General features: G+C 44.1%; 1 protein-coding gene across 1 annotated transcript; it reads left to right on the top strand.

Moving 5' to 3' along the window:
- Positions 1-36,758: 36,758 nt before the first annotated feature.
- On the top strand, positions 36,759-37,964 carry LOC309550581 (uncharacterized protein; the record flags this gene model as incomplete). The annotated part of the gene is made up of 1 exon (XM_082250927.1): positions 36,759-37,964. The coding sequence occupies one exon, from the start codon at positions 36,759-36,761 to the stop codon at positions 37,962-37,964; it is 1,206 nt and encodes a 401-aa protein (XP_082107053.1).
- Positions 37,965-144,179: the final 106,215 nt, after the last annotated feature.

The raw sequence follows: 144,179 nt of genomic DNA, 5'->3' as shown, positions 1-144,179 counted from the left end.
TCCTGATTTTGGCGAGATTTATGTAAAAAGTCGGGGGTATCAGTGTCCCTCTTCACCTCTCATCACCCACAAACTGATGGTCAAACTGAACGTATAACCCAGACTCTCAAGACCTACCTTCAGCACTATGTTAATTCATTAAAGTCTAATTGGTCTGAATATTTGCCTGTGTGTTGCTATGGATATTTGTTGGGTTATTTTATAGCATAGTTAGATTTTTAAGACCATGTACTGTTTTAAGACGCTAAGGCTTCTTAAGGAAGTCTAAGGAAACCTGCATACAATTCACACATGTGAACCCGGCTTTAAGGTACTGAGCATCCAGAGGTGGAGCAGGCAACAGATGACCAGGCCAGATGGGATGAGGCAGACCTGAAGAGGAGATGAGAACCAGAGGAAAATGCAGATGATTTCCTGATGGTGGCTGAATTTGAGTGGTAGTTCATCTGAGCATTTCCTTATGACCAGGAGGAGGACAAGGGACTTCCATCATCTGGAAGCTGAAAGCAATTTTGCAGCTTTCCAGGGAGAAAGGCTTGATCGCACAGAACATGAGGGGGTTGAAAGGGGGTCTGCTAGCCTGTGTATGACTCTGCCTGTTCCTGACCACACTTCTGAATTCTGACTTTGTACATTGCTGTCAAGACTTGTTGCTAAACAGCCTGCCTGACCACGCTAATGCCTCAACCCCTAGTCAGAACTCCTCTCTGGACTAATCCTTTCAACAGGTACCTACGTTAATTTACTTAATTCTTAGTACTAGGGAGGAGATCACTGTTTGGTCAGAAGGTGTTTAGGACTGTTTAGGGTGTCCAGTGTAAACAAGCATGACAACTAGAGATGTCGCGAACCTAAAATTTGCCGTTCGCGAACGGCGAACCTCCGCAAATGTTCACGACGGGCGAACCGCCATAGACTTCAATAGGCAGGCGAATTTTAAAACCCACAGGGACTCTTTCTGGCCACAATAGTAATGGAAAAGTTGTTTCAAGGGGACTAACACCTGGACTGTGGCATGCCGGAGGGGGATCCATGGCAAAACTCACATGGAAATTTACGTAGTTGACGCAGAGTCGGGTTTTAATCCATAAAGGGCATAAATCACCTAACATTCCTAAATTGTTTGGAATAACGTGCTTTAAAACATCCAGTGTGTGTATACGATTAGGTATGATGTTGTATCAATCAGGTAGTGTAAGGGCTCTTTCACACGGTCCGCCTCCGTAGGCGGATCCGTGCTACTCAGCGGGGATCGATCCGCGATCCCCGCTGAGCCGGCGGATGACAGTTCCGTCTCCGCTTGCAGTGCGGAGAGGGAGGTGTCACAGCCCCCGCTGCTCTCTATGGGGAATTGGATGAGAGCGGACCGTCTGTACGCTCTCATCCGATCCCATCCGATCCGATCCCCAGGACGGATGGAAAATAGGGTTTCCATCCGTCCGGATTTCACGGACAGGATCGGATGCGGATGGCAGCGGGTGTCAACGGACATGTCACCGCTGACATCCGCTGCTCCATAGGGCTGAATGGGGCATCCGATCAGATCCGCCTAAAAAACTGACAGGCGGATCTGATCGGACCGCCTGTGTGATAGAGCCCTAAGGGTTACGCCCGCTTCACAGTGACGGACCAAACTCTGATAGACCAAACTCCCCGTTTAACGCACCGCAAACAACCACAAACAGTCCATTTGCAGTGGGTACAGTACAGTCTGTGGACCTGACACTCACTGGCAGGCAACTATAAAAAATATATAATTTTTTAATTTGCAAGGTGCTGTGCCACCGTATATATGAGTGGTGGGCACTGCAGTGGGCACAGTACACTCTGTGGACCTGACACTCACTGACAGGCCAGGCAACTGCAATTATAAAAAATATATTTTTTTTAATTTGCAAGGTGCTGTGCCACCGTATATATGAGTGGTGGGCACTGCAGTGGGCACAGTACACTCTGTGGACCTGACACTCACTGGCAGCCGGCAGGCAACTGCAATTATGACAGTGGAAAAAAAAAATATTTTTTAAACTGCAAGGTACTGTGCCACCCGATATGAGTGTGGTGTGCACACAGTACAGTCTGTGGTGGGTCTGTGGCCTCTCACACACGGCGGGCAGGCAACTGCACAATAGATATATATATTAAAAAAAAAAAATTTTATGAAATACCAGCCCTAAAAAGGGCTTTTTGGGATGCTGTCAGGATGCTGTCCTTACAGCAGGAGTGGACCGAGAACACTATCTAACAACTGTCCCTATTAACAGCAGCAGCAGCACTCTCCCTGCTCTCACTAACACACTGCTTCAGAATGATCTAAGATGGATGCTGCCCTTGCTTTTTTATAGGAGGTGGGAGGGTGTGGGAGGGAGGGTATGCTGATTGGCTGGAATGTGTCTGCTGACTGTGAGGTATAGGGTCAAAGTTTGCCTCAATGATGAAGTATAGGGGGCGGAGCGAACATCGCATATGTTCGCCCACAGCGGCGGACGCGAACAAGCGATGTTCGCCGGGAACTGTTCACCGAATAGTTCGGGACATCTCTAATGACAACTTCCAGTTTTCAATGATTGCTAAGGAAGCCAACCACTGACGTCACTTGGCCCATTCACTTACATGGTTAGGAATCTGCAATTTTTTTTTTTCATTCTTGCTGTAGAAAATGCTACAGCAAAAATAACTCAGATTTAAATTGCTGGCAAATAAAACTTCATTGCTAGCTTATTTGCTTAAAAAAAAAAAAAAAAAAAACAGCACGCAGACCTGTTAGAACCCTCAAGGTCTGCTATGTATTATTGGAAACCTTTGGGGTTTGTGTCCTGTTTTTTTGTAAACTAAGAAGAAGGAGGGAGACGACATTTTCTGGCAATGTAAAACTCCTTTTTCCTTTGTAAATAATGGTGCTGAAAATGACTGTTCCTGGTCACATGGATTTTTTTTTTTTTTGCATTGGTACACATTCTTCAGGGCAGTGCCTCCTCCATGCCATGTTATTTTTTAACATCCTATTGCCTATTAGTTTAAAAAATTGGCATTTTTTATTCCAGAGAGTCATTTCCCATTTCAATGGAGTTCAGGTTTGGCATCTGCTACTTTTCTATATTGCTCATGCTTGAATGAATAGGCTGTCCTCTACACACCCAGCAGAGATTTGCAGGCGCTTGCATTAGTGTGAACCAAGCCTAAATGGTGCTTTTGACACTCTCTCTGAAGTAATATGTTACTTTTGGCTCACTGTCACTGATGATGTCTATTTCCTCTCATTCATAGGGGGATTATTAAAAAAAAAAAAAAAAAACAGGGAAGCACAGGAAGCGGTACCATGCTGCCCCAAGAGGAGGGGACATCAAAAAGTCATTGCATGTGTCAATTTTTATTCCTTCAACACAGAACACAATATTTCTGCTCCTCAATGTGCTGCCACACAGGTTTAACTCATGACGAAACCTTCCCACTGTCAAATTTCTTTCCAACGAGTATTCTTTCTCCTGATTGGAGCAAAAAGTAGAAATCTTAAGAGACAGCAGCTATTGCTAAGGTCTGCTTACAGCAGAATGTCTGGTAAAGGAACCCCTAACTACCTTTTTTTATTTCATTTCTTTTTTTTTTAAACACAGGACAAACTTACTTAACTGTATAGTTAGGGAAATGAAATAATTGGAGTAAAATTCTGTATATGAAATTCTCCTTGGTCATCTTGGTTATATTTTACATATCATTCAAGGAAATAAAATGTATTTTGTTATTCCTTCTAGCCATGGGTCTTGTCCCTTTATTATCAGACCTGAAATGGTCTTGTAAATCTAAGCTGTAGCAATTTTTAAATATGCTCTCCTTTGTGTTCAGCTAGGGATTTTATTCAGTATTATATCTTGTATTTAAGTGTGCATTACATTGTGCTAATTAGAGATTCAGTTCTAGTAAAGATTTAATGGTGTGATACAGAGAATGAACTTTCTAAAATTTAACATTTTATTTCTGTTTAATAGTGCCTGATCAATGTTGTAAGAAGTGGGGTAATGCACAGTTAATGATGTATAGTTTGGTAATAGGAGTTTGATACACTATTAAGTGTAAGCTATTCATATTTTCCCCATAACAAATAAATGAGTAGCAATATAAAGGTCCTAGCAATGTAACATTTGTGTTCATATACATGTAAGCCCTAAGTCACTATGCTAATAAAAAAAAATGAAATGTTGGTAAGGTCCTAAATAAGGCTGTTGATCTACCCTCAACTCAAGACTAGGAAATGTAGGCTTCATGCATACAAGCAACCTGTATTGGATTTGTGTTGAGCTAGACATCAGATTGGTTCAGTCAGTAAAATACATTTATTGAAACAATCACAGGAAATACAATGAAATAAATGGATCTACAGAATAACCTAATAAACCTTACACTTTATAATAAACAGTATGTAAAAAAATATCTGCTAGTATATCAGTTTATGGCCTAGATTTATTAAAATGTTGTAGTTTTGAGTCAGCGGTGAGAGACCAGGCAGCCATTGTTTGCCTTGGAATGCCATTTATCTACTATAGAGCAAGTGTTCATTCAAGTAGCCTATTGGTTAAATTTCCATTTTTTAAAACTGTTGGCTCAGTCAGTAAAATACATTTATTGAAAAAATTACAGGAAATACAATGAAATAAAAATGGATCTACAGAATAACCTAATAAACCTTACACTTTATAATAAACAGTATGTAAAAAATATCTGCTAGTAGATCAGTTTCTGGCCTAGATTTATTAAACCTTTGTAGTTTTGAGTCAGCGGTGAGAGACCAGGCAGCCATTGTTTGCCCCCGTAAAAAAAATTAAAGAAACAGTGTAAAAAAGAAATTTTAGATAAAATAAATAATATTATTAAAAAAGTACACCCACCCCTTGTGCTTATGCACAATGGCAAATGCACACTTAGGTCATGCATGCATATGTTAATGGTGTTCGCACAACACTTGTGGGGTATCAACGCAAATATTATAATGAAAGCAATAATTCTAGCACCACACCTCCTGTGTAACTCTAAACTGGTAATCTGTAATGGCTTTTAAAGCGTCACCTACGGAGATTTTTGGTACTGTCGTTTTGCGCCATTCCATGGGCATATGCAATTTTAATTCATGATATGTTTGGTATCTATTTACTCTGCCTGACATCATCTTTTATATTTTTTGATTTTGTTTGAAATACCGCTGTGCAAAAATCAAGTGACATAAAAAATGCAACATCCACCATTTTTATCTCCAGGGCCTCTGCTCAAAAAAAACATTTAATGTTTTGGGGATTTTAAGTAGTTTTCTAGCAAAAAAAATATGAATTTTGCATGTAGGAGTGAAGTGTCAGAATAGGCTTGGGAGGCAAGTGGTTAAACAAAAAATAGTTACAACTAAAGCCTGTATAGCTTAGTACAAACTAGCAGGTGGAAAAACAGTTTGATGGCATAGTTTGTGAGCTCCTTTTTATTGCAGTACTGCAGTGCACTGCATTATCCTAAAAGGTAAAAAAAAGTCAAAGCAGAGTACATAAAACAGTTTATACCACTACCCCACATTCCCTGCACCCCCATCCCCATCCCCATATACCAAGTTCTTTAAACAAAATACTGAAGACTGAATACTGAAATACTGAAATTTGTCAGTTGTAGAACAGCAAATAGAATAGGTCAAAACTAAGAGATGAAGCAGGTGTTTTCCAAAATTAAAAAAATAAATTTCATTATTAAGTAGAATCAGTAAAAAGGGCCCACGCTGCATAGATGACTAGATTAACCTTTGATATAACAGTGGCCTGGATCCTTGAGACACTGCCAGCACATGGATTTGGATGGCTGCTCTCCTTCTGGCAAGGTACCCGTGTGGCCTGGCATAGTTCAGGAGGGAGATATTCTCACTGCCCCTCCCCTTACTGACCCGCCATGATGCATCACTTTATAAGAGTCTAGAATATTTTTTTTTCCAAAAAAAGGGTCTAGAATATTTATTAGGGGGGACCCCACACCACTTTCTTCCATGGGGTTCCCCATAAAAATCATACAGACCCCTATTTAAAAATTGGCAAAGTAATTAATCAAAATCCAGGACCCTAGAAAAAATATTTTAATAAAAATAAATCACATCACCTAGTGATGTAGATCCAACAAGAATCACGATAGTGATCCCTGATGACCCTGTGACAGAAACACGATGACCCACATTGACAATCCTTTAATCTAGCAGCATATGACAGCTCCCCAGCCTGCAGCTGAATGTCAACCAACTGGCTGAGAATGTTGGCTGACATAATTTACTAAATATTCTCATGCCCATATTTGGTCAAAAACCTCACCTGGAATCCTCCGTCTGCTTTGTTTACAGACAGAAGCAGGCAGGGTATTGGAACTATTGTGGCAGATTTACCCTGTAACAAACATTTGAATTTTGTCTGCTGAGGTCCTGCTTTGGAAACACTGCACAGGAGCATCAGAATAGGCTGAAAACTTTTAAGCACAATACAGGATTTTCCTTGCAACACACATTATAAATGGTGGCACCCTTACAGTGCTGGAGCAAGAGAATAGGCTAAGAGAGGTTGCATAAGTTGGTAATGGTGGCAGACATCTTTTTGGGGAGGGGAGAGATGACAATTAAAAATTTTGTCAGTAACAGTTTTTTTATAGTCCCTGGTATTCCAAGACTGGTTCAGTCAATTTTGTCAAATGTATACATTAACCTCTTAGTAATAAAACCTTCCGCTGCAGTGAAGATCCTCTTGGACAGCAAAATGGCTTCAGGCTCAGGTCATTTTAAGGGTCAGAGGATCCAAGACACATTAGTCATCATCATTTGGAATTCTGCCACCATGAGGAAATGCTGGAGGTTCCCCCCAGTCCTCTGCAAGCATCCCCTTACTTCCATTTGGCCTCTCCCTCAGAACTTTCCTCCTTTACAATTGGTGGCATCCATGAATGGTCTATCCCATCTTATTACATCATTAACTCCCTGCTTATCCCTGGATTCACCTTTGAAGTAAGCCCCAGCTGCTGGAGCATCATTGCCTCTTGCTACCCCATGCCTAATGCCTCCTCTCTCTATAATCAAACCACATTGTCTAAAAAGAGGAATGGGTGCACAAGAGCAAGATCCTAAGGCAAGCTAGTGATCATGTGATCAAATATCTCTGCCTACTCCCCATAGGCATCCCCGACAGGTTTGTTATGAAATGGCAGGATTAGCAGAAGCGGAGAAAGATAAAGAAGAGGGTGCATTAGAAGCAGTTGCAGACAATTGGCTACCCTGCACTAGGGTGAAGGAAGAGAAAGGATTTCCAGCTTCTCCACTATCTTCTGCACTTGCTGAGGATGTACAGTACAGAATGGTCACTCTGTCTAGAAAAAATAGACGTGCCCTGCCTCTAGCTGGTTTGGCCTGGTCATCACTTTGTCCTGAGAGAATGCATGCCCCAACCTTGGCGTGCAGAGCATTTACCTCTCACTTTAGGTCTGCCTGCCTTTTAGTGAAGGTGATTTCCTAAATCCAATAAAAGCAATGGAAATGGGGTGGATAATTGTGTGGTGCTTTGGTGTACACTACTTTAATGAAAGGTATATGGTGATATGCTGCAAACAAGGGTGTCTTTGCCTTTGTCAGCAACAAGTCTAGCACCCTGATATAAAGAAAACCCCTAGCAACAAAAATAAAATAAACCTACCTCCTTAAATAAAAATCTGTTTTCAACCTAGCAGAAAATACAAAAACATCAATAAATGTGAAAGTTAAAAAAAAATTATATAAAAAAAGATTGCAAGGGGGGACCCAACAGTAAAACATCTACAACAGTTGCTGTTGAAAAACACAAAGGTTGGGTCTCTGAACTGAGAGCACAGTTCACAAGAATATGTAGTCCGCCACACTGCAATCCGCAGTAATTTAGCACAATATAACTTAGGCCAGCCAGTGCATTATAGTTGCAAAGAATTCAGTACAGCTAATTTTTTGCAAATTCAGTCAGCAAACCATGCAAAGTTTCCAAACCTCATCCCTAATAAACAGGTTGACATATATTTGTATACTAAAATACTAATATGGAGAATGAACTAAAATAGTATTACACTTTTTCATTATAGATGTGATGACTTTATTCAGCATTTTTTTATTATGCACAAAAGTTAATTGAATTATATATATATATATATATATATATATCATTTTTTTTGTTGATTTTGTTTGTATTTATAATTTATTGCTTCTAATAATTGTTTATTGTTCAATAATTTGGATTAGGAGGTTTTGCTCCTTAGCTGTTTTTTTGCATTCTAGCTGTAAACATAAAATGCATGTTTATTCTTTGTTTAGTTTTCAATTGTTATTTTTATATTTTGTGATCTAGAAAAAGTTTGCATTTATTATATTGTCATTGCAAATTGATGGTGTGAGACAGTTACTGGGCCCAGGAACAATCCAGCCAGCATTCTTGTGTTTGTAAGATAGTTCCCCAATTGCCGGATAACCCAGTGCTAGTGTGACAGACATTTATGATATGCTTAGCAGTTACTGATGACACTGATATAGAAGGATAGTACGAAAAAGAGTCTTTTTGAAGGACCCATTTAAACTTTGCACAACAAAGGTGCATTTTGGTATGTTGGCATAATGGAAAAGTGTAAATAGGCCCTAAACTAACCTTCTCCCCTTGATATACCAAGCATATGGGCTAGTGCTCCAAAGCAAATCCCTGTTCTATAGGAATAAAATTCATGTCTACAGTGGGTGCTTCAAAAGTATAATCACAATTTTTTAAAAAATAAAGAAACTTTTTAAAGCACCAGATTATCTTTAAAAGCTTACTTTGTTTTAAAAAGAGTAAAAAGGACAAAAAATGTGTTTTTGTTTAATTGTTTCTAAAGCTGCATCTGTTGTTTTAAAAGAATCACAATAAACTTAAATATTTATGGGCTTAAAACACTTTCATTCAAAGCTCATATTGTGAAAAAGGTACTCTTAAGTGTTTAGATTAGAAAGGATGTTAACATTGTACTGAAGAATATTTTAGAATCAATCACACGTATTAGAATCAAATTGACATAATTAGATCAACAAAAATCTAATTTCCGTAACATTTACTTTCAGTAATTTCATTGCAAAGCTTTTAGTGATATTGCAATTACTTAGCAATTCTGGGCATATGTTTTCTCTAAAAGTATTCCACAGAGTTGATCAAGAATGCCCCCACCTCTAGGAAAAAAAATAGTGATAAGAAAAGCGGACAAAATTTATTTTTTCAAAGTATTTCATCATTGTGGCTGTGCTTTTATAACTAGTTCACAGAATGTATACATTATTAAAAAAAATCAAAAGTACATCATAGGAAGTGTATAGAAACATGCTGTATAAACTTGATATTTGTGATTCGTATGTAGTTTTGTTTCAAAATAAATTTCTACATTTCAATATTGTAAAGAACTTTGTAGGAGCTTTTTACAACAAAGGTGTTCTACTTCAATGTACCAGAATGTCAATTGCTATCACGTGAACAAAGGATGGGTGCTGATATATGCAGAATGTCTAAAAACATCCCAACCAGGCAATATAATGCAGACTCATATGGAAAGTAAATATTACCAGGTTTTTTTTTTTCAAAGAATATTTTGTATTTTATTTTTACACTGGCCAACTAAACATGAGACAGCATTTTTTTCTTTTCATTTAATCATAGAAATTAGAAACCTATCAACAGTCAGACTTACAGTGCCTTGCAAAAGTATTCACCACCCTTGTCATTTTTCGTGTTTTGTTGCCTCATAACCTGGAATTAGGGGTGAGCTTTGAGTTTGAGTCGAGGCTAAGTTCGACTCGAACATCGGTCGTTTGATCGTTCGTCGAATGACGAACAAATGTGCTTCCTCGCGGGAAATTCAAGTCTCCCATAATGCACTGCACACGCGTCATGTGATTTGCCAAAGCATGCACCCTGACCTCAAGCTTTGGCCAATCAAATGATCTCTGTCATGATTGGACTAAAGGCAGGCTGCCTTTAGCCAATCATAGCTGAGGGGCCAAGTACACGCCCCACACTACATAAAGGCTGCTTGCGAAGCTGCAGCGTGTAGTGTCATTGTGCGGGGAGATGAGACAGGGAAAGGCACGCGATTCAGGCAGGGAGAGAGTAGTTTTTTTTGGAGTCAGACAGTGCAGAGAGTGTAGGGAGGGCCAGGTTCCTGTGTGAGGTAGGGAGAGAATAATTTCTGTACATCATATCAGACAGTATAGCGCCAGTGATTGAGTAGTAGTGTAGGGAGGGCCAGGTTCCTGTGTGAGGTAGGGAGAGCTTTCCTTCTTTACATCAGATACCAGTCAGAGTATTGTTCATCGGTCAGTTTCTGCAACATTCTATAATATTCACAGACCTCTAGGAATAAGAGATCACTTCAGATATCAACCAGAGTAATCATTGCTCAGTTCTGGAACAGTCAATAGGCATCACAGACCTCTAGGGATAAGAGATCACTTCAGGCATCAGCCAGAGTAATCATTGCTCAGTTGTAGAACATTCTATAGGCACCACAGACCTCTGGGAATAAGAGATCACTTCAGATATCAGCCAGAGTAATCCTTGCTCAGTTCTGGAACATTCTATAGGCATCACAGACCTTTAGGAATAAGGGATCACTTCAGATATCAGCCAGAGTAATCATTGCTCAGTTCTGGAACATTCTATAGGCATCAGGGACCTCTAGCAATAAGAGCTCACTTCAGATATCAGCCAGAATAATAATTTCTCAGTTCTGGAACATTCTATAGGCATCACTGACCTCTAGGAATAAGAGATTACTTCAGATATCAGCCAGAGTAATCATTTCTCAGTTCTGGAACATTATATAGGCATCACAGACCTCTAGGAATAAGAGATCACTTCAGATATCAGCCGGAGTAATCATTGCTCAGTTCTGGAACATTCTATAGGCATCACAGACCTAACGGAATAGAGATCACTTCAGATATCAGCCAGAGTAACCATTGCTCAGTTGTGGAACATTCTAAAAGCATCACAGATCATCCATCTATAGGATTATAGATTACATCAAAAATCAGTGAGAGTATTGATAATCGGTCACTTGCGTACATCTTTAACCACCACAGCTCATCTATAGGGCTATCAATTACATCATATCAGGTCATTGAGTTTCTATTGGTCAGTTGAGTATACCCTATATTGATCTGTATCAACATCATGACTGAAAGGCCGACAAGGAGAGGCCGATGCTCACAGGCCACGAAAAGAGGGCAAGCAGCCTCTGTGTTAATTTTGAAAAGTGGTGGTCACAGTCGACATAGTGCATCCTCTGCAGGCGTGGCACGCCCGTCCTTTATTTCCGGTGCTGCCCGTGCTATTCAGCCACAACATGTGGAAGAGTTGGTGGAGTGGATCAATAAGCTGTCCTCATCCTCCTCTTCCTCTGACACCCACCCTCCCAGTAGTTTGCCTTCCACCACAGCTGCCAAAGTGGCCCCTCTCACAGGCTCCTTCTCCACAGCTACTCCTTCAGTCGCCCCACCATCATGCACGGAGGAGTCACCTGAACTATTCGATCATAGTGTTAGTGACATGCTCCTGGATCATGCGCAGCAATTTGAAAGCTGTGATGTTGTTTCCCAGGTTGATGAAGGGAATCACGTGAGCCTAGAGAGAGGGGGTGACAATGACGGACAAGTGGCCAGAAGTCACGTTGCCACAGCTGAAGCATATTGCCAAGTTTGCTCCAGTAAGGAGGAGGGAGGGGATGATGAGGTCACTGAATGTACTTGGGTGCCTGACAAGATAGAGGAGGAGGAGGAGGAGGGGGAGGATGAGGAGGATGCCCAACTCCAACGAGGCAGGATATGCTCCATGGGCATAGAAAAGCTATTGTATCACAGCACAGAGCTCCCTAGGTGCTGCAAAATCCCTGCGGACTCCAAAAAGTTCATTAGTGTGGGCTTTTATTAGCACCTGTCTACTGACCGCAGCGTTGCTGTTTGCAGCATCTGTCTTAAGCAGATCAAGCACGGCCAGAACACCAGCCGCTTGGGCACCACATGCTTGACAAGGCATATGACGACCTACCATGCAGTCCGTTGGCAAAAGCACCTGAAAGAGGCACCAGATCAAAACAAGCATATATCACCTTGCTCCTCATCTGAAATCTCTAACCCTACTATACCTCATGCCTTCTCAAATACCAGCATTGAGAGGGATGAGCAATGAGTGGCACAGAGACTTGCACCCAATCTGCTAGCAGTACACCACCACTTGATTTGAGCAACAGGCAATTTTCACTACCCCAGTTGCTGAACCGTAGAAAGAAATACTGTCCCAGCCATCCAAATGCTCAGCGACTTAATGCTAGCTTGGCCAAATTGCTAGCATTACAGTTGTTGCCTTTTCAGCTGGTAGACTCGGCTCCTCTTCGCAAATTTGTGATATGTGCTGTACCACAGTGGCAGGTCCCAAAAAGCATTACTTTTCGCGTAAGGCCATTCCGGCTCCCTACTGTCATGTGGAAGGTAGTGTTTTGGCCTCGTTGGACAAAGCGGTCAGCAGGAAGGTGCACATTACTGCTGACTCTTGGTCCAGCAGGCATGGACAGGGATGTTACATTTCTTTCACGGCACACTGGGTAACTCTGCTGGCAGCTGGGAAGGATGCAGGACAGGGTTTGGTGCTGGAGCTTGTTTTGCCACCACACCTCCAAAAAGCTGGTGCTGGTTCTGCCACATCTGGCTACTCCACCACATCCTCCTCCTCCTCTTCCTCCATGTCCTCTTCTGTGCAATTCTCCTCTGCAGCAGCAGTGCTCCCTAAGCGTTCAAGGGGCTACGCAAGCAGTCAGGCTTAAAGATTCCATGCTGTGTTTCAGTTGGTCTGTCTAGGGGATAGGAGTCACACCGGTGCAGAGATTCTGTCAGCTCTGTAAGGGCAGGCTCAGAGATGGTTGAAGCCATGACAGCTTGAGCCAGGAATGGTTGTATGCGATAATGGCACCAACCTTCTCTCCGGCCTCCGACAGGGACATTTGACACATGTTCCATGCTTGGCACATGTTCTGAATCTGGTGGTGCAGCATTTCTTAAGCAGATATCCGGGCTTCCGAGATCTCCTGAGGCAGGCCAGGAAAGTCTGTGGCCATTTCCGCCATTCGTTCAATGCCAGTGCTCGCTTATCTGATATTCAACGGGAATTCCACCTGCCCACCAACCGCCTCATTTGTGACATGCCCATCAGGTGGAACTCAAAATTGGCAATGCTGCAGTGGCTGCACAGGCAGCAGAGGGCCATCAATCAGTACCTGTGTGAGTATGGCACAAGGACAGGGTCAGGGGAGCTTGGCTTTTTTTCGCTACGTCAGTGGCTTTTGATTAAGGATGCATGCATCGTCCTGTCACCATTTGAGGAGGCCACTCGGATGGTGAGCCGGAACGATGCATGCATCAGTGACATTATCCCTCTAGTCTACCTGCTGGAACACACCCTGTGTGGAATCATGGACAGGGCACTTGAGGAAGAACAGCGGCAGGAAGAGGAGGACTTCCTTTCCTCACATAGCCCTCTTTATGCGGATATCATTCCTGTAGGGCCACAAAACACACAAGAGGAAGAGGAGGAGGAGGATGAGGATTTTGGCAGCATGGATGTAGAGGAAGAGGATAGCATACAGCAGTCTTCAAGGGATGGTTTTGATTTCCCAGGAACCAGGAGTTGTACGTGGTTGGGGAGAGGTTGCTCCTGCTGACAATGTCATCCTTAGTGACCCAGAGGACTCAGAACCTCATGTTTCCTCCAACTTACGTTGCATGGGCTCCCTGATTCTGAAAAGCCTGCGAAAGGACCCAAGAATTTGTGCTATCAAGGAGAGGGATAATTACTGGTTGGCAACCCTTTTTGATCCATGTTACAAGGGTAACGTTTCAGAGCTCATCCTGCCTTTGCAGAGGGAGCAGAGGATGAAACATCTTGAGGAGGCCTTGAAAAAAAAATTTTGTACCAATCTTCCAGACACTAGGAGATCAACATTCTCCGGACCTGTTTCTGAGGCATCGTTCAGCCAAAGGAGGAGTGGTGGAGAAGGTGGCCGGCTGACCAATGCCTTTAAACAGTTCTTTTGACCTCAGCAGCACCCAGGGCTGTTAGCTTTAAGCAACCATCGCCAACATCTCCATCATATGGTGCATGATTATCTAGGCAAAAGAGCAGACTTGGAGATCTTTCCAGCTGTGCATCCACTGGCTTTCTGGGTCTTGAGGATGGACCACTGACCAGAACTTGCTCAATATGCAATGGAGCTACTGGCCTGTCCTGCTTCCAGCGTGCTTTCCGAATGTACGTTCAGTGCTGCTGGAGGTTTTGTGACCGACAAAAGAGTGTGTCTGTCCACAGATTCTGATGACCAGCTGACTTTTATAAAAATGAATCAGTCCTGGATCAACAAGAGCTATCAGGCCCCTGATGCTGATGTAAATGATGTAACTGATTGAATTTGCTAGGGGTCTGCTATTCCTTGAAGACAGCATATGCTGCCTATCCTATTCCTCTACCTTTATTCTATTAGCTTCCAACAATGTTTTTGGTTTAGGTCACTACCTACCCGCAAGGCCCAAGGTGCATACAATTTAAATGTTGTATGTCATTTTTAACAGCAGGCCCTGTCCCTGTGCCCTGCTAACTGTGAGGGTTTACGGTGTTCCGGTACCACCAACACCAAAGGCCCAATTTTTGGCACTTGTATAGCACATGCAAATTAAAATTTGCATGGAATTCTTACCAGCAGGTCCCGTTCCTGTACCCAGCAAGAGTAACTGTGAGGCCTTGGTTACGGTGTTCAGGCACCACCTTCCGCAAAGGCCCAATTTTTGGCACTTGTATAGCACATGCAATTTCGAATTCGCATGGAATTCTTACCAGCAGGTCCTGTTCCTGGACCCAACACGAGTAACTGCGAGGCCTTGGTTACGGTGTTCAGGCACCACCTTCCGCAAAGGCCCAATTTTTGGCACTTGTATAACACATGTGATTTAAAATTTTCATGAAATTCTTACCAGCAGGTCCCGTTCCTGCATCCAGCAAGAGTAACTGCGAGGCCTTGGTTACGGTGTTGAGGCACCAGCAACACCAAAGGCCCAATTTTTGGCACCTGTATGACAAGTAGATGCAATTTCAAATTTGTATGGATTTTTTAGCAGCAGGGCCTGTTCCTGCACCCAGCAAGAGTAACTGCGAGGGGTTACGGTGTTCAGGCACCATCAACAACCAAGGCCCAATTTTTCTGCACCCGTATGACAAGTACATGTGATTTGAAATTTGTATGTACAAAGTATATTTAAGCCTCATTAAAATCAGTAAATCAGTGCTCCTTTAAAAACAATAGTTTTTAAATACTTTTTTTTCATTGCTACATGTTCCCCAGGTCAGGACCCGGACCCCCATATACTTTTTTGGCAACAACTTGCATTTAAGCCTTTAAAATAAGGCTGTTTGAGTTTGCCACATCTTACCACTGAGATTTTTGCCCATTCCTTCTTGAAAAACTGCTCCAGTTCCTTCAAGTTGGATGGTTTGCGCTTGTGAACAGCAATTTTAAGTCTGACCACAGATTTTGGATTGAGGTTTGTACTTTGACGAGGCCATTCCAACACATTTACATGTTTCCCCTTAAACCACTCTTTCCCTCAACTCTGACCAGTTTCCCAGTCCCAGCTACTGTTCTTTGGGTGATGTGATGTGTTGGGTTTGCGCCAGACATAGCATTTTCTTTGATGGCCGAAAAGTTCAATTTTAGTCTCATCAGACCAGAGCACCTTCCTCCATACATTTTGGGAGTCTCCCACATGCCTTTTCGCAAACTCAAAACACATCATTTTGTTTTTTGCTGAAAGTAATGGCTTTTTTCTGGCCACTCGGCCATAAAGCCCAACTCTATGGAGCGTATGGCTTATTGTTGTCCTATGTACAGATACTCCAGTCTCTACTGTGGAACTCTGCAGCTCCTCCAGGGTTACCTTAGGTTTCTGTGCTGCCTCTCTGATTAATGCCCTGCTTGCCCGGTCCGTGAGTTTTGGTGGGTGGCCGTCTCTTGGCAGGTTTGCTGTTGTGCCATGTTCTTTCCATTTGGTTATGATATATTTAATGGTGCTCCTGGGGATCATCAAAGATTTGGATATTTTTATAACCTAACCCTGACTTGTACTTCTCAACGACATTGTACCTTACTTGTTTGGAGAGTTCCTTGATCTTTATGGCAGTATTTGGTTAGTGGTGCCTCTTACTTAGGTGTTGCAGCCTCTGGGGCCTTTCAAAAAAGGTGTGTATATGTAATGACAGATCATGTGACACTTAGATTGCACACAGGTGGACATCATTTCACTGACTATGTGACTTTGGTTGCACTATGTGACTATTGGTTGCACCAGAGCTTTTTATGGACTCTAAGGGGGGTGAATACATACGTGCATGCCAATTTTTTGTTTTCTATTTCTAAAAAATAGGTTTATGTATATATTTTTTTTTATTTCACTTCACCAATTTAGACTATTGTGTTCTGCATCCCTCACATAAAATTCAGCTTAACAAAACATTGAATTTAAGGCTGTAATGTAACAAAATAGGTAAAGTCAAGGGAGTGACTACTTTTGCAAGGCACTGTAAATAAGGGTGTCCCTTGTACATAGAACACTCATATTGTACCCAATTATGCCAGACTACTGTTTTACAAAATTATTAATAAGCGCATGATAAAATGAGAGTGTTGCTGTATTCCACTATCCCAAATATTTATTTGGCAATTATTCATATAGAAAATTCTCTTAAAATTGTAGATAGTAAAGGGTTCCATTTCAGTCAAAAAAAATCTCATTGTAAAAAACAGTTGTGCATTTATTACAAAGATACTTCATAAACTCTACCACAATTTCACAATTTTTTTTATATCTTAATGTTCAGAAAAGCCATACTCTTATTTCAATTGATCTTGTACAAGCTACAAACCCATATAGGAGAGAGGCAGGTAAGCTATACTTTGTACTCTTAACCTTAGTTCACACTATGAACCATATATGAATGTGGTGTGGTTCCTGTGCGATTCACATGCGAATCAGTGTGGTGTGATTTGAGCCCATTCATTTTGAATGGGCTCAAATCACAGCAAAATCATTCATGCAGCAATTTTAGGAAGGCACTGCAACCGGATTAAATGGTCCTTTAGTACCATGCAATCTGGTGCAGACAATCACCCTGAATTTGCAACCTGCATTTGGGGGTGTCTTCAAGATTCCACTGTCAACAGCAGCAGATTGCAAGTGCAGTGTGATTTGAATGTGATGCGGGAAACACGCATGGATCACAGGTCTCCCGCACTGCATTCTAGTGTGAACGGAGGCTAAATGTTTCGTAAACAGTCTACTTTTTCAGCAGTTTGCCTTTGAAGATATGATTGCTGTGTGGCTTTTCTTTTATTTACACAGATTATAAGAGGTTGTTTCATAAAGAACTATATAAACAAAGTTACTAATACAATAATTTTCATCCATGTAATAAATGTATGTTTATTATATCTCACTACTCACATTTTAGATTGTGTAACAAATACGTAGGTCTAGAACATCCTTCCGCTGTAACTGCACAAGTATGTTCCACAGGTATAATATTTTTTACCACATAATACAGACCTGTTAATCCTTTCTTGTGGCCTTAGCTAGTTTTAAAAACATAGCCTATGACATTCGGCCCTCCTAGCATTTGAGTTTTACCAGTATGTTTGATATTTTTAGAAAATGTCCTTCATTTATTTTCATTTATCATGCATAATTGATAGACAGAAAATGTGAGCATGGGACAGCATACAGTAAATAATTGCCATTATTTAATTTACCCTGGTGGGTGGGGCAAAATGCATCAGAGGGGCGTGGTTAGTGGAGTAGTGCTGGCTAAGGTTGCCTAACAGCTTACACTGGTCTGGTCCGGAGAGCAGCGTCCTGGATGCTGCATATTGTTACTGCACAAGAATAGTGTCTGCTTATCTTTCAGTGGAACCTGTCAGTAGGGTAGAGAATAAAAGCAACTCTTTATATTGAGGACAAAGAAAATGCAAAACATTTAACAAAGGTTAACACTTTTTGTTTTTTGTAATTTTCAATCAGCTGCTGCACCTGCAAGGCTCTAATGAGGAAACTTGCAGGGTCTGCAGTCCTTTAGACACATTTTCCTTTGAGAGTATCCCACCAAAATTGACATTTTGTTTAAGGGATGCTTAAAATCTGATTTGTATCTCAATGCTGACTTCTTGGCCAATCAGGCAAACAGGAAATACATCTGTGATAAGGGGGGGGGGGGGGTTCTGTGTACAGAACACCTCCAGGTAGCCATTTTTTACAGTAAATTACAATGCTGCAGATTGAAAAGGAAAGGTATTTTTTTTCTTTTTTAGGAAAGGTAATTTTTAAAACCATTTAATTACAATATGGCTTGTGTAGCAATTTTAAATGCAGTACATTTTTTTATTTGCTACTTTTTTCCCACGAAAGTGGAGTTACCCTTTAGGTTTATCTAAGGTGACTCAGTGGGGTCATAAAGGGCTAATTGGAAATCAGAGACTACTGAGATGCTAGACATACTACAATAGTCATCTGATCTGTGTTCTACACAAGTACTATATAGCAAGCCAACACTAAATTTTGTAGGAGGATGATGCTCTTGGTCAGTTAGTTGACCAACCTAAGGTTTCATTCCCTTCATGACCAGACCATTTTTTGCTTTTCAGCACTATAATACTTTTGCGAGAGACCACTTGCCAGTCCGCTTCTAGAGGCCTGAGAGCTGGTGATGTGGGAGGATCAGCATGTTGTTGTGGTAGGATTTTCCATCTCCTCAGGGCCTGTATGCCCTCATCCAGTGATTTGATTAGCACTGTGGATCCACCATGAGTGACAGAGAGGGTTGCCGGGTATTTCCACTTGTGTGGTACATTGTGGTTCCGCAGGGCTTTCGTTATAGTGGCCAAGTTTCGCCGGGCTTGTAGCGTATGCCGGGAAAGATCCGGGAGTAATTGTAGGTTGCCGTACCCCTCAGGAAGAGTTGCGTTCTGCCTGGAGGCAAGCATAATCTGTTCTTTTACATGGTAGAAGTGTATCCTGAGTAGTACGTCCTTGGGAATATCTCCTGATAGGAACGATGGTTTAGGCAGTCTGTGTATCCTATCCACAACTAAATCAGAGGCAGATGCAGAAGTAACCAGAGCACGAAAAAGTGCGGTGACGTGTGCTAGTAGCTGTTTAGGAAGGACCGTCTCGGGAATCCCCCGGATTTTAATGTTGTTCCATCTGGAACGGTCTTCCAAATCCACCACTTTACCCTTTAGCCACTGAATCTCATCTGTTTGTGTATTAATTGTGGTAATGATTGAATTTATTGTGGTAGCATGTGTGTCCACCGTTCGTTCAACGTTATCCACTCGAGAGCCCAGGGATCCCATATCAGATCTGAGTTGCTGCATACATGATAGCATGTCTGCCTGCATGGTGGTGCATAGTGTGTACATCATGTCTCTCATGACCCCTTCGGAGATGGGATTGGGCCCAGAGGGGGAAAGATGCAAATGGGTCGGATACAGTTGTAACGCTGAGCGCTCCGGTCCCTGCTTCTGGACCGGAGCGCTCGCAGCGTTCGTTCCAGATCCACTCACCTGTGTCCGCTCCGGCTCCCTCCTCCACTCCCCGCTCACATGGTTCCCGGAGCGCGCGCCCCTGCACCATAGGGCGAGCGCGTGCAGGTCATTTGAAATTTAAGGGGCCTGTGCACCAGTAATTGGTGTCTGGTCCAAACCTCCCTTCCTGTTTCCTGTGACCTGTTTCCTGTTTCCTGTGACCTGTTTCCTGTGACCTGTTTCCTGTGACCTGTTTCCTGTTTCCTATATAAGTGACCTGCCCCTTCCAGCCATTGCCGGATCTTTGTTGCCTTAGTAAAAGCGTTATTTGTGTAATCCTTTGCCTGTTGCCGAACCCTTGCTAACGACTATCGCCTCTGAACCTGTGCTGCCTGCCCTGACCTTTGCTACGTCTGACTACGCCTCTGCCTGTCCCTTTTGTACTACGCCTATATCAGCAGTCGGTGAGGTTGAGCCGCTACCAGAGGACACGACCTGGTAGTTACCGCCGCAGCAAGCCCATCCCGCCTTGCGGCGGGCTCTGGTGAAAACCAGTAACTACTTAGAACCGATCCTCCGGTACGGTCCACGCCAATCCCTCACTGACACAGCGGATCCACTCCCTGCACCGCTCCTGCTACCAGTCCGGACCCTGACAGTAAGATCCGGCCATGGATCCCGCTGATGTGCCTCTGCCTAGTATCGCGGACCTTACCACAGTTGTGGCCCAGCAGTCGCAGCAGATCGCTCAGCAAGGTCAACAGCTGGCACAGTTGACCGCCATGCTGCAGCAGCTTCTTCCAGCACAGCAGCAGCCGCCTCCACCGCCTGCATCTGCTTCACCACCGCAGCCTGTGGCCACCGCCACTTCTAGAGTCCGTCTGTCCATGCCGGCCAAGTACGACGGTGATCCCAAGTTGTGCCGCGGATTCTTATCCCAATGCTCCCTTCACCTGGAGATGTCGGCTGACCTGTTCCCCTCGGAGCGAGCCAAGGTGGCATTTGTCGTTAGCCTGCTTTCGGGGAAGGCCCTGGCCTGGGCTACACCACTTTGGGACCGCAACGATCCTGCCACTGCCAGTGTCCAGAGTTTCTTTGTGGAATTCCGGAGTGTTTTTGAGGAGCCAGCCCGGGCTGCCTCAGCAGAGACTGCGTTATTGAACTTAATCTGTCGGAGACTATGCTATCCGTTTCCGCACCCTGGCTTCGGAACTCTCCTGGAATAACGAGGCGCTCTGTGCTACCTTTAAGAAAGGCTTGTCCAGCGCCATAAAGGACGTCCTGGCCGCACGAGAAGTCCCTACCAACCTGAGTGACCTTATCCATTTTGCCACCAGGATTGACCTGCGTTTTGCTGAGCGACGAGAGGAACTGCTACAGGAAAAGGGAAGTGCTCGTCCCAGACGCTTTCCTCGTCTGGCGCCTATCTTCCAGCCTCCACCGCAACCCTCTTCTGGGCCTCCCGCCGAGGAAGCCATGCAGGTGGATCGGTCTCGCCTGACCACGCAAGAAAGGAACCGCCGTAGAGATGAGAACCTCTGTTTGTACTGTGCCAGTACTGAGCACTTTCTAAAGGACTGTCCTCTCCGTCCACCGCGTCAGGGAAACGCTCGCACCTAGTCAACGTGGGAGAGGCGTTGCTAGGTGTGAATACCTCCTCTCCACGCATTACGGTACCCGTGCGGATTTCCGTGTCCGCCAAGATCTCCTTTGCTGCCTCTGCCTTTCTGGATTCCGGTTCAGCCGGTAACTTCATCGACGCCTTGCTGGTGAACAAGTTCCACATCCCTGTGGTTCGTTTACTGAAGCCCATCTTCATCTCCACAGTTAATGGAGAGAGACTCGACGGTATGGTGCAGTTCCGTACAGAACCCCTCCAGATGGACATCGGAGTCCTGCATTCTGAGCGATTGGAGTTTTTTGTGTTACCCCATTGCACCTCAGAACTCCTCTTGGGTCTGCCCTGGCTCCAGCGCCATTGTCCCGTTCTGGATTGGACCTCCGGAGAGGTTCGAAGCTGGGGTTCGGCTTGTTTCGGCAGATGTCTCAAGTCGGTACGAGTCAAGTCTGCACCTGTTATTTCTCCTCCTCCCGGTCTGCCTGAACCATATGCGGATTTTCCAGACGTTTTTTGCAAGAAACAGGCGGAGGTGTTGCCTCCACATAGGCCATATGACTGCCCCATTGACTTGCAACCTGGCATTACGCCACCTAGGGGAAGAATCTATCCTCTCTCCCCTCCAGAGACTCTAGCCATGTCAGAGTATATCCAGGAGAACCTGCAGAGAGGGTTTATCAGGAAATCCTCTTCTCCTGCCGGAGCAGGATTCTTCTTTGTTGCGAAGAAGGACGGTACCCTTAGGCCTTGCATAGACTTTCGGGTCTCAACAGCATTACTGTAAAGAACCGTTACCCTCTTCCCCTGATTACGGAACTCTTTGACCGGTTACAAGGCGCCAAGTACTTCACCAAGTTGGATCTCAGAGGGGCCTATAACCTTATTCGCATCCGAGAGGGTGACGAGTGGAAGACGGCTTTTAACACCCGAGACGGGCATTTTGAGTACTTAGTCATGCCTTTCGGGCTCTGTAACGCTCCAGCGGTCTTCCAGGAGTTCGTTAACGACATTTTCCGAGACCTGCTCTATGCCTGTGTCGTGGTCTATTTGGATGACATCCTCATCTTCTCTACTAACTTGGATCAACACCGTGCTCATGTCCGCTTAGTACTCTCCCGTCTCAGAAAGAACCGTCTCTACGCTAAATTTGAAAAGTGTTTGTTCGACCGTACCAGCCTTCCCTTCCTGGGCTACATCATTTCTGCCAAGGGACTACAAATGGATCCTGCCAAACTGTCTGCCATCCTGGACTGGCCTCGTCCCTCTGGCCTTAAGGCCATCCAGCGATTCCTCGGATTCGCAAACTATTATAGACAGTTCATCCCGCATTACTCCACCCTTGTGGCACCAATTGTAGCCCTAACCAAGAAGGGGGCTAACCCGAAATCTTGGCCGCCCCAGGCCGAGAAGGCCTTCAGCGCTCTTAAGTCTGCCTTTGCCACCGCCCCAGTTCTGTCCAGACCAGATCCTACTAAGCCGTTCTACCTGGAAGTAGACGCTTCCTCTGTTGGTGCTGGTGCTTTGCTCATGCAAAAGACTACGAGAGGCAAGTCGGTTACTTGCGGGTTTTTCTCTAAGACTTTCTCTCCCGCTGAAAGAAATTATTCTATTGGGGATAGAGAATTACTCGCCATCAAGCTGGCCTTGGAAGAGTGGCGGCATTTACTGGAAGGATCGGTACATCCCGTGAACATCTACACGGATCATAAAAATTTATCTTACCTCCAGTCTGCTCAGAGACTAAATCCCCGCCAAGCTCGCTGGTCTCTATTTTTTGCCAGATTTAACTTCCGGATCCACTTTCGTCCAGCGAGCAAGAACCTCAGGGCCGATGCCCTCTCTCGTTCGTCTGATGTCACAGGAGAGGAAGTCAAGCCACAGCACATTGTGCCCCCGGAATGTCTGGTCACCGTGGCACCTATAGACTTGCGTAACCTCCCTCCCGGAAAGACCTATGTTTCTCCCGTCTTCGCCTAAAGGTTCTTAAGTGGGGACATTCTTCTCTTCTCGCAGGACATCCTGGCGTCCGAAAGACTCTACAACTTATCTCCAGGAGATATTGGTGGCCATCCTTGGAGAAGGACATCTCTGAATTTGTACAGTCCTGCTCTGTATGTGCCAGAGACAAAACCCCTCGCCAAAGACCCGCCGGCTTTCTCCAGCCACTTCCCATACCAGAGACCCCCTGGTCCAATATCGCGATGGACTTTGTTACGGACCTACCACCATCTCACGGGAAAACGATAATTTGGGTCATCGTAGATCGCTTCTCGAAGATGGCGCACTTCATCCCGTTGCCAGCCTTACCATCCGCACCTCAGTTGGCCAAGCATTTCCTCCGACACATCTTCCGGTTACACGGCCTGCCTTCACATATTGTCTCTGATAGAGGAGTCCAGTTTGTGTCCAAGTTCTGGAGGGCTCTCTGTGGACGGCTTAAAATCAAGCTGGATTTCTCTTCTTCATACCACCCCCAAACCAATGGACAAGTAGAGCGGGTCAATCAAATCTTGGGCGACTACCTTCGCCACTTCGTTTCCTCCCGTCAAGACGATTGGGTCGACCTCCTCCCCGTGGGCAGAGTTCTCCTATAACCACAAAGAGTCTTCCGCCACCAACAAGTCTCCCTTCTTCGTGGTTTACGGTCGTCATCCTCTGCCTCCTCTGCCGTTATCCTTCTCCTCCGGTGTACCTGCAGTGGATGACCTGGTGCAAGACTTTTCTGCCATCTGGCGTGAGACGCGCCTGTCCCTCTTACAGGCCTCATCCCGCATGAAAATCCAAGCGGACAAGAAACGTCGGTCTCCTCCTGTCCTGGTTCCTGGGGACAGAGTTTGGCTCTCCTCCAAGTACGTCCGCTTCAGGGTTCCTAGTTACAAGCTTGGTCCTCGTTATTTGGGACCCTACAAGGTCAAGAAGAGGATCAATCCTGTGTGTTACCAACTCCATCTCCCTCCCTCCCTTAAAATTCCCAACTGTTTTCATGTCTCCCTCCTCAAGCCTGCGGTCTTTAATCGCTTTTCCCCCAAGAATCTTCCTCCCACGCCTGTATCCGGTACCTCGGATGTCTTCTCCGTTCAGGAGATATTGGCCTCTAAATTGGTCAGGGGGAGAAGATATTTTTTGGTGGACTGGGAGGGCTGCGGTCCTGAAGAGAGATCCTGGGAGCCAGAGGAGAATATCTTGGACCGTAACCTCATCCTCAGGTTTCTGGGTACCAAAAAGAGGGGGAGACCAAAGGGGGGGGGGGTACTGTAACGCTGAGCGCTCCGGTCCCTGCTTCTGGACCGGAGCGCTCGCAGCGTTCGTTCCAGATCCACTCACCTGTGCCCGCTCCGGCTCCCTCCTCCGCTCCCCGCTCACATGGTTCCCGGAGCGCGCACCCCTGCACCATAGGGCGAGCGCGCTCAGGTCATTTGAAATTTAAGGGGCCTGTGCACCAGTAATTGGTGTCTGGTCCAAACCTCCCTTCCTGTTTCCTGTGACCTGTTTCCTGTGACCTGTTTCCTGTTTCCTATATAAGTGACCTGCCCCTTCCAGCCATTGCCGGATCTTTGTTGCCTTGTTGCCTTAGTGAAAGCGTTATTTGTGTAATCCTTTGCCTGTTGCCGAACCCTTGCTAACGACTATCGCCTCTGAACCTGTGCTGCCTGCCCTGACCTTTGCTACGTCTGACTACGCCTCTGCCTGTCCCTTTTGTACTACGCCTATATCAGCAGTCGGTGAGGTTGAGCCGCTACCAGAGGACACGACCTGGTAGTTACCGCCGCAGCAAGCCCATCCCGCCTTGCGGCGGGCTCTGGTGAAAACCAGTAACTACTTAGAACCGATCCTCCGGTACGGTCCACGCCAATCCCTCACTGACACAGCGGATACACTCCCTGCACCGCTCCTGCTACCAGTCCGGACCCTGACAACAGTGGAGTGGGAGGCAGGGATGGCTTGTGCTGGAAGGCTGATGTCCATACCTGAGTGCACGTGCGACCTCTGCGGGGAGACCCTCCTCTGCCGCGTCTTAGCTGGGCTCCTGGATGAGGGAGATGGAGGCGAAGGAGAACCAGAGGATTGGCCACTATCAGGGTTGGCAATCACCCTGCGAGCATGAGGAGATTAATGCAGCGAAGAAAGTTTTTGCAGCAGTGCAGCGATGTGTCCTCCTCAAGTTTCTGGGCCGCCGCCATTTTGTTGGAGATATAAAGAAGCCGGACAGCTTATTCGCCTGCTCTGGTCCTTTCTTGCGGCGTGTCATGTTGGCGGCAGTGAGCGGGAGTTCGGGGAGTATCTTGTGGGATTCAGTGGGTCCCGATGCTCTTGTGATTGTAGCGTGTCCCTGGTGGCTAAGCGGAGCTGGATCAACATGCGTCCATCTTCCGCGCTGCGGCCACGCCCCTCCAGCACTGTAATACTTTAACTTGCCATTGCATGGTCATGCAATACTGTACGCAAATTAAATTTAAATATTTTTTTAACATAAATGGAGCTTTCTTTTGGTGGTATTTGATCACTACAGTTTTTATTTATATATTATTATTATTATTATAACAAAAGACCAAACAAAAAAAAAACAATATTTTCTACTTTTTGTCATAAATAATATAAAAAAAATCGAATTTCTTCATAAATGTAGGCCAAAATGTATTCTATTACATGTATTTGGTAAAAAGCAAAAAACAGTAGGTTTTTATGAATTGGTTTGTGTGAAAATTATAGCGTCTACAAACTATGGTATATATACTGGAATTTACGCAACACTGATTTTCTGACTGCCTATCCCTTGAGGCGCTAACATTTCAGGACATTACAAACAACCCCAAAATGACCCCATTCAGAAAAGTAGACTCTACAAGGTAATTGCTGAGAGACATGTTGAGTCCATGGAAGATTTTATTTTTGCCACAAGTTTCTGGAAAATGACAAAAAAAATATTATTTTTACACAAAGTTGTCACTTTAATGAAACATTTCTCACATATGCTATGGGTATACGATGGATTAAACCCCAAAACACATTCTGCTACTTCTCCAGAGTACAGGGATACCACATGTGGCAAAATAGGCAAAATAGATACCACAAGGTATTTTCTGAGAGGCATGGTGAGTCCATAGCTTTTATTATTTTTGCCACAAGTTTTTAATAAATGCCAAAAAAAAGTTTACACAAAGTTGTCACTTTAATTAGATATTTCTGTCGGGATTATTGGGGGTCATTAACTAATAGAATAAAAATTATTTTTAAAGCCATGTATATTCATATCTTATGATGTTGAACAGTACAGCATGGCTTCCATCTTGTTCAGGGTGAAACAAAGTTCATATATGTACTTGTTAAACAAAATGTCTCTTACAAGCTTACAAGACAGAATAGAATTTGAACAGAGGTCTTTGTATCTATGTAATCGTAAATAAGGTGATACATTGACATCTCTATCAGATAAGACTTAGTTGGCCTGACGCTATACCAGATGTTAAGGGGATGGTAGTGCCAGTCTGTCTATAAGTATTTAACAATGGACAATGGCTCAGTGTTCTTCATCAGACATTTAAAGATGAACTATATAAGTTTTTAAAGATACATTATTATGTGTGAGAAGATATTAGCCATAATTATGTCATTATATTATGTAAGGCATATACATATATATATATATATATATATATATATATATATATATTTAGGAATGTTATATCACATTTTGGGTTTATATTCTTACAGTAGTAATCTTACTTAGACTTAAGACTAGAGTTAAAAACTAATTACTTCATTTTAAGGTATGTGGTAGGAGTGTTTATATAAGAATTGCTTTAGAATAGACTAAGTAATAGATCTTCCAATTCTAGACGCTATGTCTGACAACATGTGGCATGGTCAAATAAGTAATGGACTTTCACTAGCCAGAGGCCAAAGATCATTAGATAAGAATATCTTATAATTAGTCTAAATACACTGAATTTAATAAACGGTACGATACTGCCCTCTGTAGACGAAATACCAAATGCGGTTTTGGGATAGTTGAGATATTCCCATATAGAAATATTATATTGTATTAAAAATAATTATTATTGAAATGGTTTACCAGATCCAACAATTGCCAGAGAATGATGGAGATACAGATGGACATTTATGTATGTACTGGGAGTATGGTCAAAGTTTTATATGTGTTTTACGATTACTCTTACATAAAGAGAAATCATCATTTAACTTTATTATCCAAGGTATAGGGTTAATTATTTAAAGAGGTGTGGCTCTGACCTCACCAGTTTAAGGTATAGAATATCCCGACCAATGGGGATAATGTTTCATCCCTCTGGGTTTAACTTATGGTAATTTTTATAGCCCTTTGTTCTTACCATATAAAAGACAACCCAGATGAGAGATCACATTACATTACACTACTGACAACACACCTTACACTTACATCACACACGCTACTACATCAATTTATAGACTCATCTAGACATACTTGGTCCATCATTCATCTAAAACTTGAAGGGAAGCCACCATCTTAAGAAAGGCATCCATCTTAGGAATCTGGTAACGACCATTTGAAGCTAGCGGCCATCTTAAGTGTGGTAAATATGCCTTGCTATGTTATTTGATTTTATTCAATATTGTTTATTTCCTTCCTTATATGTTTTATATTGCATATTTAAAGGGTAATAAGATTACAATCCCAGCCGTATGAACCATAGTAGATTTTTCTCTAGAAAGCTGATTTTTGTTTTTATACATTTTTATTAATATCAGATTTAGCGCATTATTGCGAATTTAGTCTTCCGTTTTGCATGGCTTATTCTCGCTCCATCTGCAGTGGAATGACTTTCGGCCGTGTGATTCGCAGACAATTGTGGTCTGTTTATATAGAACACATACCTATGGCTTATGCTTTACCTGGAGAAATGGTAATCTTACTTTCATTTTGCTTTCACTTTCAATTTCTGACATAATGAAGTACGGGCGCGAGATATTATTATTAAATATTCTTACATTTCTCACAAGTGCCATAAGTATATGTTGATTTACACCCCCAAAAAAACATTCTGCTTCTTTTACCAAATAAGGGGATAGCACACGTGAAAGACTTTTGTCTCTCTTTTTTTTTTTTTTTTTAGAAGATTTTATTTTTTGGGCACAAGTTTTTGAATAATGACAAAAAAGTTTTCTTTTTTTTACACAATAAGCCCCTTCAGGCTTTCAAAGGGTATATTTTGCGCATTTGACTTCCTGACTACCTATCACAGTTTTGGAGGCTCTAAAATGCCAGGATAATACAAAAAAAAAAAAAAACAAATTATGCTTTTTTGGAAAGGAGACACTTCAAGGTATTTGATAAGAGGCATGGTGAGTATTTTGCAGGTCTCATTTTTTTCCACAAGGTTTTGAAAAAGGCAGAAGGAAAATAAAAAATATATAATTATTTTCTTTTTTCATTTTCTTAAAACCTGTGGCAACAAATAACAGGTACTGCTGAATCTGGAGGCTGCCAATTAGGGTTTGCAAGCACCTCTGGAAGACCACTATGGGCCTGTGCTTGAGATCTTAGTGGCTGCCATTACATTATGCTACTAGGGCTAGCCACCTCACCAGCTTGTACTGCACTGCTGGTGCTTGCCATTTCACCATGAAATACTGTAGTGCTGGTGTCTAAAAGGCCAGGATGTACTCTGCCGCTAGTGCTTGCCAGGTCACCCAAAAGTAGTGCAGCACTAATACTTGTGCCCTGCTGCAAATGAGCATAATTATGTGTTTCTAGCACTTCAGCAACATGGGGTCAAGTACTCTTGGTTTTAGCAGGGACCTGTTCAACATCATCCAAGCTAGCTGTCAGGGGGCCACTTCTTTCTACAGGTTTATATTCTGAGCCTGATTCTGACAGGGAAGTGTCTCCCTTTGCTTGGCCAAGGTCAATTCAGGAGAAGCGATTCGTAGTTGGGGGGTCACAAGCTTGAGGCAGCAGAAAGAATAATGTGTGGAGCACAATATCCTGGTCAGAGTAACGAATATTCTGGCCAAGAGCCACAAAACTTTTCTCCTGCATTGACCTTGGCTTGTGACTCCGACACCGATCATCTGTCTGGCAGTTCAGACAATTCTACCTCTTAAGGACTGAGAAAAGGGCTTAGCTTGAAGGTTTGGCCATTGGACTCCACTCTCTACAGCCGATCACCAGGAGTCCTTGATAGGTCTTCTAATATCAAGCTGAGAGGACAGGAGGTACAGTTTGTCTAGTCATACAGGGAGTTCCTTTGCAAAGGGGCTGGGATTGAGCTGAGGGTCTGAGAGCTTTCCACCGCTACACCTTATATGTATCCCTATATCGGGACAAAATGCTTATGACCTGCTGGTAATACAGGGGTCATTGGAGTGATATTTGTCCTGTGGGTGAAGGGATTATCACCTGTTTTTCTAGTTCCTTCTCTCACTGACCACACTGAACTGTACCTGTTCAACAAGGGACTCATATTGGTGTTTAAGTCGGTCCAAATCTGTTTTAAAGAATGTTACATTTTATTTATTGTGCTGCACTGTGTGTTGTTTTAGATTTTTGATGGGGCCTAATGATGTACCCTTTTAGAAATAACTTGCCTCTCTCCTGAAATTGGCAGTCAGGAGGGTTGAAGTGAATAGGCATTCTTTCCCTCATATTCTAGCACACAGATCTCAGGCAACCAATAATGTCTAGTGTTTCTTGTCAGATATGCTGACAATCTACCGACAACTCAACAGGTTCTGTTTATAACATTATTTTGCTTTTCAGAGAAGTTGATACCGATAAAAATACCTGACTATTATTTTAGAAATCTGTATTAGGCTGTGCATGTTCCATTTTTACTTAACAACTAGGGTTTTCTTTGTAGGTCTATTACAAAGTAACTTTACTTATACTCTTTAAGAAAAAGCATCCATCAACCCAGTGCCGGGACAAGGTCATCCAGAGCCCAGGGCAAAGGTGCCAAACTGTGCCCCATCCCTCGAGCTTAGGGGATTCTACGCCCAACAGTCACTCGCTTGTCAAAATCACTGCAGCTGTCAATACTCCTGTCAGCCTTGTAACAGAAGGAAGGCACCCTCATCCCTACACTAAACTATTTCACCCAGGGCAGTCGCACTTCTTGCCCACCCCTTCTCCCAGCCCATCCGTTCAAGACTTATGGCTCAAACAGGCAAAGTTGAGTACTCCAAAGCACACATATGGCTTTTCCACCATTTTTTCAGGTTGGCAAAATAGTACTAGAGCATGCAAACATGTTAAATCACAATAAATCCCACTTTCAACACATTTTTTAGCTTTGAATAGACAGGGGATGAATAACATCTGACAGGTTGCCTGTCTGTGTTTGAGGAGATTTCCCCTCACTTGCTTTTTTAACTGTCATCTATTACCTGGACAGGAATGGAAATCTCACAAGCAGAGAACACAGACAGCAATAAGATTATGATAAAAGTTCTAACCTTTCCAACTTTTTTATTTATTTATTATTTTTTTTTTTAATTAATTTCTTCATTGGTCTTAGAAATCAGTACATGAATAAAAATACTTCAGTAGGGAATGTTATGTAGTAGAATACACAAGAGGTCACTATGACATAATACACAATACATAGTTTGGTATGTAAAGAGTATCACGCCATTGGTACAATTGTTAACCTGGGTCTAATGGTGGGAAACGTAGGGCCAGCAGAAAGAATTGTACCCCCTTACAGTGTGGTTTGTCAAGACAAGGAAGAAAGGAGTCTCTAGTAATAACATATTCACACAAAAACGCTGTATACAGTGGAAACATCTAAAACATTGTGATAACAAATTACAAAAGTATGTTCATATTTCCTGAGATGCTATAGGTTAACTTGTTTTAAAATTGTTTTTATTGTTGTCTCTTACCCTGTTAAATAGATTTTGCTTGCTCCCTTATGTCTGTGGCAACTATAAAATATCCAAAAAGTGAAATGACCAGAGACATGTATAGTAATAAAAAGTTAACACAGGTTCTAACTCTTCCACACTCTACCCAGAATGTCTGGAATTTGGCTTGAAAGTGTCTTCAGTTATGATATTGTGGTTTATTATTAGCTTGATTTATATAACAAAATAATCTCCATAATAAATATTCATTAGGATGAAACAATGGGGTTTATTTGCTAAAACTGGAGAGTGGAAAATCTGGTGCAGCTCTGCATTGAAACCAATCAGCTTCCAGACTTTATTTGTTCTGTCAAAGGTTAATTGAACAAGCTGAAGTTAGAAGCTGATTGGCTACCATGCACAGCTGCACCAGAGTTTTAGTAAAACAAACCCATTATGTTCATTTTTCTTGATGATTTTATAGGCCATTTGGTATTGAAAGTTTATAACTCATGTGGACACGAAGATAATTAGGATGATTGCACTCTATAATCAGATTAATATTTTACCTTTTTTTAATTCCACTACTACAAGCGTGGAAAGATTATAATTTATTTGATACAGGCATGCATGTTTATGTGTCTTTCAGGGGAAAAAAAAAATCTTTCAGCTGTCACACTGTTTGCTAACACTGAAAGGTCATTTAATGTCTACGGATAGATTTAGTGATGCTGCAGAAGTAACAGGTTTAAGCAGCTATTTAATTATATTTCCCTCAATAAAATTTCCTTTCTGGGTTACCGTTGCCACATTCTCAGCCTTGGAGAGAGGATCATTAATTGGCTGTGCAATGCTGAGAATAAAAATGGTGATTAACTAACAAAGCCCTTACATAAAAGCATAGAACACATTCCATATCACTGCAACCTATTCTGAGAAAATCTGACACCCCTATTGGGTATACATTTTACATGTAAAACAAAACATTTTAGCCAGCTTCATCACTCTGCCAATCCAGTGTGTTTCTTATATGATAAGGATAGTTCATAAAACTACAATGACTGCTATCACTCAATTTTTGTAAGGAGGCCAAAACAACCTAGTGAATAACAAATCCGTATTGAATTTAGGGGACATGAGTTATTACATTTCAGGACAAAAGCTTACTTCAGTAAACAGCAATATCAAAGTCAGGCACTTTGGATTTATGAAAGAGAGCTCAGAGTCCTTAACAGCTTTCTCCTGACAAGCCTTGGCTTTCCACCCTTGATGTTGAGATGTAGAAAGCAATAAATATGTGTTTATAGATACTTTTCAGGATGATTATTCAGCAAGCATCCTGTGAGTTTTGTAAGCTTCCAAGATGTGGTGTAAATCACATTTAAGAATATGTGTCAAATATTTTTACAGAAGTGAAAATAGGGACGCTTGTACTTAACATTAAAAAACTCAAGACACTACCTTTAAATTTCAGTGGGTGCATGTACAAGAATGTAAAACTATTACTAAGTATGTAAGCTTCATGTTGATAAAGGTGCCTCGTTACAGAGAAGTTATTAAATACTGTTGTATATCACATTTCATTATGCAATTCAACCAGCATAATCTACCTAAACCATAACTGTAGTTTTAGTATATTTGTCCTTTAAACATCTCCCCTCCCATCCCTATCAGTCACCCGAATAATTATCTGTGCCCACTCTTCCAAAAATGTGGATGTGCTAGTACCAGAGATGTATAGTAACTAAGTAGAACTACTTCACTACTGTACTTAAGTACCGAAAGGCGGTATCTGTACTTTCCTAGAGTAGAATTTTTTTCTCCTACTTCCACTTCTACTTCACTACATTTTTTCGATGATTTCAATACTTCTACTCCGATATTTTTTTTTTGTGCTGCATAGTTACTCGTTACTATTATAAAAATTACCACTGCCAGAACAGTAGATGGCAGGTTTCATGAAGCTCAAAACATGTGTATTATCAGCGCATACGAAAACAAATGCTACTGTATGTATAAATAAAATCTGCATTTGAAATAATATAAAACAATATGATGTTCAAACTTTTGACTTCTTTCTTTAATAACTACATAACACGGTACTTGTACTTTTACTTTTAGTACTTGAGTAGCAATTTTTTTTTCAAAACTACTGGTACTTTTACTTTCAGTACTTGAGTAGCAAAATTTTTTTAAAAAACTACTTGCAATACTTAAGTACAAAAAATGTTGAATACTTTAGTACTTCTACTCAAGTCACTTTTTGATTGAGCACTTCCACTTCTACTCAAGTCACTTTTTGATCGAGCACTTGTACTTTTACTCAAGTATGGGTTTCGAGTACTTTATACAACTCTGTGTGCTACCCAGTAGGCTAAACAAAGCTGCTCTTCTTCTTCAGTGAATGTGCATATTTATGTTTATCCATTAATTAATTCATTCATTAATATGTATTAAACCAGCTAATTACTGCTTCTATATTTCAGTGGACAAACTTCCTGGAGTGCTTGAGGAGTGCTCCTTAGGAACACAACATTAGCAGAAGAGAATGTAGAGAGAGTCATGTCCAGCTGCTTGCTTGGGGTCAAGTTTTGTTGAACTGGCTAAAAAAAAGGGAATAAAAACAGACAACTTGCTTTTGGATTTCTGGAAACAAAAAACTTCTGTGTATTTTTTTTCCTCTTCCCAATACCACCAATTCCACCACGGCTGCCATCAGAAAGCTTCAATCCCAGAACACCTATGATTACTCAAAATTTATGATAGCACATCTTCTCCCCTGCCTATCGGTCCATTAATCCAATCTACGACAACTTCCACGCTAGAAGTGAATGGGGCTACCTATTACGGCCGAGTACAGAATGTTCTCATTAGGGTGCCGGGCCGTAAGCCCTAAACAGCTAATTGACACAAATAAGGATTAACCGACATAAACCCTACACACAGACTAACCCTAGAAGACTAAGGACACCCGCTTTTCCATTCCCCCACATTCAGTGCTTTAGCACTATTTTGCTTATGACAAGTCCAACCTCTCAACTCTAGTTTCTGCATTTATACCTTAAACAGTTATGCAATTATAAGTTTACGATTTGGTCTCAAATGTTCAAATATAGACTCATTATATATATAGTCTTTTTGACTTACCTATTTAATGTTTTACACACCTGTACTGACTGTGTTTTTGTGCCAAATACTAATAAAATCTGATTTAATTAAGAAAAGAACAGTGTAGCCCCCCCCCCCCCCCCAGCCTAAGACACAGTTTGATCCCCTTTAGGGGTGTCTGGCAGGGGAGGTCAACACCATCAAAATAAGCGTTACATCTACTATTTGACTCTGATTTATACTCAATTTAATATAGTCGTCACCTATTATTTGTTACAAACACATCATCCTACTTGACATTGTAAATGTATGATGTGCATTCTACTTGTTTGCACTGTTTTATTTCTTGAAAATGTAATAAAGAAATTTTGAAGAAAAAAAAACCTTCTGTGTGAAGTCTAATAGTAAATAAAAAGGTGAGTTCAATAAGACAAGTTAGACTGCAGCCTTGTGTTAGTAAGACTTTGGAATATCCTGATGGCGTTCAACACTCAATTTGCTTTTTCTTTAAACTACCTATTTTTTTCTTTCTTTCAGGTTCCTTATATAGTGCCATTAATTATATGACATTATTCCCTTACAATCTAAAGTATTCATCCATATACATTCTAGGGTTAGTTTAGACAGGAGCCAATTAACCTACGAGCATGTCTTTGGAGTGTGGGAGGAAACTGAAGTACCCAGAGGAAACCCACGCAGACATAGGGAGGGCATGCAAATTCCAGGCAGGTAGTGCCGTGGTTGGGATTTGAACTGGCAACCCTAGTGCTACCTGGAGGAAGTGCTAACCACTTAGCCACGGTGCTGCCCAATACATTTATAAAAGTAATTAGTGCTCTATTACCTGAAGCAGTATTAAACCCAAAACTAAACATGTCATTTATTGAAAGCAATATTTATTGAATATTGAATACCAATCATTTATTTATTTATTGAATACAAATGGGCAGGCGGAGCCTGCAGTTGTGGGAGGGGAGGGGCCGGCCTATTTAACGTCAGGCCGCCCTCCTCACTGGGCTGACGTTTTCGGGTACCTGACCACGCCTATCCGACGCAGCCATTGACCATCATACCACCGTCAGCTACCCACAGGAGCCCCATAGGAAGCCGTGAGTATGCGGGGAATGTCCTGTGCCAGCCGCACGCTAATGGTCGGAACCACGCGGACACCCCTGCTTTCACCCCGCCCTACACCGCCTCCTTCGGGGGGGGGGGAGCGGCGGCACCCCCCCACCGTCACTAGGCTCCATCCGCTCGCCCCAGCCTCACTAATGCACCGAACCTCGTCCCTCCTCCATGGTCCCTCCTCCTCCGGCCGGAGGAGGGGAAAGAAGGAAAAAAAAAAAACAGTGTATGTTCATGCAGCAGCGCCGATCTCTGGGGGAGGGGGGGCGCGATCCGCACCTGGGACATACAGGCAGCTGGCCCCCCTCCTACCATCTCTGTTCACCTGCCTGGAGGGGGGGCATTTGTTCATTCAAATCCTCAGTCTTCATGAGCTTGGGGGGGGCCAGTTGCCACACTGCCACAGTTGTCACACTGCCACCCAGGCCAGACTTGGTACTGCGCCCTGCTGGCCTCTAAAGCCAGCCATCAGGCAGGGGAGCTGTCACTCAATTAGGTACCCATGCCTGATTCCATGGGGGGGGGGATCGGTTTTCCACACACATCAAACCGCAGGTGGAAGGGGGAGGGGGGGGGTTGGGGGTCGTCCAACCGCAGGTAAGAAGGGGGGGGGGGTCTCACAGGACTCACGCTCCCGCAAGCCTTGCCGCCCCCCGTCCTTTTCCGGTCTCCACGCCACGGGTCTTCGACCTTTGAGACCCACCTTCTTACGCATCCACGGTCACTCGTCCATCACTGCACTGACGCACAACTGGCTCACACCGCTGCCAGGTCACGACATCTCCTGGTTCATACCTCAGTCTGGTCACCCCCCTTAGTGGTAGGTCCAGGGGGGGCACCTACGCAGGCCGGCCCCCCCCTCGCACACTAGGGTTGGCGCTCGTAGGGCATTACTTCGTTTAAGTCAGTTCTCATGTCATCTCACATCCATAGCGTCAACCACGGTTTTGCTTACCCACAGGTAGTCTGCTTGAACATTACCAGACGTTCAACCAAGTTAAGACCCCTCAAGAGTCATCTAAGGTATGCTGTTCCGTTACCAAGAGTTTCCCCTCTTCGTTAACTGGCGCAAAGGGGGGGGGCAGGGGTGGGGGGTCAGGAGCTTAGGCAGGTCACTTCGTAGTTATCGCGAGACCAACACCCATCCTCACACGGAGGTACTTTCGCCCATCGGCCCAAATCATAGCTAGCGTCTCGCTATTTGGTCAGGGTAGTCAGGGCTTCACCTTCCCAGAGGCCTACACCCCGCCATCATTCATGGCACAGCTTAGGTCCAAATCATAGTTAGTGCCTCCACCAGCCCCTGGGGTTTAGCAGGGCCTCACGTCCCCCGTTTTCAAAAAAAAAAAAAAAAAGCGCCAGTTAACGCCCTGTCGTATGAGTTTTTCATCTCCTCTTTTCCCTTTCATGTCATCCCAGCATGTCTCGCGCATCAGACCAAGGAGACGACCTCTCCCTGCCTAGCACGCCAGCCAGGCCACCCACTCCGGTTTCCGTTCCCGTCACAGGAGGTAGCCAGGTTCCGTCAAGTCCTGGTTCCATGAGGACATGGACCATTCCTAAGATTGCCGCCGAGTTAAGACGGAGGGGGATACCATTTCTGGCCACAGCCAGGAAGGCGGAGTTGTACAGGATCTTGGTATCCAATACCGGCAACCCGCAACCAGGGACTGACGCACGGGACAGTGTCAAGGACGCTTTAGCCGAAATCCAGGCCACCATGGCGTCTGTTCTGGCTTCCGTTAGTAGCCTAAGTCAGAGGTTGGAAAAATTAGAAACCCCTGTACCGGCCTCCGCAGCTTCCCCAGGTTCCCTGCCCTCTCAGGTCTTTGGCTTGCCAGCCCCTCAGGGCACCTTCGCAGGTATGCCAACTCCTTCAGGCCCCATTCCTCACATCATTACACCAGCGCACATGGTCCCGCCCAACATCAGGAAAGACGTTCTGGAGGGGAAGGATGTGAATCTTATGTCGCTATTAATTGCCTCTCAAGACATAGTCGAGAGCAAGACTTACAATTATGGGGACCTGTCTGTGGTTCTGAAGGCCAAGGACCCCAGACTAAACAGGAAGCTGTCCATTCCCGAGTTTGTCTTGGCCTTCGGTCTGTTCAGGGACGTGGTCTGCTTTAACTTCCCTCATCGCAGAGAAGAGCTGGACTTGTATCTACACAAGTTGGTCGACCTGGGGCACAAGTACGGTGGCACCACCTTCTACGATTATCACCGCTCATTCTCAGCCAAGGCGGCGGCCACCTTTGCCCAGTTTAACATCAGGATAGATTGGGGCCAGCTGGACACCGAGTTGTTCTGTCGCCACTTTGCCGGGCTTGTGCCACCTGCATGCGCCACTTGTGCTTCAAACTCCCACTCCACCAACTTGTGTGCCGTTGAGCCCAGTTCTTCTGCCACCAGCGAGGTCACCCCGGGCCCCAGCAGGTCTGATCAGAAGTCCGCCAAAGACAAACTGGGGAGACCGATAGTGTTCTTGGGCAAGGCACAGGTATGCAACAACTTCAACGCGGGGGGCTGCAGCTTCAGTGCCTGTAGGTTGTTGCATATCTGCTCCACCTGCTTCCGGGCCCACGCCAAGTCCATGTGCCCCAGTCGCCTTTTTCCCAAGAGCTGACTGACCGAGGTACAGGTCGATTCCCTGGCCTTCCTTTTGAAATCCCATCCCTCTCCAGACCTAGTCGACTTTTTAGTTTCAGGTTTCAGGACAGGGTTCCACACTGGTCTGGTGGCACCCCCGTCAGGCACAATCGAGTGTAAAAACCTACAGTCAGCCTTGGCTGACCCGGCTGTAGTCGATACTCTTTTGAAAACAGAGGTAGACAAGGGTTTCATGTTAGGGCCTTTCTGTACCCCTCCTTTTTCCTGCTGGCGAACCAACCCATTGGGGGTAGCCACGGGGAAATACAATAATAAAAAACGATTGATCATAGACCTCTGGGCTCCTCATTCCATCGCCACGCCAAGCCTCAATTCTCTTATTCCCTCCGAAGAGTTTTCACTACAGTACACTACAGTGGATCACGCAATTCAGGCTATCCTGAAAGCCGGGAAAGCAGCTTGGCTTGGGAAGACGGACATTTCCAATGCTTTCAAGCTGCTGCCCATACACCCATCACTGTGGCATCTGCATGGTGCGAAATGGAGGGGGTTTTACTATTTTGCCATCCGCCTGACCTTCGGGGCCAAAAGCAGCCCCAAGATTTTTGATTTATTTGCTGAGGCTCTGTGCTGGCTCCTATTAAATGTCGGTTGCTGTCCAGTCATCATCCATTACTTAGATGATTTCCTGACAGTGGAGAGTCCCACAGCCACTCCGCTCAGCCTGGTAAAAACGGTGGCACTCTTTTCGGCCCTAGGGGTTCTGGTAGCCGAAGAGAAAACAATAGGTCCCTCCACCAAACTGACCTTCCTAGGCATTTGCCTAGATTCGGTCGCCATGCAGGCAAGCCTGCCCCCGGACAAAGTTCAGAGGATCAGGGCAGAGATCGAGGATTTCCTCGTTAAAGGTTCCGCATCCCGGAAAGACCTACTGTCTCTTCTAGGTTCCCTGAACTACGCCATGAGGATTATTCCCCAAGGCCGAGCTTTTGTCTCCAGGCTCCTCTGTCTGCTCCCTGGCCTCCCGCACGACGGGAGTACTGTCTCGTTGGACGGGCAGGCCAAGGCGGGCTTGACCATGTGGAGGCAGTTTCTGGCACATTGGAACGGGGTGAATATGTTCATCCCGCCTTTTACCGACCACTCCCCAGTCTTATGGACCGACGCGGCAGCACATTCAGGATTTGCAGCCATTTGCGGGGTCAATTGGTTCAGAGACTTTTGGCCACTGCCAGTCTACCGTCTTTTAACCGCACTTCCGCCCTTTTTGAAATTTATCCCATAGTGGCAGCAGCCCGGGTGTGGGGACACCGGTGGGGAGGTCAGACAGTAAAATGTTTCACGGACAACATGGTGGCCTGCGACATAATCAACAAGGGCCGTTCCTCATCCCTCACCATCATGAGCCTAGTTAGGAGACTAACTTGGCTCGCTGCCACCCTACAGTTCCACTTAATTTGCGAGCATGTGCCAGGTTCTCACAACTCAGCAGCTGACGCCCTTTCTCGTTGCAAATTGCAGGTCTTTTTCCAGTTGCACCCCACAGCCGTGAGTATCCCAGACATGCCACCTCGGTTTCAAGATCTCATCCTGGACTAGCCAAACTCATGGCCCATGGGAGCACGCTGGCTCAATCAGCACTCTCCGTCAACACTAGGCGCTCGTACAATCGGGCTCTGACCATCTTCTCCAGATTCATCACGGAGTACAGCATCTTGGATCCTTTTTCCTTAGACACCATGGTGGCGTTCACCTCCTTTTGCCACTTAAATCTGAAACTCGCCCACAGCACGGTCAAGCTTTATCTCGCAGGGGTGCAGTTTCATGTGATCAACACACACCCCAGTCACAGTGCTTTCATGTCTTCCAGGCCAATTAAAAACATCTTAAAAGGCATCCTTCGCTTGGAGGGCTGCAAGCCCGCGAGACGTCAACCGATCAACAGCTGCAGGTTTAGGGCCTTGTCTGACGTGTTGGACACACGGCCGTTTGAGGCAGGAACAAATCGTGTTATCAAGTTTGCCATATACCTGGCCTTCTATGGATTCTTGCGCCCCAGCGAGTTCACCGCGGGTAGGTTAGACGGGGCCTCCAACCCGCTGAGGGTGGCAGATTTGACCAAAGTAGGGGATCATTTCCTCCTGACACTACGTCACTCCAAAACCAACCAGGTGGGACCGCCGGTTGACGTTCCCCTGTACCCTACAGGAAATCAGTGGTGCCCGGTCCGGTTATTGGATCCTCTTCTCCCATCCGTGTCGGGTCGTAGCCCAGATGCCCCCCTTCTGAGTCTCCATGGCTTGCCACTCACCACCTCGAAGTTCATGCAATACGTGAGAACCCTGCTCTCAAAAATAGGTTGTGACCCTGCAGCTTTCTCGGGTCATTCCTTCCATATAGGGGCAGCTTCGGCAGCATCTAGCCACAACATACCAGTGCATATTATCAAAAGGATGGGCCGATGGAAGTCCTCTGCTTACAGCCGGTACATTCCCCAGCCGGAGAATGAACTCAGACTGGCTTTTAGAGATCTGGCCACATAGCACTACAGGTCTTGCTTTCCGTTTTGGGATATGTGTGTATTAAAGGTCGTTTTGGTTAAGTTATACCTTTTTGCCCTCTTTATTTACAGGCCTGCCCGAACCACAGTTTTGGCACGCCTCAACCGTACTTCTTTAAATGGTATTTCACTCAGTTATTCCCTGACCACAAATGGGCAGGCGGAGCCTGCAGTTGTGGGAAGGGAAGGGGCCGGCCTATTTAACGTCAGGCCGCCCTCCTCACTGGGCTGACGTTTTCGGGTACCCCTCCCTCCACTCCCCTTTTTTCAACAATTCCATCTTGGTGGGCCCTCTTTATTTACAGGCCTGCCCGAACCACGGTTTCGGCACGCCTCAACCGTACTTCTTTAAATGGTATTTCACTCAGTTATTCCCTGACCACAATTATTAGTTGTAGTGGCTGCATCCGTTTTCTTTTCTTTGGCATTCTTCCCTCTTTTTTCACCTGGTGACCTAGCCAGTAACACACCTCCTGCATTAGTGAGGCACAACTTTGAATGAAGCAGCCCAGGAGGCATAGCAAATAGCAAAATTGACAGTTTGGGGGGAGGGTAATGCTAAATGTGTTAGTAGATTTCAACACACGAAACAAACTGCAGCCAAACTCCAGCTCACACTTTATAATCAGCTATAGCAAACATTTTTTTTTTCCTTTTGAGCTAAAGGTTTTGAATGACTTAATAAAAGCTGATGATTTTACTCACCCCTGCCAGCGTTCAGTGGTTTGTCTCATCCATGTAAACTGATACATTCTGCTAGAGAGCTTGTGCTTTTGAAAAACAACAGACTTGGTGGCTAGATCACAAGAAGAAAATAGAAGAAATAAAACCTATAAAAAGGAAACAAATACAGCCATCACATCTAAGAATTAGTAATTTGCAATAGAATAGATCTTGCTTTGGGGTTTAATACCAATTAAACCACTGTATACAAAAGGACTGTGTGCCTAAGACTAAACTTACTATAAATCATTTACTAATGGCAAAAAAGCAGTTCACTTCTCACTTTTCACTTTCCCCATTTTCACTTTGAAAAGAATATCCAATCATAAAAAAATGTTGTTCATACATGTTTAGAACACAGAAGTCAACATATCTTCACTCTATTTACTAAGCTCTGGCAACCCCCCTTGCAAAGGGAATAGTCTATTTGCCTTTAATAAATCAACTCTACTGTTTACAGTGGGTGGACTCTAAACTGTAGTAGTGTAATTCTTGTAAACCTAGGAACAGTGTTATCACATGAAAATGCGTTAAATTGTCCCATATTGTGGTTGATTTACTAAAGACAAATATACTGTGCAGTGAAAGTGCAGTTGCTCTAGGGCTGAGGGCTCCGAAATGAGGGGGAGTACTGCTAATTTCTATCATCCAAGCTTGTGCAAGCAAAAATGCTGTTTTTTTTTTATTTCCCTTGCATGTGATTGAGTATTTTTTGCAAAGTGACGCCTTACCTCATTTACTAAGCTCTGGAGCAAGTGCACTTGCAGTGCACAGTATATTTGCCTTTAGAACATCCACCCAGTTGCCTCTTTCAGAAAGTTCAGTTCTTTTCTTCTACCAGATATGACCTTACTGACAAAATGTTTGCTGCTGAACATTTTGACATTTGTATGGTAAATACATTATCCCCATTTTCCAGATTTTCTATCTCTCTGTTACCTAAAATATAAATCATTTTCTTTTAGTTTTGAATAGAGTAGGGAAGAGTTAAAATCATGTCACTTATTTTTTGCTGTCATCTGTCCTATTGGTGATTGCGCGTTTTTGGGCTGCATTTGGGCTTACATTAAATAAGGAAAATCTGTGCACCTGTGCTTAGAGGACTGACTGCACTACAGCTTGCCCATTGGCGTTACACTACTTTTGGATATTTTTGAAAGCAGATTACTGCAGTTTGATATATTTTAACCACTTAAGCCCCAGCCCTATTTCAGACACTTTTTGTTTACAAGTTAAAACCAGTATTTTTTCCTAGAAAACTACTTAGAACCCCCAAACATTATATAAATTTAGAAAAATCACATTTCACTACATTTAAAAAATACTAAACAGTAAAGTTAGCTCATTTTTTTGTATATTGTGAAAGATGATGTGACGCCGAGTAAATAGATACCCAACATGTTACGGTTTAAAATTGCGCACCCCCCAATCCCCCCCCCCCCCCGTGGGATGGCAACAAACTACGGTCAATAGAGATCACAATAGGCGACGCTTAAAATTTATTTAACGGTTACCAGTTTAGAGTTATAGTGTAGCTCTTTTTTTTAAATTATTGCCCACACTCGGGTGATCACGGCAATACCTCACATGTGTGGTTTGAACAGCGATTTCATTCGCAGCTCAACTTCCGTATACGTTTGTTTTTGTGCGCGAGCTAACGGTGACGGGGGCGGCTACAATTTTTTTTTTCCTATTTATTTATTTTTTTTTAACTTTATTACAGTTTTAAAAAAAAAAAATCTGATCACTTTTATTGCTGTCACAAGCAATGTAAACATACCTTGTGACACCAATATGCAGTGACAGGTACTCTTTATGGAGGGATCGAGGGTCTAAAAGACCCTAGACCCCTCCACTACACTTCCATGTATGCAAAGCGCCAAAAACTGTGTTTTTGCATACAGACGTTTTTTAAATTTGCTGCCTTTTGCAGCACAGTAACCCGGAAGTGACGTCATGGACGCCGCCTCCGTGTTACGTCATCGGAGACACGATCGAAGCCATTTTCGGCTTTGATCGGGACTCCATCCAGCCGGAGGACGTTCCGGCTGGGTGCTCGGGGCTCCCGGTGGGATGGGAGCCCTGAGCAAAGTTACAGAAGGCGGCGGGAGGGGGGGGGGACGTCCCCTCCTGCTCACCCGGGTAACGATCAAGCGGCTCCCGAGCCGCATCGGTCATTACCGACGGAAAGCCGACCGTCGGCTCTAAACCACGGTACCAGGTGTCTCTAGCTAGAGGCATCATCCCGGTATACTACCGCAAAATCTGCCGATGTAGATCTACGTTACTATGCGGTAAGTGGTTAAATAATAAACTAACCTAGTTAATGGTGTAGCTACAAATACATGGTACTGCCTGACTCAACCCTTACCTAGCGGTACTCTTTTTTTTGTACACAGCGTGTCTTCACATCTTAGTAACAGCAGTGGACAAATGGAACAGAAGATCAGTGAAGATTATCATCCAGCAAATAAAGGATACAGTAAGAGAACTACAAGAAGCACAAGTATGTGAACACGTACTGAATGACTGCTATGAAAAGATAAATAGCGATTGCTAAAGTAAAAAAAATATACAAAGGCACAAAAAATAAATAAATAAATATGCATAACATTTAAGGGTAGAATCATGTATTATATATATTTATATACAGTACAGACCAAAAGTTTGGACACACCTTCTCATTCAAAGAGTTTTCTTTATTTTCATGACTATGAAAATTGTAGAGTCACACTTCAAGAGGTAGTCACCTGAAATGGTTTTCACTTCACAGGTGTGCCCTATCAAGTTTAATAAGTGTGATTTCTTGCCTTATAAATGGGGTTGGGACCATCAGTTGTGTTGTGCAGAAGTCAGGTGGATACACAGCTGATAGACCTACTGAATAGACTGAATTTGTATTATGGCAAGAAAAAAGCAGCTAAGTACAGGAAAATGAGCGGCTATCATTACTTTAAGAAATGAAGGTCAGTCAGTCCGAAAAATTGGGAAAACTTTGAAAGTGTCCCCAAGTGCAGTCACAAAAACCATCAAGCGCTACAGAGAAACTGGCTGACATGTGGACCGCCCCAGGAAAGGAAGACCAAGAGTCACCTCTGCTGCGGAGGATAAGTTCATCCGAGTCACCAGCCTCAGAAATCGCAGGTTAACAGCAGCTCAGATTAGAGACCAGGTCAATGGCACACGGAGTTCTAGCAGCAGACACATCTCTAGAACAACTGTTAAGAGGAGACTGTGTGACTCAGGCCTTCATGGTAGAATATCTGCTAGGAAACCACTGCTAAAGAAAGGCAACAAGCAGAAGAGACTTGTTTGGGCTAAAGAACACAAGGAATGGACATTAGACCAGTGGAAATCTGTGCTTTGGTCTGATGAGTCCAAATTTGAGATCTTTGGTTGCAACCATCGTGTCTTTGTGCGACGCAGATAAGGTGAACGGATGGACTCTACATGCCTGGTTCCCACCGTGACGCATGGAGGAGGAGGTGTGATGGTGTGGGAGTGCTTTGCTGGTGACACTGTTGGGGATTTATTCAAAATTGAAGGCATACTGAATCAGCATGGCTACCACAGCATCTTGCAGCGACATGCTATTCCATCCGGTTTGCGTTTAGTTGGACCATCATTTATTTTTCAACAGGACAATGACCCCAAACACACCTCCAGGCTGTGTAAGGTCTATTTGACCAAGAAGGAGAGTGATGGGGTGCTGCGCCAGATGACCTGGCCTCCACAGTCACCGGACCTGAACCCAATCAAGATGGTTTGGGGTGAGCTGGACCACAGAGTGAAGGCAAAAGGGCCAACAAGTGCTAAGCATCTCTGGGAACTCCTTCAAGACTGTTGGAAGACCATTTCAGGTGACTACCTCTTGAAGTGTGACTCTACAATTTTCATAGTCATGAAAATAAAGAAAACTCTTTGAATGAGAAGGTGTGTCCAAACTTTTGGTCTGTACTGCATATTATAAACCTAATATAATATTTTTATTATATAATTATATAACTATATATTATATTGGGAATTCCAGACCACCTCACCTGCGTTCTGAAAAACCTGTATGCAAATCAAGAAGCAACAGTTAAGCCCCGTACACACGTACCGAATGTTGGCCGAACGATCGGCCGTCTTTTGTCCGGTGCTGTCCTGTCAGCTGAAAAGTGCTAAAGACTGCACACGAATTTTGTCGGCCAACAACAGCCGACTGCAGAAGTGATGTCATGTGATGGTTAACTTTCCGTGTGTTTTTTCTTCTCTGAGCATGCCCAGTCTTGCTAATCTGCTGTTTGTCGGCCGAATTCTGTACTGACTGGCGAACAATCGGCCGTTCTGGTGACGGCCAACAAATATTTTAAAGTCTGCACGACAGATCCTGTTCAGCCGAAAATGCGCTGTCGGCTGTCGGAAGCATCATACTAACAAGCCTACAATCGGCTGATCGGTCAGCGGCTGAATATGTACGGCCGGCAATCGGTACGTGTGTACGAGGCTTTAGAACAGGACATGGAACAACTTAGAAAAAAGGTGCGTACCAGTAAATTGATATACACAAGCAGCGCTGTGCAATTATAAAACCAAAAACATATAGCTCTACGTATATAAAGCTCTCCTTATACATAAAATCATGCATAAATTTAGGTGTTAGAGTCCAGTATGATAAAAGTCCATCACCAAGACAAGCTTCCAATGGGGTTGTGAGAAGGGAACAGATACTGAATGGCAAATGCCGATAATATGCCTCCACCTCACCACGTGCTCATCCCAAAGGTTTTACTCTTCCCAGATTTCTCTGTATAATGAGCCCATAATTAGTGATGTTCTCCCATGAATCGTCCTCGGACTCAGCTCGCACTGGTAACACTCACAGCTGCGGTGACCTCAGAAATCCGTCATGTCTGATTCATGCATGCAGTCTTGTGTCTACCCCTCTGCATGCATGAATCAGACATGACGGATTTCTGAGGTCACCGCAGCTGTGAGTGTTACCAGTGCGAGCTGAGTCCGAGGACGATTCATGGGAGAACATCACTAATTATGGGCTCATTATACAGAGAAATCTGGGAAGAGTAAAACCTTTGGGATGAGCACGTGGTGAGGTGGAGGCATATTATCCGCATTTGCCATTCAGTATCTGTTCCCTTCTCACAACCCCATTGGAAGCTTGTCTTGGTGATGGACTTTTATCATACTGGACTCTAACACCTAAATTTATGCATGATTTTATGTATAAAGAGAGCTTTATATACGTAGAGCTATATGTTTTTAGTTTTATAATTGCACAGCGCTGCTTGTGTATATCAATTTACTGGTACGCACCTTTTTTCTATGTTTTATTCTTTTAGGCAGCTACTTTTAGTATTTTAATTGATGGTTTGGTCTATGTGCACATGAGATATTGCCGCATTCATTTATAAGTGCTGGGTGATTAAGTCATAAGTTTTTCTCTTACGTCCTCCGACAGTCGCCGCCCACTTCATATTCATCACCAATGGGGTTATGTCCTTTATTCCGTAGGAGTAGCTAGGCAATAGAATATGTTAGTACAAAGACTTTTAACATATCCCACCCCCAGGGGGTGGTCCCCTCAGTACATAACCCTCCACTTCCTGTATCCAACTCAGTTTCATTTGTCTAGCTGTCAGGAGTAGCTGGAAGTTTCTGTGCTGGGGCACCTTGTCTCAGCTCTCTTTCCTTTCTTTGGATTTTATTTCATTTTTTTCTCTCTTTCTTGTTAGCTGTTATTTTACCAGCGTTAGTTAGTTCTTCGGAAGAAGAGGATCATGCGGGCTGCGTCTCGGGCTGACCCCCCTGGTAGCAGGCTGTGGGTCAGTGGCTTCTCAGCCCGCCATCGAGCGTTCAGTCAGGTATCGCTCCTGAGTTCTCTGAACGACCCATCCCTGTTCCGTGCAGGGATGCTAGGTGAGGTGGCTACCTCACTGGACGCTGTGCGGTTTCTCACCCCACCTTCTGATGCGTCCTGGATGCGACTCTCCCTGCCTCATGTGCAGCGGTTTGTTCGCCTGTGCGGGTCCCCCACGCCATTTAAGAGGTAAGTGCATTTATGTGGGGACCTGTCTGTCTGGGGGGTGTCAGTCTGGGACTGTGTACCTTGCCCTGTGTTCACACTATTACGTTTTCCCTATCTCTCACATTGCATGCTGTGGGCTGCAGGAGGGGGGGCTGGCTGCACTCTGTGTCAGTTTTCTGTCTGTGTGAACGGCTGTGTGCTGTGGGGCTTGAGTTCTCATGCTTGGGGCACATTACAGCGCCGCTGCGGCGGTTTACCATGTTCCCTTTTTTGGGCAGATGGTGTGTTTTACTTCTCCCTCATGGGGTGTGGGAGCGGCGGTTTCGGCGCCAAACGGCGCCATTTTGGCTGCGATCGCTCCGGCCGCATGTTTTACATGCATGGCGGCCATTTTCTTGTAGCCTCCATAGGCTTTCATAGAGCGCCCTGTATGCCAGCATTTCCTTTCCTTCAGGAGCACCGCAGGCAGCAGCAGCAGCACCGATCTCTCCAGGTTCATTTCTTTTTATTCCCTGTATCCTGCCTTGGTATACTTGTCCCTGTGGGGGTCCCTTGTGTGGGATGCCTAGTGTGAGTGGGCTACGATCGCAGCGCTCTCTTAAAGGGGCGGTCACCCTTTTATTTTTGCTGCTACAAGGGCATGGATTCTCAGGAATACTAGTTTCCTGCCAATTTAGTGGGAAGCCAGGGGACTGCGGTTTCCCCCCCCCCCCCCGGGGGGGGGATTTGGCTGCGATTGTGGCTAGCCTTGCGACTCAGGTGCAAATGCTGGTGGTTGCTCAATCCTCTAAAAGGCCCAGAGTTTTCAATTTCCTCTGTTTCCGAGGGTGATGGTACTGGGGCTGCTGTGGCAGAGATCTCCTTATCGGGGTCTCGTTCCTCCCTGGACCTTATAGGGTCAGAAATGGAGGCTGAGGTAGAGGGGGTTGATAATTCTCCCCCTGGTTCGTCTGAAGAGCTTGCACTCATGGATGAATTGGTTGCTTCTATCAAGCAAACTCTGCGTTTGGAGGAGAAAACATGTCCTCCAGCTGCCTTGGCGGCTTATGGGACGCAGAAAAGGCGCAAATCATCGCAGATGTTTCCATGCACTGATGATTTTCAGCGCGCTGTGAAAGAACGATGGCGTAATATACGCAAACCTTTTGCTGTACCAAGTAGGTTTAAGCTGCGCTATCCTTTTACGCCCGCTACTGCTGGGCGTTGGTGTGTCCCACCTCCGGTGGACCATGCGTTAGCAGTTTTGAACAAGTCCACTGCGATTCCTGCTGAAGACACCCCGGTGTTCCGGGATGCCACGGACAAGAGGATGGAGTCCCTTGCCCGTCGTACCTATTCTATTATGGGTTCTATGTTGAAAGCTTTATTTGCTTCACTTATGGCGGCCCAGGCGGTCGCGAGCTGGACGCAGGTGCTTAGGCGTGTCCTGGTGGCTGATTCTGCCCCCCAGGCGACTTTGGATATGGTGGATCAAATCCACCAGGGTGTCATGTATTTGTGTGATGCGGACCTGGATATGGTTCCGTTGGCTGCACGTGTACACAGTGTGGCGGTGTTATCTCGCCGCCTGGTTTGGTTGAAGTGTTGGTCTGTGGATCAATCTTCACGTAAGACCTTGGCCAATCTGCCTTTTGATGGTTCTCGCCTTTTTGGCGAATCCCTGGATGCCCTAATTAAAGGGGTCACGGGGGGTAAGAGCACGCTCTTACCTCAATCCCACAAGACTGAGACGACTCCTGGGAAAAAAGAATGCTTTATTTCGGCCCCCTCAGGGGTCCTTTCGTGCCTTTCGGTCACACTTTGGGGCAAGCCGTCCAAGGGTCAAGGCTCCCGCAAGAAGTCGTGGGCAGGTAAGCAAAAGTCCGGCCAATCCGGTTCTGCGGCCCACAACAGTGCGGCCTGAAGGGGCGCCCTCACCCAATTCACAGGAAATCGTTCGATCTGGCTACTAGATCGAGTTTCTCTCTCGGCCGGAGAGCAGATTGTTTCCCTCCAGTCTTCTCTTATCCCCGGAGCGTTTGCGGGACCTGCATCTAGCGGTGCAGGACCTGAGGGCTCAGGGAGTGGTGGTCCCGGTGCCTCATCGGGACAGATTTCGAGGGTTCTATTCCAATCTGCTCACCGTGCCCAGGAAGGAGGGCTAGGTGCGTCCGATTCTGGACTTGAAGGCGCTGAACCGCTTTGTGCAGGTGCTCAAGTTCCGCATGGAATCCCTGCGGTCGGTGGTGGCTGCCCTGGTTCCGGGGGAGTTCATGGCTTCCATCGACTTGAAGGATGCGTATCTTCACATCCCGATTTTCGAGGGTCACCAGAGGTACCTTCGATTCGCCATAGCGGAAGATCATTACCAATTTGTGGCGTTGCCTTTTGGTCTCGCCTCGGATCCGAGGGTGTTCACCAAAGTGCTGGCACCGGTTCTGGCTTTGTTGAGGGCCCAGGGCATTTCGGTTCTGGGGTATCTGGACGATATTCTGGTTCGGTCTGCGACCAGCCAGAGTCTGGAGAAGGATCTGTCCGTCACGTTGCAGACTCTGCAGGAGTTTGGTTGGACGATCAATTTTCCAAAGTCGACATTGTGCCCATCGGTTCGGTTTTCTTACCCGGGTATGGTTCTGGACTCTGTCCAGGCGAAGGTCTTCCTGCCGGAAGAAAAACTCGCAGCTCTTCAGGTGGCAGTCAGGTCCCTCAGGGACGTTCCATCTTCGTCCATTCGGACGTGCATGCGGTGTCTGGGATTGATGGTCTCGGCTTTCGAGGCGATTCCCTTCGCCCAGTTTCACACACGGGATCTCCAAGCGGAGATATTGTCCAAGTGGGACGGGCGTCCGCAGTCTCTGGATCTCCAGATGTCATTGAGTTCTCAGACCAGAAGGGCTCTTCTGTGGTGGCTTCAATCCCCCTCAGTATCGGGGGGCAAGTCTTTTCGTCCCCTTTCGTGGACGGTGATCACCACGGACGCCAGCCTGTCGGGCTGGGGTGGTGTTCTGGGTGTTCTGTCCGCCCAGGGTGTTTGGTCGACGGAGGAATCCTCCCTTCCGATCAACGTTCTGGAACTGCGAGCGATACTCCTCTGTCTTCGTCGTTGGAACCCGGTTCGGGTGCAGACGGACAATGCCACGGCAGTGGCTTACATCAATCACCAAGGGGGCACCAGGAGTGCCCGGGCGGCTCGAGAAGTGGCCGCGATTCTGTCTTGGGCCGAGACGCATGTCCCGGCAATATCGGCAGTTCACATTCCGGGGGAGAAAATTTGGCAGGCGGATTATCTGAGCCGCCAGACCCTGGACCAGGGGGAATGGTCCCTTCACCCGGCTGTCTTCCAGGTGTTGTGCGCGAGGTGGGGTCTTCCGGAGGTAGACCTGTTCGCGTCTCGTCTGAACAACAAAGTACCACGGTTCATGGCAAGGACGCGCGATCCTCGGGCAGACGCGTCGGACGCGTTGGTTGCCCCGTGGCATCAGCACCAACTGATGTATGCGTTTCCACCGATTCTAGTGCTGTCCAGGTTCCTTCGCGGAACCGACCACGGTGATTCTTGTGGCACCGGACTGGCCTCGCCGATCCTGGTACGCAGACCTCGTATATCTGGCAATCGACGCCCCGTGGCGTCTGCCTCTTCGAGAAGATCTTCTGTCGCAAGAACCGATCTTCCATCCTGCTTTACAGTCGCTGGTCTTGACGGCCTGGCTGTTAAATCCGAGGTCCTGAAGAACAGGGGTCTTTCCCCTGAGTTCATTCACACCTTGATAAATGCGAGGAAGTCTTCCTCGGGGAAGGTTTATTACCGTACTTGGAAGGCGTATTTTGCCTGGTGCGAATCCAGGGGTTTCTCTCCTGACACTTATTCGGTGTCTAGGGTGTTGCCCTTCCTTCAGACGGGTGTTGACCAGCGTCTGGCGCTGGCCACGATCAAGGGTCAGGTGTCTGCTTTGGCCGTTCTTTTTCAACGGCCTGTGGCATCTGATTCTTTGGTTGGCACTTTTGTGCGGGGGGTACGTCATCTGATCCCTCCTAGGAGGGACCCTCTTCCCCCTTGGGACTTGAATCTAGTTCTATCAGTATTGCAGCGTGCTCCTTTTGAAAGGTTCAGGGAGATCTCGCTGTCTTTGTTATCCAAGAAGGTCGCCTTTTTGGTGGCTATCACCTCGACTCGTCGAGTGTCGGGGCTGGCAGCCTTGTCCTGCAAGTCTCCGTGTCTGGTTGTGAATTTGGACAGGGTGGTCTTGCGACCTAACCCTTCTTTTCTTCCAAAAAGGGTTTCGGACTTTCATCTCAATGTGGACATTGTCAAACCTTCGCTTTGCGTGAAGCCGAAGCTTCCGACGGAGGTGTTGCTTCACTCCTTGGATGTTGTCCGGGCGATTAGAGTCTATCTCAAATCGACTGAGTCTTCTCGCAAGTCGGATGCCTTGTTTGTCCTTCCGGGAGGTCCTCGGAAGGGCATGGTGGCGTCGGCTTCTACAATCGCCAAATGGCTCTGACGGACCATTGATCAGGCCTATGCTTTGAGGGGGAAAGTTCCCCCTGTACCTGTGAAGGCGCACTCTACCAGATCTCTGAGTACGTCTTGGGCCTGTCGTCATGGGGCCTCTGTGGCCCAGGTGTGTGAGGCGGCGACTTGTCGACTGTACACACTTTCACGATATTCTACAGAGTAGATGTTCAGGCATCGGCTGATGCTTCCTTTGGCCGCAAGGTTCTTAGTGCGGCAGTTTCCTAGAGCCCTTGTTACGGGTTCTTTGGCTTTTTGGGATTTTTGTTTTTTCCCTGGGTTTTCTTGCTCCTGTTGAGCGAGTGTTTTGTTCTTATGCCCAACTGGTTTCCTTCCTTTGGTAAGGTTCCTTTCTCTGATGGGGAGACGGCGTTGCCTTGGGCGCGGCTGAGTTCTTCCCACCCCTCATATTTACACTGCTTTGGGACATCCCCATTGGTGATGAATATGAAGTGGGCGGCGACTGTCGGAGGACGTAAGAGAAAACGGAATTTTTGTAAAATCTTACCTGTAAAATTCCTTTCTCTGAGTCCTCCGACAGTCGCCGCCCCCGCCCCTCTTTTGGGGTTTTGATGTAGCTATTCCACTGAAACTGAGTTGGATACAGGAAGTGGAGGGTTATGTACTGAGGGGACCACCCCCTGGGGGTGGGATATGTTAAAAGTCTTTGTACTAACATATTCTATTGCCTAGCTACTCCTACGGAATAAAGGACATAACCCCATTGGTGATGAATATGAAGTGGGCGGCGACTGTCGGAGGACTCAGAGAAAGGAATTTTACAGGTAAGATTTTACAAAAATTCCGTTTTTCTTAATACTTAGTCCTTCTTTCCACATGGAACAACTGACCGGTTTAAAGTTGAGAAAGGAGTGCCACTGTATGTATGTAAGGATGTATATTGTCACCCTACTTATTTACCTTATATGCAGAGTACATCATGTGAAATTCCAGGATCGATGGATCACAAGCTGTAATTAAGATCGCAGAGAGAAATATCAACAATCTGAGATATGCAGACGATACCAAACTAATGGCAGAAAGTGAAGATGAACTAAAGCATCTGTTAATGAAGGTGAAAGAGGAGAGCGCAAAAGCTGGCCTGAAATTAAACATTAAGAAATCTAAGATCATGGCAACCGGTCTCATTGCACCTTGGCAAATAGAAGGAGAAGAAATAGAAACAGTGACATATTTTATCTTCCTAGGCTCCGAGATCAGGGCAGACAGTGACTGTAGCCATGCAATTAAAAGACGCTTGCTTCTTGGGAGGAAAGCAATGGCAAACATAGACAACATTATAAAAAGCAGAGACATCTTCTTACCGACAAAATGCCGTATAGTCAAAGCTATGGTATTCCCAGTAGTGACCTATGGCTGTGAAAGTTGGACCATAAGGAAGGCTGAACGATGAAGAATTGATGCTTTTGAACTATGGTGTTGGAGAACACTCTTGAAAGTCCCTTGGACAGCAAGAAGATCAAACCAATCAATCCTGAAGGAAATCAACCCTGAATATTCACTGGAAGGGCAGATTCTGAAGCTGAAACTCAAATACTTTGGCCATCTAATGCGAAGAGAGGACTCATTGCAAAGGACCCTGATGCTGGGAAACATGGAAAGAAAAAGGATAAGATGACAGAAAAAAGAAAGATAGATAGCATCTTTAAAACAATAAACATGAAGTTAAGCAAGCTCCGGGAGGTCACAAAGAGACGGACTTAACTAAATGACTGAACCACAACAAAATATTACAAAGAGTAGTGAGGAAGACTTCCAGGTGTCAATTAATGAGCTGCATTTTATGATAAGTGTTTGCACAACAAAGTTAAAAAACATTTTGTAAATCTGACATTAACAGGATATTGGTATTACTTCATAGCTATGCAAAGCCTCTTAAATGTGTTACCCTACTTAACATGATCTTAATCTTGCATATCAGTTTGAATGAACCCTTTCAACACAACTACCGTTAGCTCCATCAACATAAGGTTTTCAGTCATCCCCATTCTAAGGGCTCCATTCCCGGGTGACAAACCTCCACAGCAATGCCCCTGACAGCATCTAATGCACAGCAAATAAAGCTCTACATCAGTTGAAGGCTGTACATCGCCTATGGATCACAGGAGTGCAGTTCGTTCAGCACTCCTGTGACCCGTTTTCAGCAGAGTGTGGGCTGAATCCGCTCTCTGCTGACTTCACAGAAGTCAGACCAGGCAACGTGTCATCACGATCATGAAGTCGAGATCCGCCAGGGGCCTGGACCGATACCCGGCTCAGCCTCTCAGCGAACCACTGAGAGCCTGAGCCAGCCGCTCCCCGCCCCTCCACAGTCCAGTGCTTCAGTGAACGAGGAAGGGGCAGAGCAGAGAGCTGCTGACTGACAGTCAGCAGTTCTCTGCTCTGGGGGGCTGTCAGAACCGGGCGATCAAAAGCCATATATCTCTTTTAAGTTCAAAAAAGTTAACTCCAAAAAAGTTGTTTGACACTTATAAGTGCAGCTTCATTAACTGAGGCATGGCTCTAATTACTCTTTATTAACCGCTGCCAAGGACAATGATGAAAATGTATGTTTACCACAGACAGAGACCTCAAAACAGGGATGAATGGCAAATTTATGTTAATAGTGGGAACAGTAGTTGTGGTGAAAGAGTTTATTTGATCAAGCAGATATGCAAATTTAAGATTCCTTTAAGAAACAAGAGACATTGATTAGCCGTATCTTCAGTTTGCTTGCTGTATATCCATTCAAGTGGCAATAAAGTTAATGCCTTTTCTATATTGCCTGCTGCTTTGGGGACGGTGAGCTCCATTTCACTACCCACTAGCCAAACTAATCGAGTACATCAAGGACAACTATTTTGGTGATGCAGCCATCCATGACATGTACACGTGCAAATTTCATCCTTTCTGCTAGGGATGAGATGAGCTAGGTTTAGTTTGAGCAAGATTTAGGAAACTTTAAAGAAGGAGCTTTAAACTTTAAACCATAGGAGCCTAATTTGTCAAATAAAAAAATTCCCTCTGGGCTAATATGCTAGGCATTTTAAAAATAGCATGTGGGTTGGGCATTGCCTGGGAGAGCATGTAATGGAAAAAAATATATCTTAAAAATTCCAGTTAGTTGGTAGCATTGATTTTTTTTATCAAATTGTTGCAACACAGACAGTGTGGATAAGGTGCTCTTCTTGGTTTTAATTTTGTGTGGGGCTCGCCCTTAATATTCATACCAGACCAGAAAAGTCTGGTATAGAATTTGGGGTTGGTTTTTGTGTGTGTGTTTTTGGGGGGGTCTCTTACAATTCCTACCAGACCTAAAAGGCCTTGTATGAATTATGGGGAAACCCTTTTAAACTATCCCCTGACTTTTTTGCCCTCATGGCCAGGTATTCTCTTAATTTATACCAGACCCCTTATCCTAGATGACAGTTTGCTATGATGGTAATGATGGAGCCCCAGAAAGAAAATGGGCATGGTGGTTCCCCAATGACTCATACCAGACCCATCCATCTGGTATGAATTTTAATATACCACCAAAAAAACGAGGTTCCCCCAAATATTATACATGACCCTTCTGGACTGATTTGGATTTTAACTCTACAATGTTACTCACTGAATGACAGCTCCCTGAGCTGTTATCAACAATACTGTTTAAAGAGAAGGGGAAAGGAAAATTGTGATATTATTATCCATATTGACCATATTTAGGCACCGATAAAACTTCTCCAATCCTTGCACATTTCCTATGTGGCCAGGGATGTAAGTGGTTGGTAAGGTTGTGGCGGATACAAGCACAACTTCCTGCTGCAGCTAGAAGCTGTCATGTTCGTTCACTCTGAACACCCTAAACTTTCATGTGGATGCATGGAATAACCTTCCTGCAGAAGTGGTAGCTGCAAATACAGTGAAGGAGTTTAAGCATGCATGGGATAGGCATAAGGCTATCCTTCATATAAGATAGGGCCAGGGACTATTCATAGGATTCAGATATATTGGGCAGACTAGATGGGCCAAATGGTTCTTATCTGCCGACACATTCTATGTTTCTATGTTTCATTCAGATGAAACCCAGAGCTCATCTCTACCCAAAATACATAGAAGACCAATAAGAGTCTGCTATGGATTTAACTGCTTCCAGACCGCCCACCGCAGATATACTGCGGCAGGCTGGCCTTCCCACGCAAACCGACAAAGGGCTACGTCGGTCTCACGCCTGCAGCTAGGGGGCAAGCGCACGCTTCTCGTGGCGGGCTCCCGCCCCCACTCAGCAGCGGGGGCTCCAATGCACGGGGTAGGCGGCTCCGATTGCCACCTGGCACCCGCGATCGCTCCCCGCTGAGAGAGACGAACGGTCAGCTGTTTTAAACACAGCTGACCATTCTTCTCTCTGGAATGATCACAGAGTGCCTGTGATCCTTCTATATAGGATCACAGGTCTCTATGGTCATTCCATAAGCCCCATACAGTTAGAAACACTCCCCTAGGCTCACATTTAACCCCTTGATCACCCACAGTGTTAATCCCTTCCCTGCCAGTGTCATTATTACAGTAACAGTGCATATTTTTAGCACTGATTTCTTTAGTAATGTCACTGGTCCCCCCAAAAGTGTCAACAAAGTCAGTTAGGGATCCGATCTGTCCGCCACAATGTCGCAATCCCGCTAAAAATTGCAGATCGCCGCCATTACTAGTAAAAAAACAAAAAAACAAACAAACAATAAAAATGACATAAATCTTATCCCATAGTTAGTATAACTTTTGCGCAAACCATTCAAAATACGCTTATTGCGATTACATTTTTTTTGGGGGGGGGGGATGTTATATAGCAGAAAGTGATTTTTTTTTTTTTTCAGAATCGTCGCTCTTTTTTTGTTTATAGCGCAAAAAATTAAAATTTACTCTGGAAGTAAAACAATTCTCATGCGCTCGAGTGGTGTATGATGGGGGGAAATGTTTCAAGTGGACTTAAGTAGGTATGGCTTAAGTTCTTGCTGCCCCCTCAGAATCAAGGGTATCCGAAACACACTAAAAAACAACAAGAAAAGGGGGCACCGACCTAGTGCATTACCATTTATTATTATTATTATTATTATTTATTGCGTTTATTAAAATTGTAAAGAGGATATATTATACTCACAAAACTGGTGTGGGTATCACACATATCAACATGATCAACACAAGATCTTCAAGGTAGCCAAGGCACAGTGTGGTGCTGGATAGCATGCAAGTGCAGCGTGTGGTCTAGCAGCACGTCTTGGCTCTGAGGAAGAGGGTTTCGCCCTCGAAACGCATCAGCCTAGCCCTAGCAGACTCATGTGGTTCACTGCACAGCACCGCGCAGTACCTTGGCTACCTTGGAGATCTTGTGTTGATCATGTTGATATGTGTCACTAGGTTGGTGCACCCTTCTCTTGTTGTTGTTTTCCTTACTTTATGTCTGGCTTTATGTAGTGCTAGCCCCTTGAATAAGGGGTAGGTGATGCTGGGGACACCCCCGACTACAACACCGCCAACAGTAGCCCCCCCTAGGTGTGGTGGTTGAGAGATGCTTTTACCTCGGTCATGTGTGATACCCAGACTCAGGGGGGGGGGGATCAGCCCTTTCTAGGGGAAGCACAAGGTGTCCCACGTACTGTGTACACATATTATTCCAACAAGGAACGGAAAACAGAAATATTTATATAAATGCTAAGGGGTGTTTCAGCTATCTGTTCTGTGTATTATTATATGTATATTCAAGCCAGAATGAGCGCCAAACAAATATTTTTCAGAGTCCAGTAGTATTTATTTGATTCCATAAGTTATCAAAAGGTCCCTTTTCTTTGGACTCAGAGGCACTCCCTCTAGCTGGATTATACATACATTTCTCAATATCTGTTGAAAATGTTTGCACTCTAGGTTACTTACTTCTGTCCTTGGCACGGTGCGTTACATATTACTAACCTCTGAGTTCTCTGTTACTTACAGTGCCTTGCGAAAGTATTCAGCCCCCTTGAAATTTGCGACATTTTGCCACATTTCAGGCTTCAAACATAAAGATATAAAACTGTAATTTTTTGTGAAGAATCAACAACAAGTGGGACACAATCATGAAGTGGAACAAAAGTTATTGGATATTTCAAACTTTGTTAACAAATAAAAAACTGAAAAATTGGGCGTGCAAAATTATTCAGCCCCTTTACTTTCAGTGCAGCAAACTCTTTCCAGAAGTTCAGTGAGGATCTCTGAATGATCCAATGTTGACCTAAATGACTAATGATGATAAATAGAATCCACCTGTGTGTAATCAAGTCTCCGTATAAATGCACCTGCACTGTGATAGTCTCAGAGGTCCATTTAAAGCGCAGAGAGCATCATGAAGAACAATGAATACACCAGGCAGGTCCGAGATACTGTTGTGGGGAAGTTTAAAGCCGTATTTTGGATACAAAAAGCTTTCCCAAGCTTTAAACATCCCAAGGAGCACTGTGCAAGTGATAATATTGAAATGGAAGCAGGATCAGACCACTGCAAATCTACGAAGACCTGGCCGTCCCTCTAAACTTTCAGCTCATACAAGGAGAAGACTGATCAGAGATGCAGCCAAGAGGCCCATGATCACTCTGGATGAAGTGCAGAGATCTACAGCTGAGGTGGGAGACTCTGTCCATAGGAGAACAATCAGTCGTATACTGCACAAATCTGGCCTTTATGGAAGAGTGGCAAGAAGAAAGCCATTTCTTAAAGATATCCATAAAAAGTGTCGTTTAAAGTTTGCCACAAGCCACCTGGGAGACACACCAAACATGTCTGGTCAGATGAAACCAAAATCAAACTTTTTGGCAACAATGCAAAACGTTATGTTTGGCGTAAAAGCAACACAGCTCATCACCCTGAACACACCATCCCCACTGTCAAACATGGTGGTGGCAGCATCATGGTTTGGGCCTGCTTTTCTTCAGCAGGGACAGGGAAGATGGTTAAAATTGATGGGAAGATGACATTTTTCAGTTTTTTATTTGTTAAAAAAGTTTGAAATATCCAATAAATTTCGTTCCACTTCATGATTGTGTCCCACTTGTTGTTGATTCTTCACAAAAAATTACAGTTTTATATCTTTATGTTTGAAGCCTGAAATGTGGCAAAAGGTCGAAAAGTTCAAGGGAACCGAATACTTTCGCAAAGCACTGTACATATTATTTCTGAACTCAGCGGTACATACCCCTGCACTCTGCATTATTTACCCCTGACTCCTGCACTCTGTGTTACATACTACTGACTCCTCCACTATTTTACACTTACTACCGACCCTTGCACTTTGCATTACATACTACAGACCCCTACATTCTGAATTATTCACTACTAATGCCTGCCTTCTGCATTACATTATATTGATAGCTGAATGCTCTGTTACTCATTCCTGACCCATGAACCCTTCATTATTTATTACTTATCTCTGCACTCTGCAATACTTACTAGTGACCCCTACAGTCTGCTTTACTTACTTATGGCCCCTGAACACTGTATTACATACTACTAACTTCTAACTTCTAATTTAGTGACACCTATTTTATTGGCAGTTTTAGGGTGTGTGGTGGACCATGTGTTTAGAGCACTACATTTTTCTTCTTGACACCTTCAAGGATCATAACTATGCATGCATGTCTTGAGTACACTCCACCCCCGCTCCTGCCCCATAGGACCCTACTCCCATACTTTTGAGAGCAATACAGACACTGATTCTTTTTTTTGTCAGATGTACTTTATGAGATGACTTCCATTACCTTCATTGATTTACTGGTGGATTTTTGCTTCTGGGTCTCCAAGCAGATCAGGATTGGAGAAGGGTTGCTCCCAGCTCCCAGTGGGACTATTCCCAGAGGTGTCTTACAGTATTCCCAGCTATAAGCAGGACAATTTTACAGGATGATACTAAAATCTCCAGCTATCATTTGGGTGGTATTCATGGTAGCAGAGGATTGTATTTGGAGGATTTCTCAGCATTCCCAGCCATCAGTGGGACTTTGTCACATGCCATATTCCAAGCTATCGGTGGGCCAATTTTACAAGGATCTGGTTTTACTGCAAGAGCTCCTTGTGCAACTGGCAGTCTAATCCCTTTATGCTATGACTGCTCTGATGCAGGCTAGTATTCTGAGGCAGCGTCTTCCATGCTGCTACTTTTATTGGATTTCAGTCCTTTTGTTGACCTCTTAAAGCCATGCCCTTTTTACCTTTTTCTGCAAAAATAAAAAATAGCTTACTGCCTTGAGCCATCAGTTGTTCCTGGCGGGGCCGTCTTTAAGGCAGGGCAAAAGGGGCAGCTGCCCTGGGCCCCATCATTGTTGTGGGGCCCAAAGCAGCTGCCTCATACTTGCCAACTATCCCTGTTTAAATTCCCTTAAAGTTTTAGTCCCATAGCTGCCCAGCTCTGCCCTAGTGCCATGTACAGATGACTCACCTGCAGACCCTGTTTTTACATGTAAATAACCTGCAATGATATGTAAATTGCATGGCATTAATATGTAAATAGCCTTGGACCAGCTGAATTGATATGTAAACAAAGGCAGCATTCATATGTATATCATGACTCCCTGAGGTCATATCCACCTTCACTTCTGTTGAATGCTGCCCACTGGGGAGGTAAAGGGGCATGCTTGAAAGTCCTGCCTACAACTGAGGTCATTAAGCCTACCATCAGCCTGTCTGCAAATTGGTGGGGGAACCTTTTTTCAAAACACCATGGTGGCACAGCACCCTGAATTTTGGTGGATGTGAATACGCACATCTCAGCAGATGCGTGAAGGTGTCATTAACAATTAATGCCACTGCTGTGTACCAGGCGAAGGGCAGCACATTTCTGTGGTGTCAGGAAAGCAATTTTGCATGTTTTCCTGGACACAAGAACTGTGAATGCAGGCTAAATGTCTCAGTTACATTGGTGGTCAGTGTAAATCTTCTCATTACATTGGGGCTTGGTGAAAAATCCTTTTATTCAAACTAGTGGTCAGTGTAAATGCCCCCCTTACTTTGGTTGTGAGAGTAACTTCTTCATTACATTGGTGATCAGTGTACATTTCCCTTTACAGTGGTGGTAAGTGTAAATCCCCTCCCCCCCCTAACATTGGTGGTCGGTGTAAACCCTCCATAACATTGGTGGTCGGTGTAAACCCCCCCTAACATTGGTGGTCAGTGTAGAAGTGTTAAGAACCTTACATTTGTGTTCAGTACAAATCTCTTCAACAATGGTTGTCAGTGTAAACTCCCCCTTACGTGGAGGTCATTTTATATTCCCCCTTACACTGGTGGTTGGTAAAAATGCTCCTATTACATTGGTGTCAGTGTAGAAATCCCTCTTTATGTTGGTGGGGGTGTAAAATCACGCGTTGCATTGTGGTCAGTGTAGAATCTCCTCTCACATTGGTGGTCAGTGTAGAATCCCCCACTATATACTTGCCAAAGATTTCCTGCTTTACTCTACATGATTCAGAATTTGCCACAGTGTACTGTCGCCTGACTAATCCCATCTCCCCACCACTGCCACTGATCCCATCTAACCCTCAGCATTGCCACTGATCACACCCCTTCCCCAGCAATGCCACTGATCTCAGGAGTCCTAGTATCCCAAGGAGTTTTCTATCTATTGATGGGTCCCCTCTCCTCCCCAGTCCATGGTGTGCATGCAAGCAACCAATCAGTGGGCAGTAATGATGTGCAGTAACCTCTAGCAACCAATCAGTGACCAGTATTATTGTACAGTAATCTCTAGAAACCTATCAACAAGCAGTAGTCATGTGCTGTAACCTCGAGCAAATAAACAGTGAGCCATAGTGTGTGCTGTAACCTCTAGCAGTCAGTCAGTGAGCAATAATGATACACTGTAACCTCTGGCAACCAATCGCAATTGCTACCTGATCTGATTAAGTAAACTGATTTTGAGTCTAGCTGCTGTTTATTGTATGTCTCAGAGAAGGTGGAGAGCCAAATTGCATGGGAGGCCCAAGAAAATGTTTGCCCAGGGTCCAATCAATATTAAAGATGGCCCTGGTTCCTGGTCCTGATCGTTATTGCTAAGAAACTGTATGGGAAGCACGCATCATGCACACCCTAAACTGAGCCTGTGGTTCTCGCCGCTTAGCAGACAATCCTGCTTTGCTTAAACAGCCAAGGATAAAGAATATGATGATGACCAACAGGTTGTTACACATTAAGCATTAAGCAAGTGGTTAAGACACTAAAGGAACTTACACTATGTAGGGTCATCTACTCTGGTAACGTCCATTTTGTCCTTACAGAACCAGTCAACTGGTTCAGAACATTCTCAGGACAATCACCGACATCAGACACTTCCTTAGAGGGAGATGCAAATGAGGATGATCTTTTTGCAGGTTTTGCCTACTTTTGTAAGGCTAAAAGTGACTAAAATGGAAGATCCTGCAGAGTTCTCTGCAAAGCAGTGCAAGCATTTTTAGCACCTCCAAAAGGGGTGTTACAATTTTTCCATGGTGACTAAATTTAAAGATCATTCTAAAACAGTGGAGTAAAATCAACCAAAAGCCACAGCAGGATGTCAAATTAGGCCCTTTAAAATATGGGGTGTCCAACATAGGGAATTATCTATTTGGTCAATGTAGACCTCATGAGATTTGGCAGACACATAGGGCCTGATTCATAGTACGGAGAATTGGCGTTTCGGCGGGATTTTGAGAACCGGCGAATTTTTAAGTCTGAAATTGGTATTCAAAGAACGGCGGGCGGAAAATAACGCCAACTGTGAGATTCATTAAGATCAACTAATGTCAGGACTGGACTTAAAAACAGTCTTATATATAAACACACACACATATATATGTATATATGTATATATATATTTATATATATATATATATATATATATATATATATATATATATATATATAGAGATAGATAGATAGATACCCAAAAATAATTATATGTATATATATATATATATATATATATATATATATATATGTTTTATTTATTAATTTGCCTATGTATATATATATATATATGAAAAGGAACACTAACACAGCTCCTCCCCGAAAATTAAACATTGTATATGTGTGAAATTAATATATTTTTGGGTTGATTAGATATAGAATGTAACAATAATATATGTTTTTTTGCATATGTGTATATATATATATATATATTTATATATATATGCAAAAAAACTATATATTATTGTTACTTCCTATATCTAACCAACCCCAAAAATATATTAATTTCACACATATACAATGTTTCATTTTTGGGGAGAAGCCGTATTAGTGTTGCTTGTCATATATAACAACATACAGTTGTAGGTAGTTCAGGGATTCGAACACCCAAATACACTGTTGCAAGGCAGCGGTGCTAACCACTTACCTACCTAAAGCTAATGACATTTTTTTCAAAGCATGTGTGATTTGTACTTTAAAAAAAAAAAAATTATATATATATATATATTCTATTTAGACCCAATTCAAGCTCAAATAATTTTTATTTATTAAAATTTTTTGATGGACTAATTGAATCAAACTATATTAATTTTTAGAGCCCATTCACATTAGGGCGACTTGTCAGGCGACTTGTCAGCCTGACAAGTCGCGGTATGTCGCGGTCCATTGAGTAGTACAGGACCCGTTCTAATAGGAGCGACACAAGTCACTCCGACTTAGAAAAAGGGTCCTGTACCACTTTGGGGCGACCTCGGAGCGACTTGCATAGACTTCCAGTATGTGAAGTCTCTGCAAGTCGCGGTGCACAGTGGTGCACGCGACTTCACAGGTCGCCCCCCAAAGTCGTGTCGCCTCAATGTGAATGGGCTCTTAAGGTGCCAGTGCATGTATGCTTGGTATAAAGATAAAAAGAAACAACAAAAAAAAAACCTCAGAGACCACAATTCCCAAATAATTAACCTAGTTTAGTGAAACTGTATAAAATCAACACATCTGAGGGCAGAAATGGGGGCATTAGCGGTAGGGTGTTCGGAGCCCCTATACCCAGGGTGGGTACGGGGAAAAATCAAGAGAGCAGCCTAAAAACATCAAAATTACGAGGCTTATATACCAATGCCAGAAGCCTGGCCAACAAGATGGGAGAGCTGGAGCTGCTGATGTTTGAGGAGGACTTAGATTTTGTGGGGATAACTGAGACTTGGTTTGACAGCTCTCATGACTGGATGGCGTCCATTCAGGGGTATTCCCTTTATCGCAGAGATAGAGAGGGTAAAAAAGGGGGAGGGGTATGTTTGTATATTAAGAACAGTATACAGGTAAATATGAGGGATGATATTAATAATGGAGCTATGGACGAGGCAGAATCCCTATGGGTAGAGCTTCAAAGGAAAGGCACGGTGGGGAAGGTAATATTGGGCGTATGCTATAGGCCCCCAAACCAGAGGGAGGAGGGTGAGGTGGACCTCATGTTACAGATAGGATTGGCAGCAAGGATGGGAAATGTCATTATAATGGGGGACTTTAATTATCCTGATATAGACTGGGCAGAAGGAACCGCGCATTCAGCCAAGGCTCGGCAGTTCCTAAATGTTTTGCAGGACAATTTCATGGGTCAGATGGTGAATGCACCGACAAGAAACAATGCGGTACTTGACCTACTGATTACCAACAATACAGACCTGCTCACGGATATAGAAATACGGGACAACTTAGGGAACAGTGACCATAGGTCAATTGGTTTCAGTATTAATTACAGTAATAGGAAACACAAGGGTAATATAAGGACACTGAATTTCAAAAGAGCCAATTTCCCTAAACTGCGCTCGCTGCTAGAAAATATCAATTGGGATAGAACCCTGGGAACAAAGAACACGGAGGAAAAATGGGAGTGCTTCAAGAGCATACTTAACAAGGGGGTGGACCAGTGCATTCCACAGGGAAATAAATTTAAAAGAGCAAAACTAAACCCTGGGTGGCTAAACTCCAACATTAAAATGTATATTAGAGCTAAAGAAAAGGCCTTCAAAAAATACAAGACTGAGGGGTCATTGGCAGCATTTAAGCATTACAAAGAGTGTAATAAGAAATGTAAAGATGAAATCAGGGCGGCTAAAATAGAACACGAGAGACATATAGCGGAGGAGAGTAAAAAGAACCCCAAGAAATTCTTTAAGTATATAAACAGTAAGAAAGCGAGGCCAGAACACATTGGCCCCATAAAAGATGATAAAGGAAAAATGGCCACTGAGGACAGAGAAAAGGCGGAAGTGTTAAATAATTTCTTTTCTTCAGTCTTCACAAAGGAATCGGGGGGCTACACGAACCCCGCTTGTAAGGCCGAACTAAATAATACACCTCAGGAAGTGCCGCCATGGCTAACAGAGGATAGACTTAGAGCTAAACTAGAGAAACTTAACATAAATAAATCCCCGGGACCGGATGGCTTGCACCCAAGGGTTCTAAATGAGCTCAGTCAGGTGATTGCCAGACCATTATTCTTGATCTTTAAGGATAGTTTACAGACGGGTATGGTGCCAGCTGATTGGAAAAAAGCCAACGTGGTACCAATATTTAAAAAGGGGCCGAGATATATCCCGGGTAACTATAGGCCGGTCAGCCTAACATCTGTAGTCTGCAAAATTTTGGAGGGGATGATAAGGGACCACATACAAGACTTTAGTAATGAAAACGGTATTATAAGTAGTAATCAGCATGGATTCATGAAAAATCGTTCATGCCAAACCAATCTATTAACCTTCTACGATGAAGTGAGCTGCCACTTAGATAAAGGTAAGCCTGTGGATGTGGTGTATCTGGACTTTGCAAAGGCCTTTGACACCGTTCCCCACAAACGCTTACTGTACAAACTAAGGAAGGTAGGTATGGACCATAAGGTGAGTACCTGGATAGAGAACTGGCTCCAGGGGAGAGTACAGAGGGTGGTGATTAATGGGGAGTACTCGGATTGGGCGGGTGTGGAAAGTGGGGTCCCCCAGGGTTCTGTCCTGGGACCAATCCTGTTTAATTTATTCATAAATGATCTAGAGGAGGGGATATCTAGTACAATCTCAGTATTTGCAGATGATACTAAATTAGGCATGCCAATATCTTCTATGCAGGATGTGGAAATCTTGCAAGCAGACCTGAACAAAATAACGGGGTGGGCAACTACATGGCAGATGAGATTTAATGTAGAAAAATGTAAAGTAATGCACTTGGGGGCCAGAAACCAGAAAGCAAGCTACTCACTAGGGGGGGAACCTCTGGGTGAGTCTAGGATGGAAAGGGACCTGGGGGTACTGGTAGACAACAGGCTTGGAAGTGGCATGCAATGCCAAGCCGCTGCAAGCAAAGCCAACAGAATACTGGGTTGTATAAAAAAGGGGATTCACTCCAGAAATAAAGAGATTATTCTTCCACTCTACAAGACTCTGGTCCGGCCACATCTGGAGTATGCTGTCCAGTTCTGGGCACCGGTCCTCAGGAAGGATGTGCTGGAACTGGAGAAAGTCCAGAGAAGGGCAACAAAAATAATTAGGGGAATGGAGGACATCGGCTATGAGGAAAGACTACATGCACTGAACTTGTTCTCTCTGGAGAAGAGACGCTTGAGGGGGGATATGATATCAATGTACAAATACTGTACTGGCGACCCTAGCATAAGGAACAAACTATTTAGAGTAAGGGAATACAATAAGACACGTGGCCACTCACTAAAACTAGAGGAAAGGCGGTTTAACCTTAAAGTGCGTAAGGGGTTCTTCACTGTAAGAGCGGTAAGGATGTGGAATTCTCTTCCGCAAGCAGTCGTATCAGCGGGGAGCATTGATAGTTTCAAAAAACTATTGGATGGACACCTTAAAGACCACAACATACAGGGGTATACAATGTACGGTTAAAAGCAAACACACACACATAGGTTGAACTGGATGGACTTGTGTCTTTTTTCAGCCTCACTAACTATGTAACTATGTAATTTTTAAAAATAATCCTGCATGCTGGAAATTATATATAGGTGTTTAAAACATTTATTTCTGTGAAAAATTAGTATTTTAAATATAAATTGATAGGCTAAGAAACTATCAGTGACATATATTATGAAATAAATGTAACAAAGTGATTATGTTTGTGTAAATTGTGTTTTGCAAAAATGTTGCAAATATGTATTGAGCTTGAGCTTGATTAAATAAACTGACCAAAATATCCAAGTGGTTAGCACAGCTGCCTTGCAACAATGTATTTGGGTGTTCAAATCCCTGAACTACCTACAACTGTCTGTTGTTATATATGACAAGCAACACCCCAAAAATAAAACATTGTATATGTGTGAAATTAATATATTTGTTGAGTGGGGAGCCATATTAGTTTTGCTTCCTATATAGAGCCACATTACACTCTGAAAAATAGCAGTGTTTGAGCTTGCAAATCTGAGAATTTGCAAATTCATTGAACATATGCAGTGCAACCCCAGAACTCAGAATTCAACAACCCAAAAAAAAAAAAAGATATATAGATATATATATATAAAAATTACTACATCAAGTCAACACACATAGGAAATGCTTTCAATAATCTCAGAATGAGCACAAAGTGGCTTTTTCATTTAGACTAATGGGCCATACACACTAAGATTTTCTGAAGATTTTTTCCTTTAGATTTACCAAAACCAGATAATATGAGGTCAAACCTATACACTTTCAATTTGTATGCAATCTGGCAGGCCCTTGCACTACATAGAAAAGGTAAATCTGAAGGAAAAAGTCTTCAGAAAATCTTATAGTGTGTATGGCCATACAATTTTCTGTCCAATTTTCTTGAAATTTACCTTCAAGTATGTAGTACAAAGGCCTGCCTAATTGGATACAAGTGAAAGTGTTGTTTAGCTTTGACATCACATTATGTGGTGTGTGGTTAATCTATCAGAAAATTGTACAACAAAAATTGAACATGTATGGCCATACACACTATAAGATTTTCCGAAGACTTTGTCCTTCAGATTTACCTTTTCTATGTAGTGCAAGGGCCTGCCAGATTGCATACAAATTGAAAGTGTTTAGGTTTGACCTCATATTATCTGGTTTTGGTAAATCTAAAGGAAAAAGTCTTCAGAAAATCTTAAGCCCCGTACACACGTGCTGATCGTCGGCCGAACGATCGGCTGTCTTTTGTCCAGGGCTGTCCTGTCTGTTGAAAACTGCAAAAGACTGCACACGAATTTTGTCAGCCAACAACAGATGACTGCAGAAGTGATGTCATGTGATGGTTAACTTTCCCTGTGTTTTTTCTTTTCTGAGCATGCCCAGTCATGCAAATCAGCCGATCGTCGGCCGAATTCTGTACTGACTGGCGAACAATCGGCCGTTCTGGTGTTGGCCAACAAAAATTTTAATGCCTGCACGGCAGATTCTGTTCGGCCGAAAATGCGCTGTCGGCTGTCGGAAGCATCATACTAACAAGCCTACAATCGGCCGATCGGTAGTCGGCCGAATATTTATGGCCGAAGATCGGTATGTGTGTACGAGGCATTATAGTGTGTATGGCCCATTAAGCTGGCCATACATGTTCAACTTTTGTTGTACAATTTTCTGGTAGATCTACCACAAACCACATAATGTGAGGTCAAAGCTAAAAAACACATTCACTTGTATCTAATTAGGCAGGCCTTTGTACTACATACTTGAAGGTAAATTTCAAGAAAATTGGACAGAAAATTGTAAGAAAATTGGAACATGTATGGCCAGCCTTAAGCCTCGTACACACGTACCGATTGTCGGCCGTAAATATTCGGCCGACGACCGATCGGCCAATTGTAGGCTTGTTAGTATGATGCTTCCGACAGCCGACAGCGCATTTTCGGCCGAACAGAATCTGTCGTGCAGGCATTAAAATTTTTGTTGGCCAACACCAGAACGGCCGATTGTTCGCCAGTCAGTACAGAATTCGGCTGACAAACAGCAGATGAGCAAGACTCAGAAAATGCTCAGAAAAGAAAAAACACACGGAAAGTTAACCATCACATGACATCACTTCTGCAGTCGTCTGTTGTTGGCCGGCAAAATTTGTGTGCAGTCTTTTGCAGTTTTCAACAGACAGGACAGCCCTGGACAAAAGACGGCCGATTGGTCGGCCGACGATCGGTACGTGTGTACGAGGCATTATGCCCCATACACACGTGCAGATTATCTGCAGTCTTTTGTCTGCAGACTTACCAAAACCATATAATATGAGGTCAAACCTAAACACTTTCAATTTGTATGCAATCCGGCAGGCCCTTGCACTACATAGAAAAGGTAAGTCTGCAGACAAAAGTCTGCAGATAATCTGCACGTGTGTATGGGGCATTAGTCTAAATGAAAAAGCCACTTTGTGCTCATGCTGAGATTATTGAAAGCATTTCTTATGTGTGTTGACTTGTAAGAAACTTGGATCATGGATGGCCAGCCAAACACTCATTCATTAGTGAACTGGTGATTTTGGTTTAGGAACCAACAGACCCAATTAATTACTGTGCTGGGCGTTTCCTATACTGGGTGGGTGTAGTTTAACCAAGGTTATATAAAGGGATGTATAAGATCATATAATTTGGCCTGTGGAAGGGCCACAGGTCTTTATGTCCGAATTTGCTTTTGGGGGTGGGGGTGGTTTGCTGCCATGTCTAAAGATCCATATTGCAGTAAGTGTATTCTGTTGGATGAATACTTTTCATGCTCTAACTGTTTGGTATAGTTTTTGCAAAGTGTGTCTTTATGTACTCTATACATGTTTTTTTTTATTTTCATGCCTCTGTGTAGCTGTATGTTCTACTGATTTGATGGTATTTAAATGAAAAGGCAGGCTCATGCAAACAATTAACATAAAAGTATGTTGGGTATGTTTTATGCTTAATACTAAGGTGTCTACAACTTATTTTGCTTGACTTTTGGATATTGTAAGCTCTATCTATCCATCATATGTTATCTTTGCACTGTAATTTGAATAAAAATTACTTGATTTTGGGGTTTTTTGGGGGGGGGGGGGCATTTCACATGCTTGCTTGAGTGATTACTGATGTTTTATACATGTTCAATAAAACTTATTCATTTGTACACAGCTCCTGGTTTTTTGTTTTCTTTTCTTCATATTTGTCTAGATGTAATTCAGATATCTTTTGTGTCTATTGAATGTAATCCATTTCTTGTATTTTTTGTGTGTGTGCAATGGCAGTACAGTATGAACATGGGTAGGGTTTCTTCCTTTACTCCAGCGAAGTGTGTGTGTGTGTGTGTGTGTGTGTGTGTGTGTGTGTGTGTGTGTGTGGGGGGGGGGTGTGTGTGGGGGGGGTGTGTGTGTGTGGGGGTGTGGCTAAATTGTAAGAAAAAATTAAGGAATAATACAAAATTTCCATTCAGCCGCTGTGGATGAATGTAACCAAAACATTTAATAAAAAAATCACTAAAAATGATTACTAAATAAAAGATTGCTACAGCTCTCACTCACCTTTTTAGTTGGCTTAGGTCAGTGATGATGAACCTTGGCAACACAGGTGTTTTGTAACATTTCCCATGATGCTCATCTACACTGCAGAGTACATGAGCATTTTGGGAAATGTAGGGCAAAAACATCTTGGGGGGGGGGGGGGGTTAAGGGTTACCATCACTGGCCTAGGTAAAACATTTCCAATACATTTTAGTTGTCTGTGTGCGCCATTTTTAAAATAAAGCAAAATCTCTTTACAATAAATTGCAAATGGCACATTGGCGTTCACCCTGGACCAGAAATGACACCAAATTGGCTTGCACACATTCCAGCAAGTGGTCACAATCAACTGGCTAATTATGGTGAGGGCCACTTTCAGCTGTGAAGAAATGGCATTCATATGCAAAGTAAGTGTGTGGGGGGGGGGGGGGGTCTGTGCTTGTAATCAGAGCATTGATTACCAGTGCAGACCCTTGGGGGATGCCACTAGAGCCACCAGGGATGCCCACCCATGCCACCATTGATGCCAATCAGTGCTCAGGGAACCTGTTAGTGCCCTCCTCATCAGTGCTGCCCATCATTACCATCTTTCAGTGCTGCCCACCAGTGCCAATCATTGCCCATCAGTGCCACCTATCAATGCCCATCAATGCTGCATATCAGTGCCACCTATCTGTCTATCAGTTCTGCATATTAGTGTCTCATCAGTGCCTGCCAGCGCAGCCTCATCAATGCTCGTCAGTGCAACAAAAAACATATTGATTTACCAAATTTTATTACATAAACAAAAACACATTATTTTAGGGGTCAAACATTTAGGTCTTCTTTTTGCCAATAGAAAAAAACCTTGCAGTGATCAAATACCACCAAAAGAAAGCACTATTTTTTTATGAAAATACTGTCATACATTTGTGTTAGGTACAGGGTTGTTTGACCGCGCAATTGTCATTCAAAATGCAACAGTATAAAAAGCTGAAAATTGGCCTGGGCAGGAAGTGGTGTAACTGCCCTGTAAGGAAGTGCTTAACTATTGAAACATGGGAATAAATATTCCAGGGGTAATCATGCTCAGCTCAATGGTTTAGTGGCTAGTGTTCTTGGCTATAAACACTGAGAGCATGAGTTCAAATCCCAAGTGTGCCATCACCTTCTTAAATTTTAGACAGCTATAAATAAATACTGAAACTTGGCAAATGCATAATTGCACCCTGCAGATATGCATGTTTGTTTCTTGAATATACATGGCCATTGACATGCAATTTTAGGTGATGTAGCCAATGTATTACTATGTGGCCAAAAAAAATTATGGCACACAGGGTGTTATCATGGTCTGGCCTTGAACTCATGACCTAGCAATCGTTGGCTGTGAGCTTAGCCCACTACACCAAAGTGCTGAATACAATCAGACATGCCTGAAAGTTTCAGATGAATAAAGAATGAAGACTGCTAATTAGACAGCTGTGTAGTCTGCTATTAGAAAATCTAAAGGTTAAAACACATAAGATACATAACTATACCTTAAAATTAAAATAAACCATATTAGATGACATTGCTGTGTAATAGTGATTCAGAATAGACAAATTTCCTTTTATGAAAAACACAAAGGGAATTTGGTTAACTCCAAACTCAAATTCAGCCTAAGTTAACTCCAAACCCGAATTCAGTCTAAGTTAACTCCAACTCCGAATTCATTAAAGCATCTAGTTGATGGTTTAACTCCAGCCACTTACCTAATTAGGATGCAATGAGTTTAGGCTGGAGTTATTTCTGGAGAAGTGAGCAGCTCTACTCCAAACTTATACTGAATTAGGCCCATAATGTTACTATTAGAAGATGTTGTGTCTCTCAAAAATGTGTTCAATAACCATGTTAATCTTGACTTTATAGGGTATATCTGTTTGCAACTGCAGGGTGTGCACCTGCCTTACCCCGTGCATCTCTTCCAATGCAGTGGAAGCCTGGACAGAGAATATTAATTTGCCCTTAGGAATAATTCAAACAATTGAGAGATCTTGTCTGATGTGTAAAAGCTGTAACTGCCCTCTTTTTTTTCTAAGGGCAAACTCCACTGATATAAACAAATGGCCACTGCCCCCACCTGTAACTGGCCTTTGCAGCAAAGAGCACATGGAAGGGTGACGCAGGTTAAACAAAGCCAAAGAAAAATCCTAGCTCAATTTACTGATTAGCCTACAACCAACTGAATTGTCCTGTCTAACAGTATGCTTTAAAAACAGCCCTGACCTGCAATTCTGCATGCTCAGATAAGGGTCCGGTATGGATTTGGGGGGGGACCTCACGCAGTTTCTTTTTTCAGATTTGTAAATCTAAAAGTGACTAAAATGGAAGATCCTGCTATCTGAAATAAAATGAAATGAACCAAAATAAAACTAAACTCGTTTTTCTGTTCTGCACATGTCTATAGGGTACCACCTCTTCTCCTCACACAACTCTAAAAACCAGTAGGAAAACTTTCCATGTGCAACACATCTAATAAGATAAAGGTAATCTTGTGAGTCTTGCACTGTCTAGAGGGTTTGTATATATATAGTACCCCTTATTGCTGCAGATACCGGTTCTGTAGACCATACAGTTTCAGATTCAAATAGATGGGGGAGGGGTATCGCGCTTCAGGGAGATGATAATAATTTAGCTAAATATACTCTATATCCAGTGCTCAATTAATTAGTGTATCAAATACATAAATCATTAAAATGTGTAGTGTATTAATAATCAACAAAAACCTTTTAAATATCTAAAACACGATACTTGTACATATAACTAAAAATCCATGTGATAAAGCATAAATACAAATAAAACAGTCTTCAATGTTGGTAATGAATATATTCAAAAAGGTGCTCCAAAATATATATAGGTGAGTGATAGTCTCTTAATATCCAGTGCTATTTTAAAGTGCTAAATTGTCCAAAACTTTCATCAAATGAGGTACAAATTCTTCTAAATCTAAGTGTTGGACCTCCACCATACACCATGTAAACAAGCAAGGTGATTTTCTGCTCCTATCACCCCTCTGGGTGTGCTAGCCGCTCACCTTCAATTATACAGTATTGCGCCTTTAATGTTGTAATCATTAAATCCTCCTCTCCTTACTTTCCTCGCTAAATCCTCTAGGAATGGTACTCAGCCTCAGTCTCGGGATCGGGGTATCCGTCCTCACAACGGGGTCCCAAATATCTCAAAGAAAAGTGCTCACATAGTGCAGTATTGCCATAGATTTAAAGATTTTATTAAAGTAAATAGACACACTTACAAACAAACGTGGTTTCTCCGCTTTACATATAATACAGGGAATCGCGGACCTACTTCCGCAAACAAATGTCACTTCCGGCACTGTCCCTACACGTGTCGTCATGTCCGCCCACGTGACTTCTTCAGGGGATCTCCTGTTTTATTTGTATTTATGGTTTATCACATGGATTTTTAGTTATATGCATTTTTAGTTATATGCACAAGTATCGTGTTTTAGATATTTAAAAGGTTTTATTGATTATTGATACACTGCACATTTTAATGATTTATTTATTTGATACACTAATTAATTGAGCACTGGATATAGAGTATTTTTAGCTAAATTATTATCATCCCCCTGAAGCGCGATACCCCTCCCCCATCTATTTACATCTAATAAGATGACAAATCCAACAAAGATAAAACAAGTATCTACTTACATTGACTAGTGCCCTCTCTGGTATCCAAAAAAATCAGCCACTTAGATGTTTAGCAAGCACCACTGCTGGATACGCACCCAATTGTGAAGCTAATGCCAGGTGCCAAAGAGTGAGGAAAAGAGAGCAGGAATAAGCCAGGTTCAAGTGCAGAACCGGGGAGTTATCCAAGCTGGGGTCGGATCCAGAGGTGGGTAGTCTGCCGATGCCGGGTGGTCTTCGTCTGCCAAAGCTGTGTCCTCAGCCGATGCCAGGTCGAGAGCCAGATCAGTCATCAGCCAAGTCAGGTCATACACGGAGGAACACAGAGAACAGAAAAATGCTAGAAGAGATGCACCTTGGAGCACAAAAACAAGGGCAAGGATTGCAACCCAAAAGGTGATGGATACAGTAAGGTGTGCAGCATCATCAATGTGCGATGCCCCGGCAGCAGAAAGTGATGTTGCAATTTAAGTCTAGAAGAGGCAGCAGTTTGCACATGTCCAAGATGGCTGCCAACAGGAGGGCAAGGTAAGACCTTGACACCTGACCTTTCATTACTGACTTGGCTTGTCTCTGGACTTTCCCTCTGATAAACCACTGGGTGTGAAGTTGGCTTTCCTAATCAGCTGTGCATAACCCAGGCTCTGGCTCCTGACCACGCATTTATCTCTTATCTTTTTTTTTTTTTTTTTATTGGTTTTTATGCAAATATAACAAAACAGTGCATGTAAGCAAAAATAGAGCACAAACACAAATGCTCAAAGTAATGAGAATACAGCACTGTGAGTAAACAGATCAATGTAAATTCATGAAAAATGTTCAAGGTCGAAATATCAGTACAAAAGGTAACGGCAAAATGTACCCATAGACTAGTGTGAGTTCAAATATAAGCTACGGGCACATGCGTCTCCCCCGAGGCACCCAAACAGGGGCACTTTTTGCCCCAAGGGGACACCCGCACCCAAGCCCCATCCACCACTTTTGATCATAGAAAAGGAAAATAGGAAAAGGAATTAGATTGCAGACGCCATAAAAGTTTCCCATAGATTCCACCGCTCTTTGAATTGTTTAAAGTTAGTGGGAGAGCAAGTTAGAATTTTCTCATATTCATAAGACTCTTTTACAATTTGAATTACCTCCTGACGGGATGGCAGTACGGTATCCTTTCATCTATGAGCTATTGTTAGCCTAGCGGCATATAAAATATGTTGAACAACCACTCTGCAAGAGGGTGGGAGCCAGTCTAGCCCAATACCAAGGAGGGCCTGTTCCACCTTTTATTTATTGAGAATACCAGTTATGTCAGCTATTAAACGGTGAATTGATGCCCAAAATCCCCTCAAGGACAAAAAAGACCACAAAACATGTGGTAGCGTGCCCACTTGGCCACACCATCTCCAACAGAGATTAGAATAGGCACAATTAAACTTTGCTAGGGTATATGGGGTCCTATACCAATGAAGGTGTATTTTTTGGGCCCCTTCTCGGAAGTTGGAGCATTTGGTAAGTGCATAATTCAGCCGAAAGGCCTTCAGCCATTGTGCCTCCGTAAAGCTTTGTTGCAAGTCCCGCTCCCAATTCAATTGGGAGGAGGACTTTACAAACAGTGATCTGTCATTTAGGGAGTTATAAAACAAACGCATACCTCGGCTTTTCGATGTATTCGTGAAGCAGAATGTATATATCAATCTCGGGAGGGCATTGTGTATTGTTGAGAGGATATGGGACACTCTTTTGTAATTCAAGTATTCCTTCCTGAAACTTGGGAAGGTCAGGCAAAGATCAGTGTAAGAAAGCAAATTGGAGTCTTTGTTTGGGTCAGAAATATGAACCAAGTCATACTGTGTCCAATGGTCTAGATGCAGGTCAGGGGAGAGAATGCTTAGAGTTGTTAAGGTAATTGGTAAGTAACAGGGATCGTCACCCACAGTCATGTTGGACAAAAAATACCTCCAAGCGAGCAGTGTGGCTAATATGGTAGGGTGCTGCTCATTTGCGTGCCTCATTTGAGAGCCGAGAGCCAACACCGCCCCAGTAAGTGAACCATGGGACAGTGAGGATTGCTTCAGGGACTGCCACAGGGACTCCTGAGATGTTGAGAACCATTGTTTTGATTGGGAAAGTATCACTGTCATATGGTAATCCTTCAAATCTGGAACCCCCATGCCCCCCACCAACACCTGCTTGGTAAGGATTCTATGTGAGGTTCTGGGTTTGCTATCTCTCCACAGATACGTGCTCAAAAGTTTCTGCAAGGATCTATAAAAGGTACCTGGGATCTGGATAGGGAGGGCTCTGAAGGTGTATACAATCTTGGGCAGTACTAACATTTTGAAGGCTGCGTTCCTGTCTGACCAGGAAAGGTAGAATTTCCGCAATCTAAGTAAGTTGTGAGACACCGAAGTGAGCAGAGGAGAAAAATGAAGTCTAAAAAGGTTAGATGGTGAGGACGTAAGTTTAATGCCTAAGTAGTCTATGGCTTCTAGTTGCCACTGGTAATGTACAAGTTGTTGAATCTGTATTTTTGTCTTTGGGTCGATGGCAACACTGAGTAGATTAGATTTCAGATCATTCACTTTATAGTAAGATATTAATTGAAATTCCTCCAAAACCTCCTGAATATGCCAAAGGGAAGACGCCGGGTCGGTGCAGGACAATATAACGTCATCCGCCAAAAGCGAGATGACATGGGACAATTTGCCTACTTTAATAGCCTTTATGCCAGAGTGTGATCTTATTTTCTCTGCCAGAGGTTCCATGAGCATGGCAAAGAAAAGTGGCGACAATGGGCACCCCTGACGTGTGCCATTAGTTATATGGAAACTCTTGGAGAAAAGACCTTCAGTAAAGACGCGTGCAGAGGGAGCAGTGTAAAGTGCCATGATAGCATCAACAACCATCTCCTGGAAGCTAAATTTCTCCAACACCTGGCGCAGGTATCCCCAGTGGATCCTGTCAAATGCCTTCTCGGCATCAAGAGACAGGAACACAGTGGGGAGCCCTTTAGAGTGTACATGGTGGATGAGGCCAACCAGGCATCTGGTGGCATCTGTAGCCTGATGGCCCACTACAAAGCCTACTTGATCCGACTTGATTAAGCTAGGTAAGAACTTAGAAATATGATTGGCCAAAATTCTAGCGTAAACCTTAAGATCCACATTCAAAAGCGAGATGGGTCTAAAATTCTGCGCTTTGTTTGGCTCTTTACTCGGTTTTGGCAGTGTCACCACCGTCACTTCCAACATGTCTGCAGGAAAGGAGGCTTTAGTGACAGCTTCCTGATAGACCTGTAAAATGTAAGGAGCCAGAGTATGAACAAACAACCCATAGTACTCAAACGTGAATCCGTCTGGGCCGGGGGGCTTTCCCCTTAGGCATAGATTTGATAGCTATGCACAATTCCGAGATGGAGATTGGGGCATTTAGGTGGTCCACATCAGCAGGTGCTAAATTTGGGAGTGAAATAGAGGTTAAAAATTTTTGAATATCTGTTGATGACAGTTGGGGAGTAGAAGAATCCGTGTTTAGATTATAAAGTGAACTGTAATAATTACTAAAGGCGTCAGCTATATCCTTCGGGTTGGTCACCCTCGCACCTGAGGAGTGATGGATCAAGTAAAGTATTTTTTGCCTGGCAGTTTTAACTTTCAGTTGGTTTGCCAAAAGTCTGCCGGCCTTATTACCGTGAGAGTACTGGGTGGCCTTTAGCCTACGTAAAGTGGTGGAGTGCTGACCAGTCAGAAGGACACGTAGTTCAGCCTGGACCTGAGAAAGCCTAGCGGCACAGGCAGGGGAGGGGTTGGCCTTGTTCTTTAATTCCAGAGATCTGATAGAATCTTATCACTTGACCCTCCCTTCTAGATTGTAAGCTCTAACGAGCAGGGCCCTCTAGTTCCTCCTGTTTTGAACTGTATTGTAACTGTATTGTCTTCCTTCACATTGTAAAGCGCTGTGCAAACTGTTGGCGCTATATAAATCCTGTATAATAATAATAATAATAATAATTAAGTATACTGTCCAGTTTTTGCCATCTCTGTGTCCTCACATTCGCTCCCCTAGACATCATAACACCTCTCATCAGGGCCGCTGATAGGCCAGTACAACTGGCCCTGTTGTACCGGGCCCGGAGTCCTCAGCTCAGTAGAGGGGCCCGGCGAAATCTCTAAACAGTGCAAAAAAAAAAGCCTTACTGCATCTTGGGCTGCGTGTGTTGTTTTTTATTTTTTATGGCCCCTCTGCCACTCTGCAATGTTTTGCTGGTGGGGGAGTCTGGGACTATTTTTTCTATTTCGGGCACATGTCCTTCCGCGCCGCGTTCTGAATCTAGGCTGACTGAGGGTGCCGTCCGGTCAAGTCCCGCCCACCTGCCTGCATTTTGCATTGCATGCCTTCTCTGGTGGAGGGATCTATTATCTTCCCTCCGCCCACGGCCGGGACTCAGCTCTGCTCTCCACTCATCCTGCGAGAGACAGAGACAAGTGAACTTGAAGCTGCCTGTGTGAGTGTGACAGCCGGCTTAGTTTAGCAGCGTCAGAGTAGAGGACAGTCTGCACCCTCCCCCTTCTCCAGCGCGCCTTATTTGACTTCACAAGCGATGCCAGCAGGGGGGAGGGGGAGTGCACAGTCTGCAGTGGAGGACAGACTTTAGCCTAGCATAAGGTAAGCTGGCTAAACAGAAAAATGTCCTGTCGGTGGCTTATTTTAGTGGGCAGGAGTAGGGAGGAGAGGATGGGCTCTTTTCTGTAGCAGGCTCCTGTTGTCTGTGGGATCGTTTTTGTTTTTTGTGTGAGAAGTTACTGCTCTGCTTCTGAAGGGAGGATGTTTTCTGAGATCTACCCCCAATCTCTAAAAAACCTCCCTAGAATCCCTACCCTATACCTGCTCACCAGTCAAGTACACAGGCACAGCCTCCTCTCCTGCATTACCACCTCATGTGTCAGGGGCACTACAAATCCAAGCATGCCAGGAGAGGGGAGGCAGCAGCAATATGACAGATCAGGCTGATTTTCAGATGAAAAGTGCATAGTGTGTGCTTGTAGTCCAGTATGTCTGTATACTGTATGATCATTATATATTTATTTATTTTACCTGGTGGTTTTAAGGAGTTCATTCATATATATATATATATATATATATATATCTGAGTAAGTAGTGAGCACATTTGGTGTGGAAGCGCTCTGGGGTATTTTTATTTGTTTATAATGGAAAGACAGAGTGGTGGAATGATAAGGGAGGGAGATGGACAGAGAGATTGAAAGAATAAGGAGTGAGTAAGAGATGGAGGTATAGATTGGGTGACAGAGAAATTAATAGATGAGGGGATGGAGCAAAGGATGGGGTGATGGAGGGATGGAGTTATGGAAAGATAGAGGGAAAGACAGAATAATAGAGGGATAAAAGTGATGGCGGGTAGAAAAGGGGGAGGGATATAGGGCACAAGGATTGTTGGATGGACAGTATTATGAAGAGATGGAGCAAGGGGCAGAGAAATGAAACGAGGGACGGATGGACCAAGAGATAAAAGGATGGAGTTATGGAAAGATGAAAGAAGGAATAGATTGAGGGTCAGAGTAACAGAGGGATGAAAATGATGGAGAGTGAAGTGATTGGATGGACAGATTAATGTAGGGATGAAGTGATGGAGACAGGAGGTAAAGGAAGAATGGAGACAGGAGGTGATTGAGGAAGGAGGGATGGAGGCAGGAGGTGGAGAGATGGAGACAGGAGGTGATGGAGGGATGGAGACAGGAGGTGATGAAGTGATGGAAACAGGAGGTGATGGAGTGATGGAGACAGAAGATGATGAAGGGATGGTGTGATGGAGACAGGAGGTGATGGTGTGATGGAGACAGGAGGAGAGGGTGTGATGGAGACAGGAGGTGATGGTGTGATGGAGACAGGAGGTGATGGTGTGATGGAGACAGGAGGAGAGGGTGTGATGGAGACAGGAGGAGAGGGTGTGATGGAGACAGGAGGTGATGGTGTGATGGAGACAGGAGGTGATGGTGTGATGGAGACAGGAGGCGATGGTGTGATGGGGAAAGAAGGAGAGGGTGTGATGGAGACAGGAGGAGAGGGTGTGATGGAGACAGGAGGTGATGGTGTGATGGAGACAGGAGGTGATGGTGTGATGGAGACAGGAGGTGATGGTGTGATGGAGACAGGAGGAGAGGGTGTGGTGGAGACAGGAGGTGATGGTGTGATGGAGACAGGAGGTGATGGTGTGATGGAGGGATGGAGACAGGAGGTGATGGAGTGATGGAGACAGGAGGTGATGGTGTGATGGAGGCAATGGAGGGATGGAGACAGGAGGCGATGGAGGCAATGTAGGGATGGAGACAGGAGGTGATGGTGTGATGGAGGCAATGTAGGCATGGAGACAGGAGGCAATGGAGGGATGGAGACAGGAGGTGATGGAGGGATGGAGACAGGAGGTGATGGTGTGATGGAGACAGGAGGTGATGGTGTGATGGAGACAGGAGGTGATGGTGTAATGGAGGGATGGAGACAGAAGGTCCTTAGAATTGGGGACATACATTTTGGTGATCCTGGTGGCTTCCAGGGATTTCCCTTCACTTTCTGTGATGACTATGGAACCGTAATTAAGGGGAAATCTCTCCAGTTGGACATAGGGTGGACTATTATAACCCATTAGATTTTGTCACCTTACTATATAAAAAATAACATAAATATATTTTTGTTTACCTTAATGTCTATCTTAAACCTCATTGCTAATTGCATATTCTACTTGTTTGTAGCTTAAGCACTAAAATTTGCACTTAAAACTGTAATTTTTTAACTTTTGGAAAATGCCAGTAAAAACTTGGCTGTGCCAGTAAATTTTGAGTCTCGTGTCAGTAAATTTCAGTCTGGTAGGTTGGCAACTCTGGTAGAGGAGGCAGCTGCTTTTTGAAGTGTCCAGACAGGAGGAGGACGTGCAACAAGTGCTTTACAACAGGTGTGTGCTTGGGGGGTGGCTTTGGCATGCAAGGGGGGAGGGCACGGTCTCTGGCTGCAGCGCCAGCACATACATGGCATGGGGGGGGGCACTGTCTCTGACTGCAGCACATACATCATGTATGTGCTGCAGTCAGAGACAGTGCCCTCCCCCCCCCATGCCATGTATATGCTGGCGCTGCAGCTAGAGACAGTGCCCTCCCCCCACGCCATGTATGTTCTGCACTGCAGTCAGAAACAGTGCCCTCCCCCCATGCCATGTATGTTCTGCACTGCAGCCAGAGACAATGCCCTCCCCCCATGCCATGTATGTTCTGCACTGCAGTCAGAGACAGTGCCCTCCCCCATGCCATGTATGTTCTGCACTGCAGTCAGAGACCGTGCCCCCCCATGCCGTGTATGATGCATGGCATGGGGGGCACTGTCTCTGACTGCAGCACATACATGGCATGAGGGGAGGGCACTGTCTCTGCAGCACATACATGGCATGGGGGGGTGGCACTGGCTCTGCAGCACATACATAATGTATGTACACAGCGACAGTGCCCCCTCCCATGCCAATGCACTGTCTCTGCAGCACATACATGCCATGGGGGGGAGGGGGGTGCACTGTCTCTGACTGCAGCACATTACATTACATTTATTACATATAGATATTAAAGAGGTATTTTCTCATCTGAAATCAGTATTCCTTTTGTATAATTAAACTTAAAACTGGCTGGAGGAAGGTAAATATCACTTAATAAAACAAAACTGCACTTTGTTTAAAGGCAGGTCCTAGGGAGGGGCCGGAGGTGGGGCCAGAATGCGACCAGGGGTGGGGCTGGGGTGTGACCAGGGGTGGAGTTGGGGTGGGGCTTAAGGGGGCCCCGTCAGCTAGGCTGTACAGGGCCCCATGATTTCTATCAGCGGCCCTGCCTCTCATATATGCCTTATGGGCATTCCATAAGGTAAATTGGCATATATCAGCAGTATCATTAAGTTTAAAAAATTCAGCCAGCAATGAAAGTGTCTCAGAAGTAGCTTATTTGTTGGCCATGAGATTCACATCAAAATGCCATCTGTTAGCTCTGAGTGTACTAACAATGAGTACAGGGGCGTGGTCCGACCACGTTATTGAGCCCACAGTGGCACAGGACACCTTTTGCAAGAGATATTTGTCTGTAAGGAACATATCAATTCTTGAGTAAGAGTGGTGGACTTTAGAGTAGAATGTGTAGTCCCTCTCAGATGAATGATAACACCTCCAAATATCATATAGGTCGCTAGAAAACAAAAATGTGGACAAGTCTGTGCGGTGATGGTGTCTCGGAGAACCTCTAGACACATCCAATTAGTAGTTAGGGATCGCGTTGAAGTCGCCACAAACAATGACATAGCCTTTGATGAGGGGGGTAAGCTGGTGCCATAATTTTTTAACGTATGGGATCTGCCTAGTGTTTGGAGAGTAAGCAGTAATGATCCTTTAAGTAGTATTGTTGATTATGCAGGACACTACTACAAACCTTCCATCTGGGTCAAATGATTGGGAAAGCAGCGTAAAATCCACAATGTCTTCAATAAGTATAGCCACTCCCCATTTCTTCTTTGGGCTATTCGAATAGAAAACATGTGGGAAATGTTTGGACAAAAGCTGCGGGTGTTTGTTGGCCACAAAGTGTGTTTCCTGAATAGCAGCTATATCGCATTTGTGGTCTTTAAGTTCTCTCCACAACATGTGTCTTTTGTGAGGGCTATTAAGACCATTCACATTGAGCGAGAGGAGCTTAAGTGACATCTTCTGGCGGTGAGATAAAGAGCCTTAATTAGGTATTAGTAGTAGGAGCACTTACTTGGTGAGTTCGGGGTAGTGGTCAGCAGCGAGAGGATGGTGGGCGAAGGTCGGTGGGAAGACTGGTGATGAGTGGAGTTCAACTTTCGTGGACTCAAATAGAAGGAAGTGGAGGAGTTCAAGGAGCTGTCCAGGTCCTGTGGTGGCTAGTCTGGGTACAATCCGTTAGAAGAGTGAGCAATAGAGTAAAAATTTAACAAAAAGAGAAAAGAAGCTGCGGTAATGCAAAACACGCAGGAAATAAAAAAAGGCGACATCGCGAGGTAGTCTGTACGGTGAATTATACCGTTATGTTGGGGTATACAAATACCAGTCAGTAGCCGAGCAAGTCGCCCAGAGCATAGTGGTTTTAGAAAGTAGGTCTAGGAGGGTCACAGTGGACAAAAGTGAAACAACAAAGGGAGTTCATCAATCTCCGGCAGGTGAAGCCTCAGGTAAAGGGATTTCTTGTGGGGCCCTTTCTTCTGATTCCAGAATCCCCCAGTGGTGCAGGAGGGCAAGACCCTCATCCATGGATGAGACTCTGTATTCCCTGTCTCCCCTGGTTATGATAAGGGTAGCCGGGTAGTTCCACCGGTAAGCAATGCAGTGGTTTCTGAGGGGCTTTGTGATTGTTGACAAATTGCATCATCTGTTCATGGTATATACTGAGAGGTCAGCATAAAATGACAGGTTGTTAAAGGCAGGAGGTAAGTTGGTTCCTTTTCGCACCAGTGACATAAACTTTTCTTTCACTGTGAAAAAGTGGATCCTGGCTATAGTATCCCTCGGGAGAGAGGCCGAGATATGTTTCGGTTTGGGGAGTCTGTGGATCCTGTCAATAGCCAGGTCACATAGTGGAACATCTGGAAGGGCCTCCTGCATGATAGATGTTAAAAATTCATCCAGGTCAGGGGGTTTAATTGTTTCCGGGATCCCTCTAATTTTTATATTGTTGCATCTCGAGCGATCCTCAAGATCTGCCACTTTTGATTTAAGCCAGACTATGTCGTCTTCGTGCTCGTTATGGGCATCCACCATAGCATTGAAGGTTTGAGCAAATTCGTCCATTTTGTTCTCTACACAAGCAACTCTGCCATCTACTGCTTTAACCGCTGAATTGCACTGGGTCATCATCTGCAGAATATCTGCATGTATGGCACTCCTTAGGGACAGCATCATCTATTTTAGCATAGAGTCCAACGCAGGCTGGTTGTTGGTAGGAAATGAAGAGATAGTGTCATGAAATTCTAATGTGTCATCTATACTGTACGCTGATGCAGTGTCCCCCTCAGTGTGATGCAGTTTCATTTTGGATTTGGCAGGGCTGGCACGATTAGAATGGGGTGGAGAGTTTTCCTGGCAGCTTCCAGAGGTGCTGGTATTATTGCTGTCATTATGGGGTCCCACTTTGTGTGCGCTTTGCTGATCCACAGCAGAAGCATGTAGCGTGGCACTGTGAGAAGAGGCGCTGGCGTTATCTTGGCTGGTCGGGCCGCCCGTGGGGTAAAAGAAGTTAAGAAGCTTTTTGGGCTTTGACTTCCCCCTTCTCTTCATCGGCATAGTTGCTGAGCGGCCAGGCAACCTAGGGGGTTGGTGGTGTGCGTCCTGTGTGACCCTCGGTGTCGGTAATCGCTCCGGATAGACTGCTGAGCGGGGAGCTAAGAAGCTAGGTGTCCATCTCCCTCGCTGGCCGGCTCGGCCCCCCATTTATCTCTTATCTTGCTGATAATCCATGCATTACTGTGGCCCAGATTTTGACCTCGACCATGCCAGTCTATCAGCACCTGTTCTTTTTTAAGCCTTGCACTCCCTGTCATCACCTTCAGGGGTGCTTGGAACATAGCTACAAGGTAGGTCCTTTCGTCACTTCTGTCTCTAACTGGGTAAGGTACTGGGTTGTCCTGACTTTTCGCTCTACACCTTGTCAACATCTCAATGCCTGAATATGATTAGGGCCATGTCCCTATATTAGGAGAGTCCTGTTTAGAAGGGTTTTTCTCCAACAGCGAACATGCACCAAGTTATTCATATCTCACAGAAATATATAGGAACCCTTTGGTGGTGGAATGTTTTTTCAGTTGCAGAACAGTAGCCCAAGGTGAGTAGAACTTCTCTGTTTAGGAAGTTGTTTCGAACATTCTGGATTTCTGGTCATTTTCTTTTCATGCTCCTCAAAGAGCTGTCAAAAATAGCAAAAGGGGTCAGCACTACCCTGGAAAACATGTTGCAATGCAAAAACAGCTATAAAGCTGTGTCGCTCATCATCATCATGTAAACAAATGGACTGAACTAATCTCATCCCTACTCTTTATAGTAGTTCCAAACTGCTACGAATTACCACATTGTACCCATGCATGTGGCACAAATTCTGCTTACCAGAAGGTTAGACCCAAAGACATAGGAGATCTAACAGCACTTTTGGGGAACAAATTCCACTAATGGATGGATGGAAAATCTCCGATCACACCACAGTCTATATGCATTTACTTATACTGCCTAGACATTGATCTGTGCCTTTCTTTTATGATTTTCTCACTCTTCCTTGATTTTTCCTTTCTTAGTTCCAGAAAAGCTTGGTGTTTGTCTTATTGTGTCCTTTTTCAGACTGATTGGTAATGGGCTCTTATCCTGGGTGGACGCCATATGACGCGCACCCCCTGGGCCATGCAGAGGCATGATCTGCTTCCACTGTGCCCACTGGACACAGAGGACAAGAGCAATCGGTACTGGGCCACTGTGATTGGCCCAGGTACCATGTGATCGCTGTAACCAATCATGGTGATCATATGTTCACAATTATATAATTGTCAAGAATGGAGTTAATGGCTTTTGGTGCTGTGTGAGCTAATGAGGAGAGAGAGAGCTGGGAGAGCAGCTGCTCTCATGCACTTTGCTGGATCAAGATGGGGCCTTAGGTAAGTATAAGGACAAAGGGGGGTCACTGCACCCATAGAATGCATTAAAGTTAAAAACTTTGAGCCTTTAGAAACACTCGAAGAAAAAGTTATTTGGCTAGAGTTGGACTATAACTGTATTTAAAAATGCAATATTATAAATTAAGTCTTTGATTTAGTATTCCCCAATTGGATTGTGCAACAGAAAGCAGACCGTGGGATAGTGGAAGGTTATCTACTGTGAGTCAGTCAGGATCTGCATTGCACAGTGCTTTAACCCCCCTGGTGGTATTCCCGAGTGTGGTTCGGGGTTAAACTTCAGTATACTCAGGATTACCCCAGAATGTTACTCACCTTCCCTGCGATCCCCCCGCCGTCCTCCCCGTCATCCTCACACTCTCTCCCCGATCTGTGCACGGCCGATTGCTGGCACTTGCCTTCCTGTTCCCTTCCCCATGAGTGTTGCGACACAGGGGGGTGGAACCGGCGGCAAATTCAAAAGTGTAAATACACAAATGACATAATACAAAGCTGTGATCCTAACGGATTACACTGTATCATGCCATTTCAGCACAGGATTGCATCTGGTGACTTTTCCAGTACCCTGCCTGTGCTTTTCCAGTAATTTGTGCCTGGAAAATTTTTTATGATTATGACCTAGGCATCCAAAAAGCGTTCTTTTTGCACAAAGCGCTTTTAGACGAACTGGAAAACAGCGAAACTGAGTTACTTGAAGAACTGAGCGATAGTGATTTGTGGGAAAATTTGTCATCAGGTGCATAAAGTGACGACAGCAACGATTCTGATGTCTCTTAGTGGCACATAGCTTGTGGAATTTGGGAAGTATATCAAATGATTCTTCAGGATTTCCAACGGAGCTATGTGCCAGAAAGAGACATCAGAATCGTCGCTGTCGTCACTTTCCGTACCTCATGATGAATTTTCCCACAAATCGCTATCGCTCAGTTCTTCAATTAACTCAGTTTCACTGCCGCTGTTTTCCAGTTAGTCTAAAAGCGCTTTTGCGTAAAAAGAACGCTTTTTGGACGCCATGGTCGTTCTCAATTTTCCAGGCACAAAGAACTGGAAAAGCACAGGCAGGGCACTGGAAAAGTCACCAGGTGAAATCCTGTGGTGAAATGGCATGATACAGTGTAATCCGTTCACAGCTTTGTATCATGTCATTTAGTGTATTTACATTTTTTAAATTGCCACCGGTTCCACCCCCCTGCGTCGCAACGCTCGCAGGGAAGGGAACCGGAAGACAGGTGCCGGCATAGGCCGAGCACACAGCAGGAGGACGGCGGGGGATCGCAGGGGAAGGTGAGTTTTAAAATGTAAGACAACAGATTTCCATGCAAAAGAATGTACCGCTTTTAGCACAGAAATCTGGACATAATCAGACCGCCAGGGAGGTTAAGCCCAAATAACACTGCAACTAAAATATCATATTGAGGACTCTCATGCCTCTCACCATAACATCATCTCCTCCATGCAAGCAAAGATCGCGGACTTAGAAGATAGGTCCCGCAGGAATAACCTGAAAATTAGGGGAGTCCCGGAGACCATCCTGCCTCATCAACTCCCACATTTTGCCAAGGACCTCTTCCTAGCGGTACTCCCATCCCTCTCCAATGCGGATCTCACGATTGATAGGATCCATAGAGTACCCAAACCCTCTTTTCTGCCTTCTGAGATTCCCCGTGACGTGCTGCTGCGTCTTCACTTTTTCCAAGTTAAGGAACATCTCCTCTCAGCTTTCCGCAAACGTACGGAACTACCCCCCCAGGCTGCGAATCTCCAAGTCCTGCCGGACCTCTCCCAGTTTACCCTGCAGAGGCGCCGCAACCTCTCATCTATCACGAAGGCATTGCGGAACCACCAGCTTGTTTACCGCTGGAAGTTGCCGGCCAAGCTTGAAATAACCCGTGAAGGCTCGAGACATTATGTTTCCTCCCTAGAAGACGGCATCCGCCTATTGCGGACCTGGAACCAGGGCAGCCATCAGGGGGTGACAGCCCATACACATGTAGGGGGCCCAGGGGTTCCAAGGGGCCCAGGCCCCAACCAACAAGACCGAGTTGTTACTGCTGTAGTAACTAGCAATTGCTGAAGCATGGCAGCTGCAGCGTAAGCCGATGCAGCTGAAGGGATGTCTCTTTGCTGGATTGCACTAAAAATATGAGGCCATCTCTTTACTGGATTGGGATGTCTCTTTGCTGAATATATGAGGACGTCTCTTTGATAGATTGGATTCATTTTCATTCATTAAGTTGTAAGAGTGTTAAAATAGAAGTGGGTGCACTGAAGGACTCGGTGGGATGGCCAGTCGGCAGATTCGGTGGGACGGTATGTTGGTGTTCAGGCCCAGAGGGGCCCAGGCCTAAAGCTGTGTAAGGGGCCCCACAATTTCTGATGGCTGCCCTGCCTGGAACACTCTGCCTGAAGAGCAACCTGCCTGCGACAACTTTGTTGCTCCATCTCCAGAATATCTCCGCCAAGAATGGCACACAGTCTCCTACAAGAAACTGCCCAAGCAAACCAAGGGAACCAGGAATGCTTCCTTCCTCCCACCACCGACCTGAATCCTGAGTGTTTTGCGGGTACTTGTTGATGTACCCGTTTCCCCCCGCTGCTCGCAGTGATTACTGCTCTGGCCTCACTGGGGCCACTTTTTTACCCCTTTTTTGGTTGTTCCTAATTTTTTTTGGATGTACCATACAAGGTCATTATGGCTACCCCTTTCTCCCGCACCTGTATCCCACCCACCACAGTTCTTGTACCACCCTCCCTTTTGCTGACTGTGCTCTACCTATTGTCCCTATTTCCTGGACTGTAGCTCTGCTCATACCCTGTCACTACTGGACTGCCACCCTTCCTATCCACTACTACTCCTCGGACCGGCCTGCCTGTGCTCTGCGAACTATTGGCCTGCTGCAAGTAGATGTTTTCCACCACCTTTGGCTGCTAAATCTTTTGATGGCTTTTCTCCATGGGGGTTAAATTTGTTTCGATAAATGCCCGTAGTCTCAACCACCCGGCAAAGAGGAGATCCCTCTGGCAGGAAGCTCTAGACCTCCATGCGGATGTCCTTGCAGTTCAGGAAACGCACTTCAACAGCCAGACATCTCCAAAATGCTCCCACCCAGCCTTCCCCCATGTATTCCGAGCCTCCGCCGCAGAGAAGAAGAGAGGAGTTCTCATAGCGATAAGAGACACTGTTACGTTCACCCTCACGGATTCCATCATTGATACGAACGGTCGGTATATTGTTTTGAAATGTGTCATTAATAACATGCCTCTTACTTTGGTAGTTGCATATGCCCCTAACATGCGTCAAAAGAAATTTCTGCGTAATTTGTTAAATAAAGTTTCCCTCTCCAAATATGGTAACCTGTTATTATGTGGGGATTTGAATGCGCCTGTCAACCCAGACCTCGACACCTCCTCCTCTCACAACAGGAGGCCCGCCGCCTTGGCGGACCTGCTTGAGTCTGAGGATTTGTACGATGCCTGGCGTTGTCTAAATTCCACAGATAGGTCGTGCACTTACTACTCCCCGAGTCACAATTCCTACTCCCGTCTAGATTACTTCCTAGTGGACAAATGGGTACTACAAAGAGTCTCTGACTCTTCTATTCACGACATCGTGTGGTCGGATCATGCCCCGATTTCCCTCACACTCGAGGATAGTAACTCCCTCTCCCCAGCAAGAGTGTGGAGATGCAACGCATCTCTCTTCCATGATCCCGCCACTCGCGATGAGGTCTCCCAACACCTACAGCAGTTCTTTTCCCTAAACTTACCCTCAGACACGAGCCCCCTTAATAATTGGTGCGCCCACAAGGCATTTATTAGGGGTATCCTCCTGAAATTGAACTCCAGGCTCCGTAAGTCCTTCCGCTCCAGACTTGATACCCTCCTTACAGATATCCGTGCCCTTGATGCCCAGAATCAATCCTCCCCTTCCCCTGCCTTGGCCGACAAACTTTCTAACCTTCGCAACTCACTTAAGGAACTTTTGTCCTCCCAACATGACCGCTACATGCGCACGCTGAAGCTTAACTACTACGCCAACAACAATAAGGCTGGCAAGCTCTTGGCTAACCGCCTGAAAGCCAGTAGAACCAAGACCAAGATACCATCCCTTACCCACCCGCATACCCACGATACTCTGACTAACCCTCAAGCAATTGCTGATGCATTCGCTGATTATTACTCCTCCCTGTACAATCTAGGGTCCTGCACCTCTACGCCCCAACCCACGAACGCCAATATAGACTCCTTTTTGTCCAAGCTACATCTTCCCTCCCTATCCTCCACGCAATTGGAATCCCTGAACCAACCCTTCACTACCGAGAAGATCTCGGCTATGGTCCGCTCCTTGCCCCTTGGCAAATCTCCGGGCCCAGACGGCCTATCCTCGGAATACTTCAAGTCCTTCCTCCCTATTTTGTCCCCACACCTCCTAACGACGTTACAAGCCGCAGCTGTCAGTGGCTCCTTGCCCAAGGAGATGCTGATGGCCCATGTGGTTACTATCCCCAAGCCTGGCAAGTCCCCAGACTCCCCTTCCAACTATCGCCCTATTTCCCTCCTCAACCTCGACGTTAAAATTTATGCCAAACTCTTAGCATTCAGACTTCAACGCATTCTCCCTTCTTTGATTGCCCCAGACCAGTCCGGCTTTATGCAGGGCAGGCAGCCGTTGGACGCTACACGACATATGCTAAATCTCATCCACCATGCCAGGGCCAGTCAGACGCCTTCTCTTCTTCTGTCCATAGATGCGGAGAAGGCGTTCGACAGGGTCCACTGGGGGTATCTCAGGGCAGTGCTGCACAAATTTGGGTTCCAGGGCCCAATTATGTCATCGATCCTGGCCCTTTACTCCTGCCCCTCGGCTAAAGTTTTGACCAACGGCATGCTCTCCAAAGTTTTCCCCATTACAAACGGGACCCGTCAGGGTGTAACGCTCCTGTGTTTTACGTATGATGTGGATTTTCAGCTGCAGAAATATTCCACTTCAGTAGTCATGTAGAGAAACGCTGAGACACCATTCCCAACTCTCAATGACTCATCATGTGTGGATGATCTCAATTCAGCAAGTAAATACACACACTCAATAAGATGTTTCCTAGAGTGACTTATGTATATAGTAACACAGTGATAATAGACTGAAGAGACAGGTTGGGTAGAGATGGTAGATGACAGACACTTGAAAGGAAATGTTCTTGAAAGTAAGATAGTAGCAGATGGGATGCAGATAGGTTTAGCAATCATGTATGGTAGCAGATGACAGAGTAGCAGGTGGACATACAAGAGAGATCAACCCAGTGCAAGAACAGGTGGTAGTAGGCTCAAGAGCTAGCAATCTTAGATAATGCAGATGTAGTAATAGTCCTTAGTATGCAGAGCTAGATAGTGTAAGCTTTAGTATAAAGGTTATAGAGGTCTCCCCTGTGGGGTACTTATCACTAATAGCAATGTAGCAGAGGAGAGGTTCGGCAAGAGCGGATGATCCGGTAGCGGGATACAGGGATCAGCGCAGTGTATGCTTGCAAGCATGAGAGCTTCAAGACAGGTTAGCATCAAGGCACAAAGCAGTTTGAACGAACACATGTGAGTGAGAGCCGGCGATCTAAATAGCCATCCAGTCCAGCGCTCAGTGATGACAGCATCAGTCTTAAAGGTGTATGCGCACCTTACCAAAAGAGAATGGTGGGGCGCATACACTTATGAAAGAGTAATTAGGGTACCCAAAGGTACCAGAACATTACAGTACCCCCCCCCCCTTAAGGCCGGCTCCTGAAGGCCTCTGGAGCTGGTTTGTCTGGGTACTTCGCATGAAAATTGCGGATTAATCTAGAGGCATGTATGTCAGAGGTGTTTAGCCAGGTGTCGTCTTGGGGCCCATAGTTCTTCCATCGAACCAAGTACTGAAGTCTTCCTCTGTGGATACGAGAATCCAGAATCTCTTTTATCTCGTATTCTTCTCCACCTTCAACTTGTACAGGAGGAGGAGGAGGTGGGATAGTAGGCATTATTCTTTGGTCAGGAACATGGGGCTTCAGTAGCGACACATGGAAAATGGGATGTATTTTGAGGTCTATTGGCAATGTAAGCTGTACTGCAGCTTTTCCAATAAGTTTCTTGATTGGGAAAGGTCCCAAGAACAGAGGTCCAAGCTTTTTGCTAGGGATTTTCAGTCTTAAATTTTTTGTTGAGAGCCAAACGAGGTCCCCGATAGCGTACTGAGGAGAAGGTATTCTGCGAAGATCATAGTACTTCTTTTGTTGACTATGAGCGTGTGCAATGGTAGTATTAAGCAAACCCAGAGAGTCCTTTATTTGGGTAAGATAGTCTGAAGCTACTGGGTTATTTGAAGGAAAGATGCGTGGTGGAAGAATAGAGGGATGAAACCCATAGTTCAAGTAGAACGGACTCTGCTTGATCGTACTGTGGGTTGCGTTGTTGTAGGCAAATGCTGCCAGAGGGAGAAGATCCACCCAATCATCCTGTTGGTAAGAAGTGTAACAACGTAAATATTGCTCGATGCATTGGTTGACTCTTTCAGTCTGTCCGTTGGTCTGCGGATGGTAAGGAGAAGTGAGCTTCCGCTCGATCCGTAGTATGTGAAATAGTTCTTGCCAGAACTTGGAAATAAATTGTGATCCACGGTCAGACAGAAGAGTTTTTGGGATACCATGTAACTTAAAGACATGTTTCATCAGGAGTTCTGCCGTTTGTTTGGACGAAGGTAGTCTGCGAATAGCAATGAAATGTGCCATTTTTGTCAGATGGTCCACTGACACTAAGATGGTATTAAATCCTTTGGAAGGAGGCAATTCCACTATAAAGTCCAAGGACACAACTTCCCATGGAGTTTGGGGTATTGGTAGACTGCATAGTAGACCGGATGGTCTCGTAGTGTCAATTTTGGACCTGGCACAGACATTGCATGAAGAGACGAATTTTTGTATAGATGTTTTCATGTCAGGCCACCAGAATTGCCTGGTAATCAGATTAAGAGTCTTTGTCATACCCATATGTCCTGCCATAGGCACATCATGCGATAATTCCAAGATCTTGGTGCGTATGGTAGGTGGTATGTAAAGTTTGTTGTTGTAGTAGAGGAAGCCTTCTGCATCAGTATTTAGTTGTGGTGGGGGTGTATCCAAACTTATACCATGCAAAACCTCTTCCTTCAAGGAACGGACAACTACAATAATGCGTTTGTGAGGTATTATAGGAACGGAAGGGATTTCGAAGTAGTTTTCTTCAGTTAGTCGTGATAGTGCATCCGCCTTTTTGTTCTTATCTGCAGGTGTGTAGGTCACTAGGAAGTTAAACCTTAGAAAGAATAGTGACCATCGTACCTGTCGGTGCGAGAGAGTTTTGTTAGTCTGAAGATATTGGAGATTTTTATGGTACGTGTATATAAGTATTGGTAATTGGGTGCCTTCGAGTAGATGTCGCCAATTCTCCAGAGCCAATTTTATAGCAAGCAGTTCCTTTTCACCCACGGGGTAATTTATCTCTGGACTGCTTAGGGATTTCGAAAAAAAGGCGACTGGATGAAGTGGTGAAGTGTGAGTTGGTCGTTGGGAGAGTATTGCTCCTACTGCCATGTTTGACGCATCTACTTCCAGAATGTATTGGAGGGATGGGTCTGGATGGCGTAGTATGGGAGCAGAAGTAAACCTTGTCTTTAACAGGTGAAAAGCTTTATTTGCTTCATCTGACCATTTGAATGGTTTTTTTAATGCTAGTGAGCTGTGTGAGGGGTCTCACAATGGCAGAGAAGTTTCTAATGAACTTCCTGTATAAATTCGAAAATCCAAGGAATCGCTGTAGCGCCTTGCGTGTGGTTGGTGTAGGCCAATCCTGAATGCAGGATATCTTACTCATATCCATCTCGATTCCTGTTTTGGATATGATGTAGCCTAGAAACAGTACCTCTTCTTTATGAAACAAGCATTTTTTCAGTTTCACATAAAGGTTGTGTGCAAGCAATCTCGATAATACTAGTCTTACATGTCTTATGTGTTCAGACAGGGATCGTGAATATATATGTATATCGTCCAGATATACCACAACACAGACATCTAGTAAGTCTCTGAAAATATCGTTTATAAATCGTTGAAAAACTGCAGGGGCGTTGCATAGCCCGAATGGCATTACAAGATATTCGAACAATCCGTATCTGGTTCTGAATGCAGTCTTCCACTCGTGTCCATCACGGATTCGAATGAGATTGTATGCTCCTTTCAGGTCCAATTTTGAAAAATAGGTAGCTCCACGCACCTGCTCAATGAGCTCAGGGATAAGCGGTAGAGGATAGCGATCTTTTATTGTAATAGCATTCAATTGCCTATAGTCGATGATAGGCCTGAGACTTGAGTCCTTATTGCGGACAAAAAAGAGTCCTGCTGCTGTGGAAGAAGTGGAAGGTCTAATAAAACCTTTTTCCAAATTATCATCCAAATAGTCTTTGAGATGGGAAAGTTCATCCTGTGAAAGAGGATAAACATGACCGAACGGCAATTTGCTATTTGGGAGTAGATCAATGCTACAATCATAGTCTCGATGGGGAGGTAGTGCTTGAGCATTTTTCTCAAGAAAAACCTCAGAGAGATCCTGATAACATAGTGGTGCAATCTCATCTGTCACCACAGACAGGATCTTCCCGAAAGACGGGAGGTTACACGTACCCTCGCAATAGCAAGAGAGGAAGGTCAGGGTCCGTTCCTTCCAATCTATGGTTGGTTGATGTGTGTGCAACCAGGGAAGTCCCAAAACAATGGTAAAGTGGGGTGAAGGTATTAGATCGAAGGTAGTGGTTTCCATATGAGACCCGTTAGTAGTGACTAGGAGTGCCTGTGTCTGATCAGTGATCGGACCAGAGGATAAAGGAACACCGTTAATAAGACTCACTGAGACAGGTTTAAGTTTAGAAAAAATAGGAACTTTATTTAAAGCAGCAAAACGTATGTCAATATAATTTCCACAAGATCCTGTGTCAATCATGGCCTTAGTAGTAATCCTGTTCTAGTCCCACTGTAATGTTAAGCAAACAGAAAGGTAAGGGTTAGTGATTGAATTTGTCAATCCCCCTAGGAGAACATGTGAACACTCACCCTTCTTTTTGTAGACTAGGGGACAGACGTTTATCTTGTGATCCGGGGATGCACAGTACAAGCAGAGATTACCAGATCGTCTTCTGGCTCTTTCCATAGTTGATAGAGGTGGGCGTATGGTTCCTACCTCCATAGGAACGGGGTCAACGGCCGAGATCCGAGAAGAACTGGATAATGGCGTTCCCATTTTCTCAGCCTTTCTTTCTCGTAGTCTTCTATCTATGGTGATACTGAGTTGTATCAATGCATCCAGGGTTTTTGGCAGATCCGCTCGGGCAAGCTCGTCTTTAACGGCCTCTGATAGGCCAAGCCTAAATTGGGATTTCAGAGATGCATCATTCCATTCTGAATCAAGGGTCCATCTCTTGAATTCTGTGAAAAAGTCTTCTACAGGTCTCCCACCTTGTTTCAAGGATCTTAATTGAAGATCGGCAGTACTCTGCCTATTGGGATCATCATATAGGCTAGTGAGTTCTGCTAGGAACAAGGCATAGGAGTTGAGAAGCTGGTCGTTTTTCTCAAAAAGAGAGTCTGCCCAGGCCCGAGGATCGCCTGTTAGGTAAGAAATAATAGTACAAACCTTAATGTGATCAGTAAGGTAGGTACGGGGTTTTAGCAAGAAAAGTAACTCACATGCGTTTTTAAATTCGCGAAATTTTTTGCGATCGCCTGTAAATACCAAAGGAGGATTTATTTTGCGTTCAGGGGACTGAGCAGTGGTAAGTTGTGTCAGTCTAATTACCTGCTGCGACAGAGCCTGATTGTCTTCTTTTAATTCAGCAAGTGCGTGTATTAACGCAGTTACTTGCTCTTTTAATTGTGTCATCTGAGTGGTTATTTCTGCTGAATCCATTTGTGGTTCGTTCAATCTGTAACGCTCCTGCGTTTTACGTATGATGTGGATTTTCAGCTGCAGAAATATTCCACTTCAGTAGTCATGTAGAGAAACGCTGAGACACCATTCCCAACTCTCAATGACTCATCATGTGTGGATGATCTCAATTCAGCAAGTAAATACACACACTCAATAAGATGTTTCCTAGAGTGACTTATGTATATAGTAACACAGTGATAATAGGCTGAAGAGACAGGTTGGGTAGAGATGGTAGATGACAGTCACTTGAAAGGAAATGTTCTTGAAAGTAAGATAGTAGCAGATGGGATGCAGATAGGTTTAGCAATCATGTATGGTAGCAGATGACAGAGTAGCAGGTGGACATACAAGAGAGATCAACCCAGTGCAAGAACAGGTGGTAGTAGGCTCAAGAGCTAGCAATCTTAGATAATGCAGATGTAGTAATAGTCCTTAGTATGCAGAGCTAGATAGTGTAAGCTTTAGTATAAAGGTTATAGAGGTCTCCCCTGTGGGGTACTTATCACTAATAGCAATGTAGCAGAGGAGAGGTTCGGCAAGAGCGGATGATCCGGTAGCGGGATACAGGGATCAGCGCAGCGTATGCTTGCAAGCATGAGAGCTTCAAGACAGGTTAGCATCAAGGCACAAAGCAGTTTGAACGAACACATGTGAGTGAGAGCCGGCGATCTAAATAGCCATCCAGTCCGGCGCTCAGTGATGACAGCATCAGTCTAAAAGGTGTATGCGCACCTTACCAAAAGAGAATGGTGGGGCGCATACACTTATGAAAGAGTAATTAGGGTACCCAAAGGTACCAGAACATTACACAGGGCTGCCCCCTTTCACCGTCCATCTTCAATTTAGCCATAGAACCACTAGCTGAAGCCGTGCGTTCACACCCGCATATCACTGGTTTCAAATTGAACCGACAATCCCACACTATCAACTTGTTCGCGGACGACATAATACTTTCCCTATCAAACCCGACAGTATCCCTCCCCTTTGCCCATGACCTCCTACAACAATTTAGTACTGTCTCCTTCTACAAGGTGAACTTCACCAAGTCAGTCATACTCGACCTGGGGGTGGGGGCCTCGGCCAAGAAACACCTATCTACCTCTTTGCCCTACGTTTGGACGGATCAGAGTATACCCTATTTAGGGATCTTCCTTGCACCTACTGCCCCCAAAATGTCCTCCCTTAACCTGGACCACCTCTTGACCCAACTAAATAAAGACGTGGCGTCCCTGGCCAAACACGAGATTTCGTGGGTGGGTAGAGTAGCCACCTTTAAAATGCTCCTACTACCCAAAATCCTCTACCTTTTCCGGACCCTTCCAATCCCCCTATCCGCCCCTCAACTTAACAGACTGTCCACATCCATGAGACGCTTCCTGTGGCAGGGAAAGCGGGCCAGATGTGCTGAAAAATACCTCCCTCTCCATAGGAGAGTGGGTGGCCTTGGCCTCCCTGATATTGAGGACTACTATAAAGCCTCTATACTCACCCAACTCTCATGCTGGTTTACGGACCCGAATCACTCCTGTTGGGCTTCACTGGAGGCATCCTGCTCACATACCCCCGATCTTTCCCTCCTACTGTTGGCGGACTCATGGATCCCGATTAACCTCTCCAACCTCCCACCCCCCACCAAAGCCTCCATCCTTGCCTGGAGGTCGTTGATCTCCTACTCACAATCAGACTCTAATACCACCAAGGTTAGAATACCTATCACAACCCTGGAAATACTAATCCCTCACCTATCCCTCAACCATCTCAAGACAGGGGACATTCTTTGGGTTGATCAACTTTATACAGGCACACAATTAATGACCTTTGAATCCCTCTCTACCAAGTATGGTCTCCCGGCCAAGGCCAGGTTCTCTCATTCCCGTATCTCTTCCTTCTTACTGAGGCACCCCCCCCCCCCGACTATCACTGTTAATTTTCAAGCTTGGAACCACCTCACTCAACCAAAGCCACACACGAGGGGCATTTCCCTCTTTTACTCCCTGTTCCACCATAAAACGCAACTCTGTAAGACCCCCTTCATGGATCACTGGGAAGCAGATTTAGGTAGGGAATTTTCCCTTGCCATATGGGCTCAGGCCTTTAAATTTGCCTACTCCTCCTCCCACTGCATTAATCACTGGGAAACATTCCAGAAAATCCTGACAAGATGGTATAGGACCCCTCAACTACGGCCAGGTTCTACCCTTCCCTGTCTCCACTTTGTTGGAGAGGATGTGGACAACATGGGACCATATTCCATATCTTCTGGTCTTGTAAATCGCTGGCTAGCTACTGGAAGAAAATCTTCTCCATTGTCTCCCAAATCACAGGCACGACGGTGGACCCCGACCCAGCCCTAGCACTTCTCCTGTTGGGTTTTGACGCCATCCCACCTAAGGCAAGAACACTGACCTCACACATATTGTTAGCCTCAACGCTAGCTATTGCGCGTCACTGGCGCAGTTTGTCACCTCCCAATCCTTCGGAGGTGATCGCCCAAATCCACCTTAATGGTCACTACGAACACCTATTAGCCTTGCGAACCTCCTCCCTCAAAACCTTTGACACCACCTGGAGCCCCTGGTGGCAGTGGCGGACTGGATCCCCTCCGCCGCTGCTTCCACCTCAGGTTCCCCTCCCAGGAAGCCTCAGCCCTCCCCCTTCTGGAACTCCCATCCACTGAGCAGAGCCCCCCCCCCCCTTTTTCCCCTCATTCCATCTACACATCCCTCCACCTTTCAGACTGGTATGAGTACTTAACCCCCTCTCCTTTGGTATTTGTGGTACAAATGTTTCTTACTTACCTGTTGATTACCGCTGTCCTGCCTACGTTGGTATATAGCTGTAACCCATGACCGCTTGTATGTACGTTTGTTGATCGTGTTATTCATGATTATTCTTTTGTTCCAAACATTGTTCATTCTGGCTCTGCAGCTGCGTCGGAGAGCGTGTTTTCTAATTCATGTTTTTTGAAAAACCCAATAAAAACTATTTGAAATAAAAGATCATATTGAACCCATGAATAAATTGTATGCCTAAACAAGCACAGTCACCCAGACCAAATATGTAAGTGTATGTCAAGCTATGTGATAGCACCCCTTTGCAAGAAATGAGCTGGGAAATTGCATTCTAAGTGATCATAAAACAGCCTAGCGGTGTCTAAAAAGGTTCAAAGCAGTCCAATTGTACAATTGTTACTCTGGTTTACAGTTATCTGCTCTGTTGAGTGTCAGCCATCTTTTATCTACAGATACTTTAAGAGAACTGAATGGATTATAATTTACTTGTTATTACAATGTTAACTCTGAATATCTGGGATCAATGGACGATTGCTGTGTGATATCATAATGGACTGGTTTACCTTGCATAATTATGGAACTGTTTATAAAAAGTTTTTTGGCTTCTTAATTATTCACCTAAATTTTGTCTTGTTTATTCAAAAAGCCCTATCACACATCCTTAACTTTCTATACCAATAACAGAAGGCAATCGTAGTAGTAAACTTTCTGATAATATTATTAAATACATTGCCTACCAAAGCAAATATATGTATATATAAAATGAAAGGGGTGACTAATGATTACTAATAATCTGAAAATGAGTGGAATAGGTGAGACACACAGGTTAATTAGCAACAGACTTATTGCCCATAGACAATTTATATAATGTAGAAAAAAAATGCACCAAGTACTAAATACATTCCACAACCATTAGAATCACAATCATTTAAATTCCACAAATTAGTAATCCATGCAATGCACATTATATAAATTTAACCTCAAAGAATTAAACATACTGTATATAATGATATATAACACTTTATAATAACAATAATTCAGTTACTATTTTCAGAGGAACTCAAGAAGAACCAGTGATACATTTTCATTTTTGTTGAATCCTGGAATGTATGAAGAAGGTTATATTGTATTATATTATGAGCTGAATCTTTGACCACAACTTTTATGCTTGATACTATTTCATGGTGCGCTAGAAATGTATCACTTTGCCCTATCCTTAGATGAGCTCACTGAGTGGTGCAGACATCCTCATTAAACACAAGTTAAAAGACTTGCTCAACAAGAAGCTGGCCAAATTAGAGGTATACAGAACAGCAGGTGAAAACAAATGTCACTGATCAAAGAACGTCAAACCTAAAATAATAAAGCTGTTACATAGCATTTCATTTAGTCCCATGAAAAAACATCAACAATAAAAAAAGATATGCACAAATACACATTTAAATAATTGTAAAAAGCTAGTCCAGTGGCTTTTTAGATGGAAAATCTAAGCTCTGAGAAAAAAATGGTTCAGAGTATATACTGTATAGTAATAAATTAGAAGTAATAGAATAGTATATAGTATATACAGTATATATATATATATATATATATATATATATATATATATATATAGGGGTTAACAAATATAGTATTTTCCTGGATTAATTGAATTATGCTGTGGACAGAAGACATCTATGATTTTGTCATGATTCTAGATTACACTTATTTGCAAAAAAAATGGTTATTGTTGTGGGCTGATGGCAGAGAAAATAACATTTGAAGTTACTTCTACCTCAGTTAAAAATAAAATAATGGCTAACATTTTCTTTCCCTTTATTAGGATTAGCATTTAGCAACAATACCTTTGTATTTATGATGATACTTGCAAATAGTGATGGGCTGAGTTGGGTGTTCTTGTGTTTGCAGAAAACACGAACACACGAAAAAATGTGGCACTCGGCGGGAAATTCGCCCGCCAATGAGCGCCCTATAATGCACTGTGCAATTGCAGTGCATTAAGTGCATGTGATTGCCCAAAGCATGCACCTGACCTGTATGCTTCCGCCAATCACAGCACAATGTCCTGTCAGAGTCATGATTGGCCAAAGGCAGGGTGCCTTTAGCCAATCATGGCTCAGGGGCTAAATCCACACCCCACACTATATAAGACTGCTTACACGGCTTAGTGCGTTAGTGGAGATTAGGAGTAGAGATTAGGCAGGTAGTTTGTGGATTGTGCTTTCATATTAAATTCAGTCAGTGCAGTGTAGTGTAGGGCTGATTCTTGTATAACACAGTATACTGCAGTCAGTTTAGTGTAGTACTGTGCTGATTCTTGTGTGTAGGGCAGTCAGTGTAGTGTAGTGCTGTGCTGATTTTTGTATACACATTGCAGTGTAGTGTAGTGTAGGGCTGGTTTTTGTATAAAGTGGTGTAGTGCAGTCAGAGTAGTGCTGTGCTATGATTCTTGTGTAGTGGGGGCCACTGAAGTGTTGGTTTTTTGCAACATCAGGTTCTGTTGCTGCAATATTAGTACTCCCCCTTCTGTGTCACAGGTGCTATTAGTTCTGCATCAGCAGTGGGCTTTTTTGTGTGGCGCAGCAGCAGTTTTATTTAGGGTATAATTTCTGTCCTCCCTTTTGTGTCGCAGGTGCTATTATTGTATATATTTTTTGTGGAGCAGCATCAGTAATTTTATTTAGGGAATTATTTCTGTCCCCCTTTTGTGTCACAGGTGCTATTACTTGTTCATCAGCAGTGATTTTTTTTGTGGCACAGCATCAGAACTTTTATTTAGGGTATAATTGCTGTCCCCCCTTTTGTGTCGCAGGTGCTATTACTTGTGCACCAGCAGTGTTTTGTTTTTGTTTTTGGTGCAGCAGTAGTAATTTTATTTAGGGCATAATTGCTCTCCCCCCTTTTGTGTCACAGATGCTATTACTTTTGCATCAGCATTGATTTTTTGTTTGTGGCGCAGCATCAGTAATTTTATTTAGGGCATAATTGCTGCCCCCCCCCCCTTTTGCGTCAAAGCTTTTTTCTTTTTTTTTGGCTTTATTAAGTTTTACTTAATTAAAAAAAAAAAAAAAAAATATATATATATATATATATATATATATATATATAATAAAAAGGTTTATAGTGCATCAAGTACAAAAGTATTTCACCCAAGCACCATATTCCCTTCCCACACTCTATAATAAAACATTATAAAAATCCCCCCCAAAAAAAAGCAATAAATAAAAAAACAATAAAAAAACAATAATAAAACAGTTTATAGTGCGCCAAAAGTATTGCACCCAAGCATCATATTTCAATCCAACATTCTGTAAAAAGTTATAAAAACCCTTCTAAAAATCCCCATCATGTCCAAAAGGCCAACAAGGAGAGGCAGATGCTCACAGGCCACTAACAGAGGGCAAGCAGCCTCTGTGTCCACAGTGAAAAGTGGTGGTCGCAGACATGATGCATCCTCTGCAGGCGGGGCACGCTTGTCCTTTTTTTCTGGTGCTGGCCGTGTTATTGAGCCACAACACGTAGAGGAATTGGTGGAGCAGATAACTATGCCGTCCTCATCCTCCTCAACCTCTGTTACCCAGGCTCATACTAGTTTGCCTTCCACCTCAGCTGCCAAAACTTCCATCCAATCTACTAGCAGTACACCACCTGTTGATTTGACCAGCAGGCAAATTTCGCTACCCCAGTTGCTGAACCGTAAAAAAAAAAAATACTGTCCCAGCCATAAACATACTCAACGTTTAAATTCTAGCTTGGCCAAATTGCTAGCACTACACATCTGGTAGACTCTGCCCCTTTCATAAATTTGCAGAATGTGCTGTACCCCGTGCAAGGTTCAAAAAATACATTTCTTTTCACGTAAGGCCATTCTAGCTCTGTAACATCATGTGGAAGGCAATGTTGTGGCCTCATTGGACAGAGAGGTCAGCAGGAAGGCTCACATTACTGCTGAATCGTGGTCCAGCAGGCATGGTCAGGGACGTTACATTTCCTTCACTGCATAACTCTGCTGGCAGCTGGGAAGGATGCAGGACAGTGCTGTAGCCTTTTTGGCCACCATGCCTCCAAAAAATTGGTGGTGATTCTGCCACATCTGACTGCTTCACCCCCTCCTCTTCTTCTTCCTCTACTGCCTCGATGTCATGCAGTGCTTCAGTTGGTCTGTCTTGGGGACAAGAGCTACACCAGACCAGAGATTCTGCAGGGGCAGGCTCAGAGGTGGTTGAAGCCACAGCAGCTTGAGCCAGGAATGGTTGTATGTGACAATGGCACCAACCTTCTCTCCGCCCTCTGACAGGGACACTTGACACATGTTCCATGCTTGGCACATGTCCTGAACTTGGTGGTGCAGTGTTTCTTGAACAGGTACCCAGGCTTACAAGATCTTCTGAGGCAGGGCAGAAAATTCTGTGGCCATTCACCCTCTGTCCTACAATGCCAGTGCTCGGCTGGCTGACATTCAGCGGGAATTCAACCTGCCCACCAACCACCTTATTTGTGACATGCCCACCAGGTGGAACTCAACATTGGCAATGCTGAAGCGACTGCACATGCAGCAGAGGGCCATCAATGAGTACCTGTGTGAGTATGGCACAAGGACAGGCTCAGGGTAGCTTGGCTTCTTTTTGCAACGCCAGTGGCTGCTGATAGAGGATGCATGCACTGTCCTGTCACCATTTGAGGAGGCCACAAGGATGGTAAGCTACGACGATGCATGCATCAGTGGCACTGTCCCTCTAGTTTTCCTGCTGGAGCACATGCTTTGTGGAATCATGGACAGGGCATTTGAGGCAGAACAGAGGGAGGAAGAGGAGGACTTAATTTCTTCACAAGGCCCCCTTTATGCAGGTAAAATTTCTGCGGGCCACAAAACTCACAGGAGGAGGATAATTGGGCATGCATGGATGTAGAGGATAATATATAGCAGTTTTCAAGGTATGGTTTTCATTCCAGAGAAACCCAAGGAGTTATACGTGGCTGGGGAGAGGTTGCTTGTGACAATGTCATCCTTAGTGACCCAGGGGACTCAAAATCTCATGCCTCCTCAAACTTACACTGCATGGGTTCCCTGATGCTGCAAAGCCTGCGAAAGGACCCAAGGATTTGTGGTATCAAGGAGAGGGATCATTTCTTGTTGGCAACCCTTCTTGATCCACGTTACAAAGGTAAAATTGGAGAGCTCATCCTGCCTTTGTAGAGGGAGCAGAGGACGAAACATCTTGAGCACACCTTAAAGAAAAATTTGTGTAACAAATTTCAAGACACTGGGAGGTTACCATTTCCTGGACAACATGTTTCAGAGGCTTTGTTCAGTCAATGGAGGAGCGGTGAAGAAGGCAGACAACTGACCGATGCCTTTAGACAATTGTTTAGTCCTCAGCGCCCAGGGCTGTTAGGTGCATCTGTCCACAGACTCTGTTGACCGGCTGACATTTATAAAAATTAATAAGTCCTGGATCAACAGCAGCTATCAAGCCTCTGATGCTGATGTAACTGATTAATTTTTCTAGGGATCTGGGATCCCTTGAAGACTCCACTGCCTATCCTATTCCTGAATAGATTGATTATGCTAGCTTCCAACAATGTGTTTTGGCTTACGGCACCACCAGCACCCAAGGCCCAATTTCTCAGCACCTGTATTACAGGTGCATGTCATTTCAATGTTTGAGTCAATTTTTTACAGCAGCTCCTGTTGCTGTACCCAGCAAGAGTAACTGTGAGGGGTTAAAGTGTTCAAGCACCACCAACACCCAATTTTTCTGCACCTGTATGACGATGTGTACATGTAATTTCAATGTTTGTTTCTAATTTTTAACAGCAGGGTCCCTTCCTGAGCCCAGCAGGAGTAACTGTGAGGGGTTACAGTGTTCAGGCACCACTAGGGATGGGTGAAAGTTTGGCAGAGCATAAGTTTGGCCTAAACAAAGCCCATTCAGGTACTCACCTAACACCTGAACCAGCAGGATAAGAACACAGGCAGGTCACCCTGGCAAATGATGCAGGCTCACCTGAGGTGCAGAATCTAAGTACTAGCTGGTGTTCACTAGAGCTCCTGATGGTAGAGATGGACTTCGCTGCGTGTTAGCACAAGGTCGCGGTCCTCAGGATCGCCCCACCAGGAGGTGAGCAAGCCAGGGTCCAGTAACAGATATAGCAGGTAGGTATCAAGCAGAAGCGTAGTCGAGGAGCAAGCCAAATGTCAGTAGTGAATGGTAGCGAAGATACGGACAGCATCAGGAGAGACAAGCGAGATATTGGCTGGCGAAGGCACAATATTCTGGCAACCATGGCTTAAATTAGGAAGTTCATATGGTATGGATTTTGGGGAGGGGGGAACCCTATGCCGTGGGGTTCCCCTAAAATCCATACTAAACCCAAAGAGCCTGGTATGGACTGGGGGGGGGGGGGCTATGCCGTTTTTTCATTTTTTTATCTGTATTGCTGAAAGCCGACAATACATTACAGCCGCGAGCAAGTTTAAATTACATTTTGTGCTTTGGAAATGTCAGTATTGCCGCAATGGGCTACATACATTGTACAGATGCATCACTTTACAGGCACATTAAGGGGACCCCCCAGGCACAATATTTAAAGGAATTGTTTTTTTTTTTTTTTTTTTCACTTTAAGCATAATTAAAATCACTGCTCCTTTAAAAACGATTGCTTTAAAAACATTTTTTTTGCATTGATACATATCCCCCAGGGCAGTACCCAGGTCCCCATACCATTTTTATGGCAATAACTTGCTTATGAAGCCTTTAAAATGGGTACTTTTGATTTTTCATGTTCATGTCCCATAGACTTTAATAGGGTTTGAATGTTCGCTAGAAGATTTCCCCTGTTCAAAGCGGGGGGTGTTCACCCCATCGCTACTTGCAAATATACATTTGACCTAAGAACCTTAAAATATTACAGGCATTATAGTCTTTTCTTAAAGAATTTGACAAATACAGATTTTTAGTAGAGGAGATATTATTGTTCAGTTGTACAAATATATGTTTGTTTCACATATGTGTATATTTTTCAGAATTCTTAGTAAAGCGTAACATAATTAATTCCAGAATTAGGAAACATATACAGTAGATATGCTTTTTGCTATAATTGATCATGTAATGCAGGTAAATACCGCTTATTAAATACAAAATCAATTTTCTTAAGGTTACTACCCTGGTTCCAAACCTGCAGTCCTTCAGTATTTATTGTGCAACCCTTGGGCTTCAGAAGCCAGCAATGAGTGGTTTCAATTGGGTTTTCAAACATGCTTGCCTAGGAACAGTGAAGGGAAATATTTAAAAAACTGGTTACTACAAGCTAAGTTACTTGGATTAGTTCTTTCACCCCTCCTTGTTTTTTATGTGCTGTCAATTCTTTTGCCCCTTTTCATATACTTTTTTCTCTGAACTTTTACAATGGGTTTAAAAATGGGCTGGGCTTTAATGCAAGCTTTCAAGGACTAAACTATTAGGGCTGGGTTGAACAGGACACATCACTGAGTCACATGACCACTATTACACACGCTGAAAAGGATTTCCAAATTGAGCTGTGATAGATGGGAAGAGCGGCTGTATCAATAGGTAGTCATGCTTTTTAACTATATTTGTAATTTGTAAAATGCTCAATTTTTGGAGAATTTAATGGGGGCACTTTAATATTTTTTTTAATTTATTTTATTAATTTAATTATTTATTTTTTTTGACACTTTTATTCCTGTAGTGAGAAATGTATATATCCCTTTTAATAGATATAAGGGATGACAGATCCTCTTTATGGAGAAATCTGGGGTCTATGAAACCCTACATCTCTCCTCTTCTTTTGGAAAGCAAAAGTTCAAAAAAAAAATTGATCTGTTGCTTTAAAAAAAAAAAAAAAAATGTTTACTTTCGCCCTAGGCAATAACTGATATCATGATATCACTCTAGTCCTCCTAGATCATAGAGGTGATCAGATATGATCTAGTCTCTGTTCACCTCTGTGACCAGCCGCATGAACCGTCAGTTCGTTTCCCGGTAAGCACGGTAAGTCCAAGAAACAGAGACAAGTGGCAGGAGAGGGGCCTTTCCACTGCATCTGAAAGTGATTCAGCAGCTAATTGGCTGCTCAGACCGCTTTCATGAGAAAGAGAATCCCTGGCTGAAAAAAAAAATACTGGGTTTATGGCTGATAGCTTTAGCCATAACCAAGTTAAACCACTTGCAAGCTGCACTGTATATATACGTATTGCAGTCTGCAAGTGGCAACAATAAAGCTTAAGACTTGCTTCTAATCATGTGAATAATCTATGGAGTAGGGATGATCGAACGGTTCGGGTCCACCATCGGTTCGGCCCGAGCATTGGGTGTTCGAGGTTCGGCCGAATTTAGAACTTTTTGCCCAAAAAGTTCGGAATTCGGCAACCAGAACCGCCCAAAATGCAATGCTTCAGGAAATGGGCTTTAAAAGCTCGTGATTGGACCAGAACCATTAGCAAAAGCCAATTGAGGGGGCAGGAGAATGCTAGGAATGTGATTGGAGTGACTAGGGGGTCCCTAGACCAATCATTAGTGAATACGCCCCCCAGTATATAAGATCGCCCCCGCCATATTCCCAGCATTGTTATACTGGACATGGAAGAGAGTGGAAGCAGTTCTGTTAATTTTACTTTAAAAGTGTCATTTAGCTATTTTTAGTGTGAGGAAAGGGATATCTAGTGTAGTTAGAGTGCTCCTTTACACTTAAGTTAGCTTCAAAAATTTAGTTTCTGTAGGGAAAGTGTTAAGTGTCAGGGGACCGTAGTGTAGTGTAGGGTTAACTGACAGTGACTGCTATGGCAGGGTGACAAAACCCTTCCATAGCAGGGTGACCGCTATAGAGAAATTATAATTTCTCTGAGTTGCTTCGGGACAGGTATGTGGCTTCTCACCAGCAAGCATTTTTTATGCTGCAGGGGCTGCCACTGCCAGTGCTTTTTTGAGGACATGTTTGATGTCAGACATGACATCTGAACATGTGTATAGGGGGTATATATAGACATATATGTCTGAATATATACCCCTAGACATATATAGGTGTGATAGTAGCAGAAATAAATGCTTGCGCTAATGAAATAATTTACAGTAATATATTTCTGCTACTATCACACCTATATATGTCTAGGGGTATATATTCAGACATATATGCCTATATATACCCCCTATACACATGTTCAGATGTTTTGCCTGCCTCAAAAGAACCCCAAAAAATGCCAAAAAAACGCTAGCGTCAAAAAAAAAAATGCCCAGGTGTGTTTTTGCTGGCATTTTTTGGGGGGTTTTGGAGGCAGGCAAAACATCAGAACTTGTGCACAGTACCACTATACACAAGTTCAGATGTTTTGCCTGCCTCAAAAGAACCCCAAAAAATGCCAAAAAAACGCTAGCGTCAAAAAAAAAAAAAATGCCCAGGTGTGTTTTTGCTGGCATTTTTTGGGGGGTTTTGGAGGCAGGCAAAACATCAGAACTTGTGCACAGTACCACTATACACAAGTTCAGATGTTTTGCCTGCCTCAAAAGAACCCCAAAAAATGCCAAAAAAACGCTAGCGTCAAAAAAAAAAAATGCCCAGGTGTGTTTTTGCTGGCATTTTTTGGGGGGTTTTGGAGGCAGGCAAAACATCAGAACTTGTGCACTGTACCACTATACACAAGTTCAGATGTTTTTCCTGACTGCAAAGAACCCAAAAAAATGCCTGCTATTAAACCGGCAAGGTGTTACAGCAGAGAAGCCATATTCCTGTGCTTAAAGTTTTCTAATACAAACAATCTTTTTTTTATGGTTCTGGACATGCTACAGACCTGAAACTTCACATGTACACTTTTTAGACCCCCCAGATCTGAAATCCAAAGTAAAAATAAAAAAATCTCTTTTTTTTTTTTTATAATTTTTCAATCATTGGCTTTTTTATCAAAAATGACAATTTTTAAGAACTTTTTTTTGTGTGATTTTGTGTCTGGGGGGTCTAAAAGAAGAATCATATAAGTGTAAAAGAGGGGTCCCACCATCCCTGCTCTACTGAAAAATGATCTTTTTTCTGGTTCTGGACATGCTACAGAGCTGAAACTTCACAGGTACACTTTTTACACCCCCCAGACACTAAATCCAAAAAAAGTCATGCCTGCCTCCAAAAATGCCCGATAAATGCAAGAAAAAGCGCCGTAGAGAAGCCGTATACCTGTTCTAATAAAAATTATAAGAAAATGCAAATTTTTGGGGGGTTCTGGACATGCTACAGAGCTGAAACTTCACATGTACACTTTTTAGACCCCCCAGATACTAAATCCAAAGTAAAAATCAAAAAATCTCTTTTTTTTTAATAATTTTTCAATCATTGGCTTTTTTATCAAAAATGACAATTTTTAAGAACTTTTTTTTGTGTGATTTTGTGTCTGGGGGGTCTAAAAGGTGTACCTGTGAAGTTTCAGCTCTGTAGCATGTCCAGAACCAGAAAAAAAGATCATATAGGTGTTAAAGTTAAAGGAGGGTCCCGACCCACATCCCTGTTCTACTGAAAAATTATCTTTTTTTTTTCATGGTTCTGGACATGCTACAGAGCTGAAACTTCACATGCACACCTTTTAGACCCCCCAGATACTAAATCCAAGCTCTTTTTTTTTTTTTTTTTTTAATTTTTCAATAATTGGCTTTTTTATCAAAAATGACAATTTTTAAGAACTTTTTTTTGTGTGATTAATAGTTAATGGGGCATGACCCAGAACCCTAGACACTTTTTAGGGGCATTTATTGGGTTTTAGGGCTTAAAAATTGTGTTTTTTGATTACAGAAGTTCGGGTCCCATTGATTTCAATGGGGTTCTGAAATCCGAACCGAACTTTCGTGAAGTTCGGGTGTTCTGGTCGAACCGAACTTTTCAAAAGTTCGATCATCCCTACTATGGAGCTCTTTAAACATTTTAAGACTTTTGTAATCTAAGGTCCCTAATGTCTGATGTGTGTATTTCTGAAGGTGGATTGGGAGCACAATGGGAGCACTGACAGTGACCTGTTTTCATTAACTTTTTTCTACTTTTTTGCATTTGAATTATCTTATTTTGATGCACTATCGAGTTACAGAATTAATTAGCCTGGTTGCGTTTTGATCAGTCCTATATTTATGTGAATATATACTAGGGTGGTATAGTGTGGTTACATATAGATATACACTTATACATACATCTCAATTTTAGTGACCATGGTTCAGTACATGGCATATTGTTTTGTTTTCCATCTGGCACAGACCCTGTTTTTCTTTCAGCTCATCCATGCTGTTTTTTTTTTTTTTTTGCTTTCCTTGTTTTGTTTTTTTAATTTCTCATTTTTTATTGTTTAACTTCAGTTAGGTTAAACAATAAACACAAATAGGGTTGTGGGTTCTTCATTTAGTGCCGGTTCACACTTGTGCGGCTTGCAAGATCGCATGTAATTCGGAGCGCACTTCTCCTTCATTACATGCGATCTCATGTGCGGATGCGAATTCAGCCATACACTTTGTATGGCTGAATTCGCACTGTATCTGCAGCAAACTCGCACAGGAGGCTTTTTTTGAGCCGCATCAGAATCGGATCGCACAGTGGTTCACACTTGTGCGATCCGATCCTGTGGGAACTGTCAGATCGCACTGCGATATGCGATCAAACTGGGGTGTCGTTAACATTTAATTGACACCCCCTGCATATCGCATATGGCAGTGTGAACTGCCAGATGTGCGGATGCGATGCGGGATCATGCTGCATATTCGCAGCGTTCCCGCATCCCACAAATGTGAACCGAGCCTTAGGGCTGGGGTTTAGGGTTTTAAATTTTTTTTGGGGGGGGGAGAATAATCTAATAATTTAAGTTTTATTTTTTATTTTGGGGTCAGTAGCATGAACATTTTCCTGACACAGGCAAAGTTGTCCTTTGTAACACATCACCAAATACCATTGTGGCATAGGTTAGCACACTAAATTACAACATTGTTAAGTGCACCAAATAATACATCCTCAATCCCCCTATTTTCAAAGCTGCCAATAAAGTTAGGCAATCCCCTGTATTCATCATGGCTGGGAGGTTGAGAGAAGAGCCAAAAGTTCTTCACATTCAGTTTGTGAGGGGCAAGCAAGTTCTGCATCCACAAGACAAAGCTTTGATTAGGCCACACCTTTTAGAGGCAGGGAACACCTACATTTCTTATTGGATGATGAGAATGAGAGTGCTAGGAGCATAGAGGGAGGAGACAAAGAACAGGTAGAAGCAACTGACATTTATGTTCCTGAAGCTGTAGCTTACTGCCAAGTAGGCTTGAGCTATGGGGAGGGTGAAGGATGATGAGTTGGAAGACCTGGGTGCCAGAGATTGCACAGAAGGAAAGTGAGGTATAGGGACAGCAGCAGTAAGTAAGGATTTCATCCAAGGGCATTGGCGTCTTGTAGAGGAGTAGAGGGAGTAGCCATCCTATTGCACTGGATCACACTGTTCCAGGGGTGAAAGTTACTGTTAACCCTAGGGAAGCTCCAGAAAGTTCAAAAGTCTGGACCTTTTAACACATCTGCTGGTGACAGCACTGCTAGAGAAGAAAAAAAATGTCACCCAATCACCCCATGTGTCTCAATGCCAGCTTGGCAAAATTGTTAGTTTTACATTTGGTTCTATTCCAGTTGGCTAAGTTGGCTCCCTTCTGTGACTTTGTTACCTGTGCTGCATCATAGTGGAAGATACCCAGCTGCCATTTTTTTGCCCTTAAGGCCTTGCCTTGCTTCCATAAGCATTTGGAAGCTAATGACTATGTTTCAGGATCACAAAGTCAGTGTCAGGGTCCATATTAAAAATAAGTATTTTTATCAATACTGGGATCCACATGACCACAGGCATGTGGTCTATCAAGCAGGGGCAAAGACATTAGATCAACTTTTTGGTGCAATGGGTACCTTTACTGGTGGCTCTAAAGGTTGAGGAATGATGCACAGCTGGTGGTGCTGTCCCATATCATACACCGTGGTGATGGTGGCAATGCAGTTTCCTCTACACCCTTTTCTCAATGGTCTTGTCTGGTGACTCCTCAGAGTCACCAGCCCCCCCCCCCCCAAAAAAAAACAATGTTTTGCAGCAAGTATGCCTGGGGGACAGGAGCCACAGGGGACAGGAAATTCAGGCACTTCTTTAGAGGGAGGCTGACAGGTGGCCGACCCTTTGCCATCCTGTGCCAGGCAGGTCTGTGTATGTGGATAGGGAATCCATTTCTTTTGTTTTTTTGATCAACCTGGGATCTGGTCTGTTCACCAGGTCAATTTTCGGCTGAATTTGCACCTGAACAGGACTCAAATACGCACAGGACCCTTTTGCAATTTGCTCCACGGTCGCCCCAGACCTGTGTGAACCGACTCCATTTAGAGCTGGTCACACTCACCTGTCATGTGAATTGGATGTGGTGAAACCCCAGATAGCCCCCGGGGGAATTAGCTATTGACCGCATACACCGTCTGCCTAAGCCACCCCATCTGCCAGAAAATACACCGAGAGGCACTATAGTCCACATACACTTCTACCATGTAAAGGAGCAACTCATGCGAGCAACAAGGAATGCAGCAGACTACCCACAACCATACACCAACCTATCCTTTTATGCGACTTCTCCCAATAAACAATGCTTCAATGCAAAAACCTTGCCACAATCACTTATCCCCTCTGTAACCACCAGATTCCATACAATGGGGGTCACCCAGTGAAATTAGTGATCACAAAGAAAACAACTCCTTCACTGTCAGATCCTTAGAGGAAGGCCTCTCACTTCTGAGGCGCTGGAACCTCCTGGAGCCCCTCGAACAACGTCCAGGTAGACGACTCTGCCGCTCACGAAGCGTAGATCATTGTGATGGTCAGGAACCCCCTGATGAAATGACCACCTGAACACGCTGCACTCAAAAAACCAATGCAACCCTGGATGAGCCGCGGGAGACCGCCATATCGGTTCTATACCCCAGTTAATAGTCGCAGGTTAATCTGCTCGAGCAGCCTCAAGCAGCCTTTTTACCTTGTTACAACTTTTTCTTTTCTTTTGTTAATTTTTAAGTTTTTTTTTTTTTTACATAACCTCAACTCCTTATCTTAGAGTAACTCTCTTACCTGCTACAGCCTCTTTAAAGCAGCGCCTGTTGAAACAACCCATCAAGAAAGCACACAACCAGCTACACGGACCATCCGATCCTCTGTGAAAAGCTTTGGACTCAAAACTTCACAACTGTAAATAACTCTCCTCTACACGACCTACTCTCACAGTCACACTCATACACATCCCTTTAATATATCTTTGCTTCTCCACCACTGCTCAAAAGGCTCACGGACCAGTTTGAGAATGCTCAAACAACTACCCATTATCTCAAACATGCCTTTCACAATCTCCTCACTCAATATGAAGGGATTAAACCACCCGAGTAAGAGATACTCTCTATGGTCCGAGGGTCTTAAACTACAGTGTGATGTTTTCTGTCTCCTAGAGACACACTTCAGCCAAGACAAAGCACCAAAAATGTCCCACAAGAATTTCCCACATATTTTTTTAGCAAACTCAACAAACAAAACGAAAGGAGCATTCACTGCTATAAAAAACACTTTGGCCTTCAAACTAATCAGCGAAATCAGAGACATACAAGGGAGATTCCTGATCCTAATCTGTGAAATTAATAATGCTGTATACACTATTGTAAACACCTATGCACTCAACACGGGGCAACTAACGTTTCTCCACAGACTTTGGAAGAAAGTAGCCAAAATAAATTCCCTACATAGACCCTGTAACTAGACCCTGTAACAAATGACAAACTATTTCAGCCGACAGAGATTGCCAATGACTTTAAAACATACTACAATGCCCTTTACAATCTCTGCAAAGACCCCGCAATAAACCCGCCCTCAGACCAAGTCATTTCCGGCTTCTTAGAATCATTAAAACTCCCTCACCTAACTGAAAATCACCTAAAAAAATCTCAACTCACCCTTTTCTCCTAACTAAATTGGCAAAGCAATCTCTAGTCTCCCAAATGGCAAGGCTCCCGGCCCTGATGTTTTTTCGGCCGAGTACTACAAGCTCTTTTCAACCACCCTAACCCCTGAGATGTGTCGAGTATTCAACCCTGCTGTGGCAAATTCCCAGGTGAAATGCTTTCCGCCAATATTGTAACACTTCCTAAACCAGGGAAGGAGCCGGTTACCCTCCAAAAATTTTGCCCCATATCACTTCTGAACATAGACCTTAAGCTTTATGCAAAACTTGTGGCCCAAAGATTATCTCCCATTATGCCACAACTCATACACCCAAACCGGGTCGGGTTCACCATAGGTAGGCAGGCCCCAGATGTCATGCACAAAATTATCAACCTACTCCATTACACTGAAACAAAAAAATATACAGACCGTCTTTGTAATGCTTGACGCTGAAAAAGCATTTGATCATATCCATTGGGGATATTTAAAACACACCCTTTTAAAATTTGGCTTCCAAGGCAACATACTCTCGGCCATTTTGGCCTTATACTCTAAACCCTCTGCTCGAGTCTTTTCAGAAGGAGTCCTGTCAGATCCATTTACTATTACCAATGGCACCAGGTAGGGATGCCCCCAAACCCCTCAAATCTTCACGCTCATGATGGAACCACTAGCCCAAGGCAAATGTGAACAACAGACCATAGCAGGTATTCCGACCACGAATACAAAATCACCCTATTTGCGGACATAATTATACTTTGACCTTAACTAACCAGGCTTCTTCCCTGTTGGAAGTTTTTAAAGTACTAGATATATTCAATGCATGCTCTTTTTACAAAGTGAATGACTCCAAGTCCAACATTTTAGGTGTAGGTGTCCTAATCTCTAGGAATATTTCTCTTCAATCGAAATTCCCCTTTCAATGGGTCTCCACCGCCATGCCCTACTTAGTCATTTGTCTCACATCTCCTTCTTCTAAACTGTACTTCTTTAACTACTCTCCCTTTCTCAATATATGCAAACAAGATCTCCAAAAGATAATTAGGCATTACCTCTCATGGGCAGGCAAGGTGGCCGCATTTAAAATTATAACTCTCCATAAGCTTCTCTACCCATTTAGGTCCTTGCAAATATTGGTTCCATCTTCCTTTTTTAGCTCCCTTAAACAACTCCTAAGCTCCCATGTTTGGCTGCATAGGAAAAGGCGCTGCCCATACGCCAAAATTATCAGACACAACAGAGCTGGAGGCATGGGCTTCCTGGATGTAAAAGATTACAATTTGGCAGTGTTATTAGTCCAGATCAGACACTGGTTCACCCCCACCTTAAATAAACAATGGAGACAGATAGAACAAGCTGCCATTCCCAAGGGAGATTTAAGTACCCTTTTACTAGCCCACTCAATATCCAACAAGATGCAAAAAACACACCACCCAGCAATCGCAGCTGCTTTGTCTACATGGAAAATATTTTTCCAAAAATCTCCAGTGGAGACATTAGACACATGCATTCCAGCTCCATTGGAAATGAGCGAACTCCTGATACCTAACTTGTCTCTTAAATACTGGTCTTCCCTGCGACAAAGACATTTGTCGACTATAATCCAAAATGATAAACTCCTTCCATAGTCTGCTTTTAAAGACAAATTTAACTTACCCCCCCTCAAGGAACTTTTACCTATAGACAACTAGCCTCTTACATCCACAAAAACTCCATTCCAAGGGTCTACGTACCTAAAAAGGCATGGACTTTTTGGTCCTCAGACTCCTTACATATGAAAGGCATTATTCTGTTTTATAACCTCCTTCAAAAGAAAAACATGTTAAAAAAAAACAGCAGCTCTCAAAAGATGGGAACGAGATCTAAACATATCACTCCCAATGGAGACAAGCAATATATTATAACCTTAGCTCCTCCAAATGTGTTAACTACTGGGAGCTCTCTCAAAAAATCCATCAGAGATGGTACCTAATCCCAGTACAAATGTACAAATTTGCTAACCTAGATGATGACAACTGTTGGCGAGGCTGCTCCCAAACAGGGTCCCTACCTCACATTCTATGTGAATGCCTGCACATTTCCACTTTCTGGAAATAAGTATTCACCCTGATTTCCATAATAACTGGCTTTATAACGAAACCCTCTCCCTCTTTAGCTATTCTTAGCATCAGAATTGTTAATTTCCCACCTAATCTCAGAACTATGGTCATACACATACTATATGCGGCCGGAATATTAATAATGTGCAAATGGAGATGATCTTTAGCCCCCAATCTTTCTGACGTGATACACCAACTCAACCTCACTAGGACTATGCTCTGCACTACAATCCGTTTCTCTCACCAGAGCTAAAACACATGAGAGATATGGCAAGAAATAATGGGTAAATCTATAGAGAAGCAGATTCCTCTCCCTTTTATTTTATGTTCTTCTTTTTTATTTTCCCTTTTCAACACACTAGAGATAAAGTAATGGTTGAATACAAATGTTTCCATGTTCCAATGTCTCTTTCTTCATATTTGTATTTGCATTGTTCATGCTAAAACGTTTCATTGTTGCACACTTGAACCTGCAGAGTACCTGATTGTAATGTACATCTTCTCTACAAATGAATGTTGTTACTGTACTTAAGTTGTTTACTGTGAAAACAATAAAAACTATTTGGAGATAAAAAAAAAAAAACTAAGCTAAATGTAAGATTTAAAAAACAAAATATTTACACTTGCAAAATATCTAATGCTAGAATACAATGAATACAATGTCAGTGATGCTGTCCATGCCAATTGTATTGTACCGTAACACAAAGTACAGCTCAATGCCACTTCTGAAGTATTTTATAGAAATGTAAGTGGTGCTATCCATGAACGCTTGATCTTGACTCTGAAAGGAATGGTGTTTTTTCCCTTGTCATCCTCAAAATAACAAATAGTAGGACTCTTTACCAGCTTTACAATATTTAAAAAAAATATTTTTTATTAATAATGTCAGAGCCTATCTTCCTGTTCCCTTTAGTGTGGTGATCCCTTTCTTACTAGCCTTGAAAAAGAGAATTTGTTTTAAAGATTGACCTCTTATTGACTTTAGTGAAGTGGGTATTAAAGTTAGGAATTTGTGGATTTTTAATTGTGTTCTCTAAATCTTCCCTCAAATAGTACCCAAGCACATTTGCCCATTATCAATGTAGAGTGGAGAGCTCTGTACTGCAGCTGGTGCAAGAAGGCAACATTTAAATGACATGTGTTAACATTCCTAATCTAAAAAGCACTTTTTCTTCTACACAGAAAACAACATTTTATAATATATAATAATACATCCTTCTTAATGGCCAGGAAAAAAAATTGTATCTTGTTTTTTCAATGATAGACTGCAGCCCAATATCTGATCTAGATGTTTTTAATTTTATTTTGAATGGTATAGCATATATAGATTGTTTTACTATTTTGACCTATAATGTGTTTATTGTGCGCAATCAGTGTAAAATATATTGTTTTTTAGAATATATACATAAATAAAAGCCATCAACAACATTGGGCGAGGGTCTGGTGTGCATTGGAAACATCCTATTTCACCTCCTAATATATTCAGTGAGTAAAATTGCCTTCAAATTTTAATAATTTGATTTTTGGATACATTCCAACTTATTCATCCTAGCAATAAAGCTGTTAGTCATTAGAATTCCAGAACTGTCCCAAATTAGAGGTCACTCTTAGGGTATTATGGTTAAAAAGTTTTATGTTGCTGACGCTCATTTATACCTTGCAGACCTAGGCCTTTTTCTGTAAAGCATTGTATATTTGAAACCACTGAATGCTTTGGAAGCTTTTCTGAACCTAAAATAAGCTGGGCTTTGTAAATCTGAGTGTACGTTATTCTGAGTGCAGTTACAATCTGTAATACCTCCTTTACTACATTATCTCAAGAAATCAATAGTAGTAAAGAAGAAGTTCCTCTTACAAGGTAAAATATGAAAAAAATTGAGAAGAGAGTCACAGAGGTGGAGCAGAGGGTTAGTTCATTAGAGTTCATTATCCTCTCATGACTATAGATTGGTGGACTTGGAAAACAGGCTCAGACGGAATAATATCCGTATTGTAGGGCTCCCAGAGTGCTCTGAAGGCAAGTTACCGGTAAACTTTATTGGGGACTGGCTGAAAGACACATTTGGGGCTGATAGCTTCACCCCCTTTTTCATTGTTGAATGAGCACACCAAGGTTCTTCTAGACCACTGCCAGCAGGTTCTTTTTTTCAAAAGATTTTATTGAGAAAAGATAAGGAGCATTACAGAAAAAGAATGCCATACAGTATACAAAAGTACAATCATAAACAGTAAATATCAACATTTGAACAGTATGAGAGGAGGCGACCTTACCATCAAATATAGAGAACATGAAGTCCAAAGAGGTAGGGAGTGACCAAACAAAACAAACAGAAACCTGAAGTAACCCAATTAGGGCCAGGTGTGTCAATGGTCAGGTGTAGGGCAGCTATGGTCGTTGAGGGTATCCTAAGGTGGAAGAACTCAAGCTGACATGTCAGGGGGCTGGGGTAAAAAGGAGACCCAAACAGAAGAAGGACATGGATACCATAAAAGTTACAAAAGCCCTACAAGGGACTAACTACTCAAGGGGGACATGACGTAGCACACTCCCATACACCGGGCTCCAGGGGTCTAGGCCCAGGAGAAGAGGGGGGTCACGAAGGCCTAGGATCAGAAATGGGTGATTGGGATGGTACAAAGGTGCTCGCTGCTTGGACAAGCCAACCAGTGGGAGAGCACGCAGGCAGGGAGAGGGAGGGCAAGGCAAGAGAGGGGCAGGAGAGGGGGGGGAGGTAGCAAAAGAGGTTTAAAGATAAGGTAAAGGGGGGAGAGAGAGGGAAAAAGAAAGAAAACAAAAAACACTCAACATATACACACCACAACACGGGGGAGGGGGGGAATATGTAGTCTAGAAGATACATGCAACAAAGAGGAACGATAGGACATTGATAGCGAACCAAAAGAGAAATCACCAGTCCGAGGGGTTAGCAGGAACTGATGCTAGATGAACGCCATCAGGGAGTCAAAGGCTAAGAGGCCCAGGTGAGTAGCTGTCACATTAAGAGCTGAGATTAGAAAATGCCGCCGTGCTTGTGAAATGAATCCAGCACGCCCATTTCTTATGATATTTGGTGGGGGTATCATTAGCTACATGGATAAGCTCTTCCATTTCCTCTATTGCAGACACCCTACGCAGCCATTGTTTGATTGTTGGTGTCTGCGTAGAATTCCATAGCACGGGGATACATTGTCGAGTGACGTTGATCATATGGATCGTAAGTGATTTAGTGTAAGAAGCATGCGACGTAGGAGTGTGGTGCAGGAGAAGCTGTGCTGGCGAGAATTCCAGAGCGTATGTGGTCACCTGTGTGGTGATTCTTTGCACTTCCCGCCAAAACGTAGTCAATTTCGGGCAAGACCATAGAATGTGAAGAAGGGATCCAGTATCTGACAGACACCTCCAGCAGGTGGAGGGGACTGAGGGGGAGAATTTGTGTAAAAGCGTCGGAGTACGGTACCACCTGGATACAATTTTGTACCCATTTTCCTGCGCCGATACATTCCGTGAACATTTGTGGTTTTTTAGAAAGATTTGTTCCCATTCCTCCACTGAGAACGAGCAAGCCAGCTCTCTTTCCCATGCTTCACATCGTTTACGCGTAATCTGTCCCAAGTGTTCAAATAGGAGAGAATGGGTTATTGAGATAAGTCTGCGAAGAGGGCCTTTCTGCCGACAGAGTTCGTCAAATGGAGATGGGGAGTCCTTACATGGAAATTTACGAATAAAAGATTTAACAAAGTGGCTGAGGAGAAGGAAGGACCAGGGCAGGATGGGTGGTCTCTTCATCTTCTTTGCAAGAGATGAGGCTGAAAAGAGCTCATCACCATCACTGACATGATGGATACGTAAGCGGGCATCAGGCCAGTGATTGATGAGGTAGGTACGGTGCATGCCCGGTGGGAAATCAGGATTGAGTCTGATCGGGGTCATCGGGCCCTGGGGCGCCAAGATTGCTCACGTCTTGCACGACTGGTGAAAAGTACGAAGAGTCGAACCAATCAACGGATGTTGCCGTAGAGCGTGTGGGACCTTGGAAGCTCGGAGCCACGGTGTCGTGGATAAGTCGAGCGAGGTGTAGCCACCCTCTATGGAAACCCAATCCTTAAAAGGCTTGTGGACAGCCAGCAGGTTCTTTACCAAGATCTTTTCTCCTGAGATTACTTAATTATAAAGATCGAGATATTATACTTCAAAAAGCTAGACAGTGCTCAGACCTGAAAGTGGAGGGATCCCAGGTATTACTGTTTCCTTTACTTTTATGTTATTTTTCTGTGGAGGTTCAGGGTCAGCGGGCAAAATATGCACATGTTAAGAAACGTCTACGGTAGCTGGACATAACATACTCTACAATATACCCCGCAAAACTTTGGGTTGTTGCTCAGGACACACGTTTTTGATACACCTATGGTGGCCTCTAAATGGTTGGATGATAATGAGCAACTCATTAGAGCTGCTAGACATTTCTAATCTTTTTTTTATTATCTTTTTTGATAAGTGCCTTACTGTTATTTATTTAGCGACGATCTGTTGTTTATGATATGGATATCATTATTCTAGTGTATGTCATCATTAAGGCTATGAACAGTGAGCTTAATGAATGTCGGCTTACCAAATGGCCCATTTGTAGTGGTTCTGATATGGTGCCAAGGTGTTTTGTTCTGTTATAACAGTGTTTTTTTTTATGGTACCGGTGGGAGTCAATTTCAGGATTGCACTTTTGTTTTTCTTGCTACAAATCTGGATTTGGGTGACCAAATATTAAACAGTACACTGATGGTCACTGAATATGCTTTATTAGTCTTATGGGCTTACTTTGCCCTTTGCACCTTATGTTTTAAGATGGTGACATATAAAGGTCCTCTTATTTTCTCTTTGAATGTACGGGAGTTAAGTGCTGCTAGTAAAGCACAAGTTATTTTTATCTTCTTTAACCACTTTACCACCGGAGGATTTTGCTGTCTTACGTCCAGGCCACTTTTTGCGATTCGGCGCTGTGCAAATTTAACTGACAATTGCGCGGTCATGCGATGCTGTACCCAAACTAAATTTACGTCTTTTTTTTCCCCACAAACAGAGCTTTCTTTTGGTGGTATTTGATCACCTGTGCGATTTTTACTTTTTGCGCTATAAATAAAAAAAGAGCGTTTATTTTGAAAAAATAACAATATTTTTAACATTTTTTTATATGGAATTCCCCCCCAAAAAAATGTAAAAAAATTTTTCTCTGCTACCTATGTTTGGTAAAAAAAAATCACAATAAGCGTATTTTGATTGGTTTGCGCAAAAGTTATTGCATTTACTAACTATGGGAAAGATTTCTGGTGTTTTTTTTTTTTTAACGAGTAATGGCGCCGATCTGTGATTTTTTTTTGCGGGACTGCGACATTGCGGCGGACAGATCGAACCCTTGACTGACATTTTTGACACTTTTGGGGGTACCAGTGACATTTCTATAGTAATCAGTGCTATAAATATGCACTGTTACTGTAAAAATGACACTGGCAGGGAAGGGGTTAATTTTATTGGAGAGGGAGGGGTTAATGTATGCCTGGTGCTTACTAACGTGTGTGGGGGTAGGTGACTGAGTGACACAAGGACAGATCGCATGTTCAGCTATGCTGAACACTGCAATCTGTCACTCCTTGTCACTTAGGAGATCCGCCCGCTCTGTTTACACAAGCGGGTGGATCTCCAAACTCGATTCCCCGACGATCGGGGAAGAGCGCCACCTACAGGGGGAGGAGTGCAGCGAGGTCAACGTCGCTGGACGGAATCGAGACACTTTGCCTCAGTACGGTCAACGTGACCGGTCGGCAAGTGGTTAAACATTTATCTCCAGATGTGGTCTGCTTGCAGAGGACTTATCTCCATATGGATACACTACATTACTTGAAGCGTGCCCAGGACCACACACAATATCATTCAATACATACCTTATATTCTAGAGGGGTATTGATTTTGATAGCTAATAATCTGGAATATACCTGCAGACAGACCAAGCTGGATAACTTGGGGCACTACAAATTTTTATATTGTGTGCTTTTTAATCAACCATGGATAATAGCTAATGCTTACATTCCAATTCTATATTCCTCAGGAGTCTGAGATTTTTTGCAATTTGTGACAGATAAACCAGATATTCATATTGTGGCAATGAGGGATTTTAAAGATGATTTAAAGAGGAAGTAAACCCTCCTCAGGAAGTTGTACCTATAGGTAAGCCTATATTAAGGCTTACCTATAGGTACTGTAAATATCTCCTAAACATGCACCGTTTAGGAGATATTTACCTTTAATGCAGCCAGTGACGTCACTGGCGCATGCGCTCTGAAGGAACGGCAGATCGTGCCGTTCCTTCAGAGCCCCGTGCCGTGACCGTCGGCTCCCGCGCGCGTGCGCGGGAGTGACGTCACCGCGGCTCCGGCCAATCAGATGGCCAATCAGACTATACATGTCGCCCGTCATACAGGTAAGCGGACGGCACGGCGGGGGCTCGTTCTAAGGTAAGTATTTCATAATGAGCTACTATGCGATGCATACTAGCTCATTATGTGTTTCTCTTTCAGGATGTAAAGAAGAGAAAAAATTTTTTTCTCGGTTTACAACCTCTTTAAAGTGGAACTTTACCCTTAACAGCTTGATACAAAATATGTTTTTTAAGCAAGGAACATACATTCCACATTATTAATTATGCTACCAAAATTAGTGTGTGCTGTAAATTGCCTCTAGTATTGCTCCTGTTTAGTGTTGAGCGAACACGGACTGTATTATTCGGGTCCGTACCGCATAATTGGATTTTTGCTACACGGACCCAAAAACTTTACTGTATGTTCGGGTTTAAAATCCGTGTTCGGTAATTTTATTTCCTGTTTTGTATGTAATGGCGTGCTTTTAATGGCGGGCTTTCAACAGCCAATCAACAAGTGTTTAACTGGTGTGCCTTAAGCCATCCCAGCCATGCCTACTAATGTATTAGTAGCTGTGATTGGCCATCTGAAGCATGTGACCCATGTCTTTATAAGCTCGAGAGACACAGCGTGGTGCGTCAGTCTGCTGTAGTGTAGGGAGAGAGCACACAGCATACGTGCTGGCTGCTGCTGATTAGGGACAGACAGGGAAAAACAACATTGTGCCCGAAAAGAATGCAGGGACAGGTCGGAATGTAGGCAGGGAAAGATATTTGAGCATTTTAGGGATAGGCTGGAGAGATTAGGCAGGGACAGATAGGAGACACAGGACAGAACAATCATCCGTTAGCGATCTACATCGATTTTGCTGTGTGGGGGGTGGTGCAGTGAACAATCTTTTTGCCCTCACTTGAGCCCACTGAGGAGGAGGAGGAGGGAGAAAAAAAATATATTTTTATCAGTCTGTTGTGTGCAGCGTTCAGCTATATTTTACTACAGATTGCTGTTCTAATCTGCTATTTAAAAATTACAAAGTTAAAGGGGAATTTTTTTTTCCCTTCATAGCCTGCTTCTGACCGTGACATAAAACATAAGACACTGAGATACACCTTTCAAATTTTTGGGCGCATCTTACACCGCCGAGGATTGCAGGGTGCTTCAGTTTGCCTCCTGTTCCAAACTCCTCCTACTCCTCATCCTCATCCTGCCTTTAGGGTACAAAAAATTGTAATCGGGGCCTAGTCTGGGTTTGTACGTGTGAGATACACTTTTTTATATCATATTTTCTATTCCGCTATTCAATCTACACCCTTTTGGGGTAAAAAGAATTAAATTGCTGCATAGTCTGTATCGGTACGTGTGAGATACACCTTTCCAATTTTTTGGGCGCATCTTACACCGCCGAGGATTGCAGGGTGCTTCAGTTTGCCTCCTGTTCCGAACTCCTCCTACTCCTCATCTTGCCTATAGGGTACAAAAAATTGTAATCGGGGCCTAGTCTGGGTTTGTACGTGTGAGATACACCTTTTTATATCATATTTTCTATTCCGCTATTCAATCTACACCCTTTTGGGGTAAAAAAATTAAATTGCGGCATTGTCTGTGTTTGCACGTCTGAGATACACCTTTTTATTTACTTTTTTCTATTCCGCTATTCAATCTACACCCTTTTGGGGTAAAAAAATTAAATTGCGGCATAGTCTGTATCGGTACGTGTGAGATACACCTTTCAAATTTTTTGGGCCCATCTTCCACCGCAGAGGATTGCAGGGTGCTTCAGTTTGCCTCCTGTTCCGAACTCCTCCTACTCCTCATCCTCATCCTGCCTTTAGGGTACGAAAAATTGTAATCGGGGCCTAGTCTGGGTCTGTACGTGTGAGATACACCGTTTTATATACTTTTTTCTATTCCGCTATTTAATATACACCCTTTTGGGGTAAAAAAATTTAATTGCGGCATAGTCTGTATCGGTACGTGTGAGATACACCTTTTTATATACTTTTTTATATTCCGCTATTCAATATACACCCTTTTGGGGTGAAAAAAAATAAATTGCGGTATAGTCTGTATCGGTACGTGTGAGATACACCTTTTAAATTTGTTTGGCGCATCTCCTTCCACCGCCGAGGATTGCAGGGCGCTTCAGTTTGCCTCCTGTTCCTAACTCCTCCTACTCCTCTTCCTCATCCTCTAACGCCTCCTCATCCAGTCAGCGTAACACCTTCACCACAAACTTCAGCACAGCCAGGGGTAAACGACAGCAGGCAGTTTTAAAACGTGCCTGTTTGGGTGAAAAATCCCACACCGCGCAGGAGTTGTGGAGGAGCATGGAACAGCAGACCAATGAGTTGTTGGTGCCAGCAAGCCTCAAGCCCGGCCTGGTGGTGTGCGATAATGGGCGAAATCTCATAGCAGCTCTGTCCCTAGCTGGTTTGACGCACATCCCTTGCCTGGCGCATGTGCTGAATTTGGTGGTGCAGAGGTTCCTTAAAAATTACCCTGATATGTCAGAGCTGCTGCAGAAAGTGCAGGCCGTCTGTGCGCACTTTCGGCGTTCTCACCCTGCTGCTGCTCGCCTGTCAGCGCTGCAGCTTAACTTCAGCCTTCCCGCTCACCGCCTCATATGTGATGTGCCCACAAGGTGGAACTCCACCTTGCACATGCTGGAAAGACTGTCCGAGCAGCAGCAGGCCATAGTGGAGTTTCAGCTGCAGCACGCACGCGTGAGTCGCTCTGCGGAACAGCACCACTTCACCACCAATAACTGGGCCTCCATGCGAGACCTGTGTGCTTTGTTGCGCTGTTTTGAGTACTCCACCAACATGGCCAGTGCCGACGACGCCATTGTCAGCTTAACTATCCCACTTCTATGCCTCCTTGAAAAAACGCATTGGGCGATGATGGAAGAGGATGTGGCACAGGAGGAGGAGGAGGAAGAGGGATCATTTCCATGGCTTTTAGGGCAGTCATTCACAAGTGGCTCAGAGGGTGGGTTCCTGCACCCACAAACGCCAGGTACACAATTGTCCAGCAGGGGCAGAGTTCTGGAGGATGAGGGGGAGGAGGAGGAGATGGAGGAGGAGATGGAACCATGTTCACAGCAGTGTGGCACCCAGGCCAGCTCATGGCCATCACTGGTGCGTGGCTGGGGGGGATACAGAAGACACAGACGATACACCTCCCACAGAGGACAGCCTTTCATTGCCTCTGGGCAGCCTGGCACACATGAGAGAATACATGCTGCAGTGTCTCCACAATGACTGCCGAGTTGCCCACATTCTAACTTTTGCTGATTACTGGGTGGCCACGCTGCTGAATCCCCATTACAAGGACAATGTACCATCCTTAATTCACTCACTGGAGCGTGATCGCAAGATGCGCGAGTACAAGCACACGCTGGTAGACGCGATGCTGCTGGCATTCCCACCTGACAGCGGGGCCACAGTGGAAGCACAAGGCCAAGGCAGAGGAGGAGGAGGAGGAGGAGGAAGAGGTCGCCAACGCAACCAGGGCACCGCCAGCACCTCAGAAGGCAGGGTTAGCATGGCCAAAATGTGGAAAAGCTTTGTCAGCACGCCACAACAAACAGCAGCACCAGCAGCTCATATGGAACGTCTTAGCAGGAGGCAGCATTTCACCAACATGGTAGAGCAGTATGTGTGCACACGCCTACATGTAGTGAATGACGGGTCTGCCCCCTTCAACTTCTGGGTCTCCAAATTGGGCTCATGGCCTGAGCTTGCCCTTTACGCCTTGGAGGTGCTGGCGTGCCCTGCAGCCAGTGTATTATCTGAACGTGTATTTAGCACGGCTGGGGGCGTTATCACAGACAAGCGCAGCCGCCTGTCCAGAGACAATGTGGACAATCTCACGTTCATTAAAATGAACCAGGCATGGATCCCACAGGACTTTTTCTTACCTTGTGCAGAATAGAGATGGATACCGACCTTACCCAGCCATTGTTATATTTTTGATCTTTCTCACTCTTTTGGGGTGTACCCTAATTTAAAATGACTGGAAAAAAGCAGTGTTGGCTACCTCGTCCCCCTCCACCGCCGCTTCCACCTACACCGCCACATCCACCACCACCTCAACCTCCCTCCTACTCCATATGGGCCTCGTCCTTCACAGATGAAGAAAATTGTTTTATTTTTCTGGTTTTTTTTTGTTGTTTTAAGTTATTTACCTATCCACATTTGTTTGCAGAGCACGTGCCATGCTCTTAACTACATTTTGCTGCCATTTGCAGCACTCTAGCCCTTTCCATTGGTTTTTTAGAGCCATTTTGGTGCCTGAAAGTTCGGGTCCCCATTGACTTCAATGGGGTTCGGTGTCCGGGTAAAGTTCGGAAAAAGTCCGGGACACGGACCCGGACTTTTTTTTTCAAGTTCGGCTGAACCCGCCGAACACGAATTTCCAGGTGTCCGCTCAACTCTACGCCTGTTTCTTCTTGCTGGAGCCTGCCATTTTACTGAAGCCCAAAACCCCTGAACAGCAGTAAATCACGAAGGGGGACAAAGGCTATCAATTTACCAGTTTCAAAAAACAGTTATATTAATGGAATTCTGGAAATGCAAACTGTCACATTTGATTGTGTCCTCAAACAAACTGTCAAACCTTTAAGTGTCTGGGGTCATAACTGATCACATGTGCAGTGCCATGGCAGTTGCCGTTCAAACAAAGCAGCTTCCTTGGCTGTAAAGGATAGGAGGGTTTAATTCCGTTTTAAGGCTGTCAGCAGATTGGCCTCTACAAATTCAGCAGTGCCTAAAAATGCCTAAAAATGGAGAGCAACTGAGCAGGTGAAGAGTAGGGTGAGACATTGTTTTACTGGATTTTAAACAGTATAGACACATATTTTTAATGTTTTACATAGCTATACCTGCAAAAGGAGCCATCCTGAAGTAATTTAGCAGGACCTCATTTTCTGACTAAGGTTCCACTTTAAATTCTGAATTTGATAAGTACAATGTTGTTGACCACCCTTTGCAAAGGTTTTGCAAGATTTCTTCAAGAAATAGGCCTTTTTGACATTTGGTAATTGAGGAACCCAAAGGAGAAATGTTTTTTATGTTTTTCTCAGAATTAAACAGGCTGTGCGTGTCACTATGGGCTAACACAGTATACGCCCACCTGGAATAATAATAAGTAAAACAATTTACAGGTTTTGAGAGTTGGAAACAATCTGGTCTTGTATATCTTTATTAACTGTATAATGGAGGTACTATGTTATCTTTTGACCTTATTGTAGAGCAGTACCACTTGTTGAATAGAGTATTTTTCCAGTGCTTACAACTTTGCCATGCATTACAATCTCAGACTCATTTATATCACAATTATTTTAATTTTCAAACATTCTTTCTATGGTTATAACGCTGTCTGAATCTAAAATGGGTCTAATTGGTGATGTATATGAAGTTTTAAGGGGGGCAGTTAGCTCCAAAATTTTAATTACATGCAGAGAGACATGGAGTCAAGATATAGGTGATTTAGACGAGAATCAGTGGATCGGGGCGATAAAGCTCCTTCCAGAAGTTTCACTGTCCTCCTCTCAAAAGCTGACACAGCTTTATATATTCCATAGAGTCTATTATACCCCTAAAAAATATTTTTTTTGGGGTTGTCAACCTTCATCTATTTGTTCTCATTGTAACTCGCATACAGGCACGTTAATTCAAATGTTATGGCATTGTGCTAAACCATTTTGGTATTAGAAAAATATATTTTGACTTTTATCCAAACTTTGTTCAATCCAATTAACTCCTGATCCTAAACTTGCCCTTTTAGGCATATTTTGGGAGGATTCACCATTATTTCCTGAAAATATTTTATTCACCAGTTTGTTATTTCTTGCCCGTAAGTGGTTTCTCAACTTTGGCTATCTTCTAACCTGCCAACTTGTTCCGTGGTGCACATCGGTAAATGCTGTCCTGGATTGAGAGTGATTGATTTATAAGCACAGGGGTTGTCTGAATACATTTAATAAGATCTGATCTTTTTGGTTATCCTCCCCACATAAAGTATCCACTAGTGTGGATGTTCTTTTTGATTCTGTTGACAGTGTTGCTGAATTATGATGGTTCTATGTTGTGGAACTTAATTAAATTACTGATTGTTCTGTAATGTTAAACATTTCTCAGCGATAACTGCTACTTACCAGAACAAATTATTGTTATTGGTAAATTAATTTATCTATTTTAAATATTTTTATTTTTGTTTTATTTATTTTTTGTTCTGTTTAGGCATTTGTGTTGTGTTTTGTTTGTATATGTGTATGAAAAAAAGAAATAACTAAATAAAAAGTATTTGATTGAAAAAAAAAGAAGCTGGGCTTAATTTCATATCTACTTTGCCATTTCACCCGAATGAGCAAGCTGCTATATATGCTGCAACTTGGAGTTAGAACCACACTATACAGAGGAGCCTTGGCAAGGCAGTGTGGCTTCCCCATATAATTACAAATATGTGCAACTAAACCCTCTGTTTTTTTTTTGTAAATTAGTTTATTGAAACAGAAAAGGCATATGACAAGTCACAAGAAAAATACATTGAGCATTATTAAGATAAAATAGAATACATAGCTCTCAGTCAACATATCCAGCATGAAATAACAGGATAAAAACGTATTGGAATGTGAAGATGGATATAACACAACAACCTCATATAATTACAGCAACCCCTGAAATCACAGCTCAGAGAGAGGTAAGGTACCGAGTGTAGAACAATGAGCTTAATGACCAGGTCAGGGCAGTCTCCCGTCACCACCGGCATCTATCATATGGCCGGCAACAGGTGCGCGGGGGGTCGCGCCCCGACAGTCACCAGACTGCTCCGTGGTCACAGGGGGAAATGATATAAGCATGTCTGACCGGGAGCAGGACGTGGATCAAACAGAAACTAGAGAATTATGCCTTGAAGGACAAACTAGAAATAAAGGAGACAGCAAAGAAAGAAAGTCCAATCCGCGGTATCCAGAGACACTGGAGATTAGGGGCAGTAAGGAGAAAGAGAGATAAAAGGAAAGCCAGAGAGGGGAGCAGAGGGACAACCGGAAAGAGAAAAAAGGGGGGGGACCGCGCGGCCCAGCGCCACCCGTGTCATCAGAGCAGTAAGTCATGGTATTCCGCAGTAAATGTGAATTTGTGCCAGTAGTACCAGCGCTTCGAAAATTTCTCTCTAGTTCCCCGCTCCGTTGCCATCAGGTCTTCCATTTCATTGATGCATTTAACTTTACGGAGCCACATGGCTACAGTTGCGGGCTGAGTCTGCTTCCAGAGGGGGGGAATGCAACTTTTCGCCGCCGTGAGCAACAACGGCAGGATGGATTTCCGATAGGATGCCCTCGGAAACTCGTGATGGTGAAGAAGGAAAAGAGCAGGGTCCATCTTCAGAGAATGGTCCGTGAATTTTTGGGCGATGGTACGCACCGAAGTCCAAAAAGGCTTCAGCCGCTCACAAGACCAGAAAATATGGAGGTATGTCCTCGCCTCCTTCCCACACCGCCACCAAGTGTCAGTACAGGTCAGGAACATCCGACTAAGCCTTGTCGGGGTGTAGTGCCACCGGGTCAGGCACTTGTACCCCACTTCCTGGTAGCGAGAGCAGAGCGAAGTTTTATATGCGAAAAACAGTAGGCGTTCTACATGTTGATCGGTGAAGGTCAGGCTGAGTTCTCGCTCCCAACGTGCAATGTAGGGGGGGTCGAAATGGTGCCTCGGGTGTGACCAGAGCCCTGTACATCAGGGAAATAGTGTGTCATAAAGGAGACGGGGCAGAGCAAAGTTCTTCAAAATAGGTGAGACGTCTGGTAAACAGAGGCGCCGCAGGCAGAGACTACAAAAAATGAGAAAGTTGGACCTGCTGCCAAAAGGACAATGTAGAAAAGGTAGCGTCTGAGTGAAGGAGAGATCTAGGGACCCATGCCCCGGCTCGCACAAAATGATGGGCCTTGCCGAATCCGGCCTCCCTCAGGGACCGAAATCCCGGATGGCCTATCCCCGGCGGAAAGTCGGGGCTGTCAATCACCGGGAGAAGTGGGGACGGCAGAGTAGCCAGTTGGCCCCCGTGGCACAATGGCACAACCGTCTGCCGACCAGCAAAGTGGGTCCAATGGTCGGGTGGTCGGATAGTTCCCTAGGAACGGGGGAAGGAGTCCACAGAGAGGGCTCAGGGGGAGACCCCACTGAATGCCTCTCCAACCGCACCCATTGCTTCAGGAGGCTATGGCGATACCAGTCGAGGATACGGGACATGTGGCACACCTCATAATAGGCCACGGCACCTGATAGAGCCATGCCGCTACTCAATTTAGGCATGCGCAGGATATGTAAGGCCAGTCTTGGGGGACCTCTACGCCAAAGAAACTCTCGGAACAGTCGATTCACCTTCCGAAGGAAGGAAGACGGGACGGCCACCGGCAAAGCCTGGAACACATATAGGAGGCAGGGCATTACATTCATTTTAATGATGCTGCAACGCCCGAACCAGGAAAACCTACCCTCGTGCCATTCATCGAGATCTTTCTTAATACGTGCCAGCAAAGGAGGGAAGTTACATTCAAAAGCCTTGTCGGGGTAGTGCGGCAGAGAGATCCCCAGGTACCGAATATGAGAAGACCCCCATTTAAAGGGGAAATCAGCCTTAAGGAGAGCGGAAAGAGCGGGCGAAATCGCCACCGTCAGAGCCTCTGATTTTGTTTGATTTATTTTGTAGAACGAAAGAGATTCATAAATGCGGAACTCCCGCAGTAGATTGGGAAGAGAGGTAAGAGGTTTAGTGAGAAAAAAGAGGAGGTCATCCGCATATGCCGCCACTTTAGGGGATAGTGTCGGGGAGGCCGATACCCCAGCAACATCAGTATTGGCCCTTACCGTTCTCAGGAAAGGCTCCAGGGTCAGAACAAAAATCAGCGGGGAGAGGGGGCAACCCTGCCGAGTCCCATTAGAGATCTCCAGGGGGTCAGATAGAAAACCATTGACCCTCACTCTCGCAGAGGGGGCGGAGTATATAGCTCGTACCCAGGACATAAGTCGCTCCCCGCCCCCACGTGCTCCATCGTAGCGAAAAGGAATTCCCAATTCACCCGATCTAATTCCTTCTCCGTGTCCGTGGATAGAAGCAAGGTCGGGAGACGGCGGGTACAGGCAAGGTAAACCAGGTCAAGCGCTTTAGTGGTATTGTCACGGGCTTCCCGAGAAGCGACAAAGCCCACCTGGTCGTCATGGATCAGCTTCAGTAACAACGGGGCCAATCTAGAGGCCAAGACCTTCGTAAAGAGCTTTAAATCGACGTTCAAAAGCGAGATAGGTCTGTAGCTGGTACAGACCAGGGGATCCTTTCCCTCCTTTGCGAGAACCACGATATGCGCTCTGAGCGAATCCGTCGGGAACACCGCTCCCTCACCAGTCGCATTGTATGCAGTGAGGAAATGAGGGGAAAGGAGGTCTAGAAAGCATTTATAGTACCGGAGGGAGTAGCCATCTGGGCCCGGAGCCTTCCCAGGCTGCGTCACCTTCAAAGCCATCAAGAGTTCATCAGATCGCAGAGGTTCATCCAACTTCTCAACCTCCTCCACTGGGAGGGAGGGGAGGCCTGAAGCACAGATGTACGATCAGATTGCATCGATCCTCTCCGCCCCTGAAGGGGCCGCCGAGTCCGGTGACAAGTTGTAGAGAGTAGAGTAATATTAGCGGAAGGCTTCCGCGATGTCCGCCGTAGAGTATACCTTGCGACCCCCGGAGGTTGAAATCTGTGGGACAAAGGTGCCCTTTGCGCCAGCAACTTTCCGCACTTGTCACCGTGTTCGTAAAACGACCGCCGACACTTGGCCAGCGCTGCCTTTGTACGAAAGAGGACCAAGGACCTAAGCTGGTCTCTTAGAATAGTAAGCTCCTGCAGGGCAGCCTGTGCCTGAGAGCGCTTGTGAACCAGCTCTAGTTTGCCAATGTTAGAGAGGAGGTCACTCATCTGCTTAGCACGTTCCTTCTTGCGGCGCGAACCTATCTTAATGAGAACTCCACGCATGTAGCTCTTATGAGCCTCCCACACCATCAGGGGAGGACTCTCGGCCATAGCATTGGAGGCAAAGAAACTACTAAGCTCAGAGCCCAGTTCCTCCATGATGGCAGTGTCCTGGAGAAGGCTATCATTTAGCTGCTACTGCCACTGCGGGCGGTCCGTCAGGCTCAGATCTAGATCCAGAAGGATCGGAGCATGGTCAGAGATCGTAATAGATCCGATGGATGCATAAACGACGCGGGGCAGCAAGGCCTGAGGCAGCAAGAAAAAGTCAATTCGAGAATAGGAAGCATGAGGAGGGGAGTAGAAGGTGTAGTCCCTCACCCCCGGATGGAGAATGCGCCAGGGATCGACCAGCCGGAACGCCTGGAATAGCTTCTTGAAGCGCTTCAGGGCAGTGTAGGAAAGGTGAGAAGAGCCCCTAGAGGTGTCTACCACCGGATCTAACGCCAGGTTAAAATCCCCTCCAAGGATGATCTGGCCCTCTGCAAACTCCTCCAGCTTTGAGAGCAGAGACTCCAGGAAAGACACCAGATTAGTATTTGGGAAATAAAGGTTAACCAACGTGACCGTCAGGGTCCCCAGACGCCCCTTGACAAAGAGAGCACGGCCCGCGCCATCACTCCACGAGTCCGAGAGCGTCCATGGGGCGCGACTATTAATCAGTATACATACCCCCCTTAGTCTTAGAATCAGAAGAACAGCCGTGGTAGACTGTGGGAAATCGACGATCTCCCAGTTTAGGAAGCTTGTCTGACTTGAAATGAGTTTCCTGTAAAAAGCCAACCTGGGCCCAGAGACAGTGAAGATCAGAGAGAACAACAGAATGCTTCTCAGGGGTATTTAGCCCCTTGACATTGAGGGATACTAAGCGTATCGGGTCCGTTCGGGGGGGAGCCAATCCCCCCCCACCCCAAGGACAAAGAGGGACAGCAGAGAAGAGGATAAACGGTAGAAAAAGGCCCAAAAGATACAGAGACAGGGCAGGGAGGAAAGAAAAGGGGAAGGAAAGGGAGAGAGTAAGATACGGAGTAGAGTAGAAGAAGAAGAGAAAAAATAAAATAATAATAATAATAAAAAAAAAAGAGTGCAGTCCTGGTGCACTGGGGGGAAGTACTACAGTGCCAAACGCACTGAGGAGACCGAGTCTCAAGGAACCAAGAGGTTCGACCCACAATGCCCAAACAGCGGGCAGAACAGGTGGGACCTCAAGGGACACCCTACGTGGGGAACGAGGAGGGTCACTACTGAGAAAGGAAGGTGACCACTTCCCGGATCCCCCCAAACCGGCAATCTAAAAACGACTTTAACAATTGTATAGATAGATAGATAGATAGATAGATAGATAGATAGATAGATAGATAGATAGATAGATAGATAGATAGATAGATACAACTTTATTGTCATTGCATAGTACAGGTACACAGCAACGAGATGCAGTTTGGCATCTACCAGAAGTGCAAAATGTAGCAATCGTGCAAAAGTGCAGATAAATATCTAGCATATTTATAGTGCAGATAACCATCTAGCATAATTAGAAAATATATATACAGTAAACCCCCCTCCATTGCGGGGGTTACGTTCCGGACCCAGCCGCGAAAAGTGAAATTCTGCGAAATAGAAAACCCCTATTAAAATGCATTGTAGGCATGTTTATTTTACTGTCACTGTACTTGTAGAAGCATTTTAAGGTCTTTAAACACACTTTTAAAACAATAGAAACTCATTTAAACACATAAAAGATACTAAGAGACATAGCAAGAGCTATGGAAAACACAAAAATATTTCATTTTTAATGATTTATATAGTAAAATAACATTACAAAAAAAACGCGAATTACCGGGACCTCAAAAACTGAACCGCGATGGAGCGGGGGATTACTGTACACCATATATATATATATATATATATATATATATATATATATATATATACATACACATGCATTATATACACAAATGAATGTGAAATATTGGGCAAAATGTACAGTAATGATACAGATATAAATAGTGCAGATGTACTGAGGAGTGAAAGATATACTATGTAGTATGTACATGTATAGTACAGAGGTTACATACAGTCTTTTGTTTGTGTTTGTTTTGTAATGATTAGCGGTGTAATGTTGAGTTCAGTAATATGATGGTGGATGGAAAAAAACTGTCCCTGAACCTGCTGCTTCTAGTGTGCAAGTTTCTGTATCTCCTTCCTGACGGAAGGAGGTTAAACAGTTTATGACTGGGATGCGAAGAATCCTTGATGATGTTGTGAGCTCTGCGCAAACATCTGCTGTGGTGAAGGTGCTCAATGGCAGGTAATTGGGTGCCAGTGATGAGCGGTTTTTACCACCCTTTGCAGTGCTTTACGTTCACTCACAGTGGAGCCTCCGTACCATACAGTGATGGAGTTGGTCAGGATGCTCTCAATGATGCAGCGGTAGAAGCTCGTTAAAATCCCCGGGGACAAATGAGATTTCTTGAGACTTCTCAAGAAATACAGACGTTGTTGTGCTTTTTTTACCAGAGCTGACGTGTTCTGCTGCCAGGACAGATCCTCAGAGATGTGAACTCCCAGGAACTTAAAACTGGAGACTCGCTCTACCTCGGTTCCATTGATGTTGACTGGTAGATGTCTCCCGCTGTTGGATTTCCGGAAGTCCACAATGAGCTCTTTGGTCTTTGTGGCGTTGAGAGTCAGGTTATTGGTGGCACACCATACTGCCAGATTACAGATCTCTTCCCTGTAGGCCGATTCGTCATTGTTTTCAATCTGGCCGACCACGGTGGTGTCATCCGCATACTTGATAAAGATGTTGGATTTATACAGAGGAGCACAATCGTGGGTGAACAGGGAGTAGAGCAGTGGGCTCAGAACACAGCCCTGCGGTATGCCAGTGTTCAGAATGAGGGTTGAGGATACCTGCTTTCCCAACCTGACAGATTGAGGTCTGTTGGTGAGAAAGTCCAGAATCCATCTGCAAATGGAGGTGCAGATACCCAGTTCCCTGAGCTTAGTGATCAGTACAGTGGGGAGGACTGTATTGAACGCAGAGCTAAAATCAATGAACAGCATTCTAATGTATGTATTGCTCTTATCCAGGTGGGTGAGAGCAGAATGAAGAGCTGTGGAAACTGCATCCTTAGTTGACCTATTCGGGTGATAGGCATACTGGTGTGGGTCCAGTGTAGGTGGTAGGCCCGCAGTAAGGTGATTCAGGACCAGTTTCTCAAAGCATTTCATAACAATAGGGGTGAGTGCAACTGGGTGAAAGTCGTTCAGGTATTCAGCAGCTGAGTGCTTAGGCACTGGTATAATAGTAGTGGTCTTTAGGCATGTTGGTACTGTGGCTTGAGCCAGTGACAGATTGAAAATGTCAGAAAAAACATGTGCCAGTTGTCCAGCGCATGCTCTGAGAACACGTCCCGGTATGCCACCTGGGCCAGCTGCCTTACGTGCATCCACTCTGCTAAACACTGAATAGACGTCCGTTGTAGAGAATGAAAGTGAGCTGTAAGCAATAGCAGAGTCCATGGTTGATGTAAAATGTCCTGTGCATTAGTCAAAACGAGCAAAAAAGTGATTAAGTTAGTTCGGTTGAAAGGCACTGCTGGTTGATTGAGCTGTAGGTATGTAGTCTGTGATTGACTGGATGCCTTTCCACATGCGTCTGGGGTCAGAGTTGTGGAAGTGCTCTTCTATGTGTAATTTGAATATGAGCTTTGCTTTCCTGATGCCCCTTTTCAGGTTGGACCTGGCTCTGTTATAGTCCTCTACACTGCCAGATTTAAAGGCAGCATCTCTTGCTTTCAACAGGAGACGGACTTCAGAGTTCATCCACGGCTTCTGATTAGGAAAACATTTCACGTGTTTGACGGTAGTGACATTGTCAATGCACGTGTTAATATAGTCCAAAACAGATGATGTGTAAGTGTCCGTGTCTGTATGAGAGTCCAGTGTAGCCTGTGAGGCAAACATGTTCCAGTCAGTATCCTGAAACTGCTGTAGTAAAGAAGAAATGGCCCCCTCTGGCCATACCTTTTACTGTCCACAGAGCTGGTTTCACACGTTTGATTGAAATATAGGCATCACATGTGGAACAAAGTGCAAAAACTTAGGAGCAGCAATAGAAGAGCCCGTGAGGGCATGACAACCTCGCAACCGTGGTCATTAAAAGGCACAGTACATATACCAGACAACAAAAAGGAGTGGCATGGCCCGAGCCAAGCGGGGGGAGGGGGGGAGGCAATAAAAGAAAACAAAAAACATACATACATAACAGGAACATGCCCACGGTGAAGCAGTGCAGCAGGTGCATTGCGGCCCCTCTGTCCCCAGAAACCCTATCGGACTGTGGCAAAAAGGGGGGGGGGAGGGGAAGAGAGGGGGGGGAAGGGGGGGAAGGGGGGGAGGGGGGAAGGGGGCGGAGGAGGGGGGGGAGAGCTCCTGTACTAGGTAAACCCAGGACAGCCAATTTAAACAGTCAGCCGCCCTCACGGTTGGTGGAGCCGTGATCAGCAACATCAAGTACACATAGTACATTCCTGCAAAGCGAATCACAGCAAAGGAGGCTTGTATGTATACATCACAATCAGCAGAACATAGGAGATCCCAAGGACAGCCCGACCACCCAGAGATCCGTCACATATGTCTGAGACTCAGATATCACCCACGGACAGGCAGATAAAGAGGGGAACAGCAGCAGTCAGTGTGGTCCGCCGGGGGACCCCAAGTCGGCATGGTTCAAGGATAACCCCCCATACTTCTGTGGCACAGAGGGGCTGTGAAGAGCAGCAGGTCCAGATGCGTGCTGGGAAGGTAGGGATGGCACAGGTAGTACTGCATGTCGCCAACCAGGACTAGGCAAACGGGCAACAGTGAGGGGCATACACAAGGGGAGATGGCAGATCAAGTCACAGGTGGAACAGATCCGTGGGGAGCAAAATGGAACACGGGGGGGGGGAGTATATGGAAGGAGCAAAGCAGGGCCACGGGCAGACTCACGGTTGCAGGTCACAGCAGCTTAGGATTCCGGGGAGGCCTCCGCCGGGCCGGCAGAGCCTGAGCTCACAGATCTTCGAGCAGGGCGTGAACCATTGGATCGGGTTCGTGAGGGGCCACCTCCTGGGGGTCGATCCTCACGATCCGGCCATCTCGCCAGCAAGTTCAGTATGTCCTGTGGGGCCAAGCCAGCAAAGCGGAACAATGCGGGGAGATCTTCATGCCTGCGGAGGGTGAACGAGGCGCCGTTCCGTCTGACAGTCAGCTGGAGGGGAAATCCCCAACGGTAGGTGGCATCCTGGGAGCGAATTCGTTCCAAAAGAGGCTTAAGCATGGCCCGGCGAGTCAGTGGACCCCTTGAAATGTCCGGAAAAATAGCAATCTGCGCCCCATCAAAGTCTACCGGGCCATGCGACCACGCCCTCATCCCCTGCTTCTTCACAGTGTAACGGTGGAGGCGGCAAATCACGTCCCGTGGTCTGTCTGCATCCTGCGAACGGGGGCCCAGGGCTCGATGGACCCGATCGAAGAGAAAGTCCACCGGAGGGTCTTGCGGCAAGAGCCTGGAGAGAATGGCCTGCACAGTCACCACCAGGTCCTCCCGGCCAGTAGCCTCAGGTAGGCCCCGGAGCCGCAAGTTGTTGCGGCGGCTCCGGTTCTCCCTGTCCTCCATCCGGAGCTGTTGTTCCGCCAGGGCATCAGCATGGAAAGCCTGGACCTGTTCTAGGTGGGCTACCCGGGATTGGAGATCTCCTAAAGCGGATTTGCCAGCTGCCACTCGCCCCTTAACCAGGGACACATCTGCCGTAATCACCGTGAAATCGAAGCGGTGCTGCTCCGCGACTTGAGCCACGATGTCCTCCATGTCCCGCTTGGTAGGAAGGGAGTGGAGCAGTGCCCAGATGTCCGTCTCCTCCTCCGGATTCACCATCAGGGAGGGTTGTGAAGACGGGAAAGAGCTCTGAGACATCGTAGCGATGGCGGACGGCTGGGGAGAAGCAGCCGGCAGAGGCGGCGAGACAGCGGTCCGGGCAAGGCCGCTGCTTAGGCCTACCACCGGAGACAGTGGTCCTGGAGTCGGGGAGCCTTGGAAAAAACTGCGGATAGGAGCCGATGGTGTAGCCCGGGAAGCAGCCTTCCGTCTTCCGCCGTTTGTAGGTGCTCATGTCAGCCTTGTAACGATAGTTTAAGCCGGTCAGGGAGGCCAGGAAGCGGGAGCACCAGAGAAGAACGTTCTCACACCGCCATAACCTAGCCACATTCCCCCTAAACCCTCTGTTTTTAACATGAATTCTTAGACAGGATCCAACCTGGGTTTTTGGCAGGCTAGCTGGTCAGTATGCTGGGAAAATGTTTGTTTGTCATGTGCAAGGCCCTTTCATGTGCCCCAAAAATTAAAAAATACAGCATGTATACCATACAAACAGGTATCTCCAGTTGGCTATGTAAAGAACCAGATCTGTCATTTTCTTCTTCAGTGTCAACGTATAGTGGTACTCAATGCTGGAGGAACCAGCACTTATGTTAGACATAGCGTTTGTGTCTGCAGCCTTGTCCTTTGAACCCAAGCTATTTTGAGAATGCACTCCCCCCCTCCCCCCTCCTGGGGTTGTGTCCATGGCAGCCTGAGTTCATAGGAGATAGACTGAAGGAGCAAGAGATGACCACGATGGGTAACAGCAGCTTTGGAATAAGGTCTCAGGTGTGTCTCTATCATGTGCAATGGCAATGCTGATGAACAACTTTTACATTCAGGAGAGGAGAATGGCATACCTTTGAAATCTGATATCTTTGGAAGCATGGCAGGCTATGCTGAAGTTTGCAGAAGACAATGTGATTTAGGAATACCAACATGCATTGTTTGATTCTTTGTACATTGAACAAACCTGCATGCATATATTTAAGAGATTCCAATAATTAACTACTGGCTATTTTGTCTGGTTTTCAAGTATTATGCTTATTACTAAGGATAAGTAGAACACCTTGAGGCAAATACAATGTCCAAACTGTTTGAGAAAACTCTACCACACCTTAGCATTGATTGTCTGAACAAGTAGATAATGTTCACTTAGCTTAGTGAACCCAGTGAAGCTATATTCACTTAGAATGCTGAATCATGTGGGAATTGAAGTGACTGATTGAAGGATTGAAGTGAACACCGCTTTACTTCGTGTACTACATTAAGTAGAAATTCACTTTGTAAGTTGAAAACTATCTATCTCTTTAGTAATTCAACACCTATATGTGTTGTATATTTTAACTCTGCAGCAGATAAAAAAATCACAAGTGTTTGAGAAAACTGTTTCAGGCTCCCTGAGTGATTTATTTTCTCAGTGATAGAATAGCTGGCAATTACATTTTTTGAGTTTCATTTGTAAATGTGTTTTAATCCAAAGGGATTCATGTATCACAAGCAGTTAGTGAAAAAAAAAAATAAAAATCAACAGCTATGTATCCTATACCTTATACGTACATGTCCCACTCAAAGCTTCAGTCCCAAAACATGTTTCCATTAAAAAAAAATAAAACAAATAAAACTAAAACAGGCCTAAACCATTACCTTACCCCTCTGGTTTAAGGTAACTATACACATACGTATTAAATACACAGACAGATGTTTTATCCTTCAAGTTATCTATTTTTTTCACTTTAATTGCTGAACGTTTCAAAATATTTAGCTGATAAAAAGTATTGTGTATTATTACCTTTTTTCCTTTTGGCAGCATTTGCTTGACAGTAGTATAGGGTTGCCATCCACATAGCGTACCGTGTCAAACTGTATTTAATGGGCTGACTGTATTGGATGATGATGTCATCTTAGCCTTTGTGCCGCAGGGGGGAGTGTTCTCTTTACATCAGAGTCCCACCTTTGTTCTGGCAAAGAACTGGACAGGATAGGGGTTGTCTAAATGGCAACATTACAAACACAATTCCTTTACATAACATGCTTGGGGATATCTTAACCCTGCACATAAATTGGCACACCTGTGTGAGTTACTTCAGCATAACTATTGAGACTAATGCCTCGTACACACGTACCGATTGTTGGCCGACCGATCGGCCGTCTTTTATCCAGTGTTGTTGTGTTGGTTGAAATGTGCTCTAGACTGCACACGAATTTTGTCCGCCAACAACAACCAACTGCAGAAGTGATGTCATGTTCTGGTCTACTTTTTGTGTGTTTTTTCTTCTCTGAGCATGCCCAGTCTTGCTCATCTGACTTTTGTCGGCCGAAATCTGTACTGACTGATGAACAATCGGCCGTTCTGGTGACGGCCAACAAAAATTTTATAGCATGCACATCAGATTTTGTTCGGCCGAAAAGTCGCAGTCGGTTGTCGGAATCATCATACTAACAAGCCGATAATCGACCGATCGGGCGGTGGCCGAAAATTCACGGCCAACAATCGGTACGTGTGTACGGGGCTTTAGGCCCTGTTCACACTGGTGCAACATACGCTCTGACTTTGGGAGCACATGTCGCATGACGTGTATAAGTCAAAGGTTCTCTATGAAAACCATCTTAACTGGTCTGACTTGCATTGGTCCAACTTTGAAAAAAGGTTCCTGCTCTACTTTGGTTTGACTTGGACATGATTTCGGCCCATTGATTAGAAAGTAAGTCGCATCTAAGTTGGATCATCATCTTAACTGATCCGACTTGTGGCATGCGACTTGTGCTCTGAGGATCTTGAAGGGGAACCCCACACCAAAATGTAACACTTTTTTGGGTGAATGAGTAGGGGTACAATGTACCCCTATTCATTCACATAGGGGGTGCAGGATCTGGGGGCCCCCAGATTCTGATAAGCCCCTGCCAGCAGACCCCCACAATCACCACCCAGGGTTGTCGAGAAGAGACCCTTGTCCCCATCAACATTGGGACAAGGTGATTTGGGTTAAGGACATGCGGCCTGGTATGGTCCAAGAGGGAGGGGGGGGGCTTTTCGCACATCCCACCCCCTTTCCTGACCTGCCAGGCTGCATGCTCGGATAAGGGTCTGGTATAGATTTTGGGGGGGAACCATTTATTTGGGGGGGGGGGGGAGGGTTCCCGTTAAAATACATACCAGACCATACTGGGTCTGGTATGGTCTTAGTGGGTGGGGGGCACGCCATTTTTTTTTTTTTTTTAATTTGGCATGGTGTTCCCCCCTCAAGATTCATACCAGACTCAAAGGGCCTGGTATTGTCAGATTAGGTCAAGTCCTGTTCATTGAAGTCTCATGGAAGTCGGCCATGAAGTCATATGGCAAAGTCGGATTGAAAGTTGTTCGACTTCCATGTCGGAGCAGTGTGAACCCGGCCTACATGACAGGGGCTTCTGAGCAACCCAAGAGAGAGTTGTATTGTGTCAACTGGTTTCAAAATGCAAAATGTGGACTGAGTTCCAAAAATTGAATAAAATACGTCTCTATGATATATTAACCACTTAAGGAGAATCAATAGAAACAAAATATGGATAAAAGATCAAAGCAAGATCAAAATAATCCAACAAAAAACAGACCCCCATACACAAAAGGTACATTTGGACAAAATAAATGGTACAGTTGGACAAAAAAGAATGATCCTTGTATGAATAAAACACAGGTATAATACAAAACGTACTTACTGACTCAATATAATGTGTTAAATGTGGTGTGATATAAATGAACGTCAGTATCATAATGACTGTTCATAAAATTATTCAAACTACAATGCCACTGTTTTCTTTTATATTATATATATATATATATATATATATATATATATATATATATATATGTGTGTGTATATATATATATATATATATATATATATATATCTCACACCACCATACAAGGATACAGACCAACACACCCTCCAGATGGCGCTAACAGCCCTCTTCTTTATTCATAAAAATGTGTATGGTGCCACTGACAGTTTAACCCCTGTACAACTCTAGTGCACAATTGAAAGATTCAATAAATCTTGCGTTTTCAGAGGGACCTAAACCTGTCACCACCATGTCTGGGAGTACCCACCTTCTCTACAGCCGGGACAGGGATGGCCATTGTGTTCCCCATATGATGTTTGATGAATTGACGTGCCACACTTGTATCATGATGTTTGACAGTGTCATATACATGGCCACCTGGTTGTTCTCCCGACATACTGGATATTGCATAAAGCACAAATGATGAGGTATATCACATTTTTGTATTACAATTAATGAAAGATTTTACACCATACTCTCTTCCACTTGTGCTAGATCTAAATTTGCCCCCCTCAGTAATTCTCAGACAACATGGACAATAATTTGCACCCCATTTGAAGTTGCCTCTGAAGCTTAACAAATGTGTGTTACCTTATCCGGTCTTTTTGTTGAAAATGAACTCGAAAATAAAGACTGTCCCAAAGTAGGGGCTCGTTGTGACACCATTTTAATCCCATGTTTAAGAACTTTGGTGTAGACCTCATCCTGATATAGCACTGGAATTTACTTCTCTACAATTTTCTTCACCACCTAGTTTTTGGGGACACTATACTATTGGGGACACTAGTATAGTTCTGATCATGATCAAGATACCGATCCGTACGGAAACTTTACTAGTAATGATGGTTATAGTGTGACTATAAGTGACAATTTAAAAGGAGCAAACCAAAAACATAAAATCCTCCGCGTTACCAATGAATACCAATCCACAGAACAAGGAGAAAAAAATCTCAGCCACTGCACGCCATGCAAGCCAGGTGTGTAATAGGTGATAACAGTCTTAGCCTAACTCCATCCAGGTCACAGGGGGAAGTGGCCTGGATGGAGTTAGGCTGAGGCTGTTATCACCTATTACACACCAGGCTTTTATGGTGTGCAGTGGCTGAGATTTTTTCTCCTTGTTCTGCGGATTACATGGAGTCAGGGCAGACTCCTACACCCTCAGTGGAATACACTGAATGGGGGACACGGATGCCGGAGTGGAGACCCTAAAGTCGGCTTAGGTTCACAATAAATACCAATGTTGCAAATAAATTTGACAAAAAAATATATACGTGTTGCCACTAGATCACTGACTTGTTCCCACATCAAACAAGATTCAACATAAAAAAATATAAAATGTTATTGTTACATTTAAAATAACACAAAAAGAAAAAAGAAAGACATATATTGCACATGTATTATTAAAATCAATTGGTACGCTGCATATACACTCAGTTCAGAGGCATATTATATTATATACTGGTATCACGGAGTAGCAATCCCGACATCTTTCACCAGAACGGTTTCTTCAGGGGATACTTTCTGAGCTACTTCTACAATATAGGACACATACAGTATATGAGTAACAATATTATTTAACATTCTACCTCATATGTCTTCATTGTTATATACACATATCCAAAAACTGAAAATACAAAAAAAAAAAAAGAAAAAATCATAATAAGTAATATACTGTAAGGCATAGTAAAGGAAAAAATATGTCAGCTAGGGTGCTTACCAATGATGAAATCAAAATAAGATTCGCTTTCAATATAGTACCATACATTAAGTTGGTTATTCCATGGATCAAAGGGCGCACACATAGGGTTAATATGTCAACTGCAGGAGGAGTATTGATGAAATTAGTATAAATTGACACACATACACACAAACCTACATATACACCCACATGTACACCCACATGTTGGCATCCGCACGTGCGTCCACACATACATCACATTCATATGCAGTCACACATGCATGTACGCACATACATACACAGGAAACTGTTTACACATACATAAATCACACACACACATGTAAAGGCACACTGCACCCATCAATACACCCACATGCATGCATGTGATGCACACATCCATACGTGTGCATAAAACACATGCATGCACATACGTGCACATATATACATCCACATAAACAAGCATCCAAATTATCACATGTATATGTGTTTACATACCCAAACATACATATATTCAAATGTGCATTCAATTAATATTAATTAAATACCTAATTTAGGCTGGAGCAGCCCTCAGCAAAGCATCCCTGCAGAAATGCAGAGACAACTTATCCAAACTCCAGGACAAACGGTTTGGGCAGATTCCAAAAATCTTTCTATTCCCTAAGTGTTGGGCAAGACTAAAGGAAAAGAATAGAAGGTAAAAATAAAAAATAAATATCAATTCTTAGGGAATTTCAAAAATTATCCAATGGTAGAGCTTATAAAAAAAAAAAATCTTCCATGGCTAGATTGAGTAAATTAAATGCACATTACCTATATATATATATATATATATATATATATACATATATATTTTTCATAGAGACTCAAAAAAGCTGCAGCAGGGATATCCGTGTGTGGCGGCGCCCTCGCCGACACTGAAATCCCTGTCTGCAAGTTCAGCTATTTGTATGCTGGCGCCTGTCAGTTGGAGCCACCTGATTGGTGGATACCT

This window comes from Pelophylax lessonae (genome assembly GCF_965119305.1).
Source record: "Pelophylax lessonae genome assembly, chromosome: 3".
Taxonomy (NCBI): Eukaryota; Metazoa; Chordata; class Amphibia; order Anura; family Ranidae; genus Pelophylax; species Pelophylax lessonae.
This window is presented reverse-complemented; position numbering and strand designations above follow the sequence as displayed.